This window comes from Xiphias gladius, chromosome 8 (genome assembly GCF_016859285.1).
Source record: "Xiphias gladius isolate SHS-SW01 ecotype Sanya breed wild chromosome 8, ASM1685928v1, whole genome shotgun sequence".
NCBI lineage: Eukaryota > Metazoa > Chordata > Actinopteri > Istiophoriformes > Xiphiidae > Xiphias > Xiphias gladius.
The window spans coordinates 30,871,601-30,988,856 of NC_053407.1; the positions used below are offsets into that span (position 1 = coordinate 30,871,601).

General features: G+C 43.5%; 5 protein-coding genes across 13 annotated transcripts; 1 reads left to right on the plus strand and 4 right to left on the minus strand.

The window, feature by feature from the left end:
• Window positions 1-5,126: 5,126 nt before the first annotated feature.
• mdkb (midkine b) lies at window positions 5,127-10,678 on the plus strand. Of its 2 annotated transcripts, none has more exons than XM_040133212.1 (4): window positions 5,127-5,223; window positions 6,790-6,963; window positions 8,131-8,289; window positions 10,048-10,678. In XM_040133212.1, the coding sequence occupies exons 1-4, from the start codon at window positions 5,127-5,129 to the stop codon at window positions 10,065-10,067; spliced, it is 450 nt and encodes a 149-aa protein (XP_039989146.1). In that variant the 3' UTR covers window positions 10,068-10,678. The 2 variants fall into 2 exon arrangements, with proteins under 2 accessions (XP_039989146.1, XP_039989147.1); XM_040133213.1 differs by lacking the exon at window positions 5,127-5,223 and adding an exon at window positions 6,090-6,262.
• chrm4b (cholinergic receptor, muscarinic 4b) lies at window positions 6,840-20,049 on the minus strand. Of its 3 annotated transcripts, none has more exons than XM_040133210.1 (3): window positions 15,407-20,049; window positions 12,278-13,650; window positions 6,840-6,946 (listed from the first exon to the last, which is right to left on the minus strand). In XM_040133210.1, exon 2 carries the CDS (start codon window positions 13,643-13,645, stop codon window positions 12,317-12,319), a length of 1,329 nt encoding a protein of 442 aa, XP_039989144.1. In that variant the 5' UTR covers window positions 13,646-13,650; window positions 15,407-20,049; the 3' UTR covers window positions 6,840-6,946; window positions 12,278-12,316. The 3 variants fall into 3 exon arrangements, with proteins under 3 accessions (XP_039989144.1, XP_039989143.1, XP_039989145.1); XM_040133209.1 differs by having other exon boundaries at window positions 15,265-20,049; XM_040133211.1 differs by lacking the exon at window positions 15,407-20,049 and having other exon boundaries at window positions 12,278-13,860.
• Window positions 20,050-21,506: 1,457 nt separating this feature from the next.
• On the minus strand, window positions 21,507-52,037 carry ambra1b (autophagy/beclin-1 regulator 1b). Of its 2 annotated transcripts, none has more exons than XM_040132698.1 (19): window positions 51,682-52,037; window positions 45,553-45,758; window positions 42,774-42,832; window positions 42,419-42,602; window positions 38,647-38,819; window positions 37,982-38,048; window positions 36,155-37,683; window positions 35,743-35,829; window positions 34,455-34,640; window positions 33,107-33,187; window positions 32,720-32,820; window positions 32,306-32,416; window positions 30,823-31,011; window positions 30,384-30,538; window positions 29,367-29,506; window positions 28,026-28,130; window positions 27,169-27,356; window positions 25,898-26,026; window positions 21,507-23,864 (listed from the first exon to the last, which is right to left on the minus strand). In XM_040132698.1, exons 2-19 carry the CDS (start codon window positions 45,682-45,684, stop codon window positions 23,320-23,322), a joined length of 4,161 nt encoding a protein of 1,386 aa, XP_039988632.1. In that variant the 5' UTR covers window positions 45,685-45,758; window positions 51,682-52,037; the 3' UTR covers window positions 21,507-23,319. The 2 variants fall into 2 exon arrangements, with proteins under 2 accessions (XP_039988632.1, XP_039988633.1); XM_040132699.1 differs by lacking the exon at window positions 51,682-52,037 and adding an exon at window positions 51,467-51,624.
• Window positions 52,038-54,580: 2,543 nt separating this feature from the next.
• nox5 (NADPH oxidase, EF-hand calcium binding domain 5) lies at window positions 54,581-70,912 on the minus strand. 4 transcript variants are annotated; one of them, XM_040132726.1, is made up of 17 exons: window positions 70,879-70,912; window positions 69,139-69,278; window positions 68,841-68,991; window positions 67,225-67,435; window positions 66,359-66,596; window positions 65,138-65,291; window positions 64,827-64,999; window positions 63,331-63,513; window positions 62,186-62,318; window positions 61,054-61,193; window positions 60,746-60,946; window positions 60,617-60,661; window positions 59,903-60,027; window positions 58,873-58,957; window positions 58,641-58,740; window positions 55,112-55,278; window positions 54,581-54,780 (listed from the first exon to the last, which is right to left on the minus strand). In XM_040132726.1, exons 2-17 carry the CDS (start codon window positions 69,256-69,258, stop codon window positions 54,649-54,651), a joined length of 2,358 nt encoding a protein of 785 aa, XP_039988660.1. In that variant the 5' UTR covers window positions 69,259-69,278; window positions 70,879-70,912; the 3' UTR covers window positions 54,581-54,648. The 4 variants fall into 4 exon arrangements, with proteins under 4 accessions (XP_039988660.1, XP_039988663.1, XP_039988661.1 ...); XM_040132729.1 differs by lacking the exon at window positions 63,331-63,513; XM_040132727.1 differs by lacking the exon at window positions 70,879-70,912 and having other exon boundaries at window positions 68,841-68,944; window positions 69,139-69,248.
• Window positions 70,913-73,299: 2,387 nt separating this feature from the next.
• rpgrip1l (RPGRIP1 like) lies at window positions 73,300-101,903 on the minus strand. Of its 2 annotated transcripts, none has more exons than XM_040132725.1 (26): window positions 101,797-101,903; window positions 100,976-101,071; window positions 100,168-100,312; window positions 99,088-99,401; window positions 98,549-98,648; window positions 97,733-97,876; window positions 97,228-97,333; window positions 95,816-95,962; window positions 94,596-94,669; window positions 94,125-94,264; window positions 93,670-93,776; window positions 92,428-92,478; window positions 91,920-92,099; window positions 91,092-91,209; window positions 89,221-89,673; window positions 88,070-88,212; window positions 86,759-87,095; window positions 84,987-85,291; window positions 83,952-84,047; window positions 82,901-82,975; window positions 82,530-82,677; window positions 81,854-81,951; window positions 79,638-79,824; window positions 77,300-77,384; window positions 75,898-76,034; window positions 73,300-75,733 (listed from the first exon to the last, which is right to left on the minus strand). In XM_040132725.1, the coding sequence occupies exons 2-26, from the start codon at window positions 101,061-101,063 to the stop codon at window positions 75,597-75,599; spliced, it is 3,915 nt and encodes a 1,304-aa protein (XP_039988659.1). In that variant the 5' UTR covers window positions 101,064-101,071; window positions 101,797-101,903; the 3' UTR covers window positions 73,300-75,596. The 2 variants fall into 2 exon arrangements, with proteins under 2 accessions (XP_039988659.1, XP_039988658.1); XM_040132724.1 differs by having other exon boundaries at window positions 83,943-84,047.
• Window positions 101,904-117,256: the final 15,353 nt, after the last annotated feature.

A 117,256-nucleotide genomic window follows, 5' to 3' on the forward strand; every position in this document is an offset into this window, starting at 1 on the left:
ACCAGATCCTACCAGACCGTAACAGACCTTACCAGACCCTGACAGACCCTACCAGACCTTACCAGACCCTAACAGACCCTAACAGACCTTACCAGACCCTACCAGACCCTAACAGACCCTACCAGACCCTAACAGACCCTACCAGACCTTACCAGACCTTACCAGACCCTACCAGACCCTAACAGACCCTAACAGACCTTACCAGACCCTAACAGACCCTACCAGACCCTAACAGACCTTACCAGACCTTAACAGACCTTACCAGACCTTAACAGACCTTACCAGACCCTAACAGACCCTAACAGACCCTAACAGACCCTAACAGACCTTACCAGACCCTAACAGACCCTAACAGACCCTACCAGACCGTAACAGACCCTAACAGACCCTAACAGACCCTAACAGACCCTAACAGACCCTAACAGACCCTAACAGACCCTAACAGACCTTACCAGACCTTAACAGACCCTACCAGACCCTACCAGACCCTAACAGACCCTAACAGTCCTTACCAGACCTTAACAGACCCTACCAGACCCTAACAGACCTTACCAGACCTTACCAGACCCTAACAGACCTTACCAGACCTTACAAGACCCTAACAGATCCTAACAGACCCTAACAGACCTTACCAGACCCTAACAGACCTTACCAGACCCTACCAGACCCTAACAGACCTTAACAGACCTTACCAGACCTTAACAGACCCTAACAGACCTTCCCAGACCCTAACAGATCCTAACAGACCCTAACAGACCTTACCAGACCCTAACAGACCCTACCAGACCCTAACAGACCTTACCAGACCTTAACAGACCCTACCAGACCCTAACAGACCCTACCAGACCCTAACAGACCCTAACAGACCTTACCCAGACCTCACCAGACCCTAACAGACCCTAACAGACCCTAACAGACCTTACCAGACCTTACCAGATCCCCAAAGGCCCAAAATCTGATACGACAGAGTCCCTGAACAGAAAGTAGAAGATGCAGAGTTGGTGGAGGTTACGAGCAGCAAATATTCATCCACAATCTGGAAGTTAATTCTCCATTTTTTTAGTAGAAAGTGCTGATTTATTCACGTTCAGTTGTAAAAGGCCGTCCTGGCCACGTTACAAATGAATTGGACTTGTACTTTGTAATTTAGCGCATAGAGACTGAACAGCGTGTAATTATTTTATGACCAGATGACGTTCACAGGAAACCTCCCAGGAGTTCCAGCTACTTCTGAGCTCCTTTCTGGGAAACTGCCAGGGAACTGACAGTTTCCTGACACATCCAGGATTCATCAGAGGAGTTTTCAGCGTCATGCAGCAGCAGCAGCAGCAGCAGGGACAGGTCCTGAGAGGAGAGGGGACCTGAAGGTTTCCCTCTCTGAACTGGCCTCCTGCAACGATGGCCTCCGTGCATGACTGAGCCTTCAGAGCGCTGAGGGACTTTCTGCTCTTATTCTGCCGACTGGAGAACGGAGAGAACACAGAGCGGTGCTCGGTAGAACCCGGTAGAACCACACAAACTAGACGTCCCGGTGGTTCCCACCGAGTAAATACAATACAAATGCAACGGTGAAGTCCAGTACCTATGTTAAGCAGCGGTGGAAAGTAACTGAGTATATTTACTGGTATTTCTAGTTTATGTTACTTAAATACTTTGGCTCCACGTCGTTTTGGAGGGAAGGATTCAACTTTTGCCTGCTCTACATTCACCTGACAGCTGCAGTTACTTCGCAGGTTCAGATTATTGAAACGAAATGTAATCAGCAAATAAATGACGACGTATTATTATCGATTAAACTACCCGGCGGTGTAAAAGTCCTTAAATCGAATCCACCTTTACCAGCTGCGACGTCAGTCCGACGAAGACACTCAGGCATCAATGAACCAGTAATATAATAGGAACGATTCTGACATTTCTGGAAGACAAAATAAATCCATCTGTTTTCAAAAGCATCAACCCGTTTCTGGACCGGTCTTTAGTCCGGTTGACACAGCGAAGCCGGAGACGTGACGATAACCGTGACCTACATTCAGGTACCAGCAGGAACCAGCCAGTTATTTATCGATACCTGATTCCTGAAATGAAATGACACCGTAAATCGCGGGCCGTATCACAACGTGGTGAACTGATGTCGAGGCGCGAGTCCGAACCGTCAGTTCACTGCTGAGATCTCAGGCAGGGTTTGCCGGGACCGTCTGGATGAACTCTGACCCAGAGGGAGGCGCGGAGTGACTCAGTGAAACCAGGCGTTCCCCATCGCACGGCTGAACATCGACCTCGACGCCACGCACAGCGCTCACAGCAGCGGCCGCTGTTTGAGTAAATATTAGACCACGGAGTGTGTTCAGACACACACCTAGAGACAACACAGACAAACCCAAACCGGTTCGGTGGCGAAGCTCACGCTCCTCTTTACATGACACAAGTATGTGAGATCTGAAACACGCGCGCACACGTCACTCGATGCCGACAAGCTGAACTTGTTTTGTTCATCAGGGTTTGGATTACAGCTTGTGATGTCACCGTGAGGCTGGTTTTCAGCAGTGTGTGTGTGTGTGTGTGTGTGTGTGTGTGTGTGTGTGTGTGTGTGTGTGTGTGTGTGTGTGTGAGAGAGAGAGAGAGAGAGAGAGAGAGAGACAGTGGGGAGGGGGTGTTGAGGAGCAGCAGCTGAATCCAGGCAGCGACAGAAGGCGACGACTCCACAGTTTGACTGGCTGCTCCTCTGGGACCGGCAAGTAAGTTTTTCTGGTTTTATCACCTTTACACACACACACACACATTTGACCAACACCGTGTGCTTTTTCTTTTCATTTGCAAAGCCTCAAAAAACCCAACCTGTACGATTAAAGCTGCAGCGATTAGCCGATCAACCATTTAGTCGATAAACAGATAAATAGTCTGCTCATTATTTAACAATCGATCAATCGTTTGAGTCAAAAAATTGATTTCAGCTTCTTCAGTGTGAAGATTTGCTGCCGTTCTTCGTCTTGTTGCAGTGAAGTGATACCTTTGGGGTTTGGTTATTTCACTTTCGGCTTCACATTTTTAGTATTTTCTGACATTTTATAGACAGAAACGATTAGTTGATTAATCAAGAAACCAACCAGCAGATGAATTAGTAATGAAGCTACTGTTGCAGCTGTACGAAGGGTCTTTCAGATAAGCTCATATTTGAAATCTTGTTTTTTTTATGTGACCATGCATTTTCCAAAGAAAAGGCGCAGGAGAAGGGAAGAGGTTTATTTTGAAGGGGAAAATAACTCTCAGCCCTTATTGTGGAAGGATGTCTTGTAAACTGATCATTTTGAAAGATGGAAAGTTTATTGAAGCTGAAAGTTGGAGAGAAGTGCTTCTAACACCAGTTAGTAATAGTAGTAATCACACGTCATGTTCTTAATATTCCGTGTTTTAATCAAACCTGTGTTTTCCATCAAGAGAAATCATGGGTGTGATGGCGGCTTCTGGCACAGTCTACATAACCTTCATATTGTTGTCGGCGCTTGTTGCAAACCTCCAGTTTCGTTATAACGGGCTGGAGGCGAGAATCTAGGTCTGGGTTTGCTTTACTGGCTTCTGCCGTCGAGCGTCGGGGCTGAAGAAGCGGACGCCGCTGCGCCTTCATTTCCTCCTCGCAGCCATCTGACCGCACCTTCAGCAACAGGAAGGTTTTCCGTCGTCTGCCTACACGCCTTCCTTCACGACTGGGCCGTGAAGAGCTGCTCCGCAGGAGGAAACCCTGCGCAGCCTTTAAACTTTGTCTCATGTTTGGCTCCGGATGTGAGAGTGAACCCTGAGATTCAAGAGGAAGTTCCTCTAAATGTTGTTCCTCGTTTTGAACCAAAGGGAGCATCCCACTCCTTTTCTTCATGCTGAGATTTCATTGTTTTCTTATGCAAATAAGTTTCTATTCAGGGCGGTCCGGGCCGGGGGTGGTGGGGGGCACAGCTCCTAAGACGTGGCATGGAATCTGTGTTAGGCTTTAGAGAAATGAATCAGGCTAGAAGAGGCTTTGTTTTGGCCCAATGAATCAGTATTCTTTTGAGGGGAAATCTAAAGGGCTCTTTCAGATGCTGCTTGGCCTCCTCGACCCCCCCAACACACACACACACACACACACACACCTCCCCCCTCCTCCCCCGCCGCCTCCTCCTCTTCATTGATGGAGGACAGACTGGAGGCCTGCTGAGAGCCGCTTCTTTGCTCATAAAAGGCCGCAGGAGGAGCGAGAAGAACAGGATTTGCGCCGCCAGCTGACATGTGAAAGAGGACCATTGCTTTAATGGAGGCCTGAAAGAGGAGTCTGTCATTTCTCAGCACAATAACAGCAGAGCGGGGGAGAGGCAGAGAGGAGCTTTATGGGTAATTGACTCTCTCTTTGTCAAAGCAGAGCCAAGAGTCTGAACTACATTTTTCTCCTCTGAGCTGATGGTGCCGTCGCCGCGTGACGCTCATCAAACGCTGAAGGAACGCTGCAGTCGTGAGCAGGAAAAGGAGAAAAGCATCGAAATAACAACTAAATGTGTGAGGTGGCAATGGGAACAACCTCCGAATACATTAGCCTACTTTTATAATCCGATGCTGCTGTGACTACAATAGTCAGATTATTTGGCTTAAGCATCGAGAGATTTGGGGGTTGAGCTGAAAAGGGAGCAGATTTCATTTGGACTAAATTTGGACCATCTGGCCCCGGTTGAATCAGCCGGGGCCAGATCACGCTACAGTTAAACATCGGGATCATGTCGGCCAATGGAAGACGTGAAATCAGATTAGCACCAAAAAAAAAAAAAAAAAAATCTGACCGTGATTTAAATTCAGGCAAATTTCTACAGATCTGAAAAACACCTTTTTGTTCTGAGAACAGGAAATCTGGTCCCTGTCAAAGACGGATGATGAGGCATCACGTGGCCCCCGGGCACAGATACGTAGAAGTCCCCCGATGGTAATAGAACAGATACAAATTGCAGATAAAATCGGAGTGGCAGGCTCCACTCCGATGCCCCCGGTTGAGCGTTGCTCTGTGACTGCAGCGCGTTCACTGCGTTCGCACGGCTTGCGTTTTCATCGTGGAGGTTTTCTGATCATCTCCACGGTCCCGTTGAAGACGTCCTTGTCTTTGTCCCTGCAGAATGCGAAGTTTGTTCTCGGTGACGCCGCTGCTGCTGCTGCTGCTCCTGGTCCTGACGCTCACCGCCGAGGCCAACAAAAGAGCCAAAAATCACAAAGGTGAGATCTTCAAATGACGCCCACGCTCACACGCTGAGGTTTCGCAGGTACAATCTTCACCACCTTAGTTTAACCCGTTAGCAGCCTGACACTTATTAGTGCGCGGTGACAACGGCTGAGGCTGATGGGAAAGTCATCAGTTCTGCTCATAAACCTAAACACCGGACAAGTCAAAATGTGACCTGATGGTGGCGCTAGAGGGAAAGTCAGAGGATGAGCGGAGTCACTGCAGTTCATCCCGAGGGGAACACGAAGGTGTGAACCACACCTGAGATTTAATCTGGTTTTAAAAAACACTTTTTCTGCAAAGTGACAGTTGAATAAATGTCGAGGAGCAGAAGTATAAAGTAGCATGAAATGAAAATACTCCAGTAGGAAGTGCACTGCTTGTTCTACCACCACGACTATAAAGCCATAAAACTCCCGTCACGAAACTAAACCAAGGTTGGTCCCGATGAGGTTTTTACTCTGACGGTGGTGGAAGAAGAATTCACCCCCTCTCACTGAAATAAAAGAAACAATGCTGCCACAAGAGTTTCCCGTAAAAGGCCTGTAGTCAAAATAAAGGCGCCCAAGTATGATCAGCAAAATGTACTTGAAGTTTCAAATTAAAAGTATCCATCGGGCCTCATGGCCCCAGATGTTCTTTCCTTGATTCACGTCAGGCTGTGATCAGCATGTGAACGTCGTCAAGCTAAATTCTGACAAATCTACCTACTGTTCTATGTAGAAAATGACGATCTGAAAAGTAAAAGCAGATCATAAAACTGCATCCGGATGAGAACAGTATAAAACGTCCTGTGACATTTACTTGATTTCTGCTAAAAAGGAAAGTAAAAGTGAACGTTCAGCACATTGCAGCAGTTATGTGCTGAATTGTTCTGGGATCATCTGCTTCTGTTTGAATGTCCCTGAATCCACTCGACGCAGGAAGAAAGACGAGTTCTTTTCCTGGGGAGATAAAATGAGTCACGGTTCACTGAAAACCAAACGGCAGCGCTCGCTCCTGTCATCTTCCGTCTTCGAATGCCAATCCTAGGTTCGGCTTTTATTACAACACACACTCACCTTTGCTTGAGAGACGTTAACTGAAGGTTCTGCGTCTGCTATTTGTCTTAAAACCCTTTAAAGGGACAGTTTGCCTGAATGGAAACGACAACTGCTCTTTGTTTTCACCTTCACCTGCCGATTCTCACCTCAAATCTCAGTTTAACACCGGGATGTACCTGCAGCATTTATGACAGCAGAGCTAGATTGGAGCCAATTACAGTGCAGTATGAAACTGACTCAGTGTAAACAGGAAGCCTCCAGGTCCCCAACACATCTGGCGTCCAGCTGTTTACCTTCAGAAATCCAGGTTATTTACAGAATCACAGAGAAGGACGAGATGAACTTTTCATCATTTTTAATGAGGGAACTGAGATTCGTTGTAGGAAAACACGTATCAGACACAAATAATTCCTCACAGCAGAGTATTTTTATGTCCTGGAACAGGGATGTTTCAAAATAGGAGTGTGAGGACTCTGGTTTTCCTCCGTCTGAAGCTGTGACTCTCTGTTCCCCCAGGTGTCAGACATGATAAGTCCAGGCCCGCCTCAGAGTGCTCCGCTGCAGAGACCCGGTACGGGAAGTGTGTGCCGGAGCACGGAGACTGCGGAGACGGACTGAGAGAGGCCACCTGTAAAGACCGCACCGACAAGATCCACTGCAAGATCCCCTGCAACTGGAAGAAGGAGATCAGTAAGACGCAGGGACGGGGGGGACGGGGGGGACGTGGGGGGGCCCTCTCTGGCTGAATCTCTGAAGACACGGGGCTGAAAGTGGTTCATCGTTTCAAAGCATTTGATTCACTTACTAATGGCGACATCTGCTGGCCGAAGCACAACAATACAAGTGGTCCTGTTAGAAAACCGATGAGTTTTAAACACTTGTCAGGCTCCGATTCTAAATCCGGCGCCCGACTGGCTCCTCTCCGGTGCGAGCGAGACGCCTCGACTGGGGTCTTTTTTTTTTTTTTTTTTGTCAGTGTGTTGAAGCGAAGCATCGAAACATCTTGCTGCGATGCTTCCGCTTTGAACGCAGTTTTTAGGGCGGAACAGTCAGTTACCCTCTAAAATGTGTGTTCAACAGCCTAAACCTGAAGTCAGTCAAAGATCCCAATAAAACCAGATTAAACCCAAGAGATCCGCAGTGAGAGCGAAGGCAGCGCACGGGTCTCGACTGCTGGCGTGAAGCCGAGAAGTCACCAAGGACTGAGCACGAATGATTAAATCAGGCTCACACATCACTTTACAGTCTGTGTTTCATAGTGAGACTTTTGGTCAGTTTGTCTTTAAGGGTTTGGAACTGAATTCACTTCAAGTTGCGTTTCAAGGAAATTCAGGTTGGAACTGAGGTGAGGTAACCTGAGCTTTGGCGGAGCAGAGAAGCAGCAAACACCATCAGCGGCGGTAACTCAACGTCCATACAAATATTTGGAAGTGAAGGTAGTTTGTTTTCAGAGAAAGATGGAGGGTTTCCTGTTGGCTGTTAGGAGCCGGTTCCTAGAGGCCATTACAGGAGCCGGTCCTTTGATACTGGATTTATCATCTTAGAGTTTTAACCTTTCGAGCTGTAAAATGAGGAGCTGGGCGCTGATCCGTTTGATGGCCCGCTTAGACTTTAATTTCAGGAGTCATTTACTGACAGAGTCCCTCTGACAAGCATCGGGGTTCCTGCTTCGGTTTTGCGAAGCGACGCTTGTCAGGAGGAAGTTCGCCCATGTGATCTAAAATGGGAAGAACTCGTCTGCTGAGCAGGAATTTAATGCTAAGCGACTGATAATCAACTGTCGCCACATCAGCGCGCGACGGACGCCTCTGACATTTCAGAGCATTGACGGTTTGAAACATTGTCGATTTCTCTCAGGTGACTGCAAGTACAAGTTCGGGCTGTGGGGATCCTGCGACGCCGCCACCAACACCAAGAGTCGGTCAGGAACGCTGAAGAGAGCGCTGTTCAACGCCGAGTGCCAACCTACCGTCAAGGTGTCCAAACCCTGCTCCCCCAAAGTCAAGAAAACCAGAGGTGAGACCCGAGGCTGCAACACAAACACCAGAGAAAACGGTACCTGTGCACAGATGAGATCCAATCTGCTCGGACGGGTTAAAGCCCACAGATCTTTTGTTAAAACTCTGTAAGACACTTCGAAGGCGACTTTAAAATGAAACTTCCATTTGATTATTTAGAATTGAACTCATTTCAAATAATAATCCAATGGCAGTTTTTTATTTATAAAGGTTTGACCCCTGATTTTGTTGTGCAGCCCAACGGTGCTTTTTAGACGAGCGGTTTTCTGGTCAGACGGCTGAAGATCGTTCAGTCCCTCCGGGAATCAAGGCCGATTCAGCAGCATTTGCTCGAGGTTCTGCGCGATTTTTCCATAAAGAAATTAAAGTTGGGGGAAAAAAAAAAATCCAGGCCAGTTTCTGCACAGAACTAGAAACACTATTTCAACCTAATTCAAGAAAACTCAAGCCTCTATATCCAGACTCCCTTCTTACTATAGACACAAGGCCAGTTCATGGTTTCTGCGTGAACAAGCGTCTGCATGGGTCCATGTGATGAGCATTTCACCATCTGCCTGAGTTGACGTGGACCCAGTGCAGACGTCCGCGCTGACAACATGAGACAGTAAAAAACAAAAAACCCAGAAGAACAGAGGGTGTGCAGCAGTTGAACCGGAACTGGACCGAGGATGCGGATCACAGTACAGACACAACAGTGACCAGCTTACAAACCATGGACTTTCCATCAGTGGCAGCTGTAGATGTCAACAGTGGCTTTTTGACGTGTCAGAATTCCAAGCCAACGTTTTCATAATGACATTTTGACTAGTGGCAATAAATCTGTGGATATCATTGACTAGAACTGGTCAACTTTTACCTTTGACCTTGATTCAAACTCAGTCACAGAAATCTCTAATTTTGATCTTATAAATCCAAGTTGACTTATGCATAATGTAAATTTGATTAGCAGCAATTCTAATTAATGATATCAACAACTCAACTTTCACCGGTGGAGCTGTTCAGTGTGGGTATGTAGAATTATTCGTCCATTACAGATTTCATAAATGATATCACTGATCAGATCAAAGATATCTGTAAATCAGACTTTGACTCGTCCAAATGTAATTTCTACATGTGAAAAGATGATGGAACACGTTGAAATGTGATCCCCAACAAACTCCCATCCGAACTCAATCGCTGCTTATGAAAGGTTAAAACTGTCAGCGATGGGGCCGCAGGGGTCCACGCGGCCGCCAGGACCCTCGCGGCCACGCATCGCGCCGATCGCGCTTCTAAAACCGACCGTTTCAGAAACCCGAACAGCTCAAACTGACCGACCGTAATGGAGTTTGCTGACTTTGCGATAAAACGTGGGAGGGAGCGCTGAGGTTTCCTCAGACTCAAAGGTGCAGCGGTGGGTTCGGCCTCGTGGCCGACTGCAGGCAGGAGTCTCTTCAGAGCCTCCCTGAGATCCCAAGCTCAGCGTAACCTGATAATCATAATAATTACTAATAACTGCCGTTTTTGACCCACGGGAACCCTGTGGAGAATTTGACGACTACCAGCGAAACGCACCGATGTTTTGTCTGTATCATAACGCAAAACGCAGCGAAGCTCGACCGACGCGGGATTTTTTAGGGGCCGATGCCCATTTCGATTTTTCAGGGTTCGCAAAATCTGATAACGATACATCGACCAATAGACAACAGATCAACTGGCACAGCCCAACGTAGAGGCAACGGTGGGAATTAACCCTTAATATTGCTTTCCTCCACAGGGGAGAAGAAGTCAAACTAAAGGATGAAACGAGAAGCAGAAGACGGAAGGATTTCTACTCCTCCAGCTGAGCAACCGTCTTCCCTCCCTCGTCAAACGAAAACCGAAGGACTCCTCCAACACGCACCAACCACCTTTCCCTTTGGGCTCCCTCGACCTGTATTCTCTATTTACCGATTTCTGATTTGATGTTCTCGTGTTGATTTGGATTTCATGTGGAAAGCTTTTTCCAGTATTCTCCCTCTAGATAATAATGATAATTCTGTCCTCATAGGTAATAGTGGGTTTTAACAGATAGTCCTAAAAGCTTTTACTGTAGCTAAATGGAATTAACGTCCAAGTGACGTTCTGATCCGCTCTGAAAACTAAACTCGACGGTCCGGGACGTCTTTCACTGGACTATGGAGAGTTTTGGTTTCAGAACGAGTTTAGAACCATCACCTTTAAAATATGTAAAAATTAGAAAGGCTTGGATGAGTCCGTAATGACAAAATCTTCTATAAAATCTATTTTTTGAACTATAGATTATTGACGTTGCAAGATGAGACGTGTATAAATGAACAAATTAAATACTGTACATTGTTTTGGTGAAGAGTTTGGTCTGGTCATTGGTGCGCACGTAACACAAACAATGAGTGATAATAAACCTGCTAAAAGACGAAAATCCTTCAACACAGAAATATGCGTGAAGACTATTCCTTGCTGATAATGATCAAAACCAAACGCTGTATTTCTGAATGTGCATCTCATGCTTGAAATTCTGACCGAACTGTTTGTGTCGGGCTTCTTCAGCACCGTGACCGAGACGTCAGAGCTTCAATGCTCTGCTCAAAGACAATCTGGTAGGACGCGCGTCCGTGTGCTGCTTGTCACAGGGCCCGAATTTGGCCCCCGGAAGCTAGAGGTTAAAGTCCCACCGTGCAGCCGCCAATTTTACATATACACTACACAGAGGTGAGGCTGGGGGTGGCACAGGCCCCCCCTAGAATCTGATAGGTAGGGGCAACATGGGTGGCCAGAGTAAGAAGATAACTGGTAGTTGTATAAAGTCACTGTTAAAAGTTCCTGTTAGAAAGTCAATTAATCACCACCAGACGCAAAACCACCACAAAGAGACGCAAAACCACCACACAGAGACGCAAAACAGCTACACAGAGACGCAAAACAGCTACACAGAGATGCAAAACAGCTACAAAGACACAAAGCAACCACAAAGAGACGCAAAACAGCTACACAGAGATGCAAAACAGCTACAAAGACACAAAGCAACCACAAAGAGACGCAAAACAGCTACACAGAGATGCAAAACAGCTACAAAGACACAAAGCAACCACGAAGAGACGCAAAACAGCAAAACAGCTACACAGAGACGCAAAACAGCTACACAGAGATGCAAAACAGCTACAAAGACACAAAGCAACCACAAAGAGCCCCTGATGCTACTGGATGTTACCATGCTGAGGGTTAGCATGTCAGGCTAGGTGCTACATAAAAAGGTCTGGGGATTTTTAATGTAGGATTTACTGACTGGCTGTATTAGAGGGCAGTCCATTGATTGTCACCCTGCCCGTGCAGCTAGAACTAACTTGTCTCTTTAGAGGTTTGTGAAAGCAATAGAGTTGTGAAGTGTGAGCAGTAATTCCCGGTGCCACTGGCTCCTGCAGGTAAAGTCTGCTTCATGCTTCTCATGTTCAGGGTCTGTGACAGTTTAGTCTCAGTTTGAGCTTCGATCCTCAGAACAACTGATCAACAGCTGCCTTAGAAAATATCTGCTGCTTTATAAAAAGTCAAAGCTTCAAGAAGCCTGTGGACATAAAAAGTTGAAGGAGAGGTGTCAACTACGACTCCCAAAGTGCATTTCACCAACAAACGGCCTATCACAGAGCCTCACATCAACGTCAGCTGAGGCTCATGGGTATTGTAGTATTTACAGCTGTCTACCAAACTGACAGTGAGACTGGGACTTCTACAGAAACCGAGTGTAAATAATTCACACTGGAGGTCAGAACATAAACCAGTAGTGCTGGAAAATGATCCAGGAAGGTGCTGTGTGTTTAAGTTGAGGAGATTTTTAGGGAAAAACTTTGAAAATAAGGATTTCCAGTGGCACCACTTCACTCTGTGGTGATCTGCAGCCGAATCGATGAATTCCCACCCTGTTTGAAACGAATCATCACACCCACGGACCAAACTGCGTCGTCCCGTACCTGGCGGACTGAGCTGCTACTCACCATTTGAAAGGGAAAGAACCACGTTTGACCGCGTCGGTGTCACTGCGGCTTCCTGCTGCAGCAGCGCAGGAGGCTGCGGAAGGTTTTCCTGAAGGTCACGTTGCACAGAGCGTAGCAGCCGGGGTTGATGGCGCTGTTGATGTAACAGAGCCAGTATCCTGTGGTCCACAGGCCGTCCGGGATACAGACGTGGCAGAAGGCAGCGATGACGGCCAGGAGGTTGTAGGGCGTCCAGGTGAGGATGAAGGCCAGCAGGATGGCCAGGATGGTCTTGGTGACCCTCCTCTCCCTCGCCATCACTCGACGCTTCCTCCTCTCCTCAGACTTGAAGCTGGGACAGGAGGAGAACGCCGCCGAGGCCATACCGTGGAGGTCGGTGTTGGACGAGGAGTCGGTTTCGATCTTGTTGTAGCCTTCATTTCCTGCGTGGCGGGCGGCAGGCCGAGCGAGACACTGCTGAGGAGACAGACAGACGCCTGCCAGCTCTGACGTGTCTCCGGGACATCCCGACGCTCTCCGGCTCCTTCTGGTCTTCGGAGTGCTGGACGCCGATTGGTTCAGAGACAGGTCTGAGCCGGGGTCACTGGTCACCCAGCTCCGAGGTTTCAAGAGGAAGTCTTTAATGGACGGACTGAACGTCCTGAGCGTGCCTCGCTCTGACCGGAGCGCGCTCAGGCGGCTACGGCTGGCGGCGGAAAGGCGGCCGTACAGGATGATCATGACAAACGCCGGGAGGTAAAAGGAAGGGAGCGTCGTCCCCACGGTGACGGCAGGGCTGGCCAGCAGCTGGGTGTAACACTCTCCATCGGCGACCACTCGTTTGCCCCCGACGCTCTGCCAGCACAGGATGGCGGGGGCCCAGAGGACGAAGGACAGTAGCCATGCGGCTCCGATCATCAGACCGGCCATCCTGCCCGTCCTCCGCGCCGGGTAGCTGAGCGGCCGCATCATGCAGAAGTACCGATCCAAACTGATGATCAGCAGGTTCAGGACGGAGGCGCTGCTCACCACGTAGTCCAGAACGAGCCACATGTCACAGAGTGCGGCCCCCAGGGGCCAGCGGCCCCACAGCAGGTAGAGTGCGTACAGGTTCATGGAGAGCAGGCCGATGATCAGGTCGGCCACCGCCAGGCTCAACAGGAAGTAGTTGTTGATGGTCCGCAGGTGGCGGTTCACTTTGATGGACAGGATCACCAACGAGTTGCCCAGCACAGTGATGCTGCTGAGGGAGGTGGTTACCATGACGATGAGGATCAGCTGAGCGGTGCTGTACGGACAGGCTGCTCTGATTGGAGGCTGACAAGAGGCGTTAACGCAGGGGCGGAGCCAAGCAGAGGTGTTGAAGTCTGGTTCAGGTGCTGGTCCCATGTCTCCTACGAAATAAAACACACATACTCACACCGATCTCTACGTAGTAAACAAATACTCAAAGCTGCAGTGACTGGTTGATTAATCCATTAGTGAAGCAACAGAATGTTAATCTGCAGCTACTGAAGAATCCTTTCGTTATTTTATAGGAAAACTGATGAATATTTGCCGATTCCAGCTTCTCCGATGTGAAGATTTGAGGCTTTTCTCTGGGGCTAAAAAGTCAAAGCTACAACAAGCCCGTGGACACAAAAACCGAGGGAGCCAACTACGACTCCCAGGGTGCATTTCACTGACAGACAGACAGACACTCTGTCACGTGCGTCGCCAATGTTGAGCTGGAGCTTCCGCTTCGTAGAAACCTAATGCAATCAGCTCGCCTTCTGATTCTAGATCAGCTATGGCGACTTGTTATGTTGATACGACCGTGCATTCTGCGTGTGCCACCGCTCTGATTCACACCTCTGACCGGCTTCTTCCCCGCAGCATCACGAGCTGAGGCTCGTGGGAGGTGTAGTATTGGAGCCATTAGCCGGACCCAAGCCCAAATCACTCAAGCTGGTGCTCAGAACATAAATCTACTGTGGGAGTAAATTATCCAGGAGCCTCCCGTGTTTCTGGGTGGATGAACATTGAGCGCCGGCAGCTTCTACCACTTTGCGGTCGACTGAATGTGATGAACAGTCTGAACCTACAAAGTAACTCTCCCCATGTAATGGAGTAAAAAGTACAACATTTATCTATGTATTTACCTCAGAACTGGACCTGAACTATTCACTCATCAGCCACGACATCAAAACCAGTTACTGCTTTAAATGTTGCGGCTGATCGGTCGATTAATCAATTAGTTGATCAGCACAACATTGATCAGCAACCATGTTGATAACCAGTTACTCATTTCGGTCACTTTTCAGGAGAAAATGGCAAATATTTGATGGTTGAAGGGTCTGAACTGATTCTGTGACTGTCACAACCAGACCAGTGTTAGTGTGGAGGTGGAGAACGTCTCCTGACAGACGCAGACACGAACATTTCACGCCAACCTTACAGCCTCCAGGACAAGACTGAACACCTCCTAACAACTTCGAATGTCTTCTTGACCTTTTCCTTTTTCAGGGAAACTGAATTCAGTTCTTTTTAAGAGCCCGGGAGGCCCTCAACCGGTGCTCATGATTAAAAAAAACAAAAGACGAAGGAGAAGCTGGCATCACTTCTTTAAAAAAATGACTCAAAACAATGGCATCAATTGTCAAAATAGCTGATTAATTTTCTGTCAATCCATCAATGGATTCATTGCTGCAGCTCTTCTCTGATGTTTACTTCAGTTTACGTAATAACACCTGTGTAGAAATACTCTGATACAAGTAAAAGTCCTGCAGTCAAAATGTTACTCAAGTCCAACAGTATCAGCATCAAAATATACTTCAAGTAGCAAAGGAAGTATCGATGCTTTCACGTGTTCATCAACTCAGTGTTGCAGCTGGTGAAGCTGATTTTAACGACTTTTTATTCTGCTGGGTCACGATCAATAAATGAAATTTATTAGATAAACGTCCTGTTTCCTTCTTATAATGTACTGGAGTAGTATAGAGTAGCAGACAACAGAAATACTGGAGTACCTCAAAATTGTAGTGAAGCACCGCTGGCCTCAAGCCCCATTCAGAAGACACGTCAGCGCTGATGGTAAATATCAACTATGGTATTTCAAAAAGAAAGGAGTTTCCTGCCGAAGTGGAGCGAAGGGCAGGGAGGTCTCTGTACCTGCCGCTGATGTCGGAGCTGCCGCGTTCACATCAGCTCCTCAGGAAGCAGCCGCTGATGTTTATAGGCAGCGGAGGAGTCTCCCCATCAGCTGCCTGACGTCATCTGCCGCTATAACTGTCCTCAGGTCCGTCTCTCCTTCACGTGGGACGTAATGGCTCATTGGTCTGAGAATAGACCGAGCCGTGCTTCCGTTAGAGAGCACATCTAGATTTCATTTTCCTTTCACCATCGCTGCCAACGAAGAGTCCGAACCGGTCGATTTCATCGGTCGCTCGGAAGCTTTTACTGTCAGTTCCACACATTCACTCCAAACAGCTCAGCTCAGACAAACTGATGCTGATCAGAAACATCTGGATCAGATCCTGGGGTGTGTCATCAAGTGGTTGTTGTGAGGACATTTAACACTGTAACCGAGGACGGAGCGTACAGTGGTACGGGTGGCGTGAAGTCGTCTCATTCGATCACCATCAGCACAGCGTGAAAACAGGATGAACGGTGTTTAGAGACCAGAGGAGGAATCTCCGTCTACTCGGCAGGCGTCAGTGAAACTGTCCGCTTAAAGAGTAACTCACCCCCCCTGTAAATCCCGTCTTCGCTGACCTCCAGCGGTGTCACTTCTCACCTGGCTGCAGTGACATACGGGTGTACTCCAGTACGCTGTGACATCACTGCCGGGCGCGCCCCCTCGGCGGCTTCGCGCAACGTAGTCGGATTCAACTTTGACCCGTGAGATCTGGAGGCTGTGCAGCCAATCGGACAGAGCGGGTGGGGCGACCCCTGGTTCGGGAAATTCTGGTCCTCTATATTCTCGTCTTAAAACTGCAGGTGAAAGAATCCGCGCAGCAGACGAGGAGGGCTGCTGCCAGAGCGTGAGCACGGTGACAGAGGCTCATGACGGGATAATGAATTTGGGCCTTTCGCACTCCTGCGGGTTGTAATCGCGACCGGGAAAGCTCCGAGGTATCCGCCTCGACATCTGCCCGGTATTCTCAACCCTCTGCGTTCGCTCAGCGTCACTGCTCTTTGTTCCAACCCTGCTCCTGTGTAGAACCACTAACAGTGCTGTTATCGCACTCGTCGCCTGCTGGGTCGTACTACTTGTACGAAGAAATGAGGCCGACATTTGCGTCTGGTGTTTGTTGATGCAGCTGGAGCCTGGAGTGAGACCGACGGGGAACCTATCCCATCATTACCTTCCCTCCAACAGAATGTGCATCCAGGCGCATTATGGGACATGTAGGACTTCAGAATCTCTCCACCTCTGCCGCTCAGATTTGAACCCTTCTGTTTTTACTTGGACTGCCTATTTAATATTTACAGCGCTATATTTCCTGTCTGAATTCAGTGTGATGTTTGAACATCTGCTCTACGTTCTGAAGACTTCCCGTAGTGGAAAACACACTAGTGTCCATGACGGGTACAATACTCTCTGCTCACAGTCCCACAGTCCAGTGCGTCCCATTTTAAAGACACGAAAAGGAACTCTTGTCCCAGTCTACAGCCGTCAATCAAGGGAAACCTCACTGATCTGCTCACCACTGGGTGAACTACTGGGTCTGTTGAATTAGTGGGAGTGGATGAGGTTTCAGACACAGTCTCTTGTGGGACTTTCTAGAAGGTCAAGACCAAATGCTTTTTTAAAGGAGCACGTGATCACGGACACATGGAGGTCAACGGGAGCCGGTCTTTGGTCCCGAGGTGAAGTTGTTGGGGTTTTTACATTTGGTCTATGCAACATAGTCCACCAGAGTTGACTAACTCAACAATCAAATGGCAGGAGAAGATAACTTATGTTCCGGTCTGCGCTCGTTCACTGTAGAGTCACACAGTGGCAGTTAGGTTCAACGATGGGCCGCGTGGTTTTCTAGGGTTGTTCACGGGGGGGGCGACCTTCGATTCACAGGCCCGGTGCAGATGCAGCCCTCTACCGCATAAGGCTGCCATTGTTTTACGTTTGACTCGTTTTAGGGCCCATGTCGGTTTTCCCATCACCGTGCCAGCGCTATCAGCAGCCTCTCTAACTGTGGGACTGAAATCTAACTGATGGGTTACCCACACTTGAGCAGCGGCCTGCTCCATTCAGTTGAATCAAAATGAAATTGTTATTGTCGCCTCGAGGTGCAAATCTCTGATTATATCGGTTGTACGGGGTTTCGTTTATTGGGATTCACACAAGTCTCTTACTTGCATTGTTATTTACAGTAGAACTTTCAACAGGGGGTGAAATCTTTTTGTTGGAGGGTCAGATTTGGTCCATGGGCCACTGATTGCCTACCACTGGCTTAATGCATTCAAATCCTCCTGAACTCCTCAAATCTATTTAGGTTTAGATCTTTAACAAAAGTTTAACATAACTTAAAGAGTTCAACGACTCAGAGATGAACAATCAAAGAACTAAAACTCAGGATTTGCCCGATAAATTATTTATTAGCTTTTAATCTAAATGACTACCTGAGTGGGTTTTTACATCACTGTTTGCTAATAAAAGCTGAGATTAACAGGAGATGAAAGATCTGAGAAGAGATTCAATAGTTTTGGAGCACAACACATGAATATTCTGCCAGCTTAAAACCAAAATGGAACCAGCTGATTTTTACATATGATCTTTATCATCCATCGAGGAAGCTTTACTAAATAATCTTCAACAACTCCATCTGGTCACAGAAAAACTCTCCAAGCTCTTTAATTACATCACGTCTAAAAGTCAAAGCAAAGAATCGGATTAGAGCTGTACAAACTCCACAGTCTGATAGAGCAGGGATTTGGTGACACTGCTGTACCTTTCTTGTTTACCAGTTGCATTGTTTAAAACAGTGACGCTCTCTTCATCGTTCACAGAAGAGGGGGGACGAAACTGCCCCCCCCCCCACACGATAACCCCAACAAACACACACACAAAACAGACACGAGATCACCCAAACAACTTGTTTTTAAAATGTTCATTAATCAAGTAAAGCCAGGAGGGGCATTCAGATCAGTTGGTTGTCACCTGCTGCGTTTGTGTCTCGCTCCCGTCCTCCAAAGGTCGCCCTCGCAGACCAGACCCTTGATCTCACCTGGACTAACCTGCAGGATATAAAGGTTAAATAAAAAATAAAAAGTAAACAGCTCTGTCTCGAATCACACAGTCTCTCTGCACAGCTCAGATCAGGGCTCTCCCTCCTCGTTATCTTCATTTTCATAGGTCCGTGACCGCCCCGCCCCAGCCCAACCCTTTACCCTGAAACACACGTACACAACTTAAACACTATCAGTACATGAACCTCTATGCAGCTTTGTGTGTGGATGGCTAAGCACATGTGGAATAACAATAAAAAATAAACTAAAAAACAGCACAGAGCGTTGGCGGCTGTACAGTCTCATACAGGCGAGAGAAGGAAAAGTAGCGCTTGATCAAAAAATTCAAGTTTTCTTTCGTAGGAGTTTGAAGGGAGAGGGAAGGCGGGTGGGGTCCGACGGGGGGCTACTGTGATACCAATCGCAGGCCTTTTCCACCACAGGAGCTTAACAACCTGGAGCTGAAGGTGAAGCCGCCGTCTCTGGTTCTGTCCTGAGAACAGACCTGATGTCACATCGCCACTGCGGGTCAGAGCGCTCAGGTCAAACTGGAAAAGGTCTAATGTTGTTGTGTTTCCTCTATGTTTTTAGTGGCCTTTAACAGACTCCGTTTCCCATAAGCCCTAGATGTCTGAGGGCTTCGCAGCAGAGATTAAAGCTAGGAAGTAGGAAAACGAGAGTTTTACGGAAATGAACAGAACGCACCTGTAGTTTTTTTTTCTGTGCTCACAAAGTAATCACGGTTTCAGTTTCACTTTCTCATAGCAGCTGCTGTAGTGGAGCTGATGTGTCTGAGACAACAGAAACTTTCAGTACGACAGATGAAAGAAATGCTGAGTTATAGAAACTAGACAGGACGTGACGCCACGACTCTGCCTCTCTATAAATAAATATTCATCAGAAATTATAAACAGTGTTTGGGAGTGAAACATTTTACGGTCCGTACTCTAGTAATGTGAAACACCGAAATAGTTCAGTTTCCATTTCCGAACACAGGACACGAGCGTCTCTACTGACTGACGTCGGTCAAAGCTCAAGGTCGCAGCCAAACAGGAAACCCGAATCCCTCGAGCAAACATGCGCAGGATGAAAATGTAAATGTGGATGCGATGTGACTGCACATTAGTCCAGGACAGAACTGAGCAGCAGGATGGTTTTTTTTTTTTTTTTTGGATGGTATGTAGTGGAGAGGGAGCGGGACTCGGCCTGTCTGGGGAGCTGACCTGGAGCCAGTCTCATGGTCTCTTTTGGCTCCATTCAGCAGACCTCCTACTGTGAGGGGGACCCGGGTCATTTAACGATAACGGCTAAAAATAATGACGTTTGTGCTGGAGTCGCAATACGTTGTCACCTTTCCAGTGACATATATCCCAAACATTTGTGTGTGTTAAACACGGTGGCAGAACCTGAAACCAGTGCCTCGCGGTTCCTCCAGGTTCTGTGAAGCTCCGGGTTACAGGTGGTTAAGGTCCCGTGGTGGAAAAAAAGCCATCAGATAACATCCCACAGCTGGTGACATAAACGAGCAGAGAGATGCTTCGTGTCTCCTGCCTTTCCCCACTAAAAACACACACAAACACTCACGCACACACACCTCTGTTTAGACCTGGCAATTTTTTTCCTTACAACAAACTCAAATGCTCATCTGCTGCATTAACATGGACAGTTTTAAACTACCATATAAGTGTATGTGTGTGTGCAACTTTTAGCTCCAACTCATGTATATTTAACATTTTTGACCATTTTCAAATGTAGATTTAACTATTATACTTTTATTATACTATTTTCAAAGTATAAGTCTGGTGATATTCTCTAGTTTTCTTCTTGTCATCAAATCTCACGTTTAGACTCAAACCAGCACCGACTGTCTCCTGTCGTGATGCATCTGGTTCCTCTGAGCCTCAGAGCTCCACTGTTGTACAGAAACTACTGAAACACATGGGTGAGTCACACTGTTGCTCTGGGTCACGTGGTCCTACATCACCACGAAAACACACTGTAGTTTATCTTGACTCGGTCACTCACACTCACACTCACACACACACACACACACACACACACACGTGGATTCATCCACCACTGAAAATAGTCCCCGACAAAGTCACTGTTTCCTCCTGTTTGTCTGATTAAAAACGACAGTGAGCAGCTGTTTGAGGAAAATGACTGAGAATTTCTTAAAAGTGAAACTTTATATTTGAGGTGTTTTTAAAGCTTTACGTCCTCAGTAGGAACCAATGGGCTCGGAGCTGAGGGCCAGAGACAGAGGAGGGACGGTGTTGAGAGACGGACCAACACACTGTTGGTTTGAGTCTGAACATGGGATTTATTGATAAGAAGAAAATGTAAAATATCACCAGACTGATCCTTGAACCTATTCTTCCTACAGGTCCAGGCAGCCATTGGTTTACACTTATTTCTGTATCATATGAAAATCCCTCCTTTCAGTCTTGAAACTTAAGCTTCAGCATTAATTTCTGTCAAACTTACATTATCATTCACGGTACTGTATTTATTGTTATGGTAACGATAATGTCGACATTAATTAAAACAGACATGATGCTCACTGTGATGGATTATCTAAAGCCTGGGAATTAATTCTCATGCTATATATATATATTTTTTTTTAGCTTTTATGACCTTAGTTGAAAGGGACAGTGCATATTAGGTAACATTTCTGAACATACTCAGCCAGAAAGGATGATTTTCATCTGTAGCCCCTGGCAGGCAATAGTTCAAAAGAACTGAATGGGAACCAACGGCTGCCTGGAACAGTAGCATTGAAAAAAGGAAAAAACTAAGTTTAGATGAACAGCAGTTTAAGGTTGCAACTAAATTTCTGCTAAAAAAAACGTCGAATGTGGTTTTGGAGATTGAAGACGTCCTGTTCTGTATTTTCAGCTTGAAAAAACAAAACTTTTACTGCCAGCTCCAGACAGTCTCTCTCACACACTCACACTCACACACACACACACACACACACACACACGTGGATTCATCCACCACTGAAAATAGTCCCCGACAAAGTCACTGTTTCCTCCTGTTTGTCTGATTAAAAACAACAGTGAGCAGCTGTTTGAGGAAAATGACTGAGAATTTCTTAAAAGTGAAACTTTATATTTGAGGTGTTTTTAAAGCTTTACGTCCTCAGTAGGAACCAATCGGCTCGGAGCTGAGGGCCAGAGACAGAGGAGGGACGGTGTTGAGAGACGGACCAACACACTGTTGGTTTGAGTCTGAACATGGGATTTATTGATAAGAAGAAAATGTAAAATATCACCAGACTGATCCTTGAACCTATTCTTCCTACAGGTCCAGGCAGCCATTGGTTTACACTTATTTCTGTATCATATGAAAATCCCTCCTTTAAGTCTTGAAACTTAAGCTTCAGCATTAATTTCTGTCAAACTTACATTATCATTCACGGTACTGTATTTATTGTTATGGTAACGATAATGTCGACATTAATTAAAACAGACATGATGCTCACTGTGATGGATTATCTAAAGCCTGGGAATTAATTCTCATGCTATATATATATATATTTTTTTTTTTTTTAGCTTTTATGACCTTAGTTGAAAGGGACAGTGCATATTAGGTAACATTTCTGAACATACTCAGCCAGAAAGGATGATTTTCATCTGTAGCCCCTGGCAGGCAATAGTTCAAAAGAACTGAATGGGAACCAACGGCTGCCTGGAACAGTAGCATTGAAAAAAGGAAAAAACTAAGTTTAGATGAACAGTAGTTTAAGGTTGCAACTAAATTTCTGCTAAAAAAACGTGGTTGCTTCGAATGTGGTTTTGGAGATTGAAGACGTCCTGTTCTGTATTTTCAGCTTGAAAAAACAAAACTTTTACTGCCAGCTCCAGACAGTCTCTCTCACACACTCACAGACACACACACACACACACACTCACTCACACACACACTCTCGGGCCTCTCTTGGCACCAAACACACCATAGTGCAACTGGGTTGTGTGGGTATTTAAGAGGGGTGAGGGATTTTGGGGGGTTTGGAGCAGGTCATGATAACCCCCCCCCCCCGACCCCAAACAGGAAATAGTTCTTCTCCTCTTCAGCCAAAAAAAAAAAAAAAAAAAATCAATGTATTTGTTTCATGAACTGCAGCATTATTGAAAAGACATGCAGTAGATTCAGTTCATTCAGTCTCAGTTGTCCATTCAGTCATCGATGATTGATTCTCTACATGGCGGGACACAGTAACATCCTCCATGAACTGCAGGCCACGATATACAGAGTCCAGCCTCAGGCACACGCAGCCTCCAACACGATTTCTTCTTTTCAAACATCATAATTACACACGGTACAAAAACAGGCTTCAAAATAAAGTAGTGCTGAATTCACTTTTGAACACTTCAATCACGCACTATTTCACATCAAATTTCAACATCACATGGCACCGAATGCAGCACGTTGGAGTAAATGTGTGTGAGAAAGAGATACCACGCCCAGCCCGCCCCACCCCGCCCCCCAGACATGGCACTTTGATACACAGGAACCTTGTCTTCCATCACGCTGATACTTAAAGAGAAACGAGCGGAGAGGGGCTCAGCGGTAACTGGCCTCCGTTCAAGTAGATGCCCTTTCTGACGAGGAATGATCGCGGTTCAGCTTCAGTCCAGTTTCTGTAAGTGCAGAGGAAGTGCACGCCAATGCCACTCGAGGTTTCGGGTGAGGAGGGGTGAGGTGGGGATCTTGTGTCCCTTGTTTTCCAGGCGGGAGACCCTGTACAGAGTCAAAGCAGCACCTATTTCTTTGTGAGATAAGGCTTTGAGGAGCACCCTTTACGAATCCCATCGGCCAACGCTCTGCTTCTCTTGGCCACAGGAGAACTACCTGCTGTACGGGTCACCGGGGTAACTGTTTGGGCCGCCGCCCCCGCCCCCGCGGGGGAGGGGGCTGTGAGAGGAGGAGGAGGAGGAGGAGGAAGAAGAGGGAGAAGACAGCAGCAGGGAGGAAGAGGAGGGACCCGGCAGGGAGTCCTCGTCCGCTCGTTCTCCGTCAAACACGTCGTCCATGTCCACGGCCAGAGAGAGGCCCGAGGGCTGGGGGCCCCACATGGGAGCGAGCTGTTCAGATGGGTTGGAGGCCTGGGGAGGGGGGTACGACTGGGTCTGCGGCTGAGTGATGAGGATAGGACCTGAGGAGGAGGAAGGAGCCGTCATGGAGGGGTCAGCTGCGGGCCTGGAGGCCCCGGTGCCCGTCTGGGAGCCGCGGTGGATGCGGTGGCTGACGATGATGTTGTTTCCGAAGCCACCCATGGAGGCCATGGTGGTACTCTGCTCCCGCTGGACTACAGCCGTCATACCACCCTCCGCGATCAGCCGGCGGATTCGTGCCAGAGCGTCTTCACCTGAACCGAACTCCGGAGAGTCTCCTGGACCAACGACAGCAATAGAGGTTTCATCAAGATTTAACACTTACTCACAGTATTCAAAAGACATGTTACCCACATTTTATCCTTCAGTTTCTCAATGGGCATCACGCAAGAACCACTTGTATGAACAGACCTGTTATTAAATGGCACGTCTGAACGACTTATGGAGATTTGTCACAGTCACCAATTTTCTTGTATTTAGCTTTTCCTCTGGGGTAGGACGGAAATTTCCCCGGTCCAGACCTCTGTTACGATGCATGTACAGAGATAGTTTACAATTATAAATTTTAATTCCTGAATTTGAAAGGACTTGAAGGTCTGCGGTGTGAAGTACTTCGTTATACTGTCTAAATGACAATAATCCCTGACACCTCTTCTGCAGTATTTTCAAGACAGGATGAAAATAAGTTGACTAATGACTTTTTGGATGAACCCCAACAGTGGAGCCAGCCTATAAACATGACTGGCACCATTGGTTGGCCAAAATAACACGTGACTGAGTAATGTTACGCCACTGGTTTGCCTGGTGAGTTTTTGAGTTTCCCCACTGGTTGTGGCTCTTTCAACATGAATTGTGGCAAACTGTTTCTATTGCGTCACCAGGGGTTGTTTACAGGCAGTGTTGCCAGTTTAGCACCTTCTTTGCTAGATTTACTGACTTTTCAGAACCTTTAGCAAATGTTTTCTCACAGACGACACTGTGGTTATAAAAATCAGGATTTTAGCAGCAGAGCAGCAGCTTGGAAATGTCTTGGAAGTGACTGCTGGTTAACATGTGTCTTAATGGGCCGTGATTCAGTCACTATTTCATACTTGTCCAATTGTCTGACAACAGAAACAGAAAAACATGTAGATGAGAACAGTTTTATTGGGAATTCACCAGAATTAAATGCTGCATTAAAATACTGTATATGTGAGCACAGAGAGCAGGAGAGAAGCAAACAGTTAAAGGGCTGAAACCAGCTGACACTGGGCAAAGGCAAATACGACGCAATGACTTCATGATTATGCTAATTAGCGTAATGTGTTTGTCATCACGCGACATTTAGCAACTTTTCCAGCAGGCTGTAGCTACTTTTAATTGAAAGTAGTTGTTTACAGCAGTTCCACAACAGTTTTCAACTACATCTACAATTAAGCACATTGACCATATGCAGTCCAGCCATGCGCTAGGTTTAGACCTAGTCTTGTTAATACATGCTTTGCACTCAGTGTTGTTTATTGTACCTGTACATCTTATCCATTACAGTTAAATAAGTCTATGATGACTACACGTGGAAAATGGCTACTGCTACAGCAACTTAGAAAGAGCAATGAACATTGTCTGTCTACAAAACTTTACACAAATGACAAAATCCTTAAAGCAACCTCCTGTTTTGAACCAGAGGCATTATGAGATGCTGATTTATCACTATTTAGACGTAGAGGAACTTAAAGTGACACTGGACAGAATATTTATTTCATCAAACAGGATGAGTTTGGAGTTCAGGCTTTGATACAGAGGCTGGAGACGACTGCAGAGCTAAACTGATAAAATTATTTTTTTATTTTTTGTATCAATCGGTGTTAAGGGAATGAAGATGCAGATCTGCAGCTGAGCCTTAATTGGGTTGAACCGGGGAAAGCGATCAGACAGCTCTGTAAAGAAATGACCCCTGAGACGGCAGCAGCATTCACCACAGAGCTCTATCAGCATCTAGTTTTCTGACAAAAGTGGGACAGCCTGCGTGGAAATACTGGTACAGCCAATATAAGCCAACATCTTCAAGATTCAATTCCACAGACAGAGGTGAATGAAAAAAAAAAAAAACATCAAATAAAGAAATCAAATCAAGACATACATTGACAAAAGACATTATAGCCAAACCAAACTTGTTTTAACATCGAGTATTTTAAAAAGGAGGGGAAGGACCAATTTCACAAATAAATACCTGGTGTGCAAGTTCAACATCTGCTGCCAAGTAACACAACAGAACAAACTGAGTAAAAAACACCGTGTTAAACCCGACTGTTTGGCTGTGTAGGAGCAGTACCAGTAGCTGTGGATGCGTTGGCCTCTGCTGAAGCTTCACCCTGGACGTCGTCCTGAGCTCTGCTACTCTGAGACGCCTCCAGCTGCCCCTGAGCTGCTCGACTTGTGGATGGAGTCTCAGGAGGGACATCTGATGAGAGAAGGAAGAAGATGCTGAAGAGAAATCCAGCGACCCTTTAAAAGAAACTCGTGTCTTTGACCACTAAAAGCAAATGTCAGTGTACCAGGGTTGGAGATCATGGTTTACAATAAACAAGCTAATGTCTCAGCTTACGTCAGAGTGAAAGACACTTACAGACTCAACACAGGCGACACTGAAGGATGTAAAGCTGCAATTAAAATTCCAACAGTCCATAGCCTAAATACATTCAATTAACTATCACAGAAAACACAGAAAAGGGTCATCAAAATTTTGCAGATTCATTTTTTGCGTTTGGACTGACTAAATGTTTAGCCCTTGAAGGATGTACTGTAATTCTTCGTCTCTTACGACACCAAAGTCTCAACTGTCACCTCATTATACCTATGTACCCATTTGTCATTGAGTCTCAGAATTCTGGTGTAATAAACAACGATGTAAAACAAATCTGTTTCTCTCCAAATTTCACTACAGTGTCGGTTGAACTGGGGGGGGGGTCACAACCTCGGTAGCACTGGGCGTTATTTTTCTATTGACAGCACTGCTGCAGACGGGCCAAAGGTGGTGGTGGTGGTGTTGTGGTGGGTGGGGGGACCACACAGGTGAGGCCTTTCATCTCCCCTACCTCTTCTGGAAAGAGACTCACGATTTTTGCTTTTTCCTTGTTTTGTAGTTAGTTGCAGCAGTAACAGGAACGCAGCACATGCAGATTGAGTGGCTAAGTGGGTGATAACGAACTCGTCCCTTCGCACAGTGATGAACTACTTTTCGCTCAAAATCAGTATTCAATTGTCGTGGATGTGGCAGGGAGTAATGGAGGAAAGATGCAGCACAGACTGCGCCGAGTTCAGGGTTAAATACCGCAAAAAACTGCCTGTAAGTATTTTTTCTGCTGCAGAATCATGGAGAATTTTAACTATCAACAGCTCTTCAACTCCAAGAGAAAAATGTGCTTCTTATTAGCAGGGAGGTAGAGGAGATGATTTCAATGAGTGATGGCAGTAGTTTGAATCACTGGCTGAAAGCGCGCGAGTGAGCCCAACGAGGAATAATAAAACGTCACTATAATATCTGATAGTGTCAGTATTGTGTATTGGAGCCGTCACAGTGGAGATATGGAAGCGATTCAGTACTGAGTGGTGGCTGGGAGACGCTGGGCTCTGACAGGTCCCTCTCTGTTTGTGTCTCGGCGTTCTGAAGCTGGATGATTGGCGTCTGGGTTCCTTGTGATGTGACTGAAGGGGCAGGATGTCGGGGCTGAAGACCAATTGCGTTCATCAATCCCATGTCTCGGTCCAGTCTCCAGCCAGAGCGATTTGGCCTGAAAATACATCACAAAACAAGTTGGTGAGTTAATAAAGCACAAATTAAAGCAATAATCTCAACTGTTTTCCTGAGCACTTACGAGGACAATTCTTCCAGATTTCTTCCAAAGCAGCTTATTGTAAGCTTGTCCACATTACGTAGAAAAAGTAAGAGTTTCCTTATGACTTGAGGCTTCTCCAAAAGAAAAACAAAGTACAACGCTGTCATAATCTAAAAATCCTTTACTCTGTATTGGTTCCTGTTTACGTGGTGAACTTAAGCATCCACATGTTGAAAGCAGTCTTGCTCAGTGGTAGCATTTGACATCCTAAAGCAGGCAGGTAGGAGGAACATAAAAAGACATCCCAACACCACCACCAAACAATACTGTGGTTATCACTGAACACCCTGAAATGACCAAGCTGCTTCTGTTTTTTGTTTAGTGTATTTAATGTCGGTTTATTTACAGAATCCAACAGAGATCAGTTCTCTCTTCTGTCCACGGCGATTATGGTTGTGGAGTTTTTCATGAATTTTAGCTTGAAGTCTGATGATTAACATGATAATATGGTTTATTGTCATATTCTTGGCCACAATAACTGCAGCATGAGAATTTGATACGGGCTCATCCCGACTCGTGTGTGACAAGGAGAAAATTTAAGGGCTGAAGGCTGAAGGCTCTCACCCCGGTCTGTCAGAACCACGGGTCCGGCTGGTTCCACTGTTGTTGATGGAGAATAATGGTTCACTACTGGACTCTCCGGGGCTCTCACCATCGCTTCGATAGAACCTACACGCACACGCACAAGCACACACACCACTCGTTAATTCACTTCCATTCAGGAAGTCTCAAAAGCAGAGGAGGCATTTCTTCGTGGAACCTCACAGACCACAACCTCATTAAACACCCTAATTGAGCTTCTCCAATTAATGGTCTTCCTGTTCAGACTGACCATCAGGATAATTACATCAGTTAACTTCTCATTGTGGAGGGGGTGGAAGGGAAGCTCTCTGCAGCTCGGCAGGAAAACCGACAAACCAGGAGGACGGCCGGAGATACGCAGCCCCAAGTATAAATTCAAACTCATTCTAGCTCAAGTCCTGCACTTTTTCTTTGAGTTAGTATGGAAGTCAATACAGGAAATGATTCACAAAGACTCCAAAATGATTAAAATAAGACTAGAGTCTTGATAACTTAACAGAGAAACAGCAGACCAGGGCCTGTATTTATCAAACATTCAGAGTAGGAAATCAGCCCTAACTAATTCTCAGAGTGACACATTCTTGGTGCTTCTTTTAGGAGTAACAGCATCTTATGAACTTTTTTAACTGCTGATATTTCAGAGAGCTGCAGAGGAGTCCTGACCTGCGTGGAGCTGCAGGAGATGGAGGCAGAAACGTTCTGTGGGTCTGAAGTTACCTTGGATAAAACTTTAATCTGCAGAGAGTTTATTTTTTGAGCCATGCGAGTGACTTGCCAATGTTTACTTGAAGTGATATTTTTTCATCTTACTTAATTTTAGATCACTTCAGTGAACAATTCCAACACTAACTTTTACACCAAAGCTACAATCTTTAACACCATCATATACATTCTATGAACGCAAAGAGGCAGAGAGAAGACGAACACGCTATTACCTGCACCGTTCTCAAAACAACTAAAACAAAAGGGTGTAACTTAGAGGCGGGACCATCATGTTGTTTTAATGCTTGTCTAACTACCACACATCATTATAATTTGTACTTTGTCTCTCTCCCACTCCCACTCCCACTCGTCGTCCTTCTCTTTGCTGAAACTCAGAGGACGGAACTTCATGAATAATTCTCAGTCCTGCTCTGAGGTCCGACTGGTTTTAGCAGGACTTCTCGTTGTGATTCTGAGACACTTGATAAATATGCGCCTAAAATCCATCATTAGCGTGATGCTAACAGTTGTCACAAATCTGCGTCTGTAAATAGCAATAAAAACACGCGTATAAACAATTAATGAGCTCTGGTTTCCATTTTGACAGTGTTGGAGACTCACACAGGCCGGCAGATGACCAGGTCTCCCTTATTGGTTCCATAAGCCAGACCCATCCCAGGATCCGGCAGCCAGCGAGCCGAGTTGATACTGACGTGGCGCCTCTGGTCTGGAGCCATGGGGTAAACCACGTTGAACACCATCTGAAACACACCAGCAGATTCAACACACACAGACGACACACACACACGTTCAACAACTATAGCTGTATTTACACACACACACATACAACACTAGCTCTGTTCAGATCTTTCTCAGCAGGAGCAGTAATGCTCCTGTGATTCAAAGAAAAGATCAATGTTAAAAAATAAATGTTGAATTTCAATGCAATCTTCCTCATTCAAATGTAGTTTTTAAGGCATAAACAATTATTTTCAACATCAATTAATTTCTTGATTACTTTCTGCGTAATCAATTTAACTGCTTTGTCAATCAATTGTCAAAAAATAGTGAAAACTCCCAGTCACAACCTCCCACGGCTCAAGGCGACAGTCTTTGTTTGTGTGACAAACAGTCCAAATTAAGAAGATATTCAATAGTACAATTATATAAAACAGAGAGAGACAGAAAATCCTCCCATTTTCGAAGCTGAAACCAGCAAATATCTGGCATTTTTGGTAGAAAACGATGAATCGATTATCAAAATAGTCAGCTCTAATATATTTACTCTAATTCATTTTTATAGAAATACTTTCTATTAAGAAAACCCTCTCATTAAGGCATATGAAAAACAATTGTCATTTATCACAACTCCTTCATCCGTCCAGTGACCGGTGTTGCAGTCAGAAGCGACATCCACCCAGTTCTCTTATGTTGATTGACCTGTGCATGTATTCCTATCCATTGGAAATGTTCTCAACTGGAACCGGTTCTCGATTCCCATCCCTGGTAGCATTTGTCAGAGCTGGCGGTTTGTCCTGCACGTGACTGCTGTTTCATTAACTGTTGCAGCAGTAATAACTGCGCCAGTTTAAGTATAGTAATGAGGCATCTTGTTGTACTGAGTGTGTATGGTCTCACCCTGATAGAAGTCTCTCCTCCATGAGGCTGTTGCAGGCGGAAGACTTGCGCCACCATGTGGTCGGTGGTGGGATGCAGCAGGATCCTGCGAGAGGCCAGGCCCACCATCACATAGCAGCCCATCGGAGACAAACTGACAGAGATGGCATTGGGACCTGTTGAAGCAAAAATATCAAACCCTTTCATTACAACAAATAAGAAAGAAATAATAGATCATGCTAGATTGTTGGCATTACACAAGACACGATGTGAAAATAGACATATGCAAATTGGACTTCTCTCTTTGGATTTAGCAATCTCTGCACGATTAAGGTGATAAGAGTTCAAACCGTCATTCTAATGTGACACGTTTTAGTAAATCTTTGACAGTCAGTGTCAAAGATAACAACATAACTAGAGTTTTTGGTGACGGAGGCTGTATTTGAGAGGGATACCATACCGAATCTCTTGGTGTAGAGCATCTCTCCCAGGTTGTGTGGAGCCAGAGAGTAGATGGCCAGGATGCCCTCGTCTGGAAAACCCCGCTGGCTGCTGGGAATGAAGACAGCCAGCAGCTGACCGTCTGCAGAGATGTCGCAACTCGCATCGTTGTAGATCTTACAGTTTGGCACCAGCACGTTGACTGAGGCTGGACAGGAGAAAAACAAACAAAAACACGTCTCTCTTCAGCATTTCCTCCAGATTTTGGTCATCGCAGTATCTAGGTCCGTGGCTTCCAAACATTTGGGTTTCTGACCCACTAACACGTCCTGCTCTCTAATTATGAACCCACATCACAAAGAGTCTTCTTTTTTGAAGGGTTTTTTGGGCACTTTGTGTCTTTATTATGATGTGGACATTAGCGAGATGGCAGGGAACAAGGGGAGGCAGAGATGGGGGACCAACAAGCAAATAAGGTCCCTGATCAGATTTGAACAGGGACGTCACAGTTTACGGTCTGCACCTTGAAATGACCAGTGTGTAGACTTTATAGAATCTAGCGGTGCGGATGCAGTCTGCAGCCGACTGAATACCCCTCCCCTCGCCCCTCCCTTTCCCAGCGCGTAGGAGGACCTACGGTGGCCTTCAGGTGACGTTAAAACAGTAAAGGCCCTCTCCGGAGCCGAGGTTTGGTTTGTCCGTTCTGGGCTACTGTAGAAACACGGCGGTGCAACATGGCGGCTACGTGGAAGCGGACCCGCTCCCTATGTAGATGTGAAGGTCCCTTTCTAAACGCAACGACTCTTAGTTTCAGGTGATTAGACACCAATGAAAACATAATTATGAATTTTATATTCCATTTCTGCCAGCAGATCCCCCTGAATCCTATACACTGGTCCTTTAACCCGAAGGCCACCAGGATGCCCCATCAGGAGGAGTTATGAACAGTTCAACCAAAAGGTTGTTTCACTGGAAGGATTTTTAGAGGCCGGAAGAGGTGAAGTTTACAGTATTTCACAGGAAAAAGGCAGAAAATTAGAGGGAAGTTGAAAAAAATAAATAGTTTTGCCTAAGAAAAAAGGTTTTTTTCTTTATCCCGTTAATTATCTTGTGACCCCTCAGATTTATCGTCCAAGTTTTAGACCATCACAGGAACCTAAAAGTCTACTGAAACACAGACAGATACAGTCCTTTAAGGGTTAGCAGCTGTTTGAGGTAGGGTGACCCCCGCACCTATTCACTGTTAGGTAAACAGTGGGACACATCACGGCCCATAAATAAAAGAACAAAACAGGCACAAATGTGATTAAAAACTGCCTGAAAAAATGTCCCAAGAAAACCTTCTTCCTCAACAACCCTCATTTCAGCGATGGACTGGCCAACGCCCAATTCTTAGCTTAATGCCAGTAATGCTCCGTCGTCAATAATTACAACCTCCAGGCTCTCAGAGAGCCTCGCGATCTACAGTCACAAGTCACAAGTTCAAGTGAGGGTTGTTGTACCGTTGCTGATCTCAGGCAGGTCAAATTTGGTGAAGTCCCACCACTGCAGACGGTAGGTGGTGTTTGCGATGTTGCTGGCGACAGCAGACTGCCCGTCCCCGATCGATGCCCCTTGGGAAAACAACAGAGTCTGTCAATTCTGAACACAAGGCATATTCATCCAAAGGAGAAACAAGAAACAAAAAGGTACAGAAGAACAGCTGGTCAACTGGCCGCTGATTATTTAAGTTATTTTAATAGTCAGTTTCAGATTTGAATATTTCCTCCAAATTGAGAATCCCAGTTTGGCTGGTAAGGCAGAGAAACTGAACAACATGCACCAAATCTCCTCAGGATTCAACTGGTAGGTGGTGGTGATTTTCTAAAACTGTTTTTTTTTTTTTTTTAAATGATACTTTTTGTATGTGCGTTTACCAGCGAGTACTCTGTTGACAGAGGAGTGTGTGGCCAGTCCGGGCTGCCCCCTCTCATGGAAGATTCCAGCGTAGGGCAGGTACTCAGGGAGAAGGAAACGCCTGCAGAACGGGACAAAAAGTAAAAATATGAGACCAAACCAGGACTGAAATGATAAATGATTCCTGAATTCAAGTTCTGCACGCTTACCCATGAAAACTGGAAACATAAAACCAAAACGTGCTTCTCCAGGACTATACTGTACAAAAGTTCAGGTATTCCTTCATCTTTAAACTCTGAAGGATCAGTAGATAGTGTTATAAATCTGAGAACAGGCTCTGCAGACCGTTCTGCACAGTAAAAGCAGTAAAGAGTTAAAGTTAGGATTAGATCTTAGAGCCGACTCACCGTGGGACAAAGCGGCCCAGCGAGGGTGCAGACATCCTGGCGTTACGTGGTGTCCTGTGCCTGGCTCTGTCTCCGTTATCACTGGAAAAAAGAAAATGGTAAGGCTACGCAGACAAACAACACTACCGGCATTGCTTAAATACACAGTACACCTTACAGGCATGGAAAAGACATACTTTGGGTACTATTAAAACAAGAAAACACCATTGTCTCCCCCTAAGAAAAAACTGGTTCTGCTGAAAGTGTAAGAAAATCCATTTAAAGCTTGTGCCGACAAGGACAATGAGTGTTCAACACAATACAAAAGAAAAAGAACAAAAGACGAAAAGTCAAAATCTTAAAATGGTGATTTGCTGCCAGCTGCCTCCAGGGGTTATCAGTGGAGAGAGAGGATGATTCAGTTAGAAGTGCCAAAGGACTGCTTCAGCTTTTGTTGAGTCTGTTTTAATTCAATATTCACTCCTATTCCCATGCTGTTCATATGTTGAAAGAGTTACTGGTCTCTGTAATCATTCCTCCTCTTCACAGACAAATGTTGGGTTGTAGATGGAAGCAAAACAGTCCATCACTGCGGCAGCACCCCACCTGTAAACCTGCATATAACACTGTTATGAGTGCAAAGGATTTAACCGCTTTTGCCAATAAATCTGTCCAGCAGATCTGGAGGAAAATAGTCATCAAATGCCTTTAAAATAAATACAATTAAACAAATTCAACTTTTAGCTGCTCAAACTTAATGCTTAGTAACCTGTTCTCAGGGATATCAAGCCGCACCAAGCAGCAGTATGAACTCCACGGCACAATTAACTGCAGACAACCTCAGTGTTTTCACATTCATCCACCTCTCAGCTCTGTCTGTTGATCATTTTACTGGTACTAGGTGATGTTTGTCTCTCGAGGCTTATTGCTTTTGTTTTAATTAATGCTCTTGATGACAATGCTCTGTTTTATATATTATTTGTGTATCACCGTGAACAGGACGCGCCTGCAAAAAAAAGCTTGCTCTCAGTGAGTTTCCCCTGTATAAATAAAAGGTTTCAATCAAAGTGCAAAGACAACAGGAAAAGTTTTGGACCGGTTCTGTAAAACTTCATGACCACAGCGTGACATCAGTTTACAGCTGTCTTGTCACAACTCAACCACTTGCATGCCATAACGCCTCAACTCCCCAGAGCTGCTGTTTTGATAGAATAATACCAGCTTTGCTGGGCTTTGCGCTAAGAAAACAGTCTCTTTTTTCCTCCTCTTCCCTCACCAACTCTGGTGATGCTCGGTACATACTGAGTACATAATTTCAATGTAATAAAGTCAGGTTTCACCAGTGTGACAGATGCAGAACGAAACCTACTCCAGCTCCTCAAAGTCCACATCACTGTTGTCCATGGAGCTGGACGGGTTGCTGGCAGGGCTGTCTGACGAAGACGACATGGCCCGCAGGCGGTTCTGCTGGTAACGAAGCGAGCGCTGGCGAATGCTGTCCCGTCTGGAGAGATACTGGATCATTCTCTGGGCGTAGTAAGCAGCTGGAGAAAGCCTGGACAGCACAGAAAAAACAAGTTCACCCTCATTATTTTAACAGCAAACTTGAAAAGTAGGCGTACAGGTTGTGACTGGGGCAGTCAGAAACCAGTTTTCTGTTGTCAGTCTAAAATTGCTCTCTATGTATAACTTATGGGTTCAAATCTCCTGGGCCCCATAAAAGGAACATTCTCAAACTGTCGGATCTCTGGCGTCCTCTCTGAACTGAGTGTTTCGATGCGGAAGAGAGAGCCGTCTATAAACTCAGTCACCCCTGATATTCTGCCCTGGCACCGGAAGTCACTCTTTTATCCCCTGTTATGATAAGTGTGTGCACTGCAGAGCCTGTGCAGTTGGCATTCATTTCAGCAGAAACTTGGCTGAGAAGCCAAAGAGAGGTCCCACAGCTCAGTTTGAAAACCGTTTAACCGAGTAATTACAAGGTTGTATTAACTTGTAAAACAGAGGGAGCTCCTTGCCACAGAGTCGGCTTAACAACTACCGTGACTGCTGACTGTGCAGTTTATAAAATGACAAGGCACAAGCCCTCATCACACCAATGATTCAGTCTCTGCAGAAAATGGCCATTGCAAGAAAGACCCTTCTAACATCTTTAATCACGGTAGAGAGAAAAAAGTCTAGTTGGCAAATGTGTAGATGTGTAATGCTATATTACGAGAAACTATCGGAGCTACAGCAGGCAGGGAGTCCTGTTCTTTTTAAACGTACTTGATACGTGCAACACATCACAGTCTCCCGTCGTCGCACATTTCAGCTCTCAGCAGTACATGAAATCTGCATGTCGCCGAGGGTTTTATCTGTATTTTTTATTTAGCCTGAAGGTAACCACATTTAAATAAAAAAAAAATTAAGTTTCAGTTCGTGTTTAGTTCTTAGTCTCATCATTCTCTTGTGCACGTGAGGTTTATTTGGTTTAGGCTTATTTGTTTGTTGGGAGAAAAAACAGAAAGAAGTCTCACCTGAACCAAAACAAACATGATTTGTGAATGTGTGTGATATGAACTCGCAAATGGACTATGGTTTTCCAAAAAAACTTTTAATGGGCATTTAACCGAAATTCCTGACTGTCTCAGGTAAATGAAGTGTATTAGTTTTACCGGGCTGGATCGGGGTAAATGGGGTGGTCTCTTGATCCCGACATGTCATAGCGAGACAACGATAACAGAGATGATTCCAACAGTCGCCTGTATGAAAGAAACAGAAGGACGGAGGTTCTGACTACAAACAGTTACTGAAGAAAATGATTTGGATAAATGTTAATATTCATCTTACCCTTTTGGCTAAAAGCAGATGTTCAACAGCTTGTCAGCCGTTAAAGGTTGACAGACCGTGAAACAGAGATGTCAACCTTGCCCCAAAACCATAAATGTGGTCACTTGAATCTGAGACTTTCAGTGATGCATTATTGTGACTGTATTCTAAGTAAGAGTAGGAGTGTTGTTATAGTTTTTTTTTTTTATAGAGTTTTCATCCACTAACAATCAGAGTGATGACATGGAGACACTGTACCTCCTCAGGGAGTCCTCATCTGGGGGGTCAACAGGCACTTCTTGGCTTAAGGCCTCCGGTGGCTCTGCTGATCGTCCGGCAGCAGCCTGCCGGTACACCCTCTCCCACTGCGCCGTGTCCTGGTTGTACACCAAGCCCACCGTCTGCTCTCCAGGCTGGCTGGAGGACGGGGCTATCGGGAAGGCCACTGTTCCTGCTCCTCCACCTCCGGGGTGAGGCGGCTGCTCGCTGGGCTCCGGAGGCGGCCTCCTCTCTTGGGTTTGGGCTTCTAGTGTCCTCCTGCTCTCTTCAGGCTGCCAAGTGGAAGAGGAAGCAGGAAAGGAGGAAGAGGAAGAGGAGGGCTCCAGAGTGGAGGCAGAGGTGGAGGAGGCCTGGTTGGTGCGCTCCCAGCGCTGAGAGTCATGGTTGAAGGTCAGCAGGTTGTGGCAGGCCCGGCAGCGGTTCAGATGGCCTCGGGAGGCCGGGGGAGGAACATTGTTCTCCAGGCTGTGGGAGGTAGGAGGTGGAGGGAGAGGAGGCTGGTAGTGGATGATGGTGGGGGTGGAGGAGGAGGAAGATGTGGAAGGCCCAGGTCTGTCTGGGTCCATGTTATTATTCAGCAACTCTTGGCTCTGCTCCTGGCTTGCGTCCACCATGCCACCTCCTAATGGCGGCTCCAGGTCCTGCATGCGGTCAAACTCCATGAAGTAGCGGCTCAGGTTGCACTGCAGCACGTTGCGGAAGGAGGCCGTGTTGCTGCGAGAGCCGTCCCAGAAGGGGTGGTGCCCGCTGCTTGTACCGGCAGCATCTCGGGCCCCAGGCTCTCCTTGTTGGGGGAAACCCCGTCCTTCAGTGGCGGAGGTGTATACAGGGGAGTGAGAGGAGCCGTCCTGCTGACGGAGCACTGAAAGAAGGCTGATAGAGGAGGAGGAGGAGGTTCTGGGAGGCAGCATGCCTGGACCGCCCCCTCCCTCCCTCATGCTTAGTAGGCTGCGTGTCCAGTCGGATCCTGGTCTGGAGGCTGAGTGCGGCTCGATACCGCTCGGTGCGGTGGGATTAAGAGAAGTGCCGGCGCTGTAGTAGACTGAGGTAAAGGCTGAGGGTCGTTCTGAGGGCTGTCGGGGCTCCGTACGGGCCGAAGAGAAAGTGGAAGCTGGGGGAGGCTGGGGAGACTCAGATGACACCCTGGGATCAGAGGAGGTCACAGAGGAACCGTTGGCAGTCAGGGAAGGGTTGCGATTGACTGAGCAGCGACTACACAGGCAAACCATGCCCAGGTGCTGAGTGCAGCCGGGGAAGGGAGGCCCACGTTCAGAGCTGGGGTACTGGGCCAGAGGCATGCTGGGAGGTTCTCCGATATTGCTTCCATTTTCCCCGAGAGGGCGTGGCTGCTCGCCTCCTGCCTGAGCCCCTGGGGAGCGAGACGACAAGATGTGGAGGAAGTTGTGGAGGATGGGTGTGCGGCGAACCGGTTGGGTAGGCAGGAAAGAGCGCTGACGGAAGTGGGGCATCTCAACACTGTCCATAGGAACCTCCGAGTCCTCCTCATTCTGAAAGAGAGAGAAGCAGAGTTGGACCAATCCACAGGCTGGGTCCATATAACGGCCGGCAATAACCGACGGCAGACGCACCGGCACTGGCCTCAATGTCAGCACAGTGACACCAAAGATATGTTTGAGGTCATGTAGAAACAGCATTTCCATAGCACAGTTTGTCCACCAGAGAGCACTGACAAGATTCATTTTCCAACTATAAGATGCAGAGTCAGTACAAACCTTGGTCATGATTCATAAAACAATAAACACATTAAATCAATAACTTCATGTAAGCACATTCAAGAGGCCTTACCTGCTGATTGGACGGATTCACTATAGCTGTCAGCAGGTTGTGACCCAGAGGGTCAAACCTCACCAACCTGAAATGAGCACATTTGAACAAATAAACGACAGGGGGACCAAAAAAAAAAAAAAGCTCGGCTGATGTTTTAACAGAAACTGACTACTTTGACAGTAACACTATTTATCAATATAAAGAATTTAACTATCAATTACTGATATGTGGGATGTGAAACAACAACAGTTCCTCTTCAGCAGCTCACATTACCTAGAGTGCAGGTCATCTGAAAACTACAGGAATCAGTGTGCTTTTGGCAGCTGCGTGATTATCTTGATAAGTTTTTTTTTTTTTAAAGAGAAAAAAAAAATACTCTAAGACGCCACGTTCAAAAAGAAAAAAACTTCTTTGAGTTTCTCTGTGTTTGTAGGGAAGTCAAGAGTGATATGTGAATCAAACGTGTACTTCCTAAAATAAGACACATTATTCTCGTTTTGAAAGTTGTTCTGTTCATGCATATGGCAGCACCGTCCACCACAGTGACATGGAGTAATACTGTTGGTACACTGTGGTCGACCGGGTGCCCTACATGCTGACTCTTATTCTCTAAAACTCACTAGCTGACTCTTCAAGTCTCCACAGTGGGAAACGATTTGTCAGAGCTGCTCTGTTTGACCCACCGCACTCTCTCCGTGTCACTGCCCGTCTTGACCACAGCGAAGGGCTCCGGTCGGCTCCAGTCCCAGAAGTGGAGCTCGTTGTTAGTGGCGATCAGGAGGAGCTGAGCAGTGGGGTGGAAGGCCAGGGAGGCAATAGCAACATTGCTCTCTGTAAACCAACTCTCACTACCACCCTGCGGAAAGAAAAAACACACTCTTATAGACATCAAGAACGTGTGTATTTAAAAAAGGTCATTTTCATAAACTCAGAACTGAAATCCCTAAATTATAATCCTTTTATTTTAAACAATAGCAGTGTTGTATTTTTTTTTAGATTATTTCTCCACAGTTTTAAGTGAAGTGTCTTTTATTGACAAAACTATGTGGTTTAAGTAGAATTGATGGGGAATATTAGGCCAGCAGCAAATCTCTAGAGCAAAATTTGAAGGCAAAAGTGGAGCAAGCATCAAGGGGAAATAACTGATACATCAACTAAATAAAGGAGACGTCATTTGTCAATTTAACCCAAAGGACACAAGGTAAAGGATGGTAGTCTGTCATGTTGCACAGGATAACATTAGGCCAAATGTCACAACAGCTCAGTCATACTGAATACACACGTTTGCAGCTCATTTAGATGTGTAACAGATGCTTTGTGGCGTGTACTTCAATTTGACAACCTTTTGTCACTCATTTAGAAATGTCAGACTAGTCCATCACACAGCACTGCTGTTGTCATTTATCGTTTTAGTCATTCTTTATTCTGTCATTATATAATGACTATATCAGACAGCTCAGAGGCTCAGTAATGACTTCCTGTCAACACAGTATTTACAGTTAGCTACATAAGTATTTGGACAGTGACACAATAGCAATTTTGCCTCTGTACACCACTGCAATGGATTTGAAACAAAGTCATTGAAAAGTAGACTTTCAGCTTTAATTCAAGGGGTTTGACAAAAATATCACATAAACCATTTAGGGATTACAGCCATTTTTATACATAGTCCCTCATTTTCAGAGGCTCAAAAGTAATTGGACAATTGATCAGTTTCATGGCCAGGTTTGGCCTGTTCCCTCGTTATTTCATGACAAATTAATCAAATAAGAGGTCTAGAGTTGATTCCAAGTGTTGAATTTGCATTTGGTAGCTGTTCATGGGAACTCTCAATATGCGGTCCAAAGAGGTGTTAATGCAAATGAGGGAGGCCTTCATTAGGTTGAAAAACAAAACAAACCCATCAGACAGATGGAAGAAACAAATCAACAATGTGGTACATTCTTAAAAAGAAGGAATGCACAGGCGAACTCAGCAACACCAAAAGGCCTGGAAGACCACGAAAGACAACTAAAGTGGATGATCGCAGAATTCTCTCCTTGGTGAAGAAAAAACCCTTTACAACATCTAGACAGGTCAAGAACACTCTGGAGGAGGTAGGTGTATCATTGTCAAAGTCTACAATCAAGAGACGCCTTCATGAATGTATATACAGAGGGTTTACCAAAAGGTACAATCCACTATTAACACTCAAGAACAGAAAGGCCAGATTAGACTTTGCCAGAAAACATCTTAAAAAAAACACTGCCGAGTTCTGGAACAAGATTCTTTGGCCAGATGAAAACAAGATGAACTTGTACCAGAATGATTGGAAGAGAGGAGTATGGAGAAGGAAAGGAACGGCTCTTGATCAGAAAACCACCACATCATCCGTCAAACATGTTGGAGGCAGTGTAATGGCATGGGCATGTATGGCTGCCAATGGAACTGGGTCGCTGGTGTTTGTTGATGACATGACTGCTGATAGAAGTAGCAGGATGAATTCTGAACCGTACAGGGCTATACTATCTACTCAGATTCAGCCAAATGCTGCAACACTGATAGGACGGTGCTTGACAGAACAGATGGATAATGACCCAAAACATACTGCGGAAGCAACCCAAGAGCTTCTCAGAGCAAAGAAATGAATTATTCTTCAATGGCTAAATCAGACACCTGACCTCAACCCAACTGAGCATGCGTCTCACTTACTGAAGACAAAACTGAGGACAGAAAGACCCACAAACAAGCAGTAACTGAAGGCGGCTGCAGTAAAAGCCTGGCAAAGCATCTCGAGGGAGGACACTCAGCATTTGGTGGTGTCCATGAGTTCCACACTTCAGGCAGTCATTGTCTGCAAAGGATTTTCATCCAAGTATTAAAAATAATCCTTATATTTACAATCATGTCAGTTTGTCCGATTACTTTTAAGTCTCTGAAAATGAGGGACTATGTATAAAACTGGCTGTAATTCCAAAACGGTTAATGTGATGTTTTTGTCAAACCCCTTGAATTAAAGCTGAAAGTTTACACTTCAATCACATCTTGATGACTTTGTTTCAAATCCATTGTGGTGGTTTACAGAGGCAAAATTTTGTGTCACTGTCCATATACTTATGTAGCTAACTGTATGAGCCCTGATTAAATTTCATACTCATTGAGTTGTCTGACAACACAAACAGGAAAATATGTAAATGAACTACAGAACTATATTCTGTATTCAGCTGCATTAAAACACAGTAGAAGTGATCACAGAACAGGAGCGGACCGAACAGAGGTTTAACTATCCCTCTCCATCCCTCCATCTCTCACTTTGTTCCCTCTGTTTCTCCTCTCTCTCTCTCTCTCTAATTACAAGTATGAAAAAGGAGTTTTGTTGTGTGTGTCAAGACGAAGTCAGCAGCAAACAGCATCATTAAACATTTGGGCTGGGCAATATGAACCAAAAACCACATCTCAGTATCTTTAGGCTGAATGGTGACACACGATACATCTCGGTATATATTACAGGATTTCCTCTCCTGCTTAACCCACAGCTGTGCAAATAACAATAGAAATGTAAACAGAACTGCTCATCTGATCTTTTAAATCCGAACCATCTCCAAATAACTGAACCATTGTTTTTCTTTTTACAAACCAGGTGTTCAGCGTTTCCCTCAGTAATCTACTTGTGGTGGCGGGTGGCACGGCGCGTGACCGATGCACAGTCAGAGACTCATGCAGTTTAGAGGAGGAGAGTGTAACTCATGTTATTTCCTGTAGCTACAATTTACGGATGTCCCCTAAAAGCCTCACATGCAGGCTACCTGTAGACGCTAGCTAGGTGGGTGCACACAGAGAAGCCTCTAGTCCCCACTCGGTTACTGCAGCGCACAGGTATTTGGCCTATGTTTGGGTAATGCTGAGTCACCTTCGGCAGTGTGGACCGGCGCTGTCTCCCCCTCAGTGTTGTGGGAGAACTTGTGAGCGAGGGGGGCCGGGTTTGCGTGCAGGCGCAGAGGGAGACTAGGGGCGGGGTTGCGCGGAGACGTTGAGAGAGGAGACATGCAAACAGTGGCACGGCTTTACGGAAGAAATGGGTTATGTAACCGACATCAAACTATATAGATAAAAACGGTATAGTCTCATCCAATACCTTGTTCGAAAAGATATGGATAGACCCTAAAAAGCCGTCATAACGCCCAGCACTATTAAATATAATGTCTAAGTAATAAATATAATAATTTATATACAATCAAAGGTCAATTTCAGACTTCAGAGACTGCGCTGCTCTGACAAAAACAGACTGGTGGAACGTAATGGAGGGAGACGCTCTGATCACAGATCCAGTGGACACCGTCACACCGACTAGAACACCAGCAGATCGTTTCTGGCAGCCACAACGGAGCCACATCCGGTGGACATGAACTGCTACCTGGTGCAGTGCCTCAGAGGAAGGGGTCTACCTGGTGCGCTACCTCAGAGGATGATACTCACATGCAGGTCCCAGATGCGGACTTCGCCGTCAAGGCACCCGGAGGCCACCAGGCCGGGTATTGTGGGGTGGAAGGTCACACACCAGGGGGTTCTACGGTGGCCCACTAAGGAATGTAGGCACTTTCCAGTCTTCACCTCCGTTATGTAAATATTGTGGTTGACATGTGTGGAAGCCATAAGGGTCCTTTCAGAAGCAAAAAGAGTTCACAGTACCATCGTGTTAGAGCTATTCAGTAAATATTACCCCTTTTCGTTATCAATTTTAGTTTGACAGCATTCCAGTTAAAATGATTACATATCCGGAGTGATTCCCGAAATAATCTCTACTTTTCAACGTGTCGATGGATTCGCTCACCTGTCGGGGCTGAATGCCAGCAGGAACGTCGACCGCGGGCTGTCCGGCAGCTCCACTTTCTGTCAGAGGCACAAACAAATGCATTTGTACTCAGTTTTACAGCAATATAGCTAGTCCCTGAGAAAATAAACATACATATATCATGATATTGGATATCCCATAGTTGACTGGGGTTAAACATGTGGTTCTTCAGCCTTTTTTTTTTTGACAGTGATCCCATAAAATGAGACACTGTCTCTTTCTGGCCCCCCATCACAGGTTGTGGTCGTAGAGTGGACGAGAGTTAAGGAGCGTTCAACCAAACTGATTTTTTTCTTCTAATATTGTGGAATTTTAGGGGTGACGGTACCCAGGTATTTTATTAGAGCCATTTTGAACATCTTGTGACCCCTCAGGTTTATCCTGGGATCTGTCTCCTACCTTCAGGCTGGAAGACACTGGATATGATAGTATGAAGCAAACCTAAGTAAACCACACATTCAACACTTTATGCTAATGATAAAGTGTGTTCTGCAACGGAGCAGATATTGAGAAACCTAGACACACTCCTTTTAAATTCCAGCAAACAACACTCAAGACTTGCCAGGAGGCACTGCACAGTTTATCTGACAGCATACCAGGCTTAAAAGGGGGGAAATCCACAACATACCAAATTAAGATGATAGCAGAATGTGTCAAACAAGAGCTGATATTCGGCTCTTTGGCTATGTAAGCCAAATGAACGGAAAAAACTATGCTGACAGTTCTCTACTGCCCTGGGGAGGAAGGATAGCATGCTGGCCCGAATACAAGACGATATTTTTTATTTGGAAATTAAGTTTGAAAAAGTGGGGGTTGCCTTACATTGGAGGACGAGACCATTACACGTTTAGTACATCAGACATTCGTTTTGAAGGGAGACAGTGAAGAGTAACTACGGTCTTTTACACAGTGTCGCGTTACGGGGAGTTTGTAGCCTTAAGGTTGCTAGGCTAGCGAGTGATTTCAGTCTGTTAGTCAGCACCTAAAGGGTTAAGTTAGACCAGTTTAACCTGCAGGAGTTTCTGTTTTAAATAAGTTTACGTTTCCCTCCGTCTTTACTGCAGAAATGAACCAGGGAGAAAATCTGTCCAACAGCCAAGAATCACAGCTGCAACAGATGATGAGCTGAAAAATTCTGTCCAAGACAGTGATTCAGAGACAGGAATCGACTGCTGCAGCAACTCGGTCAGATGGGCAGTGGCTACTCCCACTGAGAAAGTGACCTGTCCACGGATGTCCAACTGAACAGACATGTCATTTGGCTATGGGAGGATGAGAAAATCATGTTATTTTGGATGTGTCATTGGACGGTGCAGTGATCAATCACAGAAATGTGAAGGGTTACCTCAGGACGTAGCTCTCACTTCATCAGTCAGCAGATTTGTTTTGCTTTTCTTCATGCTAATGCCCGAGTTACTGTGAAACAACCACCTGTGTTGTTTTGTCTTTATCTAATATATAATAACGTCATTGTCGTTCCCGCTTTTTCAAAGCAGCAGGTGTGTTACCTAGGTGGAGAGTAATGTATTCACCCGGACCACTCAGACTGGGCTTGGAGCAGGAGACCAACTACCACAGCGCTGTTTGTTAGTTTATCTTTAAATCAGTAAATGGCAAAAACATTTTTTGACAGACTGATCTGGGTTGTATGCAACTCCTCCTCCGTCTTTATTCTGCCCTACAGCCTGGGCTGAAGACCTTCCTCGCGGAAGAGCACAGAGACTGGACATATTTCTGAAAAGGCCTCACTGGGCAACATTTGAACAGTCTCGTGGTCTGAGCTGGGCTTTAGAGGTACGTACACAATAAGACCAGTGTTGGTGCAGAGAGGACAGACTGGAGGTGGTGGAGAGAGAAAGCGACTGACTGTTGGTAAATACACCAGTGACTGAGCCCGGCTTAACAAACAGAAGGATAAATTGAAGCGAGCCACAGTTAGAACAACATTAATAATGTATGAAGCAGCTTGTGGTAATGCGATAGCACGGCCGCTGTTGGCAGAGGCTCAGTTGGACACAGTACCAGACCGAACTGCATTTCACCCAGTTTTTGGTTTTAAAATATTATCCGGTCTTTATCCCAATCTGTCCTGTTGCTGTGTCAGTCGGAGCTGAAGAAACGACAGCAGCAGATTCTTACATTATACTTTTAGCTACTGTCAATCGCCACGTGCGGAACGTGAAGATTTAGGTATAATTACATAATATTGTCTGCTGACATTCTATTGTGTTCTCAAAATTAAGCAAAGCGTAATTAAGAACTTATAAAGGTTTTGTTTCACCTGTGGGAAGAAACTGAAATGTGCAAATGTCTTGAAATTGCCGGCAAATATTTGGCATGTTTTCTTGTAAGTGTCTTAAACCACTAATCAAACTTTCTTTAGCGCTACAAATGTACAATCAGTGCCCTCTTTATTAGGTACTACACCTGTACAGTCTAATAAAAGCCAATATAACTGTTCTGCTACAATGTCTGCTGCTTCGATGCTTATAATGTTGAGTTTTTGTTAGAGTTTGTTCGTGATGGTGTCGTACTGGACTGCATTAGATTAAGAGGTGTTCCTATAATTCTGACCCCCTCGTGTTTGTAAAGAGGAAGGAGAAAACAGTTTAATGTAGTCCACTAAGACAGCACCTGTAACTATGGCCTCAGTAATAAAGAAAGAAATGAACAATTCACCTTTGTTTTGTACTAAAATCATACGAGCAAAGGCGATGAGACGAGGTACCGGGCGTAAGACCCTGTTCTTTCTCAGTACCTGACTCTGCCATTTCATCCAACGGACTTTCTCCTCCACCAGCAGCTGCAGGAGCCGCTGCGAGCCAAAGGTCTGGGAGCCTCGCTCCCGGTTGGACAGGATCCGGACCGAGTTCCTCTGACGGGACGCCATTATTCTTCCGGTGGCCTTGGCTGATTGGCTGCTCACTCCCACTGCTGCCAGTCCGTCGCCATGCAGAGTTTAGGCTGGGGGAGAGCAGAGCAGTTGTTCAGTGTGAATACACATGAGAGGAAGTTGGCCACAGTGTCACGACCACGGGTCATGTTGCTTAAAAAAGCCAACACAAACTTAGCCAAAAACAGACAAAGAAACAGTTGCAAGAAATTTAGTTAATCTGACAATGTGACACTGTAATATGTAGTGAATTTAGGGAGGATGAGATTAGAGAGGTGAACTGGTGTAGCAGGCCTGATCAAGATTAGACCCAAAACATCCCCGAAGAGTCTGTTCAGTAAAATCACAGTCAGATTTTAAATTAAAGCCCAGATTCGAATGCTAAAAAGATTTAAAATGTTCAAAATTAGGGCTGCAACTAGTGGTTATTTGAATTATCGATTCATTATTCAATTATTTTCCCAATTAATCGATTAATTGTTTGGTTTCCCGGAGTCCCTGGTGACATCTTCAAATGTCCTGTTTTGTCCGACCAACAGTTCAAAATCCAAAAATATTCAGTTTACTATGATAGAGAATTAGAAGAAAACTAAAATCCTCACAATTGAGAGGCCGGAACCAGAGATTTAGGCAGGTTTTTTCTTAAAAATGATTCAAAACAATTAAGTCATTATCAAAATAGTCGCCGATTAATTTTCTGACGATTTAGTAATAGATTAATCGACTTGTCGTCGCAGCTCTAGAAAAAAATAATAAATAAAAAAATAAAAATATAATTTATTCCTTTATACATAAAGGTTCATATGGAGCTGAAGTGATCAGTCGATTATTTGGTTAGTTCAACAAAACATTAATTTTCAATAATTCTGATAGCAGATGGATCTTTTAAGAAGAAATCACTGGTTCGAGCTTCTCAAAAGTTACAATTCTTGCTTTTTCTTAGTTTTTTCCTCTGACTGTAAACTGAATATCTGGGGGTTCTGGGGTTACAACTAATGGGAATGACAGTAGATCTTAGCTGTAAGATCTTGTTTTTGAAAATGAATGAATGGACCACCAGCTTCATACTTGCAATATTTGCTAAAGATTCCTGTCAGAGCCTCGGCCGTGATCAGGTCTACACGCTGGCATTTCTGGCAGTTTTCCTACGAGGAGAAAAGTCCTGCTCCCGGGACCTCCATTAGAGAAACTGAATGTCGGTGAGCCACACGAAGCAACACGAAATTCACTGTAAGATAGCCTGTAGCTAATACCTCGTGTTGATGGGGACACGTCTCAACTGAAAACATGTCTCATTTTCAAAGTGGAATTTACACCTTGATGCCGGAACAGCAGGCAAACTGGTAGATGGGTATTCGTAAGAGGGTGACCCATTAAAAGATTTCTGATCTCCCCCTCTCTCCTTTTCTCTTTACTTGGTCCTTTATTCATTGTTGTTAAATAAAACAGAATTCATTTTCTTATTATCTACTTGTTTTTAAAATTTTAGTTTTCTTTGTTTCAATGTTACTTTTGATGATTTTCGTTTCTCATGCGCAATTGATAGTGTTGCACTAACAAGGTATAAAAATAAAGTTTCATTTATTTACCCATTGAGAAATAGCAGCAGATGAAACTCTATCAAACCTCGAGTGTAATGCTGGTGACGGACACTAGTGATGTTGTAAGTGTAAATATGAGCATAGATGGGATACACTTGCTCAGGAACGGCAGGATCATGTCTGTTAGTGCTTGCTAAGCTAAAGTTTCCCAAACAATAAATAGTTATTTTAAATGAATAAATAACCTCGGTTTGTTATGTTGAACCAGGGGAAACAAATGTCGGAAAATAGCGAAAAATGACCATTACAGTTTTCAAGTGCCCAAGTTGGCGTCTTCAGACGTCTAGTCATGTCAGAGAGGACTAAGAAAACCAAAAAATATTTACATTTGAGAATTGAAACAGTGTCTTTTGCTTTAAAAGACACTTAAACAAGTAATCGCTTATCAAAGTAGTTGCCGGTTGATTTTCTGTCCATCAACTAGTCAATTCATTGACTGAATGTTCCAGGATTTGAGTGGTTCACCCTTCAGTGGGGAACCAAACATTAACTAACTGGGGATTTGTTAGTGGAGCTAATGATGGAAACAACAGAAACAGAAGTGAGCCAGTCATGACCTTGTTAACCAACTGCGGGTGATACAACATCAGAGGCAAGCCAGTCTGCGCACACAGCAGCAATTACAACCACGTTCAGAACTTAATATTTGTGGCAAACCTGCAGTTTGCCTCAACTGACAGAGACATTTAATTTACAGTGTGCTGCCGACTTCAGTGTCCGCCCAGGCTGGTTTGGGTTGTTTACAGCTACTCCTCACAGTTTTGGATCATTTCCTCAGTTAATGTGCTGCCAGAAATCACAGCATGAATCAGATCTGAACCTCCCCAGAGGGAGTGCTGGATCTCTGAAGTTATATTTTTGTAGCGCTGCAACTGTTAGTGGACCAACAGCAAATTATTCGGCAACTATTTTTCTAATAGCGGAAGTCATTCTCAAGCAAAAATGCCAAAATCGTGACAATTTTTTTTGTTGCTTTTCTTCGTCGTGCGTTACAATAAATGGGATATTTTGGGGTTTTGGACTGTTATTCAGACAAAACGGGACATCTGATAACATCACCTGCGACTGTACGAAACGGTGATGGGTTATCAAAAATAACTGGCAGATTACACAATAATGAAAATAATGGTTAGGGGCAGCCCAATAATTTTGTAACACAGAAAGGCTGTTATGACTTTCATGTTGCTAAATCGCTGCAAAAAAAAAAAAAAAAAAAAAAAACAGTGTTGGTTTGGTGAAATTTAAAATCAGAGCTTCTGCAAACATTTCCATTAAACCTGCAACTAATGATTATTTTTCTAATGAATCAATCTGGAGATTCTTTGCTTGATTAATCATTTTGTTTATAAAAAGAGTAGAAAACAGTGAAAAATGCCGATCACAGTATCACAGAGCCCAAGGTGACATCGTCAAATGTCTTGCTTTGTCCAACAAAGAGTCCAAAACCCAAAGATAGTCAACTTTCTGTAATGTGAGACCAAGAAAAGCAGTAAATTCTCACATTTGAGAACCTGGAACCATAAATTTGGGGTTTTTGCTTTAACAATGATCAAAAGTGATTAGTCAATTATCTAATAATTTTCTATCAATCAACTTGTCGATAAAATAACTAATCACTGCAGCTTTCACATCCACTGCAAACACTGAGCAGTTTTGCGAGTTTGCTAAAACTATACAGCGAACACTGAAGGTGAGGTCATTATTACAAACAATGAAATCTGAGTTGAGTCTTGAGCTTGCGTCTGCATTTTACCGTTTAAAACCACATGTATTGGACCTCAGTGCAGTCCCAGTAAACACAGACAACCAAACAAAGAACAACAACGTACTCCTGAGATCACAAAGGCTTCCCACAATCCACAGAGAGCACATTATGTTGCACTGCAGCTCCATCACACAGCACGTCACAAACTGCTTTTAGATTTTGCCATGTCATTTAGTTACAACATGTCTATGACAGCAGCAGTCTGAAGGTTAGAGAAAAAGGCTTGCAATTTGAAAAGCACACGTTTGGATCGCCAGACTGGCTGGGGAAAAAAAAAAAAAAATCAAGGCAGGGCGCAAGCTAATAAGGTCCAGTCTCTCAGCAGCTTTCATCAGACTGTCCTTGATCCCACCTGGTCCAGTGGAGCAGCGCGGTGGCAGGCAGCAGAGCTCTGCGGTCAAACTGCTCAGTTCCCACTGTGAATGTTTTGAATTTTTTGGATCCGTATGAATGTGGAGGAGACTGGGGCTGAGGGGAGAGTGGAGTTCAATCAACTTTCACTAGGATAAATAAAGTGCAAGGGAAAAAAAAAACATCGATGACTCAACAAGACTGCGAATTCAACTAGGGCTGCAAATAATGGACGTTTTCATTTTCAACTACTCTGTCGATAAAATTTTCAATGAACTGATTAGTAGTTTGGTTTATAAAATGTCAGAAAATGGTGAAAATGCCCATCATAACTTCCTACAGCCAAAGGTGACGTCTTCAGATGTCTTGTTTTGTCTGATTATCAGCCCAAAACCCAACGAGCTTTAATTTTCTGTCCTGCACAGCAAAGAAAGCATCAAATCCTCACAAATAAGAAGATGGAAACAGCAAATTTTTGGCTTTTTCGGCTTAAAAAAATGATCAACAAAATCAATTATCAAAATAGCGGCAGATGACTCTTCTGTTGATCAACTAACCGCTGCAGCTCTAGTCTATAAAATTTTTGTTAACTCCGCCAAGGAGGTTCTGTTTTGACCCGCATCTGTTTGGTGGTTTGTTGGTTTGTCAGCAGGATTACCAATTTCCACCAAACTTGGTTGAGGCATGGGACTTGGGCCAGGGAAAAACCCATTACATTTTAGTGTGGATCCAGTTAAAGAGGCAGATCCAGGAATTTTGTTTTTTTAATCACTTTCCTTAACATTGCAAGATAGGGAGTTTTTCGCCTTGGCGAAGGTAGGCGCTCTGCTGAGTATCATTTTAGTTATTTATTTATGTGACAGTGCACATGAATCAACGCTGACGTTAACAACACCAACATAAACTGTTGTATGCATTTTCTGCATTTACATTTAGTCACTTGGCAGATGCTTTTATACAAAGCAACTTACAAGTGAGGCCAAGCTTCAGCGCAGCAGGAAGTCTTGGAGTAAGCATTAAGTACTAAATCTGTTCAATAAGACAAAGTGCAAGGAGATCAGGTAAACAAGTGCGCAGGAAGTTCAAGTTAGCCATGTTAGGGTGCTAGGAGAGGAGGTGCTCTCGGAAGACATGAGTCTTAAAGAGATTCTTATCTAAGATTTTCGAAGTAAAAATAAAAAAAGTTTCCTGCTTTCTTCCAGCAGTTTCCAGCTTCTCAATTGTGAAGATTTGATGCTTTTCTTTGTCGTACGTGACAGTAAACTGAACATCTTTGAGTTGTGGGACGTTGGTCGGACAAAGCAAGCCATCTGAAGATGTCACCTTGGGCTGTGGAAAATCATAACGGGCATTTTCTTCTGACGATTCATTGGCAAAACGAAAATAATCTATTAATCAAGAGAATAACCTGCAGATTAATCGACAGCGAAAACAACAGTCAGTTGAAGCCCTAAATCAATACATCGCTCCCAGATGCAATGTCTGGCGTAAAAAGGTTTTTCATCTCAACACAAATTAAATTGAAATTTTCAGTTTGAGAATATCCCTAAGACAAACAGCCACCCTGCAATGACACTCCACCAACTCTACCCATTGAGACTGTACCATAGAAAACAGCTACACTGTCAAAATCTCCATACTAAGACCAAAGCAGTGCAATACCTGCACCTGAAATACTCACTGCTGCCACGGCCAACATATCCAATACATAAAACATAGGCGCAATTTAATTACCGGCGACACTAATCATTCTCTCTCACCCTGAGCAAGGCAGCGACAAGCTGATTATTTTACACCGTTAGTCAAACTGTCTGAAGTCTTCACACAGTAACTGAATTAAATGAACACCGTATGAATGGAGACATTTAATCCGTTTGAGCTGAAGCCACACCAAAACAAACATTTATATCCGTTAAAAAAAACAAAAAAAACAAAAACAGGCGGAGATCAGTGACTGAAAACTTTGTCGTGTTATACGCGTTCTTTCATTCAGCCTGATAGTTTGTACTTGGACCAACACGACTCCGAATCAAAGGTTCGTTTTCACACAATCGTTAACAACCTGTTAAAAAAGTCAAATCAGGAGATGTTAGCCGAGGAGCTACATTAGCCCGTTCCGGATACAGCTAACAAGCCGACGACCTGGAAAAAGAAGCTCCGAGTTAATTATGATTTTAATAGGACTGGTGTGTACTTACGCACGTAAACACAGTATTAACATATGTTACGACGACACTGGTCTAAAAAGAGGACATAAAAACCGAGAGTGTGGCCTACCTTCCTTTCTCCAGTCGCTCTCCGGCTGAGCCATCACAGGCGTGCTAACAGGCTAACAGGAGGTAGGCTACCTAGTTAGCTAGCTCGGCCAAAAACGGAAAATGTGGCCGCTGCAAATAATAAGATGTCTGACGCTAACATCGGTGTTTCACGGTTAATCTAATGAACAGCGTCCATTGACATCAATGGACAACATTCATATTATCAGAGGGATGCGGAGAAAAATGGTTTTCTAAGGCATTGGTCCAATGTTTTATTAGCTGCCCGACGCCGAACTGCTACTGCGTAACTAGCTAGCTGCTAGTTAGCCACATACACAGGCTGATCAGCAGAGCACCGATCACAACGAATCGAACGGAGCGTAGCGCAAACCTCCATTCACCAAAATCAGGGTTTTTATGATGTAATGCGGCGAGGAAATGATAATAATTATAATAAAGAAAATACTCTTAGTAGTCATAGACGTTTTCTTAATTCTTCTGCGATATGAATGCAGTTAAATCCACTGGAACATAATGTAATTTGCACAAGCAGCAAGAGGCTACTCTTACATCGACTAGAAAACCCTGGAAATAATTGCTATTATTAGTCCGGATCTTTTTTTTTTTTTTCTTTTATAAAGAAGTGAAACTGATTTTATTCACGAAGAGAGAGAATTTAATCCAACTGCTTAGATTGAATTCACTGAATCCATCGTGAACTAAAACATTTCACGAAACAATCATTTTTATTAAACACAATGTTAAAAAGGAAATGAACATGGTCGCATCCACGGATTAATCATATCAATCAGTGATTGGTCCTAATCAAACTGCTCATTGGATTTCACAAAAATCCACCAGTCACATCCTCAAATAACAGCAATACTATAACTACCGGTGGTTGAAGAAGTACTCATACTTTTACTTAAGAAAAATATCTGAGTACCACAGTATAGAAATACTCTGTTACACGTATAAGTCCTGCATTTAAGATATTACTCAAGTACAGAAGAATTAGCAAAAAATATACGTAAAGTACCAGAAGTACCAGAAGATGAAATATATCATATTGCTGGATTGTACTTATTGATGCAGTACTGAAGCTGGTAAAGGTGGAGCTGATCTTCTTAACTAGTCCATACACTGCTGGGTAGTTTAATCTATCATAATAATTTAGTTGTTGATTAGATTTTGTTTTAATGATCTGCATCTGCAAAGTAACTGCAGCTGTCAGGTACATGTAAAGCAGTCAAGAGTACAATACTTCCCTCTCACTTCACTGAAGTGAGGTAGCAGTACTCAAGTAAAGTGCAGGTACCTCGAATTTGTGGGAGTTTTGGGAATCCAAAGCTCCCACTTGAACGACTCCCTCTGAAAATCTGAGAAATGACTTGAAGGAAGCTGTTACCATATGTTTCGATTCAACAATACCAAACTCCTGCCAAGTTTAAATGGTGGAAAAATCTCGAAACACAGATGTGAGAATGTTAAATATATAAATGTTATTTTTATCGCAAAACTCCAGAAAACCTGTTTTTAATCTTTGATAATAAAAGTTTGTATGGAATGGACAGACACGCCTGAATGCATTTTGAATTCAGGCTGTAACAACACAAAGTGAAGCAGAATACTATGTGAAGGTGTACATTCCTCACAGAGGTCAGACGAGGCTCAAAGTGGCAGGTCGTCTTTCCTGCAGAGCTGCGCACTTTCGCTGCAGTGATGCGGGCAGACGCATGCGTGTGCGAGGCCGACAGAGACACCTGCGCTTCCCAGTGGCGTCAACAGATACTGCAGATGCATTTGAGTTTGTTTTAATTGAGTATTTTCATTTCCACACTTTTTAACTGTACTTTACTACGTTTCAGAGGGAACTGGCAGCCCCCCTTCGAATACAAGTTCTCTTCAAACGTTCATTCATTGAGATGAGAGTATTCTAACAGCCTCTACTTTTCATTATAAGTGATCAGTACAGTAAATGTGTCCTCTAAGCCTGCAGTTCAACACTAAAGGCTGATCTCTGAGTGCTGGGTGATGAGGAAAGAGAAAGCCATTTTTAGTGATGTGCTACATCTTCTTTCATTGAATAGTAGTTGTCATCAGGTCAACAGTAAAAGCAGAAACAGGGCTTTCATACCTACAATAATAGCATAATATCAATAATCAAACAAAATGTGAAATATAATGGCTTAAGATGTATATTCCTCTTCAAAAGTCACATGACCAATTGATGGACCATATACAAACTGAAAACATCTCTTTTTAAATCCTATTTATATGACTTTTCATGCTGTTTTGTGCTTCTTCGTACATCTTCTGTAAAGCACTTTGAATTGCCTTGTTGTTGAACGATGCAATACCAATAAACCTGCCTGTTATCGACTCAACAGTTTTGTTTTCTGGTGGATAACGAGTCTATGTAATAACAGCCTCGCAGCTGTCTCCGTGATACTCTTAAATATCTGGAGACAAACTGAATGGATGAGGAAGGTGTTTAGATGATGAACTTTGACTATTTTTCCACTAGTTTTTGTTGTTAAAACACTAATTTCCTGGTTAAAGAAACCCAAACCTGCAACTGTGTTGAATGTAAGAGACTGGTCGGATCAATGAGGAGATCAGAGGGGATTTTCCTTTAATGAGAAGAGAAGACATGTGACATTATTATCGGATAGATCTTCTACACTGGTACATTATATAAGTGATGTGTCACTACTGAAACCATAAAACCACACCAGTGCATATATGAGTTAACAGCTAACACAAATCTCCTACTGTCCAACAAACTGCGGCAGGAAACGAGGTGGAAACACAACAAAGACGGATGTCATGGAGCAGCTGGGAAAAAAAGACAGGCTACAAAGTAAAGGCACAAACACGCACACACACACACACACACACACACACACACACACACACACACACACACACACACACACACAGGATGGTACAGCAGGAGTTGCGTGCTGAACAGCAGGAAACCCCCTCAGAAGTTTTCCTTGTAGAAGTTGAAGCCAAAGTGTTCACACTGAGCTTTGATGACTTTAGCCAGAGCCGGAGCGCCGCAGTAAAACACGTGGACCTTCCCTTTCTTCTCCTCAGACACTTTCTGAAACACCTGACACACAACATGTTACGCGTGGTAGCCAACTCTGAAAAATACCACAATCTTTAGAAACACTCTAGAAATTCAACAACCACTGATGGAAAAATATCACCAGTTTGCTTTATAAACGTACTATGCTCTAACATACAGTATTTATCTAATATATATATATATACCTCTTCTTTAAAGGCCCCATTAAAAGAGGAATCGAAAAAACATTAGGCCTCGCCTCTACTTTTCTAACATAGCATTATTAAAAGGTAAAACAGGGCACCTTTACATGTTACAACACTGCATGTCAGACATAAACAACACACAACACCGAACGACAGCTTGTCCTCACCTTCCCCCACTCAGGTCTTCCAGGTTGGGTTCTGGTCCTCAGTCCAGTGATGGAGTCTCTTTTCTCCTTCTTGGCCAGCAGGTCCAGCGCCATCTGCAGGCCGATGGCCTTCATATCGTTCTTACTGAGAGCTGACGTCATGTACATGTGCATCTCCAGGAACCGGCCTGTAAGGAGACAGGATTCGTTCTGCAAAGGTTTTATTACCAGCTGCAACAGAGGGGCCGGTAATAATGTGGCTGGTAAGTACTGAGTACTACTGACTACCGAGTACTCCTGTAATAATGCAGTACTGACTACTGACTGCTCCTGTAATAATGCAGTACTGACTACTGGCTACTGAGGAATCATGTAATAATGCAGTACTGACTACCGAGTACTCCTGTAACAATGCAGTACTGACTACCGAGTACTCCTGTAATAATGCAGTACTGACTACCGAGTACTCCTGTAATAATGCAGTACTGACTAGTGAGTACTCCTGTAATAATGCAGTACTGACTACCGAGTACTCCTGTAATAATGAAGTACTGACTGCTCCTGTAATAATGCAGTACTGACTACCGAGTACTCCTGTAATGATGCAGTACTGACTACCGGCTACTCATGTAATAATGCAGTACTGACTACCGAGTACTCCTGTAATAATGCAGTACTGACTACTGACTGCTCCTGTAATAATGCAGTACTGACTACTGACTGCTCCTGTAATAATGCAGTACTGACTAGTGAGTACTCCTGTAATAATGCAGTACTGACTAGTGAGTACTCCTGTAATAATGCAGTACTGACTACCGAGTACTCCTGTAATAATGCAGTACTGACTACTGACTGCTCCTGTAATAATGCAGTACTGACTACTGGCTACTCCTGTAATAATGCAGTACTGACTACCGAGTACTCCTGTAATAATGCAGTACTGACTACTGACTGCTCCTGTAATAATGCAGTACTGACTACTGGCTACTCATGTAATAATGCAGTACTGACTACCGAGTACTCCTGTAACAATGCAGTACTGACTACCGAGTACTCCTGTAATAATGCAGTACTGACTAGTGAGTACTCCTGTAATAATGCAGTACTGACTACCGAGTACTCCTGTAATAATGAAGTACTGACTGCTCCTGTAATAATGCAGTACTGACTACCGAGTACTCCTGTAATGATGCAGTACTGACTACCGGCTACTCATGTAATAATGCAGTACTGACTACCGAGTACTCCTGTAACAATGCAGTACTGACTACCGAGTACTCCTGTAATAATGCAGTACTGACTACCGAGTACTCCTGTAATAATGCAGTACTGACTAGTGAGTACTCCTGTAATAATGCAGTACTGACTACTGACTGCTCCTGTAATAATGCAGTACTGACTACCGAGTACTCCTGTAATAATGCAGTACTGACTAGTGAGTACTCCTGTAATAATGCAGTACTGACTACTGACTGCTCCTGTAATAATGCAGTACTGACTACCGAGTACTCCTGTAATAATGCAGTACTGACTACTGACTGCTCCTGTAATAATGCAGTACTGACTACTGGCTACTCATGTAATAATGCAGTACTGACTACCGAGTACTCCTGTAATAATGCAGTACTGACTAGTGAGTACTCCTGTAATAATGCAGTACTGACTACCGAGTACTCCTGTAATAATGCAGTACTGACTACCGAGTACTCCTGTAATAATGCAGTACTGACTACTGACTACTCCTGTAATAATGCAGTACTGACTACTGGCTACTCATGTAATAATGCAGTACTGACACTACGGTACTCCTGTAATAATGCAGTACTGACTAGTGAGTACTCCTGTAATAATGAAGTACTGACTACTGAGGAATCATGTAATAATGCAGTACTGACTACTGGCTACTCCTGTAATAATGCAGTACTGACTACCGAGTACTCCTGTAATAATGCAGTACTGACTACTGACTGCTCCTGTAATAATGCAGTACTGACTACTGGCTACTCATGTAATAATGCAGTACTGACTACCGAGTACTCCTGTAATAATGCAGTACTGACTACTGACTGCTCCTGTAATAATGCAGTACTGACTACTGGCTACTCATGTAATAATGCAGTACTGACTACCGAGTACTCCTGTAATGATGCAGTACTGACTACTGGCTACTCATGTAATAATGCAGTACTGACTACCGAGTACTCCTGTAACAATGCAGTACTGACTACCGAGTACTCCTGTAATAATGCAGTACTGACTACCGAGTACTCCTGTAATAATGCAGTACTGACTAGTGAGTACTCCTGTAATAATGCAGTACTGACTACTGACTGCTCCTGTAATAATGCAGTACTGACTACCGAGTACTCCTGTAATAATGCAGTACTGACTACTGACTGCTCCTGTAATAATGCAGTACTGACTACTGGCTACTCATGTAATAATGCAGTACTGACTACTGACTGCTCCTGTAATAATGCAGTACTGACTAGTACTCCTGTAATAATGCAGTACTGACTACCAAGTACTCCTGTAATAATGCAGTACTGACTAGTGAGTACTCCTGTAATAATGCAGTACTGACTACTGACTGCTCCTGTAATAATGCAGTACTGACTACAGAGTACTCCTGTAATAATGCAGTACTGACTACTGACTGCTCCTGTAATAATGCAGTACTGACTACTGGCTACTCATGTAATAATGCAGTACTGACTACCGAGTACTCCTGTAATAATGCAGTACTGACTACTGACTGCTCCTGTAATAATGCAGTACTGACTACTGGCTACTCATGTAATAATGCAGTACTGACTACCGAGTACTCCTGTAATAATGCAGTACTGACTAGTGAGTACTCCTGTAATAATGAAGTACTGACTACTGAGGAATCATGTAATAATGCAGTACTGACTACTGGCTACTCCTGTAATAATGCAGTACTGACTACCGAGTACTCCTGTAATAATGCAGTACTGACTACCGAGTACTCCTGTAATAATGAAGTACTGACTGCTCCTGTAATAATGCAGTACTGACTACTGACTGCTCCTGTAATAATGCAGTACTGACTACCGAGTACTCCTGTAATAATGCAGTACTGACTAGTGAGTACTCCTGTAATAATGAAGTACTGACTACTGAGGAATCATGTAATAATGCAGTACTGACTACTGGCTACTCCTGTAATAATGCAGTACTGACTACCGAGTACTCCTGTAATAATGCAGTACTGACTACCGAGTACTCCTGTAATAATGAAGTACTGACTGCTCCTGTAATAATGCAGTACTGACTACTGACTGCTCCTGTAATAATGCAGTACTGACTACCGAGTACTCCTGTAATAATGCAGTACTGACTCATGGGTCTGAACGTCAACATGTTGACGGGCATCATGGCTGCTGTGATCCCGTCACACGATGGTCTCTAGTTTCTCTCTGTATCTAATCCTGTCTCCTGAGTCTCTGTCTACACGGGCGTCCATATTGTATGTGTCTCTCCGTTTCTCTCTCTCTGTCTCTGTCTTTTTTTAGTGTCTCTCTCTCACCTTCTGGCTCCTCATCAGCCTGGTCCATTTCCAGTTTGGTCAGTAGACTAACAAACCATTCAAACGACTTCTGGTCTCTGTTGATCCAGATGAAGTCCACCTGTAGGGCCCAAACAGACTCATGTCCACACCCATTCACATCCAGCACATTCCTTCATCGTTTCACTGTACTACGACATATTATATGCCCCATAACGCCAGCGATAACTAACCCCGTACAGTGTTCTCTTACTTTGCGTAGCTTCATGTCGCTGTCTTTAATGTTTTCACACCAGGAGTAGTTACAGTTGGGACAGTTCTGCTTCCTCCGGCGGTATCTGTATCGAAGGAACACGCCGTCCAGTTGAAGCTGGGTTACGTATGAACTTAGTTTTATGTATTTATTAACAGAAGTCATCCCTTCATCTGCTTCTTTTGAAGATGTGTCTGTCTACTCTGCCCCGGCCCCTTTGATCTGACCTCTGACCTCATGTGGATCAGTAAGAATGAAACCCAGGGAGCGCCCAGGTGGCCTGGGGGTTTATAATGAACCACAATGTCCTCGGCTCGTGTCCCCATCTCTCTCTCTCTCACCTCATTTCTTGTAGTCTCGTGACTCTCTCTACGCTGTCTAATAAAAAAAAACATTAAACCCCCAAAAATATGTGAAAAGAAGTACGGATAAGAGCCAGCAGTAACCATGTGGTAAAAACCATCTCATAACTGTCGCTGCCACAGACATGACTTCGTCGGAACAAATGTTGAACAGTGAAAAACTACAAAGCAGAAAAAGTAGCAGCGAACTTCCACACACCCACATCTCACTGTAAGTTTTACTAATGTGATGACAACATTGTGTTCATAGCAAAGAAGAAGTCGTGGCAGTGAGGGGTCTGCTCTGCTCTGATTGTAGGTGGCACGCGGTGCTCCAGTGGGGCCCTGTAGCTGATGAAACCCATGTGATACAGCTGAGAGCGCGTGGACCTGGAGTTGGGACTGTTGTTGCTAATTTTCGAGGTCACGAATGAACTCTGACGCTTGATCTCCCAATATGTTTGGGTCTGCCCCAGACTAGCTGTCGTTTAGCCTTTCCAGATGTTCATCGGAGGCATGCTGGGAGATGTAGTTTCTCATCTTTCTGTCAGTGACCCTGGAGGAAGTTTCTTGAGAAAAGCAGGTGCAGGGCGCAGCTCTTGACCTGCTGCCCTTGCACTCTGAACCAGGATAGAACCGGGTCTGATACTGGACAGAAGGACGGGTGGACTAAGAGTCAGGTGTCTTACCGGTACATGATGCTTTGCAGGATAGAAGCGAAGGGTGTGATCCCAATACCGGCCCCGATCAGGACAGCATGTTCGGAGGCAAAGATCTGTCTCGTTGGAGTCCCATATGGTCCGTCTACGTAACACTGAGACGTAACATACACACTCACACAACCGTCTGTGTGTAATCACAGATCTGCAGCTTCATTTCAGACACTGTCTTCAACATGTAGACTTTTCATGTTACAGAATCTTTTAAATTATTATGAAGTTTTTGTTTGTAGGAGAAATCATACAGTGTGTTTACCTGCACTTTGGTAACTGAGTTACAGTTGGCTCTCTTCGTCAAGCTGATCTCTTAACTGTAATATGTAAACCTGAAACCTGGTTTGTGTAATCGGGGTAGGGGATTAGAGAAATCTAGCAGATATGATTTACATTTGATTATTTTCAGCATCTTCTGTAAGTAGTACCGTTCAAATAAGAAAGCCAAGCTTTCAAAATTAGATCAGGGGTGGTGGGGAAATCTGATTACCGACAGATTCACAGTAGCCAGGTTACTACACTGCAGGTAAATATGTTGTGTAACCTGAATTGTCTGACTAACCTGGTTTCTTGAGTGCGTGTAAACGTACAGGTTGCTGTCAAGCACTGTGTCTTTTTCTGATACTACCACTAGGAGTCACCAAAGTCAATAGATTTTATCGTGTGTCTGTAAATGAGGCATTTTCTGACCTTGATGTTGCAGAAACGGTGGTTTTCACCAAACTTGGCAGAAATCTGCAGTTTGAAGAGAGAACCAGTTGATTAAAAAAGATCCTGAAAAGATAAAAAGATACTGAAGACCGCAGCCCTTTTCTTTACCTCCCTGAGCGGAGGAGCCTCTCCTCTCTCTGCCGGCCCCAGCTCGTCTGGGAGAGGCTCCGCCGGCCCCTGAGCCCCAGAAACCGACACCGGGGCCACACCGGACCGGGAGCCGTTCTGTCGGTACATCGTCAGCTCGATGGCATCATCCTCATTAGACGCTACAGCTCTGTTACAGTCTGTAGAGCTGAACAACTCCTCCTGCAAAGAAATCACCAGGAGGAGAGCTTTTAAACATCATTTAATACAACCTGGCTGACAGACACAGTGATTTACAGTGAAGTGTGTGTGTGTGTGTGTGTTTGAACCTGGGCCTTCAGTTGTCTGCGGTTCCTCAGGCTGGTGGCCAGTGTCTTGGGGGTGACGGGCCGACTCTCTGGTTGTCTGAAGTACTCGTACAGTCGGTTGGTCCACTGACCCATCGAGCGGACGTGCAGCCACAGGGTATCTGCAGGGAGAAGGTCGCAGCAGTCAGGGTGTGTTACCACACAGGTCTGGTTTAAAACAGGGTTAGACTGAAACCGGCTTCATATTAAAACCACTATTATACATATATGTATACACATATACATTTTCTTTGTGGTTTTAGCGTCTTTCAAGCTATTCCGGTAAAAATTGGTGCTCTCAGCTCATTCCTCTCTGGGTTGAATCTTTTTTCCACATTGCCACTGCGTCATTCCGATACGACCACTGGGGGGCTGAAATCCTCCACTCTACACGTAGTGGATTTACATAGAGCAGATGGAACCAATCCTGTGGTCCACTAAAAATATGTGGGTCCCTTCCTGGACACGGCTACTGAAAAACCGGTTTGAAATGGAGCATGTTAGTGAGGTTTCTTTGTGCAGAATAAAAATTCAGATTCAATACTGCATGCTTGCGATTTATTTTGGCAAGATGATGATTCCGAAGTATTAGCATTGCTTTAAAAACCTAAATTGTGCCCCATTTTTAAAAGTTTTGATTTTAACAACAGATTGGAGAGGGGTGCACTCCCACCGATCCCATAAATCCACTGAAATTTCTCAGAAAGATGTTGCAATTAAAACAAAGAGCGCTTGGTGCAGTAATGGAAAACCTAGAATTACATCCAATATACTTGACAGTTTAATGCCCAACTGCAGTACATGTGTTGTGTTGTACAGTGCAGCGGTTCGTCTCCTGGCTGAAGGTTTATGAAAACCACAGAAGTCTGGAAAATAACTCCTGCGTTAGGAGCCTCTGACTCTGAAAATAAAAAAAACAAGTTACAGCAGTAAACACACAGATTTCTGAGAAATGCGTGAGGACGGAAACTCTCGCATCACATCAGAGTTCAAGCCCCCGGCTCTTAACTGAACAAAATCTGGATAAGCTTTTTCTTCTAAAAGCACGGAGATGGTTTTTACTAACACGCTCTCAGATAAAGAGGCATCAGTGTCTGACAGAGGTGAGACGTACCTGACTGTTCTGGAGCGCTGCTGATGGTGAACGGATGCCACTCGTACTTGGCTATCACTGGGATGTTGATGTAGACGTAATCTCCGGGTTTGAAATGGAAGAACTGTGGACGCTTGATCACCAGATGAGTCACCTGCACACAGAGAAAAACGCCTGCTAGAACAATATCAGACATGTCAGACATTCATCCACAGCAGGCGCTGATCACGAGGTTCCCGGCGGTGGTCGCATTCTGCTCTTACTAATTTGACTGAATCAAGCTTTCCATGGTGACACAACTACAATATCAACCATTTCTGACCCCGCTCAGGACCCCGGTCTTAGCTCGGAAAATTCTTACACACACACAAAAGTGAAGCTGCGAATGTGATATTGACAAATGGCTGTGTTTTGCTCATAGAAAGAGCTCCAATTGGCTCCGTCAGAATATTTTCCCTCCGGCAAGAAGGCGTGAAAATCAGCTGGTAACACACAGTTTACACCAGGAGTACGCGGGAACGGTGCCACAGGTCCCGAGAGGGTGGATTAAGCTCCAAACCAATGTTGACAAAACCCATTTCTGTGTTAATGGGAGACGTCGCACCTTAGTTTTGTAACCAGATCTTTGAACTCGGGCACAAAAGCTGTGATGGCCAGGCAGAGTCGCCGATCTCAAGTGTTCATTGGCGAGTTTTTCACTGTATTAGTAAAATGCTGATTCCACTGCTCGCTCTTGTTGTGTAACTGATTCTACAATTATTCTGTTGGTAGCTTGATATGACAACTTCAGCTACTGAGGTTTCGTGGTCCTTACCTCTCAGCTCTGGGATGAAACTGTTAAAAATGGGCATGTTTGGTCTCACAGTCTGCTTCAACACACACTTTTCACAGTCGAGCTTTATTTGCACGGGCTTGTTCTGAACGTGTCCTTTCACCCTTTAAATTTGAAAGTCTATGTCCGGTAACGTTGCTAATTGTGGCTCCTAGCGGCTGAAAGATGTGTGAGGTGACATGATCCTGCAGAAATGCGTCACTCACAGGTGATCTGGTTAACATGTACTGAGGTTTGGTCTTTTTTCAACAATTGCTTATGGTGGTGTCTGGAATATAATGGGAGTGGAATAATAACTACACCCAGAGGTTTCAGCAGAGTCTGTGTTTGGCACCTTGGACGGCAGCAGGTTCACCTCCACGACGTAAAGACCTCCCATACGAGAAACAGCGATTCCCACAATCTTCTCCAGCAGGAAAACCAGTCCTGGGACCAAGAACCACTTCCAGAAGTTTGCACAGTGAATCATGAGCAGAGACCAGACCCAGACATAGGACAGGTGAGACCAGTAAAACACCTGCAGGAAAAACAACACACAGTTTTTTCTCCCTGTTGCATAAATTGTTGGAATGAACCTGTGAAAACAACGGAATCATCTGCTGCACAATTTGTGACTTGGCCTTGTGCACTGGCGTGACGCACAAAATTAGAGGACTATGAAATGTCTTAATATCATAAGACTGAACGATTGTTGTTCAAAATTATGTTCAGACGTCAGAATGACCAAAACAAACCCTGCTTCCAAAGATGTCACATTCATCATGATGTGTAAAAGCTTCACCCTTGCACCGGGTTAATAAATAATTTCCTGTAAGACAATAGAAACTAATTTCAAAGACTTTTCTTCATCCTCTGTCACCACGTCGAACAGCGAACGAACAGTATTTATCATGAGGATCAGCTCAACTCATTGATCACCCAAAGAGGAGTTTCCATTTAACTCGGTGGTGAAAGTACAGCAGGAAAAAACAACCGTCCATCGATTTCATCCCAAATGTGTGTGACATGACATTTAACACTTTCTGTTTGCATATCGGCCACAGTATGCGCTGAATACCTATTTATCTGCAATAAGCCGAACCTGGCCATTAATATGGGCCTGCTGATGTCTCGATCGGACTCTAACATGCACACACGCGCTCAGGATCAGATTTACCGAGGCTTCTGTGTTTGTTTCTAAGGTGCAGCTTCTGCATCTATCAAACAGACGCAGCAGGCGGGAGTCACAGTTTGCGTGTCATTCCTGCAGCTGTCGTATTGAAGGGAGGACGAGACATGATAACAGAGGGGGATTATATGCTCTGCTCGTTTACTAGGGTCCCACAATCTGCCACTGTCAGTTTTTTCAGAGAAAATTCTCCAATCTGAGGATCGGGTGTCAACACAGTGCAGACGGATTGACGAGAGCCGCAAGGAAGATTGTGGTGTGGAAAAATAAAGCTTGTATCTCCCTCAAAACTGATAATTAGAAGCTCATGAAGCAATCGGACGGTTATTGAACACGATATCTGATCACTGTAACATCCAGTGGAGGAGTTTGGCCTGTGTTCATCACACCTGGATGTGAACTCGACCATCACTGAAACAACTTGGTCTGTGTTTTGTTAAGATGTTCAGGTGAATGTTTGGCTGCCTCAGTACCTCAGTACTAACCCCCACATCAACACCAGATCGACCTCCACCCGCTCCGCTCTGAGCTGCTGGACCTGAATCAGTCCAGGAGCTGACTGCATACTGAGCTGCTGTCTTAGTAAATCAGGTGCTGAATGCACGCAGGTGAAAGCCGACATTTCCTCAGTAAATCTGCCCCTCAATTTCCTGGACTCTTACTTCAAAGTGTCCGCTGCGTCGTACGAACGTGCTGGAGCAGAGCACCATGAGGCAGATCACGACCTGCAGAATCACTCCGGTCACCGAAGCCGTTCCCTTCACCCAGCCGATCCCCGGCCGAGTGGTCAGCAGGTACTCCCACAGACCGTACTCACCGCTCTCTGACAGCTGGGCTGAGAGGTGTGACAGGAAGAGACACGGCACGATGAGTTCTCTCCCACCGAGGAACATCACCTGTGTGTAAAACTCACGCTGCCTGCGTCCCGCTTGCCTTTTCGTGTGTGCAAATAAACGCGTGTTTGTGTTTGTACCGAAGTTCAAGATGTGAGCGGTGGTGTGCACCAGCGTGAAGCAGAGGATGGCGTAGCCCACGATCTGATGCAGTAAGATGTTCTGGTCCAGAGGTAAGACCCTCACCACCCACGTGGCCCTCAGCCATGTTAAACAGCGACGCAGCATCAGCACCTGCACACGCAAAGGTAAACATACAACCGCCAGATTTAGAACAAGGAATAAAATCCGTCATCCCAACTGCAGTCCAGTAATGACCTGGACCAAAACAGCTGATTTTTAGGTGAGGTGGTTTTCATAAAAGAAGCTCAAGGAGACTGAGCAGACACACAGACACAAAGCGGTGGATCACTGAACGATATCCTCAGAATTCCAGTCCAGTTACGTCTTGTTTCTTCTCATCTCTTTAGCCTATTTAGGCAGCTTCTTAAATACTAATTCAATGAAAAACATACCGCTTATGTTAAATGATTGAACTTTTAGTTCTGTTGTATAGAAAGTACCTACTACTGGCTCCACATTGACAAACTGCAACATTAAAAGGCTGGTGGCTGTAGAAGTTATAAAATATGAAAACAGAAACAAATCATAGAAATAAAGTGAAATACATGTCTTTGTATGTGTGGATTTACTGTGTCATAACTCAACAAAAGGCAAATGCCAAAGGACAATTATTCACCTCCCAAAAAGGAAAAAGCTCCCTCTCACCTCCTCATAAACAAATGACAATGGAAGATTCCTGTCACCGTGAAAAACAATTCTTTCAAAAGTTAAATAACTTTCATGTTTTTCATGTCATTACGACGCTGTAAACTCACACACAAAAAGGAAATAAATGTAACAATGTGTGTTGAATTTCACCTGTTTCTTTGCTTGATTTGATTTGATTTAGGAATAAGCAGCATGTTAATGCTGTAGTTTGTCAATGTGGAGCCGGTTTTAGGTACTTTATAGATAAAGCACTGCATCGTGTTTTATGAGCTCCTTATATTGTTGGGATGTAAAAATTTGAATCTCAAAAGTCACTATAACTGTTCAGTAGCGTAGTGCAGTAAAAAGCAGAGTATTTCCCTCTGAAGCGCAGTAGAAGGATAAAGCAGCAGAAAATGCAGATACTCAGTAAAGTACACACAGCTGTCCTCTGAGTAAACGGCTTCTTTCCACCACCGTTCTCATGAACCCTCCCAGCAGCACTGACTGACGCACTCTGTCCTGTCTCCTCTGTACAGATGCTGTCGTACCATGACGAAGGTGCAGTTGAAGTTGAGGCACTGTCCGCAGCCCTTGGCCACCATGTACCAGGCCCCCCCGTGGCTGTGCTGCAGCACGGCTCCGACGAACAGCAGCAGACTGAGGCAGGCGTACACGCACAGGAACAGTAGCTTACGACTGTTGTTGTGCCAGTAGGCTCGAGTCAGGTACCGGGGAGTCTGACGCTTCTTCTGATCCAGATCAGGAGGCTTCAACCAGTTAGCAGCACTGAGGCGGACAGGACGGGTGAGAGAGAGGGCGAGAGCGAGAGCGGGTGAGGAGCAGTCACGAGAAGGAACTGAGGCGAACGTTAGCCCTAGAATACACTTTTAAGATATCACTGCAATTTAGTTGTTTAGTTTACTTTTAAAGATAATAAAAATAATTAGCAATTAATTGACAACAAATGACAATGTGACAAAGTCCAGGTGTCAGAGGATTCTCCGCCGAGCTGAATCTGAGTGAGTTGGTGTGTTGTTTTTACATATTTGTATCAAGTGTTGTGTATTTATTGTGTTTGCTGTTCGTAGCATGTTTGTGTTCTGTCTTTTAGCTGCTGTGAGACAAATCTCTGCAGTGAGCTTTGGGACAATGAAGCTGAAGTTGTAGTTGAAGCAGTTTGTGTGTTCAATTCAATTTCTTTGAAATTCACTGCAGATCTATAGACATGTAAATAGCTCCTGTTCTTCCTCTTAACATTACAGCAGACTGGACGCAGCCGCTTTCTTCCCCAGGTAAAAAAGTAAATGGGCTGCCTGAGTCTAGTGTGATGCAGAGAGCCCGATATCAAAGCCTTTTAAAACTCACAGTGAAGCCTCCGTAGATTAAAATGTGCAGACGGCTGGTGTTGTCTGACCTGATGGTGAGGTTCTCCATCACCTCAGGGAAGGTCTCCAGCTCAGCTTTAAGCTCCTCGAAGGTGATGGCGCCGCTGTTGTCTCTGTCAGCCGACTCGAACAGGGCCAGCGTCAGGTCGTCCAGCTTCTCCTCCGGCAGAGAGATGGCGCTCTCACGCAGACACGACTTCAGAACCGTTCTCAGCTCGTCCGGATCGATAGAACCGCTGCCTGCAAACAGAAACAACCTTAAACTAGAAGAGGAGCGTCAAGGGCTTTTCAGAGGGGGTGGATCTTTGAACCCCTAATAGTGTGTCAAGTTCATTGTCAGAGTTACTGCGCTCATGTTCTCAGTCTTTCCAAGCCGAACCGTAACTTTCCTCAATAGACCAGAATGCACTGCAGCTGCAAGGCAGGCTGGGTTCTGACTTAGGGATGTGCTTATGTTACCCATCATCTCTTTCTCTCCTCACAGGTAAAACCCACCTCTGGACTCAACAGGTCCAGACGTGTTGTTGGGGGTTTCTCAAAATGGATCCTGGGAAATGTAGGAATCGATGTAGACAGACAGAGGTCTGGTCTCGAGCTATATGACTTGTGAGCTTGTCCACACTACACACCGATTCTATGCACTATGTACTACAGTATGTACTAATTGTCATTAAAAATTATGTTTTAACAAAGTGTCGACAGCAGCCAGTCGCGGTGCACAACCAGGTGCCTGTTTGTGTCGGTTTCTGGGGAACAGAAACACGTGTACTGTATTTATCAAGCGGACGCAGCAGGCTGCAGTTTGCATGTCAGGTGTGTCTCTCCCCTCAGAGCATCGCACCAATAACCGGAGGAGACACGTTATCGGAGGCTGATCGCGTGTTCTGCTGGATGTACTGAAGCCACGCTGACCTGCGACGGTCAGTTCTGTCTCCGAAGAACAGCCACGAACAGAAATTACAAGAGCCACGAGGAAGATTGCAGTGGGGAAAAGAAATGTGCCTTCGCTCTACAGACGTCCTAATGACAGCAGACACAGGGTAGTCTCACCACGAAAACATCCAGAGAACTGCGCCATTACCAGCTATCTAAAACAATATACGATATAAAAATACAGACTCATTATGAGATTCTTAGAAAGAAAAATGGAGCAATAATTATCAATGACCAATATTCTTTTGTTCCAAGTGAACAGGGGGTGGGGAGTTGTGGCTTGTGTTCATAAAACCTGAATTTGATCTCGAGGATGATCTGAGACATTTATTTAATGCATTTGACTGCATTTAGCTGCACTTAGCTCAATATTTCACTAAAACATCAATTGGATCAGCAGCATCTCTGCTGAACGAGGCCAGAAAGTCACTGAGAACAGCACGTTGGTGTGACGCCATTTTCTAAGTAAACCCGGTCTTGTCTTTGTCCCGACCTCTGGTGGTAGATTAGATGGGTTGGGTAAAAATGGGCTCACCAGGAAGTAGATTGTCACACTTGATTGCCAAATATTTCCTGAGGGCCTGCAGTGGGCACCACATGTAATGATGTAAATTCATATAACGCGTATTTTTCCCTACATATGTGGAAACCTCCTCCGAACAGGTAGATCATCTTAAAACCCTTTGCATGTGTTTGTGTTTTGAGCACTGACCGTCCACATCGTAGACCTGAAACAGGAACTTGAGCTTGTCGGTCTCGCTGCCGTGGATGAGGAGGTCCAGAGCTTTCAGCAGCTCTTCCAGACTGATGGAGCTGCTGCCGTCCGAGTCAAACAGAGCAAAGAAACGCTCGGCAAAAAAAGACTGCACGCAACACACACATTGTACCACGTCACATCACGTGCACAGAAATCACAGCACAGGTCAGTGTCAGAAATCACCATTAGGCCCCCCGTACGTCAGTGATCATTTCATCAACCAAAACTCGTCAAATTAAAACCTCTGACTCACCTCTTTGACCTTGAGAGCTGTTTTGAACTCATCGAGGTCGATCTCCTTATCGTCTCCTGCGATGCTCTCGAACTGTTTGGTGACCCACTCCAGCCAGCGAGCGTCCTCGTCCAGACTCATGGTGACCGGCTCTGCTGCAGCTGGAGGACGGATAAAATAAAAAATTCTTATGAATCTAATTCTTTTCTTCTGGCGGCCGTGGGATATCTGGTACAGGTTTTCCTCTTATTCTGCTAATCGTAACTTCTTTGCTTCCATCGCTGATCAAGTGTCTGACCATTCTCTGTGGACTTCCTCTGTGGAGTTCCTCAGGGTTCAGCCCCAGGTCCTGTTTTATTCTCTACATGTTCTCTTATGCGCACATTGTCAGTTTGTCTTTGATCATTTCTATGCTGATGATGTCCAGCTTTATGTGTAAGTGATATTTAAAAGACAATATAAATCGTTTTTTAAAAGAGAAAATATAATAGAAGATAAAAAATAGGCTAAAATAAAATACGGCAGATTAAACAAGAGAATAAAAATTACAGTGCAGTGCAAGATATGAATAAATCATCCCAAAATAATTCAATATAAGGCAGTGGCAAACAGAAAAATCTTTTGCCCCGATTTAAAACTGGAGAGTGAAACAGTTCAGACCAAATCCAGTCCCTGGATTCAGCTGCTTCATAAATCAGCTGCCTCATTTTACATGTTGTTTGTTTTATTGCTGCTTTCATGGCCAATACAACATGGCTGAAAATGAGCCTTTTCATTAACACTGGCACATTCACAGCGACGTTGATTACTATGTATTGTCCCTGTAAAACAACAAATTAAAACAAAAGGGAAAAAAAGCTATCATTTAGGCCGTTACCATGGAGATTTCAGGCACAGAGAAAGGACAAAAACAAACACACAAATTGTGACTGGAACTCATGAGACAACAATCTCAATTTCCCATCCAGAGGCAACCACGGTAAAAACTGAAGAAAACGCAGATTCTCCCTCCATAACAACTGATCCCCTAAAAACCCCTTTTCAGTGTTACGTAAAATATACTATAAATTGTATATTTATAATAGTAACAGGTCTTATTATTAGGGCTGCAACTAAGAATAATTCTCATTATTCATCACTCAGTTCATTATTTTTTCGATTATTTGTTTGGTTTATAAAAACAGTGAAAAATAGAACATCCTAAAGCTCCACTTGACATTAAATGTCTTGTCTTGTTTGATTCAGATCTGTTTATAATATTAATTATTTTCAAAGTCCCACCGGATGTGAAAAATGGCATAGATAGGTTTGATTTTCTCAATGTAGCACATACTTAAAGTGTTCTTAACCGCTGAATATATTAAATAACTATTATTATAGTCGTAATCCATGATTTTCTGCTTAATGTTCAGTACAAAGAATTAATAAGTGCTCTACTATGAGGATGCAAAATCTTGTGCACAGATGTATTTAATAAGTTATTGTTCACCAATTGTTACCAAAGTAAATGAAATGAAATGAAATACAAACCATAACTGTTCAGTTTACTGTGACGTAAGACCAAGGAAAACAGCTAATTCTCACATTTGAGAACCTGGAAAAATCCATTTTTTCATTTTTGCCTGAAAAACGGCTTAAACGTTTAATTGATTATAAAAAAACAGGTGCAGGTGAAATAACATCCCAACCTGCTCCAATTTCACAATAAATACACTGAATTAAGTTAATCAGAGCTAGGACTTAAACAGATCAAAGTTTTACCTGCTGAAGTGAAACTGGCTCCGTCCTCAGCGGTGACTGTGCCTCTGTTCAGTCTTTTTCTTCATCTCCTCCTGTTCTTCACAGGTCCGGTCTGTGTCAGCTGGAGCTGACATACTGCCGCCCACTGAGTCGCTGCCTCACCCCTCTGCTGATAACAGGAGTCGAACCGTCTCTCTGCAGACTGGGACAACAAAGCATCAACGAACACGATTACAGATGAGAAACCACAGAGTACGGAAAAGAATACAACAAAAAGTAGAGGATGAGTGCATACAGAGGAAGGGGTGCCTAAATCTACAGCGGGACCGGGACGTTCTCTAAATCAGCTCACAGTGAGTCCTGAGTTTGGGAATCACTGACTCTCGGTCAGATTTAAAGGCTGATTATTTAAATCATCTCATGGTTTTTAACCTAAAGTCAAACACTCTTAGAGCCACTTTTTCAGAACAGCTCTGCCTGGCAGGGAGGGTGTTAAGGGTCAAGACAGCCCACGTCCACAGCTGACAACGGGCTCTGGATTTATATGCAGTGAAGCAAAGAAAAAACAAAACTCTGAAGTTTTTGTTATTCTATACGTTACAGGAACTGTTTATATTTATGCTACGTCGAGTCAAGCTTTTTCTTAATGAAGTTTTTAGCCTGTTTTTTGTATGTAAAATGTGCTTGGGTTACATTAAATGTATTATTATTTATTATTACTGGTATACTGTAAAAGATTCAGATACTGTGCAACTTCGCAGTTGTTGCGTCAAAGCGTATCTTGGATTTCTGTCCATCAAACAGAGCCGTGTAATGACGATAACGACGAGCAGCATATTACGTTAAGTTGAAAGCGTAAAATATATTTGGTCCCCTCAAGTGTACAGAAAAAAAACCCCACTCTTTATTAGAGCATAATACAAAACATTGTACAGGAAATATCAAATTTAAGGCACGTTTGTGATTTGAGTTTTTACTGTCTCACCTATAAACAGGCAACATAACAGTGGCTGAAACATCATTCTGTCTTAACTTTGCAGGTTTAAAGCAGCACATCAGCCCCAAAGTCTACTCATCTTTATCAACACACTGAGACTAATTCATTGAAAAACAAAATTACATTCAACTGTAGAAACTCAAACTGCTGCTGCTTAGTTGCCAAAGACCAGAGCTCTTCAGCCACAACAGAAACTAAAACCTGAACTACAGTAAATATTACGTGAACAGTGGCAGACCCGCTAACAAATCCCTTCTGCCTCAGAAATCGTAAACAGACCCGAAATGCAATAAATAACTGCAGGGTATTAAACACCCTTGCTTGTTTTATTCTCTACATGTTCTCTTATGGGCAAATTGTCAGTTTGTCTTTGATCATTTCTATGCTGATGATGTCCAGTTTTTTTAGTGAAACCTGGCGACCTTTTAAATTTCCAGGAGGCTTGAATGAGAACTTCTCAATTAATTACTTTTTACAGTGTTGTTCCATGAGTTTTAAAATATTAAAAATCTCTTATGTATTTTTCAATCAGGTATCTAATTGCTCTTCCTCTTTTCACTGTATTTTATAAGCCTTTACATTTTTAAGACACGTGCACTTTGAAAAGTGTTTTTAAAGTAAGCCCCATTAAATAGGCACGTTTTGGATAAACACAAACTGCTTTACGTAAAACATAAAAGACATTGAGAAAAGAAACACGAGGTGATATTTAAAAGACAATATAAATCGGTTTTTAAAAGAGAAAATAAAATAGAAGATAAAAAATAGGCTAAAATAAAATACGGCAGACTAAACAAGAGAATAAAAATTACGTTATCAGACGTTGATTACTCTGTATTGTCCCTGTAAAACAACAAATTAAAACAAAAGGGGAAAAAGCTGTAATATGTGGTCTGAGCAATTTCCTGTCCATACAAACCTTCTCAGTCTTGCCTGATACTCTTCTGGTCTCAGTTCTGCAGAGAACAAAGGTCTTTGAGAGTGAACAGTTCATATAAACTAGAAACATTTTCTCATTTTTGCTCACTTGTTTTTTTAACTGACAGCTTCATAGTGTCCATGATACATTTGAGCCACACCCCGAGTTTATGTGTGTTTCCTTATGTCGACTGGCTGTACGCCCAGAATGAAGGCAAAAACAAACCAAAAAAAAAGCTCTAGGATATCCACCTTTAGGACCGCTGCCGCCAATGGTTCGGAAAAGAGAATTTTGCTTTACCAGCGCAAACTAAATCACTTCAGCAAACTGAAGAACAACATAAACAATGAGGATCCATCTCACACTTTTGTTGCTGTTGCTGAGGGGACAGGAAGAGTCGCAGAGGCATTGAAAATACTTGAAAGATCTCCAGGATGGTTCAACCCAACAAGTTCAGCTCCAGAGGAACAGCAGGAACACCCATCAGTCCTCGAGTCAAAGAGACTGCACACCAACTGATGCAAATCTGTGAGGTAGTTTTAGTAGGTTTCTCTCTTTAGCTGCTCCAATACCTGCGACTTCTGCTTTTCTCTGTTTTAACTAAAGGTTTTTAGTTTACAAGGATATAAAACAGTCCACCACGGATCTGGACTGTTGGTCAGACAAAACAAGAAAACTGAAGATGTCACCTGGAAGGCAGGAAATTGAGATGGGCTTTTTAAACTATTTTCTCACATACAAGGCTAAACAATGAAGCGAGTAATTGTACAAAAAGTGCATTTTGTTTTATTTTGGTCAGATACTCAGAGGAACTTAAAAAAATAAACCAGAGAACTAAATGGAAACAGACGTGGATCCTTAACATCCCTGTGGGGTTAGTTGGCGCTTCGCAGTGATAAGTGGTGATGTCTGAGTCACCTGATAAAAACAAGGGAGGCTTCATAAGGTGTCATAAGGTCTGTGAGCTGCTGCAGCATCACCAATCTGTCCTGCAGAACACAAACTAGATGGTCAAAGTGCTAAACTACCCAGTTAAAACTAAGCTCCCCTTCCTTTTCTTTTCTCTTCTCTTCTCTTTTCTTCCCTCGTCTACCACGTTAACCCGCGGCGTCACAATAACAGCTTGTGCTGTGTGTTCGTGGCGGCTGTGAGGCTCGGCTCAGCTCTAATGGCCAACCTTCATGAACAGCTGAAATCCTTTGGACGTCCTGCTGTATTCCTACAGAGGGACGACCATTGATAGGCTGCGGTATCATTTAGGCCGTTACCATGGAGATGTCAGGCACAGAGAAAGAACAAAAACAACAAACACACAAATTGTGTGCAGCCAAAACTAAAACCTGAACTACAGTAAATATTACGTGAACAGTGGCAGACCCGCTAACAAATCCCTTCTGCCTCAGAAATCGTAAACAGACCCGAAATGCAATAAATAACTGCAGGGTATTAAACACAGTACAAACTTTAAATTATTTCACATTTAAAAATAGATCATTATAAACAGATGTTGTACAGTTTCCCAACAAACCTTTACACATTTTGACTTTACAATACATTCTGAATGTATGAGTTTATATCTTAAATAAGATCATTTACATTTCAATCTACTGGGTAGATCCTGATACAGTACAGTCCCCACTGCGGGGGAAGGCATTGAATTTTATTTTTATATACGGTTTTTATTGAGACTTCCACATGGTGGCTGAGACAGACTCCACTTTTCAGCTGAATCTGACCAGCATCTGGCCAGAGGTTCCTTTCAATCAACCTCAAACTAAGCATTGATTTGCAGGTCAAAAGACGTCTGGATGTTTACGTTAAAACTGAGCTTTAGGCACCAGGGTTACACATTATAAGTGTATTCCAATGGGAAACAGGTCCTAACACTACACACTACAATATAGTATAGTATCACACTTGTCATGAAGTATTATAATTTCATACCAAAGTAATGAAAAAAAAGTATAATGGAAAACCAGTAGGGATAAAATAGGATATAACAATAATTCCCAATGATATAATTAATTAAACAAATGCAACCTGGACCCAGATAAGTGGCAGAAAATGTAAGTTTTGGAGCTGGAGAGATCTGGAGCTTTCCACTGTGAGCTGATGATCTTCCTCCTGCAGCAGCAGCAGTGACAGTGTTTGACTGAACCACCTCCTGCAGCTCAGTCACTGTCAGTGTGGAGGTGACAGACGCAATGTAATACCTATAACCTAATGAAACTGTCTACAGCAGCGACTGACAAGATTCAACATTTTACATTTACATTTTGCACTTTTTAAGACCTGGAAATACCCTGTTCCATGGAAGTCCATCCCGTAGTTGTTGAGATGGTGGTGGACCAACTGAACAACATTAACATCCAGAGAGAAACTTACAGTTTTCAGCCAAACTTGGTACGGTTTCTAACCGCTGTGTATTCTGACCTGCAGACGACCCAGTCCGAGCTCACTGGGCAAAGAAACGGTCCAATTACGTTCACAGTTCCCTTGTGCTTGAACTGTGTCAACATACAGCAACTGACACGTATCACATATTAGTGTAAATATTAAACACTAGCGGTGCAAAATCCGAATGAAACACGAGCTCAAAGTAAAGTCGGATCATCTGCTGAAGTGTTGCACTGCTGATCAGCATCAGTTCTGGACACGGCTGAACGTGTGAAAACCCTTTTCATTAAGTCAGGTCCTGAGTCGGTCCTGGACATATTACATGTATGTAAGATGACAGCTGTACTTCACCAGCTGCTTCACATGTTGCTTCCTCTGGTGTTTTGTCAGGCCGATGGTGTCAGGTGATGCTGAGAGAGTGTTGCCTCATGCTGATGGAAGCAGGGACGAGACGGCGGCTCGTTCGTGGTCCTGGTCCTCCACGATGGCCTGCAGAGCCTCCAGTCCCTCTACGGACACAGTCAGACTGCCGACCACCTCGCTGCTGTCCTCCACATCCAGAACTGCAGAACGAACACACACAGAAGGACTGTGACTGTGAGCAGGAAGATATCTGTGTGTTACATGGTGGAAATTTCATTTGAGCTGAGAGCCGCTGTCATGTCCTGCATCCTGCAGAGTGTGTGTGTGTGTGTGTGTGTGTGTGTGTGTGTGTGCGCGTGCTGACCTTTCAGACTGGTCTCAGTCAGGTCTTGTTGTTTCTCCAGGATTTCGGGGATCCTCAGGAAGGCCACTCCCACATCCTCACACTCTCTCTCCTGCTCTTCTTCCTCTGGAGGCTCGCTCACCACCGTGAACCGGATTCTGTTGAAGAAAAAGAGACGAGCCGGTCACTGTCGGACTCGAACATCCCTCCACACGTGTTTCAAATACTCTGCTTTCAATAATAGATTGTCTCTGATATTTTTTCCACAAACAAAGTTAAATTACTTCATTAAAACCTGCTAAAAATACATGTCCTCCCTCTCCCTCCCCTGTTCATTTCTAAAGTTTAACAGCTGGGCACCAGATGTGTCCTGCTTCGCTTAAAGCCTCAGTGTTCACACTGTGTTCACACCACTTCACACTGAGTGACTTTCATTCTGGACCCTGAAGTGATGTCCTAAATCCTGCAGGTACTTCCAGGTGTTACACTGAAACTTAAGGTGAGCTCTATTACTTCCTGGCTCAATTATTCTGTTGAATACTGATTTTCAATTCAAAAAACTCAAATATAGCTGTCACAGTTTCCCACTGTTACCAGCACTTTACTCTGATATAAGACAGATGTTTGACAGGCTGGAACCAGGGAACGTGCATCATGTTGTGATCTCTTCTAATAATTATCACATTAAAGCTTTTTTTTTTTTAACCAGTCTTCAACCATTTTTTATTACTCTTTTCTATTTCCATTACAGTTACTTTACAGTAACAAGTTTGTGGTCTATACCCTGCCCTGCTGCTCTCCTTTGCTCTGTGTGCAACGATTTAACTGATATAACAACAGAAAACAGTGAAGTGAGTCAACAGATAAAATGAGACCAGACTCTCCGCTGATGGTTCAAATCCATTATGTTAAGGGGGCAGGTCCACCAGCCATTTGAGAAACTGGAACTCCTTAATAGTCCCTAATATTTAAAGTCAAGGGGACACTTGACATTATTTTCTTCCAAGCTGTGAGTGACACGAACTGAATCCCATTGACTTCAACCTGGACAAATAAAACGGCAACATCTGCACCGTTAGATGCCACAAAAGGTAAGTGAGACGATGTGTTTTTTTAGGGGTGTTCCCCCCTAAGTTTGTTCAGAACAGCAATGTTCCCCAGTAAAATCTTGTCACTTCATTCAGCCATTACAACTGACAACTCTTCTTTTTCGACGGGGACATCTTACCTCATTCCGTTAAGCTGTAAAGAAATCTTTTTTGAGAAAAACCCTGAGAAAACATCAGATTCCCTGCTCTTTCTTCCTCCTGCGCTCATTCTACATGTGTTACTCCCTTGATACCCTGGACATTTTTAGGTGACGTGACACTGTCTAGACAAGGAAAAACTGAATCGCTCTTTTTCTCATCGGATGTTTCCTCACCTTTCCATATGAGGGTTTCGTCCCTGCAGGACTCCCCTCAGCAGCCGCCGCCTCGCCCCGTTGTTCTCAGCATCCACAGGAATGACTGAAGAACAATAGACAAACAGGTCAAACCTCACTCATTAAAAATACGACACACTGAGGCCTGAATTTCTGAGCCGAGATTTCTTCTCATTTTCTCAGGACCTCCCATGACCCTCATAACAAAGTTCCAAAATATTAGGTTGCATTCAAAATGAGCCAAGAGAACATCGACATTTCACCGTGAAATTGTTTCACCAGTGGTAAAAAAAAAAAACCTAACCCGTTTGACTCGGTTGAGATAATCTGGGCTGTGTTTTTGAGGCTGATACTGATGTCAATAATATGGTGTCATCTGTCCATCCATCCATTAGCTACACCTGCTTAAACCTGAGGGTTACGGGGGGGCTGCAGCCAATCCCAGCTGACACTGGACGAGAGGTGGGTTACACCCTGGACGGGTCGGCAGTCAATCACAGGGCCGACAGCCCTCAGCCGGCCGGCAGGTTCAGACTCAGAGCCTTGTTGCTGTGAGGAGAGAGTAGTAACCACTGCACCCGCTGCCTCAATAACAATATATCAGCCTACAGTGGTTTTTTAATATAAACACAAAATCTCGATACAGATCTCTTCGCTAGATACTGAGTGTAACAGTTTCCAGTGTAAAAATGATCTCGTGGGTGCTCTCTGGGCAGCTGTGGCTCAGGAGGTAGAGCGGCTCATCCACTAACCGAAAGGTCGGTGGTTCGATCCCCGGCTCCTCCAGTCAGCATCTACCATCCCTGACGGACAAACTCACACTGATTCACTGATACTGATCAGCCGACATGTACACAGACACTGACATATCTGCACTGAGATAATATCAAACAAACGGACTGAAGCCGTTTGAAAAGGAGCAGGAGTGCGGGATTTTCCCTGATCAATCACAGTAAAAAGGAGTTGCACCAGAGGATGATGTGTTTGTGTCCTACTCTGCCTCTTTATTGTCCTGTTTCCAACCGTCTGTCCGTATTTATGACGTATCGACTTATAATGCTCATCATCAATTATTTCTGGCAAAGAAAAGAAAAAAACTGCGGTGGTTGGGTTGTTGGTCTAAGTGAGTCAGAAAAACCTGGATACATGCACACTGATAAATTATATTTACATGAGATCATTCGTTGTTCGTTTTTTGTCCCAATTTCCTTTCTCTTAATGTTGAGGACATGGCTACTGAGACGTGTGACCATGTGTCATTATACTCGTTCAGAGATCCCTTATTAATGTAAATGACTATTTCAAGTTTAGCAATTTTAAACAGGGGAAACGTCAGAACACAAAACCAAACTACAAGACAAGAACGGGCCGATTTTTCTGTGTCTGGGACCAAAGGAACTGAACCACAGGTGTGGAAGTGACCTTAGAGACTAGGACTCAGACTGGGACAGCTGTGTCTGCTCTACTGAGGCTGAGATTTGCAAATAAACTAGACTCAATTTTACTGTTGAGAACAGAGATTTCTTAGTAAAACCAAGACGTTTTATCTCACGGGCCACAACCTAACACGCGTCTGTATTTTTTTCCTGAACGTCTCTGTAACCTTGAAGTCTCGGAGCAGGAAAACACCGCTGAATAACGATGTTGTTACGGCTGACTTCAACTTTATTTCTCTTTCTGGTCAGTGGGAGGTGAGGAGGAGCTTGGAATTAGACCAAATAATTGCATCAGCTCTGATTATTTTTATTTCCCCTTCCTTTACGATGAATTCGCTGAAGGAGGGAAGAGCTTGTAGAACGAGCAGGAACAGATTCGGCTTCGGTCTAAACTACTTCCACACTATCAAAGTAGCTCCTTTTTCTATCAAACAGTGGAAACAGCATCAACGTAACATTCCCTTTCAGACGTGTGTTGCTGCTGTACGTACGTAGTTATTGTATAAATACTTCAACGAAGTATCGTTCATATTGTGAAATGACACATTTTTATCACATTAAAATTTATACCAGAATTATGTGCGATATAATATGGCACACCCTTAATATTTGGTTCACTGTGAAATGTGGTATTATTTAAAGAAAATAAACAGTGACGGCAGAAAATTCCTCAGTTATTTCTCTGCAAAATGCTAATTCTAGAAAAGTATCAACTTGTTTAACGAGCAGCAACAAGCAAAGAAAGTGTCTGGACTTGGTCTGACTAACTTTCTCCAAACACCTATACTTGATAATGAAGTCCTAATTTCCAAAGTAACGCTGACGATCACCTGGATTGAAAAAAAGAAACTGATATTTAGATGCAGCAGGAATACAAACCAAGTCCAGGTCCAGGATCTTACCTTTGCTGTAGTTGTAGTTGATGCTCTTGCCCTGCGGGGGTTTGGGTAGAGACAGGGGGGTCTCCTCTGTGGGTAGATCCAGGAAAGAGTACTCCACAAACAGACGCACCACACTGCTGTCCCGGGCCACACGGGACTCTGGCTTCAGGCTCAGAGCCACGACCTCCACCCGCACTCGCTCTGAGGGCTGAGGACGAACGCATGGATCAGAGTTCATGAGAGTTTAGTTCAGCTACAGCATCAGCTACTTCCTGGATTCTCATTATTGCAGAAAATCAGCTTTTGCGACCGCCTCTTCCATTATTGTGTAGTCGTGGAGCTGAAACAATTAGTCGATCGACAGAAAATTAAATCAGCAACTATTCTGATAAATGATTAATCGCTTCAGTCGTTTTTTTTCAAGCAAAAATGCCAAACATTTACTTCCATTGTGATCATTTCCTGCTTTTTTCTCTTTTACATTTGATTTCATTGTAACTGGATCTCTTTGGGTTTTGAACTGTTGGACATAAGACATCTGGAGACGTCACCCTGGACTCTTTTTGGGCACTTTTTTTCCCCCCACATTTTCTACATTAAACAATTAATTGAGAATAGAATTGGCAGGTTAATCGATTATGAAAATCATCATTAGTTGCAGCCGTTTGTATTTGCATTGCCACAGTCTCATGCTGTATGCAGGGTTCGGAGGTTCGATTTCACTTTGATTCAATTTTATTTATATAGCGCCAAAGCTTAACATACATTATCTCAAGGCACGTTACAGAGTCAGGTCAGGACCTGAGTGTTCCAGAGAGAAACCCAACCGTTCCCACCAGAGGGCGAGCGTGTCTCCGTAATAAGTTCAAAACTGTTGAACTTTTAACCCGAGCTGCACTGACCTTTGTGAGCACAGTCAAAGGCTGAGGGCAACTTCACTAGAAATGTGTGTGTGAGTATCTCTGAATCTGACACTGAGAGTCCTCTGACAAATTATCATCATCACATTGGGACCACACTGAAAACGCCGTCTTTGAGATTCAACTTCTCAGTTTGGTACAAAATTGCTGTTTGGGTCTGTATCTTGATCTAATTACTGTTTTAGGTGGTTTTAGGGGTTTAAGGTTTTCAGCTCATGGGAGATAACAAAACCTGCGAATACTTGGAAACTAATGTTACGGTTAGGGTTTTTTCCAAATTTCTTTCAACCGAAAAGAGGGGTTCGGGATAAAAGAGAAGAGACGGAGTCAATACTGTCTCTGAATATGGGCATGGCCATAAAGGCCTTTTAATGTGAGCTCCTGCTCAACATGTGGAGAGAAGTGATGGACAAGACTGTTTGTTCAGACTAACTTTGAGATTAAGAATCCCTTAGATTATTTAGATTAGAATCAGCAGGAAGAGTTTTTAAGGTGCTCATTTGGTGTTTTTAGATGCTTGTTAACTCGTCATCCTTGACTATATTAGGCAACCTATATAAAATCAATTCATTTAATTAACTGAGACTGTCATTCAATTAGAGCTGAAAGTATTAGTTCATTAGTCAATTAATCTTTTGTTGTTTAAGTAATTACATAAGTAAAAACCCAAATATTCTCTCGTTTAAGCTTCTCAAATGTAAACATCTTCTGATTTTCTGTGGTTTTCAAGTGAATAACTTTGTGTTTTGGAGCGTTGTTAGACCAAATAAGACACTTGATGTCATCACCTTGGGCTCTAGTGAATTGTGATGGGCATTTTGAGCTGTTTTCTGATGTTATACGGGCCAAACGTATAATTGATAATGACAATAACTGTTGGCTTCAACCCTAAATCTAATTAAAGTCTGCTGACCGGACTGTTGTTGACTGGTTTGACTTGCCATCTTCTGTGTAACAACAGCAGAGATTTAGAGATAAATAATACATTTGTTAACAAACAGACCGAGCGATCAGACTCGGGCCAGAATTCAGAAACAACCTCCTGCTCGTACGCAGAATAAAATCAAACTGAACCTCCACAAAAATAAACACCTTCACAAATCTCTCCACAATCAAAACATGAATTCAACTGTTTTCCAGAGCCGGACATCAACTCTGCTGTGTGCTCTCAGGCCACGAGGGCTGTGTACATGATAACCCAACAACCCCCCTAAATCCACTGATATATTCCTTCTATTCAATCCCTGTACAGTGACTACTTCCTCTGTCCAAGGCTTTCGCTCGGATCTGTGGAAGGTAAACAGGCGTTTCACTGACTTTCCTCCCGGTGGCCTGTCCATGAACAATGCAGTCATCGCTGTCGGACTGAGTCGATTCGTTCTCATCCTGTTTGGCTGCTGGGGCCTCATCGGTACCTGGACAGATCCAGACAGGAGAGGGAAAAGAAAGGAATGAGATGAATCATTGGCACAATAGAAAAAGACTTTGATTGTGTACAACTGGCAAACAGCTCTGAGTGTGTCTGCCTTTTAAAAAGGAAATAAAAAGCAAATTATACAGATCTGAACACACCGTTTCCCGTTTTGCATCTGGCATCTGGCAACAAGGTGAGCAAACTGTACGCTGTCTCTCAGATGACTGCCATTAACATTTATGAACTCTGCTCTAAAAGATTATTGGCAGCCACATTCAATATTTATGTCTGTTCTGCTCAGGAGGCATCGTAAAACCAAAACATTTGCACCTTAAAGACAGAGCACAGGGCCTAAAAATATCCAGGCTGTTGGAGTTTGGGGCTGTTTTATGTTGGAGAACCAACGGGTCCAACACTTGTTTTCTATCCACAGTGGAAATCAAACTATAAAAGCAGAAAACTTTGGTAGAGTAGCCACAAAAGCAATGAGATTTTCAGCTTTTTTCTTATCTTCTTTATTACTGTCAGGTGTTATTGCAAGTGATTCTAAAAATCAATATTCAATATATATTTCCTGACCTTCGATTATTTCCTCTGAGATTTCAGAATCATCAGAGTAGGACTGGGAGTTCGCTGGGACCAGCTGTCCTTCAGAGAAGTGAGACTCGTCTTCATCATCCTCTTCCTCCGGGGTGTTTTGAGGAGCTGGAGTCACTTCTGACACAACCTGCACAAACAACACATGCAATAACATACAGTTCAAATTACGTCACTCTCCAGCAGAGCACACGGTGGCTTCACAGAGGAGTCAGACCCCTTCACTTTATGCACACCTCACTGTGTTGTAGATTTATTATAAATTCATTAAATCAATCTTCACTCAGTAAATTGAAGAATGGTTTGACTGCAATCCTCTTTATAATCAGACAGTGTAGGGTTTTTTTTTTTACCTTTACAACAGGTGATAATGATGTCTCTCTCTTGTCTGCAGACACACTGGGGCCTTGTGGGCTCCTGTCCTCAGCCTTACAGAAGAAAACGGTGAAAATATTAACCACTGATGGTGGTTTCTGGCTTATATTAGTTGTAATATATTTCCACTCATACCTACATTTGTTGCTGAAAACTGCAGGTTCCACAGTCGAACAAAATCAACAACTTTCATTATCTGATATGGGTCAGTCTACAGCAACTCACGTGGGACCTCCCAGGTTCTTGAAAAACATTCATGTAAAAACTTTGATGCAATTCATGGGACCTTTTAAAATCTAATAGCTCTACTCCAAATACTTTTTTCAGTTTTTCAGTTTAATTGAAGATTCTTGTTTCAGGTAAGATTTAATTTTTTTAAATTCGTTTTTTAACTGTAAAACATTCAGCAACAACTATTTACATGAACGCATGTTGTTTATGATCCTGAGGGTTTTTTTGGATGTTCAGTACAAATTTCAACCCAGTCCACTGAAGAACAAGTGATCGGTGAGGCTGAGAATACAGAGAATCACAGGAATGATGAACTTTAGCTCCGAGGGCCAAACTTCAAAAATTCACAACTGAAACAGGATTTGGAGCAGAGCTGTAGGACTCTGCAGGGTCCCGTGAGTTTAATGGAAGTTTTCATAGGAATTTTTCAGAAAAAAATCCCAGACTTGAACTGGGAAAAGTTCTGGATTCTGGGTGAGTTAGCATTGAATGACCACTATAAAAGTTAAACCCCTTATATGTGGGAAGTTTTATTCTTTTCCAGTCCCCTCATTACAAAACCCAGCTGCACAAAACCTTGTCATTTGGTAATTACACTAGTTAGCATTTCTATTTCCAAATTATTTAAATCCATTCTGCAAGCAAATACACTTGTTGTAATCAATGGCGTCTACACAAACTGGTGCTTACTATAGTCGGATCTGTGGTATTAGGCCAGTGCATCTCTACTTCAGAAACAAACAACGTTATGCGACATGCATGGGCCACAGTAAGGAATTTCTTACTTACAAACTTCACCTGGTCATCTGCAGCTGTGGGATCTACAAATGTGACTTTTTTGGCAGCCAGCTTTTCCTTTACTCGTGTCGTCTGTCTGAGTTTTGGCAGCGGGGCCTGATGGTAAGAAAACATTCAGATAAAAGCATGGAGATATATCTATATATATACATATATATACATATACACATATATACACATACACATATACATATACATATACACATATACATATACATATACATATACAGGTTCAGTAAACCAGTAATTTTCTACCTTGGTAGTGAGACATCAAGTGTTTTCAAGATAATTTCTAAGTAGTTGGTGGGTTTTTGATTCTGGTTTTGTTTCATTTTCATGAGAAACTGCACGGGTTTAAGAGTTAAATTTTTGGTAACAACTATTAAAATGATGTTTGTGCAATATTACCATTAAATTGTTTGCAGTGCTAATTGAGATTAAATTTCCCAATCGGGCCATGGAACCTTTTTGGGTCACAGAATCTTCTTGAACACCAGGGCCAGTAACTGGAGCAACTGGTCCTACCCAAGAAACAGTCCGACACATAACCCATTCTAAAACGTTGAATTGATGTTTTTGCGTATTGGGTTTTGTATGATTTAAACAAAACCAGTTATACCATGTTAACCAGTGGTCTTTAGAGGTGCTAGTAGGTGGATTTTTGTTCCCTTTGGACAGAGCCCAGCCAGCTGTTCCCCCGTTTCCAGTATTTATGCTAAGCTAATCTAACCAACGGCCGGATGTAGCTTCACATTAACTGTATAAACATGCGAGTGGGATCAACCTGAACACCTGACTCTCAGACAGAAAGAGGAGAAGGGGGTTTATCTTAATGTTGAACTGTTCCTTTAAGAGCAAATGAACATTAAATCATAGGGACATAAACTGCTGCTGCTTTGCTCTCTGTTGTTTGAAACTTCAGTGGGGATTCATTTTTGGCCCTAAATATATGAACGTCTTCCATGTTCTTTTTGGACTGTTGCAGCATTGTTAAAACGAATGGTTGCACTGTTGTGTGTTAATATATCTCCTGACCTTAGAGACAGCAACATCAGGGAGAGAGGTGGAGTGATGAAAAAGGACTCCGGCTTCCTTCTCCTCTTGCAGTATCTCCTCAACATCTTTGTCTTTCAGTAGTTTATCTCTGTGCTCTTCATCCACACTCTGTTCTTGCTTTGGCTCAGCAGTTTCCTCTATGGGCTTCTCTTTAGGGACGATGAACTCTGGCGCTTCAACAGTCATGATCGAGCCTGATGGAGGGTGGTAAGTGAACTTCCATTTCAGTGTAACTTCTATGTGGCCGGCGGGAAGCCCAGAGGGATCGGTCAGCTCAAACACGCCTGACGGACAAACAAGACAATTGACGTGACTTGTTAGAAAACACTGAAATAAAACATGAAGCAGGGCAGGAGTCGATGATAAATTACAGTAGGAGGAAAACTTTCACACCAAACTAATGACAAGTTTCAGGTTTCCATACTATTATGAAAAAAAGAAGGTGAATTATGGTAAAATCAATCCATCGTACTGATCTAAGGTCAGAGAGACAGCAATCCGATTTAGCACTGTGATGCCAACTCCTGTCTTTCTGTAAGTTTAATTCAGCATCTGAGTAGAGTTAGTAGAGAAGGGAGGGGTTGCTGTGTAACTGTTCAAAGAGATAAAACACACACATATAGTTGGTTCCATAATTAATGGGTGAGATAGACTGCAGCTCAGGGTTAGACTAGATAGACTACAGCTTGACAGGTGAATGGTAAAATGTGGATAGTATTAAAATTTTCCATTTCAGCACAAAAATCTGAGTTTATCTAAACTGTTAATAAAAAATGTCATGTGTATAATATGTGTCAGGAAACTGTGAAGCCAAAGTGAAAAACCAATCAGATCTTGACAAGTCTCATCTTGATCAGTGTAGTTAGCAAATGACCACAACAGCCAAACTCATTAATATGTGGTATCTTCTGTGCAAACTGGAAGTCTCTTAATGTTAATAGTTTTTTTTAACGTTTTATAATGTTTGCTGAGGCACAGCAGGAAACCGTCCTGTAACCTTTCACTTACAACTGGGCAGACTGAGCCTCAATGAACAAAACTAGGGCTGCAACTCACAATAATTTGCGTTATTGATTAATCTGCTGATTATTTTCTTGATAAATTGATTAATCAATTGATCTATGGAACATCAGTTAATAGTAAAAATGTGAGACTCCAGGGTGCCATCCACAAATGCAAATGTTTTGCCTGGCCAACAATCTAAAGCCCAGAATTCGCAGCAAATTCTCTGATTATCAAAATACTTCCAAAAATAATTTTCTTTCGACTTATCAATTTTCGACTAATTGCTAACTACTTCCGCTCTGTTGTAGTATAAAAGCTAACACTTGAAAAACATCGATGTGACCGTTGACAAAACAATCTCGCCTCTCAGCCACTTAGTAGCTTGAGCTTTCGATCACGTAGCATGATCTCCATCACAGCAGCAGATATAGTTGTCCAGTTGTCATGGAATTGTGGATGCTCAAATTTATATTTTTTCTGAACACTTCCAGGACTTTTTCTTTATTTTACTGTTATTATTTATTTAATCTCTATTTTTCACAATAAAATAACATCAGAAAAAGCAGTAAAACTTTGAAAACATCAGATTTCTGGGGCTATTGCTTGAAAAATACGTGAAATGAATGAAAGATTTGTGAAAAGATGAAAAACAAACTTAGGCAAGATCGTAGCCAGAGAAAAAAACAAGAGGTGTAGGAGTAAGACCAGACTTCAGCAGAGTAAAACAAACCCCAGTTGGCCCTCACCTGTGATCCCCTTGTCCTGAGCCAGTGACAGCAGAGGTACTCTGGTCTTCCCCAGGTATGTGTCCATCTGCTCCTCCTTGTAGTCGAACACATACAACTGAAGGACCTCAGACTTCAGGTACTGGTCCAGACCTACATCCATCAGGACAGAGTAGGACTTGAGGTCGTTGAAGTGAGGCTCACAGCTGTCGTGAACAGTGGCAGTGGGGTAGTCAGAGAAGTCAAAGAACTTGTAGACCACGTAGGGACTCGGCTGCTGGGAGCTTCTGGCTCGAAGGTCTCGACAGCGTTGGACAGTGATGAAGAGTTCGTTCCAACTGCTGCCTCGTGGTTGCAACTGAGGTGCAAGATTGGATGAAAATTTAAGGTTCATTTCCAGTAAAAGGTGTAAATTTACATAACTGTGCAGGAACTGAACTGAACCTTCTAAAGTTGCAGTTACTGCAAGTTGTTCTGGATAAGAGAATCAAAGTAGAACGACAGTTTGTTACAACATGGTTTTAACTTCCGTAGCTCCACCTATTACTAAAATAGGTCCAAGGTAGAGCTGAAACGATTAGTCAATTAGTCAACAAAAAAAATGATCAGCAAAAAGTTTGATAGTCGATTTAATCAGTTTAATTCAGGCAAAAATGAAAATATTCACTCGTTACTGCTCTTCCGTTGTGATAATTTGCTGCTCTTGCCTCATTGTAAACTGAACATCTTTGGATTTTAGACCGCTGGTTTGACAAAACCAAAATCATCTATCATACATGCATTGTTTTTCTGTGTGATGAGGGATTATTAGCAATGTTACAGGTACAATCAATCAGTTTTACCTCTCCGTTAAAGTGGTGTCTGACAAAACTGTTGGTTTGTTTACAACCTCTCTGGTCTTACTGCTTGTGCTTTTTTTCCCTTTCACACCTTTTTCATGGTTTCTGAAAAAGGTGTTGAGTTGTCCACTGTGAGCTGTTGATCTTCACTGTTTGACTGAAACTGGACTGAAAAAGGACTAAACAAGCACATTCACATACACAAACATTTTAAAACTAACAACACTGCCTACAGCAGTCAACAGACAAGATTTTAAGACAAAATCTTGTCTCTTTTGAAAGAACTGAGATATAAATGATTTTTCAGACTTTCAAAACCTGCAGATAACCTGTTTCGTAGTGATGTTGCTGCTTTCTGGGATTTCAGCAGTTACTTTGGTGAGTACAATGCCACTACAATCGATAGCAATGATGGCTGGAGCTACAAAAATAAAACTGAAGTTTTAGTACACAGTAGTTTCTTTTAAATAACTGAGATGTAAAGGGTAGGTACCTGTGGTTTTCCATTCAGTGTACTGTTGATGTAGCCCACGGCCTTCACCTTCTCTTTATACAGGCGGATGGTTTCTGTCATGGGTATCCTCAGCCTCAACCAGTAATCCACGGAGCCGATAGATCGCACCTCATCGGATGTACCTAAGAATTGAAAACATGTTATCTGTTAAAACGTTTGAATTGAAGCCAGGTATGCGCATGACTGTGTTCTGCTGACTCTCTCACGTTCCCTGTTCCTCTGTGGCGGACTAAAGCTTACAGTACAGGGATACTACATTTAGTTTATATGTTTAAAAGATGAGCTTAAAGATCACTTAAAAGTTATCTTTTCAAACCATCTTTTAGAGAATTATGCTAATTCATTACAACAGATATTCTTTTTGAATGGAGAGAGTACCAGTATAACTATAGTCTTTTACAGTGTGTTGCATTATGGGTTGTTTGTAGGCTTATAATGTTGCTAGGCTAGCGAGTGTTTTCGAGTCCGTCTATAGTGAGTCTCTCAGAGTTCATCAGCCTTAAAAGTGTTTGGTTCATCCAGTGTAACCTGCAGGAGTTCCTGAAGGCTGGTGCAACATGTTCTACCACAGAGGAAATAAATTCATGACGAGTGAAAACGAGTTCACAGCATCTCCTGACGTCTTTACTGCAGAAATGAACCGGGCAGAAAATCTGTCAAACAGCCAAGAATTACAGCTGTCAACAGATGATGAGCTCAAAAAGACTCAGTGTGAAAAATGTGAACTGTCAGAGAAAATAATTATGCGAGAGGAATGAGAGAGAGAGAGAGGAATTGACTCACTACAGTAACTCAGTCAGCTGACAAGTGGCCACCGGGAAAGTGAGCTGTCTACAGACGTCCACCCCAACAAAAGTTTTGGTGAGCAGCCGAATGCTGTTACGTTGTCAGATGAGAAAATTCAAGTCCATCAACTATGAGTCTTGTTTTACCAGTGTTATTTTGTATGGAGCACAGTGTGATCCTCACAAACTCCCTCTTGATATTGTCTGAGTGTACTGTGAAAAGCAAAACCTCCATTGTGTTTTTATAAATACTGAATTGATAACGGTGCGCCTAAGCCATCCATAAACGTGGGGAAACCCTGTTCGCGCCAACAGCGACTGTAAGCTTGATCTCATCTCACTCACCGACCAGCGGTACGGTCCCATGAACTTTCCCGTCTTGCCCCAGCAGCTGTTGCAGTCGAAGCTGTCCTGTCCCCAGTGTCCTCCAGTCTAGACCCAGGGCCTGATGCAGTTCGACAGTGACAGAGTATCCATTGAGGTAGTCGAGGAATTGGTCGTCCATGCTCACCACGTACTTAGATGTGAAGCCATATTTTGGTCTGTGGCCCGTCACCACCGGAGTGGAGTGCAGTTCAAACAAATAGAAAGAGTATGTACAGAAGGTGGAGGGTTCACTGTCACCCAAAGCCTGCAAGGCAGACGGGGACAGCACAGCACTGACTATCTGAAGCTCCAGAAGGTTTTCTCCATGCTCCAGGTGAAGAGTTTCATCAAACTCATCTGCTTCATCCTCATTGGTGAGGTCTGGTCTGAAGACATACGTTTTTGTACCGTAGGCAATGTCCCTGAGCTGACCTGAGGAGCAGCAACAGGAAAAGTGAGAGTATGAGTTCATAGATAATCAAAGATAATGTGGAACAAACACAAAAACAAACTAGAATGGTACTCAGTAGAGCCTGCACCCCCACCAAGGCTAAAAATGCCCGCAATGTTAAGGAAAGAGACAAAAACCTCCTGGATCCATCCCTAATGGGTTCTTCCCTGGACCATGCCCCATCCCTGCACCAAGTTTGGTGCAAATCGGTCCAGTAGTTTTTGTGTGGCCACCAAACAGACACGGGTGAAAACATAACCTCCTTGGCGGAGGTAACAAAGACTGAGGCGATCTAACAAAACAACCTCACTGCACAGTTACACATCAAAAACTTATGCAGCTCCGCTCGGCTTTACGGAGCTTTGCAGGGAGTTTCAGCTCATTGTTTATCTGTCAGGACCACAGCTTCACTGCTCTGGTTCACTCTCTCCACTCTCATGCAGCAGGCTGATGTTTTCAGAGAAACAGCTGTAAAAAGCCACTGTCCACTACCTGCTGAGCAGCAACCAGCAGATAGACTCAGTCAGAGACCAGCTGGTGAACACAGTGGAACATTTAGCAGCTAAAGAGCCAGATGTTTCCCTCAGGAGCTGGTAGACATCTACAGCGTTACTGAACACACAAAAACAGGACTCTCCTGGATAATGTAACCATCATTTCGATTTTTCTTGTGACCACCAGTTTAAATTATTTACACTTTGCTTCTGACTGATCAGGGCATCTTCAGGCGCTATAGTACTAATGAGCCTCAGCTGCCGCCGTATGGAGAAGAAGCCAGTCAGACGTTTGAATCAGAGGGACAGGGGATTCAAAAACAGTTCTTCACTGAAATTGTGAACAAAAGTTCTTCATACTATCAAAATTCATTCAAAATTAACTTTTAAAGTAAATTAATTTAAGCTGCAGATTGAAAAATCAGTCTTCTGAGGAGTATCATCTTTAGCTTCGGATGACCATTAATGTGAAGCTCTGTGATTGGCTGTTTGTTGGTGAAATGTACCTTGGGAGTTGTAGTTGACTTTTCTCCTTCGGTTTTGGGGTACAGCATCTTGTACCTTTGACTTTGCACCAAAAATCTCATCTGTTCTGATGAACCAGGACAGTTTCATGTTCATCACAAACTGTTAGTCACCATCACTGAACATGAAAAAAATCAATGGAACTTATGGAACTACAGGAACCAGGGACACCTGAAATAACTCTTCACACTTCTCAACTCTGTTTTCAGTTTTAAAATACCATTCTTTCTCCAGACCTTAATTTAACCTAGTGCAACTACAGTGGACAGAGCATGCAGCAACACTGATTATTGGCCTGGTTGTAGGTAACTACATTCGGATTTAGATGGTCCTTAACACAACTGGTGCTGATAGCAGCCTGGCAAAATAACCATGCTTACCTTCCAGTTTCTTGATCTTTGCAGCCCTTGTGTCCAGCAGCTGAGCCTGTCGTTCCAGCTTCTGCTCATACCCTACTTTGTCACTGTCCATCTTCTGTAACACAGCTTCCAGCTCAGCCTGGTGACAATTGGGAGACATTTTTATCATGAAAAAAAAAAAAAAAAAAAAATCAGTGGTTTCACATTTTAATGGATACATACATTTTATTTGTTTTGGATTTACTTTAGCAAAGTCTGGGTGTTTTGGGGCAGTTTTCTTATTTTATTGGATATTAAACAGTAGAAAGCTGATAGGATTGGGGGGGGGGTAGACTCCAACCAGGGATGCTGTGATCAAATGGTCAGCATCTCAAACCCCTTAGCCCAGCAGGATGTCCCTTGCAGACCTGATTTGAAATAAAACAATAACTAACTTCCCCATTATTTATGACAACGCAGCAGCAGCAACGATGATTGTAAAGTTACAGACAGACTGAGGCCAAAAACCCTCCAAAACAATGAATAACCATCACCATCTGTGTAACCAGGAAAGATACCAATGGTCTGCTCATGACTGTGGTTTGGATTCTTCAGCCACTCACTTCTAAATTTCATAGTGACAGGTAAATCTACCTGCTTTACCAGTCACTTTACCAGTCAGTCCACTCGTATTTGAATTTTTTTTTTCAATTTTCAAAATTAGTTTGGTCTAAAAAAAAAAAAAAAAAAAAAAAAAAAAAAAAAAAAAAAAAAAAAAAGGAAAAAGAATGAAAAACGATGATGAGGGATAAAAAAGAAATGTAGGTTGAAAGATATAAAGTCTGTTGGTCTGCGAGTGCCCTCCTCCACCTTGTAGTTTTTGCTGATTTTGCTCTCCATGCTCAGGATGTTTCTGGTCTTCTCCAGCTCCTGGATGGTTTCAGCGTGAGCGGCTCGTAGCTCTCTGATGGAGCTCTCTGTGTTACTGCTCCCTCCCTCCTCCACCTCCTTAAGGAAGCCCAGATCACCACTCTTCTGTGATTTACGTGTCTGTGGGGGACAGATTTTTACATTTTAGGAGCAGGAGGGAGAACTGTGAGAACGACACTTTGTTTGTCAGCCAGAGGAAAAAAAAGGTTCACCATGAAAATATGGAAACAAACAAAAGCCTAACTTGCCTTAATCTGCCATATGACCATGACCCTTCTACAGCTAAATCATTTAGTACTGCAGGAAATACAGATTTCATTTACCATTAATGGTTGAAAAAGTTGACCTGAATACTACATATGCACACATACTCATTAACACACGCTGCTCCAGAACATACTGTAATTTAAATTTTTTTTAATTTTAAAAGTTTTTATTTTCCACGTACCTTAATTAGAAGCAGTGCCTCCGTGATTTCAGCCACGTCATACTCATTCTCCTTTAAATAACACATTATGATTCCATTAAACTTTTTAGATGCAACAATTCTGAAGAACTGCAATCCACAGTAGGTGCGACATGGGAGGGTTGTTATGTCAGCCGCTCCTGTCAATCCCCAGCCATAAATTGCTGAATTTTGAATGTGAAAAGTTTTGTTTGTATCAGTTCCTATGGCAGGAAAACAAACAAGTTATTTTATACTCTAAAACTGAAATTAGCTGGTAAAAGTCAAATAAAATAGTCCTTACAGTCCAACTGAAACCACATTCAGTCATCCCTTTTTCAGTCAAAAAATGTCTCTGAATGTCAAGAGACACAGTAAACAAACTTGCTATGTAGATACGTGCCAAGGACGGATGGTGTCTTGTTAGTGGTATTGAAGGGAAAGCAGCAAAGCAGCATCTAACCAGACCCAAGTGACATTTGCATGTACCGACGCGTTTACATGCTGTTTAATGTGCTGCACCTGAGCAGCTCATTGGCTCTTCAGCCTGCAAACTGACGTGAGCAAGTCACTTTTCCCTGGTGAAGGTTCAGGACAAGATGTGTGTTAATGTTTTTAAGTGAGATAAGAAAGAGACTGTAGCAGGAAAGCTCATGTGGTACATAGACAGGGAACTAACTATTCTAACGGATTAATGCAAAGACAGAGGACGCCATCATGAAACCAAAAAATATAACATAAATTTCTCCCTTTTGGTGTCTGATTTTTTCTCAAAGGAGAACATACAGATGTGTTTGCTGGAGCACACAACAAAAAAATGTTTATTCAAAGCCACCATGTGGAGAATTTAACCATGTCTGACTCCGGTGTATAAAAAGCACTGCACATTATTACCTCTCCCAGCTCAAGACAACACACACACTGCACTGATTTAGCAGGGTCTCCTTTTTTCCTAAAACTTATGGCATCAGAATCATTTGAAATAATGGTTGCTTTAAAACATTGCTAAACTTGGAGACATGTGATACTACTGGTTTAGGCCTGATTTTGATATTGTAAAATACTGTATGTATGTCCGAGGAGTATTTTTTGCCTTGTATAAGCATAAGCAGATCTACAGTATTTTTCTAGAGAGCTTCCCAACGTAGGAAATGTACTTGTACGTGTGTGTTACTTCCCCACACGGATGAATGTATTCATTATTAGCAAGATACCAGCATTTAGTCTAAAATCAAACCAGTTTACCCTGCTGTAGAATTTCACACGATCATTGAGTTCCTCCATTTGTTGCTTCTGTTCCAGAAACTGGATTTGAAGCCTCTTATTTTCTTCTGTCAGCTTCTCATTTGTATCTGAAAAAGCACATTACAAACCACATTAATGAAAATAGGACATTAAATCACTACTTTCAGTAAAAATCTTCCTTTGATGATTAGCATGATTTACACTCCACCCAGTAGCACAAAATTACTGTATTCTTCATATGACAGTATTTAAATGACAGTAGCTCTACAACTACATAAAATGTTTGTGGCACAGAAAAGGATTTGTTTTGAATATTTTAACCAGAAATAAATTGAGCATTATCATGTCAATATGTTACATTCTTCTGTACTTTGTAGACATGTACAGCAACCAAGCACTATAGATCAGTCCTGTAATTAACATGCATAGTTGGCAGGATATAAAAGTAAAAGTACCCCTCTCGGTCCTGATTTTGTCGAGGATTTCATTTTTGTCGACGAGGTCGGCCTTCAGCGCCGTCTCTAGCTGTGCGATCTGTAACTTCAGCTGCTGCTCCTGAATCTGCCATTTTTGTTGCTGAGACACATCAAAGGCACTGGAAACACACAAAAAGAAATGACAGTAATTATTACTTAATTATAATAATAGTAATAATAATTAACGAAATTGAGAAGTGACACTGACATGTAAGCATCATTCGTGAAGCCTTAAATGCATTCAAGGTGACGGCTGAGTCATTTCAGATGTCAGTAACCTGACAGTTCTGCAGATGGTACATTTGAAATCATGCAGCTCCCACTAAATGCATTTTTCTGTGTAGTGACGCACAGTCACAGCTTCACCTTTTTTCATCGGACGAGACTAAACCATGTACCTGGGACCATCAGAACGCTTTGATGCAGCTGATCTGAGCTGAGGCTTCTCACCTGTTGACCAGTTTCTCATTGTTTTCCCTCAGCAGGTCCCTCTCCTGCTCCAGTTCACTGATCCGCTCCTGCAACTGTCCAACAAAACAAAATGGAAAGAAGAGGTGAGTCTGTCCTTTGGCTGATCTCCACCACGGACTGACAACAGAAGAGTCCATCTCCGCTGACTGGTTATATGATCTAGTGCACTGAAACTTTTTATCATCTTGATTTTAAATATAAACACTGATAGTAAACGGTTTCAGACAAACTTTTGAAACTAAAAGAAACCATCTTTTTTTATATAATGTTATCACTTTGTATTTTAAATTTAGTTAGTTTGATTTGAAAGTATCAGCAGACAAATGGCTGATTATCCATCAACTGGTCAAACTGTTATGTTCCCAACATATTGATCCTGAATGTAAAGCTGTTAAACTATTTTTTCTGAGCATACGTACTCTCTCAGCAGTTGTTGGGGCAGAGTGGGGTTGATACTGTAGACATGGGAATAAAGTTTTCCTTTCTGTCGGTCAGACATTCTGTACAGCTCCAGGATGCCTCGGTTAAACCTCACACTTTACATTACATTCATTAGTCGGACTATTTTGTCCAACGTATCTTATCTCTGATCACAGGGTACAGAAATAGGGCTGCATCCCACGATATTTTCATTATCGATTAATTTGCCAACATCTTCAAAATGCTTGTTTTGACCACTCAACTTTCCCGAAACCCAAATATATTTCATTGAAATGTCATATATTTCATATACTGTATGCCAAGAAGCAGCATATTGTCACATTTGAGAAGCTAGAATGATCAAATTTTATTGCTTATAAATGGCTGAAACCATTAAATGTTTTTAAAAATAGCTGCAGATGAATTTGTTGTTGATCGACTAATTGTTGCAGCTCTGTGTCAAAGTGTAGTAACTCTGCTGTCCTGATTTTGGTGGGGAGTTTATTTCATTAGTTTTGGGTCAAAAATAGACAAGAGTCTGACCAAGATGAGCGACCACAGAATCCTCTGAGTGCTTAACGTCCAGAGGCAGAGGAGGGGTGTAGGGTTTGACCTCGCCTTGGACGAAGAAAGGAGCTGTGCCTTTCACTGCCCTGTAGACCACCAACAGACTTTTGAAGTGGATGAAGCTGCAACAGGGAGCCATCTTCCAGGCCAAATGCGAGGCATTTCACATTTCTCCGAATGACCTTATAGGCCTGGTGTAGTGTAACAGTCACCTGCTCCAGCTTTTTCTTGGATATGGTGGAGCTCTGCAGCTGTTTCTCCAGGTCCAGACCCTTCAGTCTCTCGTCTTTCAGCTGGCCAGACAGCTCGTCCACCTTCAGCATTGCGGCGTCATGACTGGCCTTCAGTGTCCGCTGACTCTGAAACCCACAAATTAACACTTGGATAATAACATTCTGGACGTCCCCATTTACTTTCATTCTGAATATAACAGGAAACCTTGTTCCTGAACGTCCTCTGCTGAACGTCCTCAACAGTACAGGAATTTTATTTTCTCTGTGTATTTGCAGCTTAGCTACACATTCAGTGGTGAGAAGGGGAAAAGAACAAGTATGCCAGATGTAATCTAATCTCTAGTTTGGTAGTGTGGCAGTGTGAAAAGAAAATGGGAAGTGACCTGCTTCTTATGTTAATACTGATTTTTGAGTCTCCCGCTTCAGGCCTGATCAAAAGCTTTTTCTAAGGGATTCTGTTAATAACGCTTCTGAAAATGGAATACTTTGATTACTGGGACTTGAATTGAAAACTGTTTAATGTTACTCCACCTTGCAATATAATGCATTTCAGTAAAATACCATCTTTAACTATGACCTCAGTAATAAACAGACTTACATTAACACCTCTCCGACACTGTCAGTCAAAACTGAAGGTTGACTTTATTGCAGATCTGTTGTATTGGATGGCATTAGACTTTACAGGCGTACCTAAATAAGTGGCCACTGAGTGTATATTTGAAGGGTAACAGTAACAGGTTAGTGACAAATGTGGGAATAAACAAGTCTGAGGGTTTCTGAAACCAGGGCAACATACTAATTAAACTCTAATTAAACTCTCTGTTTTGAAACTCACAGAGGAAAATGTCTGGTGATTCAAATATGCCAAAGCTAATATTTATTTGCCTTTAACATTAACGTGTATATAAAATTGTGAAAACGCTGAGTGATTATATCATATCATTTCTTTATGTTTTTTGTTTTTTTTTCCAGTCATGTACTTTCTTTTTCTTATCTAACAATGAAAGTACAATTGAAAAAAAATGCAAAAGGTAGACAATAGATAAAGATCCTGGAAGTTTACTAGCCTCAGCTGAATGAACACAAAACCCGTCTGACTCACTGAGAGAAAGACCGATCCTCTGAAATAACAGAATCAGATGGGAAAATCGAGGCCTGCATGTCTTATTCATAATGTGAAGTTCAGTACACAACCCGTCTCAGACTGTGAAGAGATTTACTTTTTTCTTCTCTTGTCTTCTTCAGAGATTTGTTGTGTCAGAGACAACAGGTGAAGACTGCTCCCCACAGGGATACAAGTATTGATTTGTCAATACTGAATTCATTATTTTCCTTGTGAGTTGATGTTACTGCTGGATTTCAGCGAGGAAGAGCCTGTACAAACATCGCACCTCTTGTAGTTGTAGAAATCGACTCTCCAGCTCTGTTACGGCGCAGGACCTGTCAGCAAGCTGCTTCTGCAGCTTGATCATCGTCACGTTGTTGTTGACATGTGACCTGAGAGAGAACACAACTCACGAGTGTTAGTGTGTGAAAGCCAGACATGTTTGTATACAGACCAGATACAGGTGTATCATAAACCTGTATCCGTTGTCTGATTAGTGAACAGGTGCAAACAAAAATAATCAACAGTTCCCACATTCAGGTTCAGGTCAAACAATGTCTTCAGCGAGGTGTAAACAAATGGTCGTGTCCCACAGACTCTTCAGTTTTCATGTGCTGCAGTTGTTGGTAAACATTTTTGACCATGGACTAAAACACAACACACAATTCTCCCAAAACAATTAAGTAACGTACACAATGTTTCCACACTCAGGTTTTCATTAGAGAGAGCAATAATGGCCACAGAACAGTTTTAAAGGGTCAGTTCAGCCAAACTATAAAACAACACTTTACCTCAGTTTGGTGGTCTGTTGCTGTCGGACCTGCAGAAGTCTCTCTTCATATTCGCCCTCCTTCTTCCTCAGTGCCTCCCTCATCAGCTCTGAGGCTCCCTCCATCTCCTCCATGTGGCTCCGCTGAGACTCTATCACATTCTCTCTGGTACACAAACAACAAATACCATCTTTGGGGAAGAAGTGGCACTGGATATTATTATTGTTTCCATTACGTGAAAACCTTGCAGTTCCAAAACGTTAGTTATTTAGAGAAATCAAAGTTAAATAAGATAAAGGACAACTTCTCCTAATATTGGAGTTATTTGAATTTAAAGCAAGGACAACATGAAACTGCTTTTAGAGACAAAGTCTGAAGGGCAGAGCACTAAAACTGTGGCTACAAAGCTGTGAGTGAACCACGAGCGGTTACACGGCCTCTGTAGACAGCTCGATTGATTAAAATAGAAGCGTACCGGCTTTGTCAGATGTGAGTGACATGGACGGCTGAAAAACACGGCTGAAATTCCACCTGTGTAAACAGGCCTTAACTGCCAAGATTAGAGATTTCTTTGGAAATCGTGTTAAAATGTGCATGTTTATGGCACACAAGCCTAATCTGTGGAATTTTTAAACACAGAGCTAAAATGCAGCATCCTTGCAGGGTTTGTTAACATCAGACTAGTGGTATCTCAGTAATCTTGTTTCCGTTTAAAAAACTCAACTATGACCCGCCGGTTAATATTTGTTATTGCCCGAACCAAGTTTGACTCTAGGTTTGATGTACACAGTCATTAGTGAGACGGACAGCTGCTTGGCAATTATGTGCAGCACTCACAGGTTGCGGATCTCGGCCCTTGCCTCCTCCAGGAGACTATGTCCGTATCGAGGCAGCTGGCCGGTCGGAGGCCTCCCACCTCCCTCCAAACTCCTCGTACCTGCAGGAGACAAAATCAAGGAGTCTGTTCGCAGAGGATTTTATTTTAACACAACGTTCCACAGTGACATCCAGAGTAGACTCTGATAGTTGCAGTATAACAAGTAATTTAGCGATAATAAAGTCAGAGATTATTGTAGGAAAAGAAACAGTAGGAGGATAAACAGGGTTCTAAAAAGAGATCTGCAACTAAAGGCTTCTAGCTGTCAGTGAGGAAAATAGAGGAGAGAGTGAAGTAAACACAAGACCTCTGAACTCATTGACATCGTTTGGTTACAGAGCAGTACAGAACATGCTTCATGACATGTAAAGTATGTTTCACTGGTTAAACTGACAAACAGTGCATTAACCAACAGTAAGTTTAAAGGTTAGAGTCTTGGTCATTAAAACAAAATTATCTGCTCTGCCGTTGACTTCATTTTTAAAGATCTGTAACTCACTTTTTGGTCGTGTCTGAGAGGGAGACAGAGTGTCGTCTCTCAGCTTCTTTAATCCAGAGTTGATTCGTGACTGGACGTGGCCGTATGGTGACGGCCTCCTGCTCTGCGAGTTGATGAGCTGCTGTTTGGCGACCAGAAGACGCTGTTTCAGTCCCTCGTTCTCAGTCTGTAGTCCCCGGACCTTCTCCTGGAGCTCCTCCATCATCTCCTCCATTTCCACGTCTCGAAGCCTTGAGACCGGCTGGGCTCCCCCCGCTGCCAGCTGCTCCATACGACCTCGGTCCTTCACCAGCCTTATCAGTTTAGTGCCAAGCCTGAAGGATGGAGGAGGCGACAGGTGATTACATGTAAGAATCAGAGGTAAGGAATGATCAGTATGTCACTATCTGGATGTTAGAGGGACACTGCACCCATTACACGTAAAGTTTGGTTTACTCTTCATGAGGAGCACTGAACAGCCTGTGAACACTCTGCAGGGAGCTCTCCAAAGTCTGCGGTGGTCTAATGACAGGTGCTACCAAATTGCATTATGGGAAACGTAGGATCCAGTCTTTTTGGAGTTTGACCCATACCCATGACCCAATAATAAATCGCTGGAAAATGGCTCTTATTTTAAACTAAATGTGGTTTAGAGCTGTACAAAAAAAGCAGGGATTTCTGGTTCAACCTCAATTACTTCCAAGGTGCATGGAGAAGAGAAAAAAGTCTAAGAGGTCTAAAGTCCAGCAGCACGTGATATAAATAACAACTTAATTGTGAGACCAACACGTTTCAGTTCGGGGCCTTCATGAGGGCCATCAACTTTTCTTAGATGTTTTATCAAAAAATGTTTCAGTCATTCTCTTAATCGAACTAATACTCCTGACTGATTCTTTAAGGTACAAAGGATCTCATTGTATTGTAAGAAAATGATTATTTTGCGCCTCATCCTTGCTCCTGGCCTTGACACTTTGATTAAACTCTGAATTAAATGATGTATATGAAGTTGTTCATGTCATAATGATAATCATTCAGACAAGAAAATCTTAGTTGGGCCTGTATATTTTAGGTACAACTCTGCATGGTGTGTGTGCATCTCACTTCTTGATCTTTTCATCCTGTTGGTGAATGTGCTGTTTGAGGAGCAGGGTCTCCTCATGGAGGCGCAGGAATCGATCCTCCAGCTCCTCCCTGGACACCCGAGAGACGTCCTGTCGCGCCCGAGCATTTTGATACACTGACGAATCTGTCAGCAGAAAAAAACAAATTGTCATTTGTTGTTTTGTTGTTTTTACATTTTCAAGCCATGTAGGGAATGATAAATAAACTGCAATTCTGAGAGCATAAACATGACAGGCAATGAACAGCGGATGTCAGTGTTTTGACAACATTAATGTGACCAGAGAATGCACAGGTAAAGGAGAAGAGTTAGGACAGGAAACAGAAAAAGATAGGCGGGAAACCATAAACAGCAAATTACCAAATATAGTCAGTTATGAGTACGTATGGAAGATGCTCCCGTTTCTTCTTCATATGGGATTGTCATATTAACCTGCTTGCTCCGTATATAGCACAGTACTCTTCAGTATTCAAAACTCTCCTGCTTATTTAGGCTTGATGTTATTCATTTACACCAGATACAATTTAAAGTTTCCATTCAACAGTAAACATACCACGAATAAAGTTATATACATCAAATTCTAAATAATTTAGTTCCATACACAGTTCAGTAATTGGGAACACAATGGCTAATGGCTTCCAGAGTGTCTCATAGTTGAAACAGAAAACAGAGAAGACATTAGGGATCTGGATATAACAACGCGTTCCATTTCATAGGCCAATATGGTAAAAATGAACAGTAACACATAGAGCACATGTAGTTACTGCAGGTGCAAACAGCTTCACAGACCTCGTGAACCAGCTGCTAGTCGGGACAGGTTGACTGTGATGTCTCTGACTGGGACATCTGCTGCTGTCCCATCAAGTAGAGTGGACATTTTTCAACCTGAAAATAAAGAGGTCCTTTTTTTAACACGATGTCAGACGCTTCAAAATACAAAAACCGGTCATTAGTGTACGGAGAAATTGTTACGAAAAAACCCCATTTTGAAAAAGCATTATTAAGAACTAATTTCGCTGTGAGGATCGATAGATAATCGGCAGAACAAGACTTAAGACTTTCTACTGGCAGCTCGTGTCTTCTAATGTATTCGGCAGACAAGTGACACCTCAACAGCCCTTCATTTTAATACTACTTAAGGTTTTATTGCTAGAGTTTCCCCTGACGCCACGGCCATCACTTCGTTAAAAAACATGGAGCAATAACGAGGCGACCCGGTTCTAAAAGTTAAAATCACAGTGAGAAGCGGGCTGCTTGGTGTGTTGAATATATGCCCAGCTGAAAACTGAAAAACGCTCTGCGTTATTCTCTGGTGTCGCTAGTCAGTTCCCTGAAATAATATGTAACGCCACTTTCGTCGGCGTAGGTGGTATAATAATACTGAGATTTTGGATCTGTTGTTTTCCAACTCCATCAAATTCCGAACTAGCGGGGAGTTAGCTACGTTAGCTACGTTAGCTAACGCTAGCTCACCGCTGCGCTGGAGGCAGCTAACGGGCTAGCTCGCTCCGCTAATTATGTTAATACTTCACAGTAGTGACACGTGTGTCTCCGTATTTAAAAAAACATTTCTCGATAGTTTCTATGCTGACTTTTTAAACATTTCTTACCTTTTATGACGACTTTATTCAGTTCAGAGTGACGGTTGCTACTGAAAACAACAGTTCGTCATGTCGTTATGACGCGACTACGCACGCGCGATGTTGAGAGACTTCTGGGAAATGTAGTGTTCTTTGAACTGAGAGCTGTAGGTCACGTTACCGGCCTCTTGTTTACTCCAAACCCGTTGTACGTTCACACCGCAGATGTAACGTTTTTTTAGTCCCACTTAAGTTTAGAAAGCTAGTCACTTTGGATGTATGCGAATGCGTGAAGGAACTTCCATGTACTGTTTCCATTGCACTGCTCCCTCAGATGTCTCTGGCAGTGTTGGAAAGTAACTAAGTACATTTACTCGTGTACCGTACTTAAGTTTACTTTTGAGCTACTCGACTTGAGCATTTCCATTTGACGCTACTTTAAACTTCTACTCCAGTACAAGTTTTACTACATTTGATACAGTATAGAAAGTAGGGGATGCTCAGATCGTTATGAATTACGAATGATTAAAATGCTGCCTATAGTAATTCACTCTGACAGGGGCCATTCGGTCCTCAAGGAGTACTTGTACTTTTGATACTTTAAGTTCATTTTGCTTTACTTCTACTTGCACTGAAGTATTTCCTAAGTGTGGTATTGCAACTTTAACTTAAGTAAAAAATCCCAATACTTGATCCGCCACTGGTCTCCACTGTATATCTATCAGCTCTATCTCAGCCGCTTTCCGTTATGTTTTACCCGTGACGATCTTTCAGCAGGGACATTGGGCCAATTTGAGGCCTTTGTCTGACCCGACTTTACATGCAGGCCTATTTATGAGCAGTGCGGAGGGGAGATGGCTCGCTGGTACACATATATCCCGGGGAATTTGACAGGCACGCTGTCAGATGTCTGCCTTTCATGAATTGGCAATGGATCTAATTTAGTAGCCTGAGATGAGTGTGCTGGCTGGACAGAATGAGTTCACTCTCCATGTCAGGCGCCTGGCTTGCTGAACAGCGATCGCTGAGCCGTGACAGTCTCCCATCACTGCTGCTTCTTCCAGCCATAACCTTTGACCCCTCCCCCCAGCTCTTCAGGCGGAGGCGAGCTGGGACTGCGCGGTAAAAGCCGGCGGCCGGCTGGCGATGGAGCGAAGTGCGCGTCTGTCAGAGAGTCAGCCTGTCGTTGAAATCTATGATGCCTGCCGACCTTTTGTTCACCAGGCCGTGCCCACCTCCGTGCAACAACTGTCAAGCGCACGGTCAGACGAGCGTGGGGGCCCTTTTTAGCTGCATCTCATCCCCCTATTGTAATATAGGCAGATTTCCCCTCAAACATCCCCTGTCTTGGCTTTCATTCAGTGTATTCAGATGAGTGTCACGGGGGCGGCAGGTCAGAGCTGTTACTGGGCAAAAATCCGAGTCTTGTCAGGGAGAGCCGTGCCATTTAAAATGAAACACCCTCTGAATATATCATAGACATCCACAATCTGACTGTGCTGGAAGAAGCACCCAGACACTTTACCTGAAACCCCCCCCCCGCACTCAAAAATGTTGTTGTTACTTCTTGTTGCTTCACCGTGGTGTTTCTAACTTCACCGTGCAAAGTTTGTTTTCTCAGTTTAACACCTGGGTGGACCTGCGGGATTTATGACACCAGAACTAGACTGGAGCCAATCAGGGATCCGGTATGAAACTGACCCGGTGTGATGTGGAAACACGAAGCCTCCAGGTCACCAACACTGAGCCTGGAAACATCTGGCGTCCAGATGTTCAACTTTAGAAATCCAGGTTATTTACAGAATCACAGAGAAGGACGAGATGAACTCTTCATCATTTTTAATGAGGGAACTGAGCTTTGTTGTAGGAAAACACGTATCAGACACAAATAATTCCTCACAGCAGAGTATTTTTATGTCCCGGAACACATCTGGAGGGATGTTTAAGTAAAAACAGCAGAGGATTCAAAATTTTACGTAAGTGAAGGTAAGTAAAGTTAGCATCAAAATAAACTTAAAGCAGAAAAAATGAAAAGTACTCACCATGCAGATCGGCCCATTGCAGACTAATACACATTACTGGACTATGATCACTGAGAAACATATAAAATATATGTACTTAATCACTTTTTATCTTTGAAATGATGATAAACAAGCTATGAAGAAATCAGAACTCTAACGCCGGTGTATACAGTATTTGTACTTCACAGCCAAACTGCTCTTAACTTTACGTGTAGATCCATATGTTTTAATTTATTGATATTTCTTTTAAAGCCATGTGTGTATCCTTGCTATGTGGATGGTTTTTATTCTGTTTGCACCTGTGTGAGCCAAGACCAATTCCAATCACCTTCAGATGAGGGATAAAGTTTTTCTGATTCTGAAGTTTTATCCTCTATGTTTCTAATTATCATTATTGCACACCCGTGTTTTAGCACATCCTGTAGACTTGTCTGTGACACCCACACATTCCACTGCACATACTGGAAACATACTGATTGTGACAAATAGATCTTTGAATCTTGTTGTATTAACGTACATGTCAGTTTGGGCTAATGGTAATAATTATGTGCTCATTGATTTTATTTTGTTTTAATAATGTAGTTCTGCAAAATAACTAAAGCTTGGAAATAACTGTAAATCATTTCCCTTTAGCAGAAAATCAAAGTAGCAAAAAATAAAATCACTCGAGTAAAGCACAAGTCCCTGAAAGCTGTGCACCTGCTTTCCACCACTGCATTTTGAATATTAAAATTTGCTGGTTTCTTCTTTACTCCAACCCTACAATAATCCAGTTATTACAGGAAATCATCTGCAAATCGGATCCTTTTTCTCCACAAATTAAAAAACATTCATGTAACATTAACATTGTTTTTAATTTGAAAATTATTAAAGGCACGAGGAGGACAAATTAGCCAGTAATTTGAAAGAAAAAAAGGCAAAGATTAGAAGAAATTCTGTTTCTGCATAACAGAAATATTTTCTTTCTGCTTTAAAAATCCTTTTAACTGATCTCACGACCCTTCTGACTTATCTACTGACCACTTTGGTGGGCCCCGACCCCCACGTTGGGAACCGCTGCTTTAGAAAGCACAACGTGGAGCTGAACGGGATCATCAGTGTATCTTAGATCAGGAGTGGAGGGATTATTAGGTGAATCCCAGAAGTCTCCCAGATGTGACACTAGGTGGCAGCTGGTTAACACATCTGAGGAGCTGGATGTCTTCCTCCTTCTCCTCCTGCTCCTCCTCCTCCTCGTCCCTGACCGCTGCAGGTAGGGTACCGATGGCAGTCTGTCTCCGCGTCGGGACGAGAGGAACATTTAACCACTCTGAGAATCCGACGATAGAGACGTAACGGCAGCAGTGGGCTAGGTCGAACATCAGTGTGATGTCGCTGCTGGTCATCAAGTGAAGGACAAGGTGAAGATTTAATAACTTCACCTCAGACATTAGTATGTATTTATGTAGGTACAGTGAGGTGTGACCATGGCTACACACTAACCTGTATTCATGGTCAGAGTTCAGCTGGTTTCCACTTGAGGCTTCATGTCTGCAGCATCCACTGGCTCACGATAAATGACGCCCTTTCTTCTGAAATGTAAAATTAGACTCAGGTTGTCTACAATGAATGAGCTCACGTTTCACACATCAAGTGTTACTGGCATTATGGTTGCAAACACCACGATATTTTTAATAATATTTTTAAACTATCAGGGTATAATTCTAAAATCATATTCACTCAGATTTCCATATAAATAAAAGCCTCTTTTGTTCTGTGACACTAACTCCTGAAACACAACATCAAGATGAATTCATTCAGTTTCTTTATTATTGCTGATGCATTAACATGTAAGCAACATTTTACTGTCGTAGCTGGTCCAGGCGGAGATTTTGAAGCTTCTTTATATACGGACGGGAACTTTGGTTTGTGACAAATGGTCATATGGTAGAGGCTGGTCACGTTGAAAATAAAATCTTAATCTGTAAAGTAACTGGTATCTGTCAAATAAATGTAATGCAGTAAAAAGGAGAATATTCCCCTCTGAAATGAATAGAGACTGCCCGCTGCCAGAGCAAAGAAAAGAGCGCCACCTACCTGGAACACAGGATGCATCCGGAGAAAAAATTAAGAATAAAATAAAAGCTGAAATGCAACAAAGGTAATGAAACGAATTCAAAAGAACCACTTCAAAATACACAAACTCCAGCGAGCGCCAGCTGATGTTTAGAACAGTGCTCAGCGTATTTTTAATTTATTCTCATATTTAATGCCTAATCTTATTTTACCTTCTGTTTACAGTCGACAGGCTCAACTCGAACTGATCACACACTGATCTTATCGCATCGCATCAAAACGTCACACTCTGGGGACCGTTACTGATCTGTCGATGGGGCCATATGACAAAACGACAACCAGCAATCAAAACGTATTTTTTCTATTGACGACAGGTTGAAATAAAGACCGCGGGGTTTACAATGCTGAGTTCATAATGTTGTTTTTTTTTTTTTACCACTATCCCCTCAAACACAAAAAAATTGTTCAAACTTACATACATGTATTTAAATGTGAAAGGAGACCCCAAAGTTTCCTCAGATGCTAGATTTTTGGGGACATGTAAAATACTTCAGTTTGATGGAACGGAGCAGCCGTTACTGTACGGCCCGCATGAAGATTTGGAACAAGCCTCTAAGAAATACATACGGCTCACACACAGATCTGCCTGGTCTCGGTGTGTGTGATGTGTGATACTGTCAGACAGAGTGGAATAAGAGGATTTCTCTAAAACTAAAGCTTCTTAAAGGGGAAAAAAAGGGAAAAGTGGATGTTAAGGGGTCAAATGAGGAGATTTAAAGATGTTGAATGTTGGGACAATATATTAGCTGTCATGTATTATTATTTACTGTTAACAGATTCACTATAAAAGTGTGTTTTTTTTAGCGGACTGGTTTTAGTTTTCCTTTCCTCTGTGGTGCCTGGACTCTGTGGGAGAAATTCTTCTCTCCTAATGTAGGCCACACCCGTCAGGAAGATGGAGGGATCCGTCTTCATTGCAGTGATTCCCCCTCAGCCGACACACCAACACACCAACACGCTGCTGTTTAGAGCCATGAATAACACTTCCCTCCAGACTGCAGGAACAATTAGACGACTCCTGTGTTCAGCTTCACTGTGAGACACTGGCAGAGTCATTTTTCACAGCGTTTTTACAGTATCAACGCCAGAGTGATGGAGCAGCTGCTTTGCTTATGTAGGAGTGAGTCTGCCAGCATGTGTGTGTGCAAAGGAGTATATGCACGATATGACTCCCTCTGTGTGTGTGTGTGTGTGTGTGTAGGTGGACTGCCAAAGGGAGTTTTATGATTTATGGACACGCTGACTGAGCCGTTACAATACAAAACCAAACCTGGACTGAACAGGCAGGAACAGTAACTGGGTCTGAAGTGACCAGTGGTTGGAGAAAGTGGGACCGCTGGGTTTAGCATGACCAGGGTCACATGACCCACAGAGTTAGCCACGCTAGTGCCGGAACTGGTGAACTAATGTTACAGAGTCCCACAGCTTTTCAGGGTTACTGTTCCTCTGGGTTCTGGATGATCGAACTTTGTCATCGGTCTTCCTGAGCACTAAAACACCCGGGTGGCTACTGTACCGCTGTAGTGGGCAGCCAAATTTCAGCACCTCACAAATGCCCACGCCTCTCAAACTCCATGCCCCCAGTCTCAAGTCCAGTCCTAGATAATAGAAAACCCTGCTGACATAACTATGACATGTCAGGGTCCTTGTCATCGACATGTGTAAACCTTTTAATGCATAGGGCTGAGTGGTGGACAAATATTGTTTTACAGTTTTTTGGGACTGATTCATTTGGATTTGTGTGAAGTTTCAGGTCGATTTACTCGCTAGCATCTGTCCAAAAGGAAGTCTTCTTACTGTCCAGCTGCCAAAATCCAGAGGAGCGGACGGAGGAGTCCGTAGAGCTGTTGAAATGTTCATCTGGGTCCCTGTCAGGCATTACTGAGCCAGTCACTGCTTGTAAAGGGTAATTCAGAATTTACACTTTACAAGCGGCAGCGAGATATTGGTGGCCCCAGGTTTCGCCGCTCAGGCTGCACAGAGGCCACTGCTCTGCCTTATTACTCTTTCTTATTATTATGGATAGTCAGTGTTCTCCTAAAGAACGCCATTGAACAGCAGGTATAGATAAGACAGTAAAGGACAGAAGAAAGGACAGTATTTATATATCATAATATCAACCATCAATAGGAACAATATCATAAAGCATCAGGTCTCTATTAATGAAAAAGTGTATTCATTTTACTTTATCAGACTACTTTTAACTTGGAAAGCCTGATAATCATCACGTTATTTGCTCGACCTAATAAATATATGAATGCAGGACAAAGCCTTCATTTGTTTAAACCTCTGACGTCTCAAGCGTCTTCTTGCATTGAACAGTGGATCTGGAAAGCGTTAAAAAAATGCAAAACCCCGCAGAAAAAGAGCTACATCTTCTCTTGTAGACAGAGCAGTGCTTCAGTAAACGGGCTCAGTTCTAAACACCGACATCATGCAGCTTAAGCTGAAGTCTCTGCGTCCAGTGACGGGGGTGCGCACCTCATCTTGGCGTCTCCCTCAGCGGGCAGCTGAGGCAGACTCTGCACGAATCACTGATGGCGACTGATCCTCTGACCTACCCTCTAGCGCCATCATCAGGTCAGACCTCGGTTTAAGACCCGATACCTGCGGAACTAATGACGCTGTCATCGGCCTCGGCCGGACTCTGAGTTTACTGCTGCTGGACTAATGTCAAGATGCAAAACTAAGATGGGGAACATGTTAGACATTCCACCTGCTAAACATCAGCATGTTAGCATGTAGCTAAGTTCAGCATCACGGCTGCTTTGAATTCAGAAACATCATCCTTCAGTTGTCTGGAACGTTCTGTCTCACAGGACAGAGTTACAGAGCGAGTACGAGACACATCCGCGGAATTATAACAGAGTCAGCGCAGAGTGTAAACACCTCCGCTGAGTCCATTGTTAACTGGTTCCAGTTCAGCCCACCCTGAGCATACTGTCTGCTCGAGGATCTCTGGAGCCGCTCATTAATTATGTTGAAGGTGAACTATGACTTGGGGATAGGCAGTTATGAAAATTTCATCAATCCGGTGGGGGGCCGGGGGGGTGGGTACCAGCTGCTCCTGTCAGAGGAAACTTCTGGTGGACGAGTAGGGGGTCAGATCTGGGGCGGGGGGGTCTGAGGTGGAGGGGAGGGGAAACGTGTGTGTTTGTGTGTCTTCTGGGGTCTTTAACTCCCAGTACAGTACGGAGAGAGACTGGGATTGCTTCAGTTTTACACAACACAACACACAGGAGTGAAAGCTAGACTCAGAGACGTCATTTTAATATTCAGAGAAACGTACTGTCTCATGCAAATGTTTTGATTTGTCCGATGCATATTGGATGAATCACCTCTTAAGGGATATTGTCGTGTCTCAGCTGACAGGATATATAAAACCTCTACGGTGATCTTGGCATTTTTATTTTTGTCAGACTCAAACCAACAGTGTGTCGGTCCGTCTCTCAACACCGTCCCTCCTCTGTCTCTGGCCCTCAGCTCCGAGCCCATTGGTTCCTACTGAGGACGTAAATCTTTAAAAACACCTCAAATATAAAGTTTCACTTTTAAGAAATTCTCAGTCATTTTCCTCAAACAGCTGCTCACTGTCGTTTTTAATCAGACAAACAGGAGGAAACAGTGACTTTGTCGGGGACTATTTTCAGTGGTGGATGAATCCACGTGTGGTGCTGTAGTGAGTGTTTGTGGCAGCAGGACGGTGTGTGTGTGTGACTGAGTGTCACAGTGTGTGTGGTGTGTCATGATGAACACACACCCCCCAAACAACAGGAGAGCTGGGAGGCAGAGAACCACCAGTTTATTACTGTCTGACCCCCGACTACTTTTAAACTTCCCTAAATTAGCCTCAAAAATAAAGGTAACATTCTCTCAACACAGTTTGATAAACATACTATACATACTATCTATATTCTGTATCTGCTTGTTCTAAGCCATGTCAAACTTTTACTGAGTGAAACATTCAGATCTGTGTTGCTGCTTTTAATGCAAAAGTCACATAATACACAGTGTTATGTACGGTGGGCATAGAATCTCAGGCTCCATGGTCTGAGGATGATGCTGTGCTGTTACTGTGGCAAACATACGAATAACGTCACTGATTCGTTGTTTGACAGAGTATTGGTCAACAGCTCTGATAGTCAATTTACCACTAAAACCATTTCTCTAGCCCAAAACCCACTGGTTCCTCCAGCTTCTCAAATGTGAGGACTGCAGCTTTGCTCTGTTTTGTATCAGGCTTAATTCTATAAATGCCATTTTGTGTATCAGAATAAAACAAAGAAGTTCTATTCATCTTTGAACATGAAGCTCCATGTGATGGTAACTGAGCAAAACCCATCTGCTGATGAACATCATGAGATGTGGTGAAAAGTCGTAGCCCTAGAAAATCACGTTAGCCGAAAAAAAACGAGTTGTTTGGTCGGTTTTATTTTCACTGAGGTAAATAAATAATAAAAGCAATTCTTGAGTCGCTGCTTTTACTCAAACATTATGGCCCTCCCCAGCCTCGGCTCGCTCTCCTCCTCCCCTCCTGCAGAGCCACTGACTTCCAAAGCAGGAGGACATGTGACCTTCCGTGTCCGGGGCCGTGCCCCCCCCGCAGCCTCCTCTCTGACAGACGTGTAAACAGATGCAGCCGTTGTTTGCTGTGACAGGTGATTATAGTTGGCAACGGTGCCAAGGCAATTAAACCCGAGGGCTGACAGCACCATTTGGTGGGCTGTTACTGCGATACCGCCGTAATTGTAGCAGCACGTTTTCACCTGCTAGGCCGAGGCCTCCGAGCATCATTAATGTGAGCGGGAACACCGACTGGCTTTAACTGGCTTCGGCCTGCGTTGGCTTGATGTACAGTAATGAGATGGCCGCCCAGGCCGAGGGGAAAAGATTAACTTTATGCTAATCAGCCTCGGTGAGCTGGACTGGATGAGGGTGTGTTTTTATTTATTCAGAGGAGGTCTGACTGAGCAGGTACACTCCTCTTCAGAGTTACTCTGATCCGTCGGGTTGAACACAGTCTGCTGCGGAAACTGAGGCTTCGCTTCCACTTGTCATCTCAAGTGTTTCGTATCCGATAAAATGCAGATCAGATTGAAGATTCTTTCATTTACACTCAGTCACATCTCTGTGTCTCTGTTGGTCAGATCATACATTTGATCACGGTCTGTCTTTGTCTTCTCAGCTCCATGGGAATCAGGGTCTACTCCAGTCCAGTGGGAGGTGGTAATGCACCCGACGCTGTTTGGTTACTGACAAAAACAGTGAGGAAGAAGAACTTTGTGACCTTCAGCAGGTTAGATACAATAATCATGGGTGTCGGGGATCAGATAAACACCACAACCTCTGCATAATCACATGCGCTGGAATCACTGGAGCCACTTTTCTTCCCGTCTGGACGCAGTTGCAGCTCCATTCAGCTCCACAGCTACAGACCACGTAGAGGTTATTTCCTCAGTCTGCTTGCTGACCCAGTTAAAGTCGGGAGAGGTGAAGATTACACGTCTGTCAGAACAATCAGGTTTCAGTCCATCTCGATGCAGTCACATGTAGCCTATTTAAGATCATATAGCTATCAGTTCTGCTCAAGACGCGATAAGTGTCTCAGTGTAAAGGGGTTCTGGCTCTACTGAAGCTGTTGGAGGGTCCTTGGCGGGTGCTCTCCCAACCTTGACGAGTTCGAGCCGAGCGGCTACGGTTTCCGTTCAGTTTCAATTTGGCACAGGCTGCTCATGCCGAGTTGAATCAGCGAGTCTGTGCAGCACGTAAACAAACACCACGTGTACCACCGGCGTCGTAAACCCATATGGAACAGGCACTGCTCCTTCTGCCAACACTTAAATTAAAGCTACTGCTGCTCTTTGATCATCCGATAGAGATTTGACATTACAACTGCCACCGACCTTGTGAGTCAGTCTTGCATCCAGTTGGTAGCAGTGGCCAACTCCAGTACTGCAACAACCAAAACAGTTCAGCATTTAGATAAATCGTCAGACGTCAGATGTTCGGGTTGATCCCACTCTCATGTCTGTACATTACTGTGAAGCTGCAGCCAGCGGCTGGTTAGCTTAGCGTATCACAAAGGAAACAGTGGGAAAAAGCTAGCCTGGCTCTGTGCAAACATCTACCTGCCAGCACCTCTAACGCTCACTGAAGAAACAAACAAGATAAACCACGTTAATCTGTACAAACACACACAACAAGACATTTTACAGGAGTTATGTGTTGCACTATTTCTTGCTGGTATTACTGGTATGTGGACGAGGACGGTGGTAGACGTGAAAATACGGGGACTGATCATGATCAAAAACAGACGTCTGTCTGTGTAAAGAAGGGTATTTTTAACCCTTTAACCTTAAAAAGAACACATTAACATGAACGTCTATGAAATCAAATTACTGCTGAAGACTTGGAAAAGCCAGATTGCTGTAGTGCAAGCCACCACATTTGCGGTATGCGTGTATCTGCGTGTATCTGTGTTGTCTCAGACTCACTGTCAGATCTACTGTGGAAATCCACTGAAACCCTGCAGGAAACCGGACTGAGTCCGTGCTGACGGACTGTCTCAGCTGAGTCTTACGTGTGAGAAGGCTAACATTACAGAGCAGTCAACTGGGGATCAGCAAATCCTTCCCAGTAAAGGGTTGGTCATCCTGCCAGCTGGTCTGGAGGAACATATGACACCATTTGTCAGCGCAGAGTGACGCACACTGTTTTTCTTTAATTATGATGCTGGGACTCAGTTGACCTCCGCTAACCACATTTAATCAGCGGAGATTTGACTAATGGACAGACTTTGATGAGGTTCAGACTCGACTCTCACGACAGCTCCTGTCAAAGTGTGAGACTGACCTGAAGCGGACGGGTCAGTCCTCCCTCCCGCTGTGTCTTCTCTTTATTTAGCCAAGTGGGAAAACACAGCTTCATCGCGGATCATTGTCAAAACAAGTGTTAAAGACTGGGATCAAGCCCGTGGACCACACAGGAGAATCTGTCAGCTCTCACGGCTGCAGACGTGGCTGATCTGAGATCTGTGTGTGATGTCTTCCATTCTAAATTAAAAAAAAACAACAAACCGTAAGATAAAGCCATTACATTGGGATTACATCGCTGGCACTGTTAAATCGATTTAGAAGTCAATTACAGCACAAGACACAGATACTGTATCTCTCAGTAGCCATATCTGGTTCCATCATTAACAGAATACTCCACCGACATCCTGTGCTGTAAACTCGACGGGTGGCTCCGCAAAGTTTGTAAAGATCGCTCCTTCGAAGAGGACAGCAGTTTTTGTCACTTAAAATGGATTTCAGCGGTGACGCAGTTTCACAGTGGAAAAGGTTTGTAACGTCCGCAGAAACCTCAGATCTTCATGGGTCCAAGTTCTGAAAGAACCTTGGTAAATCTACCTGAACCAGATGTGATAGAAATACACTTTTTTCAAAAAGAGACCTGATCAGAAAGGGACCCAAGGACAATTACACCTGACCCAAAATGCAGTTGACCTAGACAGACCCACATGGAGACAGAAAACCGATGCTGGCAGCAGGATGAAGTGCGGTCGAAAGGAGCAGCAATGCTTGTAATTTTTCCAGCAGGTCACAGTTCAGATTCTCTGAATGCCTCAAAACACACCCCTTCCCGCCGTAAGGACTGTGGGACGTCATGTGATCAGAGTTAATTGAGAGATGACAGCTGAAGATATAAAACTTGAGACCTGTGGAAATGGAACAGGACCCAGTTAGATTGCGTACAATTTGGGCCCAGCCTGAATCGGGTCCAGCGTCAGGTCTAGGTACCGAATTGACCAGTAAGTGGAAGTGTTCCCAAACGTAATCCAAGTCTCCGATGTTGGTATGCTCCAAAGCAGTTTTCATTTGCCCCTGGCACAGTTAGCTCTTTGAATTGGTCATTTGTCGACCAATGAAAGCAGACGTAGTCGTGGCTGGATGTATGTACGTGTGCACACGTGCAAGGGATTGCATTCATGCACATGTGTATTTTTTATTCAAACATTTGTTTGAACGTAGGAAAAAGTGAAATACTTGAAGTGTGACGAGCTTTTGGAACTCAACAGAGCCAGTGAAGTAGTCCAGCAGAGGGCGCTCTTAAAGTTCAGCTTGACCTATTGACCCATCGGGAAACTAAAGTAATCAATAATGAGGTTAATGAGGCATCTATATGGGCTGAGCTCGAATCCATTCCAATGATAATTCTCTTTCTCACTTGACTTTTCGATGAAGTGGCAGCCCTACTGTCATGACGTATGTAGGATTACTGCAGTGGGTTTTAGCGAACTAAATGTTGGGTCATACAACATACGCTGGGTCATACGTCCCTGGTCGTGGCCTGCACAGCCAACTGGAGCTGTTAAAACTCATCCCCGATCTCTTCCATACTTACGGGATTCTTTTCGACGGTGCGCTCTTAAATTTAGACCCTCACTCCACTCATACTGAGAAGCTCGTATCATTTTACTCCAGAGCGTGTCAGTGTGCCAGCAAGTGCCGTCTTTTCTGTCTATTGTTGTCCATTTAAAATATAATAGCAGGGCCGAGGTGTTAATCTCAGCAGAGCAGTACATTTGTACGTAGGATCATCTGTTAATCAGAAACACTAAAGCAGAACAACACATTTGTGTATCTTTAGGAGTGAAAAGGTGACGGTCTGGCCCAGTAAGTGGAAGTTAAGTGAGATTTTAATACTTCGACGTCTAAAAATGTCACCGACGGAGCTGCGTGACATAAACGGGCCGTGGCAGTCGACGTGTGGGAAAGAAAAACCTTTGGATCATGCGAGATAAATCGTGCGAGATCACGCTAAGAGAGCACATTTGAATTCCGCCCAAAAAGACGGCAGACGTGTTGTCATTTCCATAAGATATCGGGAAAACTATTTTGCTTTTCAAGTTTGGGGATGAAGTCAGCGGGTTACTTTTTTGCTTTCTAACTTCTAAACTGTAATCGTCTTTTAAGCACACAGTCAAAATCCTCAAAGAAACGCCAGAGCTAAAACAATGTTTAATGTCGTCCTCTTGGGGATCATGGAGTAGTCTTTAAAGGAGACGAAGGTGTCACTTAAAAAGAAAAACTTCAAAATGGAGGTGATTAAACTTTGAAATCTTTAAAATGCTCCCCGCTGAATTGTCTTCTCTGTGGAAAAGGTTGGCAAAGTGCACAGCTTTATTCTGCATCGAACAATGTGGAGAGACAAGTGGTATTTATTTACTCTGCTGCTGCTGTCACCACGCCTCCGCCTCGACGTTTCTGTCGACTCTCTCCACATCCAACCTGTCACACAGCTTTTTAAACACTCGCTGCGAGATGTCAAGTCAGCTATCCGACGACAGGACACCACTTGTGCGTGAGGAAGTTTGAGGAAAAAGACGGAGATGTTGAGAGAGACAGAAGGACTGAGACAGATAAACACATCTGTTATTATCTCCTCTGCTTTCCTGGGTAAAAACTTATTTCCAGCAATGCTTTAAACAGTCAAAATCTCCTCCGCGACAGATTTTAAAAGGCTGGTTCCTAATTGAAGTTTTATTTACAGGCAGCCCGGTGACTGTGTGTGTTTAGAGGACCTCAATTATAGGCAGTGAGTTGTAAACTTGAGCAATTTAAAGAGACTGTCATTGAAATAACCCACAGCAGTGCCCTGAGAGACGGCTGAGTACACAAAGAAACTATAAACTTGGTAGGTAATTGGGAATCATGATTTACCAAAGGCCTGCACACACACACACACACACACACGCACGCACGCACGCACACACACACACACACACACACACACACACACACACATGCACACACACACACACACACACACTCACACACACACGCACAGAAACACTTGTCTCCTTTGTCTTATCTACCTCATGGAAACTGTATCCTAGAAATTATGTTTAATTACAGCGCTGGGCAGTAACACGTTACAGTAATGTGATTTTTTTTTATTACAGTTGGAAATCCGGAATTGATTTACAGTCGCTATAATCCTAGAAAAGCTTCGAGATTTTGGGGGTCAGTTTGAGAAATGCTGGAATATTAGGACTCCTTCCCTTTTTTTCACAATTGACTGTGTTGCAGATTTAATTGTAAATGGATAAAATGGCCATTTATGCACGTCGGTCTGCACAATGACAAAGTGAGAACATGCTTGTAGGAATTTTTGCAAATTGAAACGTCAGGGGATCCCTGAAGTCAGCAGGATTCATCCTCTGGGGAACATGAATGTCAATAGAGTTTCATCTCGATCCAGCTAATAGATGTGAGACGTTGCCGACATTGTCATCCTTGGATCCCTGCTGCTAACGGGGCTAAAACATTCCCATGAAACTGAGCTACGGATATTGTTTTACATGCACCGCATAATCTAATGTTTTTATATAAAATCCCATCAGTCTCTTGTTTTCACTTTAATCACTGAGAATTCAGAGGGAGGTGTCACTCACCTCATTAGAGAGTAAGATTGGATAGTTTTTGTTTTCCTCCTCACTGTGCGATAAATCCTTTCTCCTCCATCCCTCCATCCTTTTGTCTTTTACTTGCCTTTGTCTTTCTTTGTCATTTCATCGCTTTGTTCTGGTGTAGTCACAGTATTTCAGCTCTGTGTGTGTAATAAAGCATGCAGTATTACATTTAGATAAACATCTCATTTATTCAGTGCAGTTTGACAAACCGCCTGCAGCCATGGCTCCTCCGCACTTCAGGGTTTATTCATCTGTCACTAATTATTTAGATCAATATCAGGATTTCAGGATGTAGTCAGAAATATTTCACAGTCGTTTCGCAGAGAAATTCTGTATTGATGTGTAAACTAGTGATTTATTATTTTCCTGTCTTTATTGCAGTAAGTGTTTTTGGCGTGTTATTCACTGATATGGTGGCGGAGCAGGCTAGCTCAGTGGGTTTGGGTTCGGAAGCATTGGTGTTTAATCTAAATTTAAAAGGACCAGTGTGAAGGATTTCGTGACATCTAGTGGTGCGGATGCAGTCTGCAGCCGACTGAATACCCCTCCCCTCGCCCCTCCCTTTATCAGCGCGTAGGAGGACCTACGGTGGCCTTCAGGTGACGTTAAAACACTAAAGGCCCTCTCCGGAGCTGGGGTTTGGTTTGTCCCTTCTCGGCTACTGTAGAAACACGGCGGTGCGACATGGCGGCTCCGTGGAAGAGGACCCGAAGGGCCCATTCTAAGCTGATGAAAACCTAATTCTGCCGATAGATCCCCATGAATCCTACACTCTGGTCCTTTAAGATGGAAAATATCTTTTCAAAAATCGGAATCCTTTTGGGTTCCTTAGTTTGTTGTTGTTCTGAACGTTTCTGGTCAGTTAAATACAGAACTACTC

What these genes read in the sequence shown, in the direction of transcription:
- nox5 (XM_040132726.1), bottom strand. Translation starts at nt 69,258, where the DNA reads ATGAGTCTGGACGAGGACGCTCGCTGGCTGGAGTGGGTCACCAAACAG. An exon ending in GCGACATGAAGCTACGCAAA is followed by an intron (nt 58,741 to 58,872) that starts GTAAGAGAACAC and finishes TGGGCCCTACAG; the next exon opens with GTGGACTTCATCTGGATCAA. An exon ending in GGCTGATGAGGAGCCAGAAG is followed by an intron (nt 55,279 to 58,640) that starts GTGAGAGAGAGA and finishes GTCTCCTTACAG; the next exon opens with GCCGGTTCCTGGAGATGCAC.
- chrm4b (XM_040133210.1), bottom strand. Translation starts at nt 13,645, where the DNA reads ATGGGACCAGCACCTGAACCAGACTTCAACACCTCTGCTTGGCTCCGC.
- rpgrip1l (XM_040132724.1), bottom strand. Translation starts at nt 101,063, where the DNA reads ATGTCCACTCTACTTGATGGGACAGCAGCAGATGTCCCAGTCAGAGAC. An exon ending in CAACAGACCACCAAACTGAG is followed by an intron (nt 97,334 to 97,732) that starts GTAAAGTGTTGT and finishes GTTCTCTCTCAG; the next exon opens with GTCACATGTCAACAACAACG. An exon ending in CGAAACCCTCATATGGAAAG is followed by an intron (nt 76,035 to 77,299) that starts GTGAGGAAACAT and finishes TTTCTTCAACAG; the next exon opens with AATCCGGTTCACGGTGGTGA.
- ambra1b (XM_040132698.1), bottom strand. Translation starts at nt 45,684, where the DNA reads ATGGCGTCCCGTCAGAGGAACTCGGTCCGGATCCTGTCCAACCGGGAG. An exon ending in AGTGACACGGAGAGAGTGCG is followed by an intron (nt 38,049 to 38,646) that starts GTGGGTCAAACA and finishes TGCTCATTTCAG; the next exon opens with GTTGGTGAGGTTTGACCCTC. An exon ending in CGTGGTTCTGACAGACCGGG is followed by an intron (nt 27,357 to 28,025) that starts GTGAGAGCCTTC and finishes ATGTATTTTCAG; the next exon opens with GCCAAATCGCTCTGGCTGGA.
- mdkb (XM_040133212.1), top strand. Translation starts at nt 5,127, where the DNA reads ATGCGAAGTTTGTTCTCGGTGACGCCGCTGCTGCTGCTGCTGCTCCTG. An exon ending in CAACTGGAAGAAGGAGATCA is followed by an intron (nt 6,964 to 8,130) that starts GTAAGACGCAGG and finishes GATTTCTCTCAG; the next exon opens with GTGACTGCAAGTACAAGTTC. An exon ending in CAAAGTCAAGAAAACCAGAG is followed by an intron (nt 8,290 to 10,047) that starts GTGAGACCCGAG and finishes TTTCCTCCACAG; the next exon opens with GGGAGAAGAAGTCAAACTAA.